The sequence below is a fragment of the Podarcis vaucheri genome (genome assembly GCF_965113315.1).
Source record: "Podarcis vaucheri genome assembly, chromosome: Z".
Classification (NCBI taxonomy): Eukaryota; Metazoa; Chordata; class Lepidosauria; order Squamata; family Lacertidae; genus Podarcis; species Podarcis vaucheri.
Genome location: NC_138758.1, coordinates 4,080,608 through 4,210,496, shown reverse-complemented (window position 1 = coordinate 4,210,496; position 129,889 = coordinate 4,080,608). Strand labels below are relative to the sequence as shown.

The window sequence follows — 129,889 nt, the reverse complement described above, 5'->3', positions numbered from 1 at the left end:
AGACTTCATGATATGTCATTACATCATGATGTTTAGCTCGTGATATATCGTGAAGTTGAAAACCAGATATCGCCCAGCCCTGGTGCTCATCTTGTTCTTAATTTACTCAAATCTTTCTCTCAGAGCTGCAGAGAATTCACAGGTAGAAGACCCAGCATGCAGAAGCAGGTCCATACCTATGGGAACACTTGATGTGATGGCATAAGAATCCCTATGGACAATTTTGTAGAATTATACTGAATTTCACAGTAGTAAAATACTATTTTACCTTGGGAAGATAAGTGCCTCCATGTGCAGGGTGGTGGGGGTGGTGGAGAGAAACCTATGCTAAGAATATTGCTCTGGGTGGCTATGCCGAGGATTACAATAAAAAGGTGAAGTATGATGGGGGAAAGCAAACAGTGGATTCTTAGAAGCAAGTTAAAGTCAAGCCCTGCTGATGTTCCTTCTGCTATGTCTCATTCAAATGATTAAGGAGACCTATTCACGGAATGTGCTCATTCACAGAATGTAATCTCTATTCAATACAAATACGCAGAATGTTGCCAATCTTTTTAAATGACCTAATAAAATACATAGAAATATATCTGTAACAAACATTGTGACATGTCCATTACAGCAGGAAAAGTCAGCTTGACCGATAGCCTCTTGCAAAAGAGTGGATTGTGCCTGCCTGTACGAGCCACAGGGCTGGACTCAGTCCAGGCAAGGGCTGTAAAATGTGTTGCCTAAAGCAGAGTCCTTCAGTTTTCACTTAGATAGCTCTGCAAATTCCATTTACTGAAATCTCTCCCTCCCACAAAACCACTCTTGAAAATGTAATTTAACATAATACAATGTCTAAACTAATTGCTAGGACTGGAGAGAAAGGAAACATACAAGCTTCTGACATTGGCTAGAAGCCATTCCCCCTGCCTCTCAGAGCGAGCTTCAAGGCAAAGGAGAGGTTGCCCTGACCCCATCCACCAATGACTATTCATTAATCCATTTAATGAAATATGTATGTATCGCCGGGTTAGTCATCCTAACTTAGACTGTCAACACGGCATTCAGTTTCATGTTATGGAGACAAATCCCCGCTTTGCTCGGTTAATGTAACCAGCCTTGATTCTGAGAACTGCTGGACACGTCGCTTTCAAGTAAACAGTCTTACCTAACACTCAAACAAATATAGAAGCACAAAATGGAAATCTGGGTTTCACAATTGCTTATATAAATTGCACTACCTAAAGTTTTGGATTATGCGAAATAGAAAAGCCACTGTTTTAAATTGGTTCTTTTTTGGCAATTTAAATAGTTAAAGTGGACTTGATTAAATCAATCCTCCACACACCCAGCTGGCAACAGATCCCAAATCACTGGGGATCTCTTCAGCCACCATCAAGCTTCCAAGTGTGGATGTCTTGGCCTGACATGAATACAAAACAAGTTATTTTACATCTCCATTCCAACATAAAACTAAAGCCTAGAGCTTTATTCTCCCCCTCATCTGGAATATGATCCATAGCTGTCAACGTTTCCCTTTTTTAAAGGGAAATTTCCTTATTCTGAATAGGATTCCTTGCAAGAAAAGGGAAAAGTTGACAGCTATGTTATGGTCACTTCCAGTCCCCTCCCAGCCAAAGCAGTTTCCCCCTCTGTCATGCAGTGCTAGGATACCTCATGTTTTTCAGCCGTAGAGGATGGCTTGTATGACAGTTTTTTCCTGTGGAGTGCTGCCTCCCTCTGCTGGTGCAAGCTGTTTCTCCAGCAGAAAAAAAGGCTTCCTGGTAGATTGGAAGTGGCCATCCCCGAATTCTCTAGGCAAGCATGCATGCCACACCTCAGCCAAAAGAGCTGCTATAACTCAGGTAAAGAGCATCTGTGCTGTGGCTCTGGATGGCCAGCATGCTGCTTGGGGAAGCCCTGTCTCTCGAATTCAACTATCCCACACAAGGCCATGCAGCCAAAGAGCTGCCTCACCAGGCAGTTACAGTTCCCCCTGGCTGGTCAACATAGTTCCTCTTCCAAACGCACACAGCTTCAGTCTAGCACCTATTTCCTATCTTTCTAGGAGAAGTGTTAAGATCCACTACCACTGCTGAGACTGTTTTCCTTGCACACTTACTTTTGTCTGACCGAGATGACCTCTGGTGGGATCCTTCACCTAATGCTTTCTTCTTATTCCCAGCTGCAAAAACCACAAATACCAATTTAGGAAAGGCATCAAGTTGAGTCCTAAGGCTGCAATGTATCTCCATTCAGACCACAGCCTGATGAAAGTGTCGTGGTCAACACCCCACACACAATGGAAAGTTGCTGGTTTCCACCTTCATACTAGCATGTAGTGTAACAGTTGTTGAGGAAAATGCCAAAAGCTCTCACAGCCTGCTACACAAACCGTAAGAGTCTACCCAGCCCTCTTCCTCCCCTATCCCAACATACAACCAGCTCTTGAGTTTATAAATGAGTTCCCTCTTTCCCCAACCCATTCCATATGCATCCTGACCCAACTATCAGGATTTGCGATCTGACCAAGTTTAGGCGCCTAACTCTACAGTACTGCTGATACACCAGAGAGGCAATAGCCTGCCACTCACTAACCTAACTGCAGCCTTGCAGGAAAAGAATATAAGAGTCAGTCAGATATTTTATGGTCCAGAGGATGCACACCCCAACCTAATTAGCACAAGCACCCATTAGAAATTAGCATAAGCAGACCAATCCCATGCAGTAGTCACCTTTGGACCCATAAGCCAAGCCAATTCACTGCCCAAAGCTGTGAGTCGTGTTCCTGAAAATACTTTGCCAAATTTAATGAGGGGTTGGTTAGGAGACTCTTTGCTCCTGGCCAAATCCTTTGCTTTGACAGGAAGTCGCATGGCCCAAATATCAGAGGAGACTGAAAAGGAAGAGAAGCTGCCCCCACCCACTGCTCTCTTCTCCCAGGCATCTGAAGACATGAACAGCTCCCCTTCTCTACCTGTGTGCCACAAGCCTGAATTGCAAGACAGTTCCCACTTTGGTGTAACAGGGAACAAACATGCATATGACAAGTTCTGATGCTCCCCCAACAAAGCCATTTTCCTGGGCCCACATGCCACCCTCTGCAGGCTGCCAACCCACAGGGAAACTGCACTATTCTCCACAGAAACCGAATAGGATGGGGACTATAACTATAACTTCTTAACTTGTGAGTTCTGTTGAGCCACTGCGGCTTCCTCAGTTTAAAGCATGGAGGCTCAGGTGAGCCTTAAGCTAGAAGCTGCCTTCTGGAAATGTGGCATGCAGGAGAAGAAGGACGGACCCAGGGATTCGCTGTCTGCCTTCCACCTCATGACATCCTTCCCCAACCTGGTACTTTCCAGGTGTTCCTGGGCTCCATTCTCATCAGACCCAGGCAGCACGCCCAGGGTTTGGGGTGCGAACAGTTCTCCAACCAGCGGGTGAAACTCAAGGCTGGCATTACAGCCTCAAAGCCCTTTCCCCACTTCTCTTTCTACATTTACCTTGGCCAGTACCTGGCCTTTAGCCTGAGCAGCTCTGCCTACAGACTGGTTCCTTCTGACAGGGAGACCCTGGTTGGGAAGCCCAGTAGGATCAGCAATAGAAAGCTCCCTCCACAGGGAAGAAATCCCCTGAAATGATTTCAGGGAGCACCCTTGGCTGGAAAGACTTTTCTCACTTTCAGCCTCAGACTGTGGGGTAAAGTTGACTAAGGGTGTCAGTACATCCCCAGGAAGCTCTTCCTCAAAAGTCAGGTGAGTAAGGAAGGAAGAAAATTCACCAGGAGCGGAGGCAGCCTGGAGTTGTAACCCTGAATTTTCTGCACCACAGAGAGAAGTGGCTCTCCTGAGGTCATTAATAAGGGCATCATGCTATTCAGCCTGCATACACAGAGCTGTCTGCTGTAAAAATGGAGAAAATTTCAGAAGAATCCAAGAAAAAGCAATTTCTGAACTTTCTGTCAGACATATGAATGTGCAACTGCAACTTGATGGTGTCAGGTTTGAATATGAAATACTTGAAAGAAAGACAAACCTGCAATATGACTATGGCATTCTCAAGGAAATATTAAAATTTGAGACTTATCAGCTTAACATAGCAGCTCACCAATAAGAAGCAAGAATGTGAAGCACCAAAAACTGAGCTTTGGGATGTATTGTGAATATTGGAAAGTGAAAAAGAACATAATCAGAAATTGCAAGAAGATAAAGAGCATAATTCCAAGGAACATCTGAAAATTCTTCAAATCGTGGACCTAAAGAAACAGTATTCTTAAATGGCATCAAGATGTGAGAAGAAGCTGGAGCAAAATTTAAGCGCTTCTGAAGAAGTTGTTGCTTCTCTACAGAAAACAATTGTGCTGATAAGGAAATTGTATCAGACATGATGAACCAGATCCAGGTATTAATGGAAAACAGCAAAACCAACTTGAAGAAGTAAAGACAGGAAGAAATATCAGTGCCACAAAGTATCCAGATGTTAAAGGAGAAAGAGAAGGAAATTTCTGAATGAAAACTTGTTGGGAGAAAAGCAAATAAATTTCCTTCTCTTGAGTTTGTGTGGCAATGTTTGTAAAAGCTGAACCATTCTGTTTGCTCTTCTCTCCAGACAAGATGCTGGCTACTTTCTCTCTCTCATTTCTACTCATCCTGTTAAAAGTCCCTGCTTGAATAAAGCCTTCAAACACCTGAAACTGTAAGTGATTACTTCAATATAATTCATCCATGCTGCAGTGGGTAAAGCATAAGAAGACATACTGCGGGACTTGACATATTTCCGCAGGGCCTGAAAGACAGAGCTGTTCCACCAGGCCTTTGGCCAGGGCACAGCCTGACTCCCTCCCTCGGCAATCTTCACGGAGCTCTGGCCCAATGGTTGCCAGTGGCTTGATTTGAATTAATTTTATAATGAATGATTTTAGAGTGTTGTTTGTGTTGTACTTTTGTACTGTTTTATTGTTGTTAGCCGCCCTGAGCCCAGCTTCGGCTGGGGAGGGTGGGATATAAATTATTATTATTATTATTATTATTATTATTATTATTATTATTATTAAAAGTTAAATAAGAGTTAGAAAAAGTCCTGAGTGACCATAGAAGCAAAGAGACTGCCTTTCAGAAAATGCTTCAAGAGGTAGAAAGAACAAGAGCTTTGAAGGCATTCCATGAGCAAGAAGACACAAGAGCAAAACTGGAGGAAACAGATGAAGAGAGAGCAAAAATTGAAATGGAGCTGTGCTCACTAAGTTGAACAAATGCTGCTGGTAAGGAAGTTGTGTCAGGCCTGATGAACCACATCCAGGGGATGAGGATGTCAACTAGCCAAAAGACAGAGTGCATAGAAGGGCTCACAAGTGAGCTGCAGGACATATAATATAAGTATAATTTGCTTTGGCTGCAAAAGAGGAAAGCAAAACAATTATAGGAGGTCAGGAGAGGCAAATTGAAAAGTTGAGAGAGGCCTTGGAGAGAGTACAAGATGCTGAGAAAATCGAGAAAGAGCTTATTTGTGAAGAACTACAATGTATTTCTGAGCAGCTAAGCAGTTTAACAGAAGCTTCTAAGAAACATGCAGTACTTCAGCCTGCACAAAGCAGCCAAATTAGGAAAGAATAATGAACCCAGGAACTTCAGGAACAGATGCAGACAAAAGGACAGAACTGGAAAATAGTGAATATGAAGCTAAAGTGCACCAAATAGACCTGTTTATTGAATCTGTATTGGCAACACTTCCACAGAGCCCCCAAACTCTTCCCAACAGTCTGGTGAAACCGTTAGAGACAATCAAACAGGAGATGGCGGATACTTTCTGAAGGCCTGCTTTCCTAAGGCTCCCTCACTGCGACTTTCTGAGGAGTGCCCAGGTTTCAGCCTCCCACCCTTGACATGGAGAGGTGTCTGCAAGGATGCAATGGCTGCACACTCCCCGGTGAAGTTGTTGTGGTACAGGACGTGGATGTGGAGGAGGGTGGTGGCGTGTCCAGGGCATCACAGTGCCAGGTGCTAAGATGGCACTGCAGGGCAGGAATCAGGCTGTGGTCTATGGCAAACTAACCCTCTCCATCCTACAAGACTGGGTGATGGTTTGTCTCTGTCATGGTCTCTGCATAGATCTTGAGAGAACTCTTCCACTCCTTCCTATGGAGGCAATTTCTAGGGGCAGTTCCTCTGCAGCAGCCTTGGTTTTGGACCCTACATGCCCTTCCAGATTGGTCCATGCTCCCACCAGTAGGCATCTTCCTGTCTCAGGTAGTAGGCTGCTTTCCCCAATCAGCTGAGCCATGATGAAAGGGTGAAGATCATCTACCAGAGGCCCATCAATGAGAGGTGATAGTGTGACATTGGATCTCCTGTGAAGGTTCATTTTCTGCACAGGATGGAGGGAATCCCTTTGATGGGTTGTTGTTCCCACTTGCTCCATAGGCAGGAATATGCAAATTAGGCAGATCTTACCGTCCAGTACCTCAGGGACTTCCCTTGCATGCAAAGACAGGCTCCAGTGGTTGGAGCAGACAAGACCAATTGTGGGTTTGACGGTTAAGAAGGTGGTAACTGCATGTGCTGCAGAGGGAAATGAAGGGCAGATGAGGCTCATGAACCTGGCAAGAGAGAGCCATTTCCGAGCTGGAGAGGAGAGGGGGTTGCGGGCTAACCCCTCCCACACTACACTCGCGGGGGCTGGCCTTTTGCCCCCGCGAGAACTGGGGAATCCCCGGGCGTGCCTACTACCCGGCCCGCCAATCAGCAGGGCCGGGGAGGCGTGGCCTAGCCCATTTAAAGCCAGGCACAACCGGGGACCGCCCTCTTTGTCCCGTTCCAGCTGACCGGTTTTCCCATCCCACCCACCCTTTAGGCTTAGCTAGGGATGACCTTGCTATGGACTCCGGTTGGTCGCCGCAAGGGGCCTGGTAGGAATTTTTCCAACTTGGCGCACTTCCAGCCTTTTGGTTTTTTCGCCTACCTCGTAGCAAACGTCACAACTTCCTTGGTATTGGCGGTTAGGCATTGGCAGGGGTAATTGTTATGCAAATGAGGGGGGGAAGGAAGCGCCATCACCTTCCCCCAATGTAAAGGGGTAGTCCGGTAGAGGACTCCGGGGGGCGTTGCCTTGTCCAAAACCTAGGGAGGTAAGGGCCTCCGGCACGCCCCCGAACGGTGACACCCGTGGGATCCTAGTTGGCGTACTTCAACAGGACCCCCACGGCTTATGGATAACCCTTCCCGGTCCCCATGCCGGGTAGTCGATAGGAGCCAATGCCTAAGGCCAATACCTTTCAATTCTGTAATCAATAAAGTTGTGGCCTTTCAATGCCCATTAACCTTAAATAATGTGTCCCGTGTCTTTATTTCACTTGGGGGAGGGGACTCGCCACGCAACCCATCTAGGAGAAAGAAAACTCAGATCCTAAGCCCTCACTGACTTGTGGCTATACTCATTTGTTAGAAAAGCTTCAGGACCCTACACAAATCCGGAGTGGAGACCCTAAGATGATTGGGCGGCACCTTATACACCTCCTTCCAGCAACTTCTGCAGCCAAGCCGGTGCCAAATGTCTTGCTCTGCTTTCCTTTGAACCACATCCGTGAGGCCAAGAGGGAGGTCTTGTTGCCTGGCAGCCCAGGACCTCCATGCACACTGCTTTAGAGTTGAGCCCCAGGGAGGTCACTTCAGTGCTGCAAATGCTGCGGTCTGACTTCAATCCTGGAGGCACACTCCCTTGACTCTTGAGACAGGCAGTTGCCAACAGCCAACAACCTCACAATGGGAGGGCAATGCACCCCCAGTTAACAATGCAATCCAGCTCAGAATAAAATATAATAATAATAATAATGCTAATCTCAGGGGAAAGCATTGCATCCCATGGGTACAAAGCACCAGAAAAATGAGAAAAATGCAAGAACCTAATGCGTTGAGCCAAAGGTGAAGATATTCCCTGGAAGGTCTGCAGGTGCTATCTTGGTGGTCAAGATAACCCCAAAACTAATTGGTAGTTGTGGTGTGACTAAGCTCATATATGTTTCTTTGGTTTGATGTATGCTAATAAGCTTGCTTTGATGCTGCGCTTATCTGTGGGCCTTGGGATGCTGGGCTCTAGGCCCAGAGAGGGGAAAAACTTTCGGCAGTTGCCACCTATGGCCTCACCAGCCAGGTGTGATGGGAGGTTTAGGGTATATTGATGTATGCTGCTTTGTGATTAAAATATGTATAATTGTGTGGGTACAGACAAGCCATCTCCTTGCTGCATTGTATGTCCTGCATCTGGAAAGGATGGGAATCCTGGCAGGCTGATTTGCTGTAAATCTACACCTTCTTTTAATAAAGCACTAGAACTGTTCATTTTGGCATTTGGGGCATCATTTTTTGGCATCCCTGCACCCAGCCACTCCCATAAGCCAGCCTTTGAGCCAGTAGATCAGGGCACTTCAACCCTTGAGGAAGAGGAATGTTCAGTAAAAAATAAAAGAAGTAAAAATTTGAACTGAAATTAGGAGTATTTCAACACCCAACAAGAATATATGCAATTAAAGAGAATACCCAAAAATAAAATTTAAAAAATCATATGAACCAATTTGCCCACCCCATAGCCAAAACTAGCCTAGGGAGGATGGATCCCCTCAATCCCCAGCAGAAAAGAGACCTTCACGGGAGGTCCAATGTCACATTTTCCTGTAGGGAAGAGGGGATCATCAGATGGGATTTGTCAGCTATTCAGATGTGTGGGAATAGCTTCTGACCCTACCCCATTGGTAAGCCACTTGCTGTAGTGGAAGAGAATATCTGACCAACCTAGAAGAGCCCAAGGCAACCCAATAACCACTCTTTCCTGGGCCAAAAGGAAGCTATGAGAATGATCTCTGCCCTCCAGTGCCTTACTTTCTGGAATGTGTGCTGAATCACTACCATTAAGGGGAAAGCATACAAGAGACCCTTGTCACAAGTGCTCATGAGGGAGCCTATGCCTTTTGCTGTTGGACACTGGAACTTTAAAAGAAGCTGCTCACCTAGTTTTGCTCAGTTGCACACAGGTCCCCACAGGGCTGACCAAAGCGTGCCACTATCTGTTCAAACACCAAGGGCAGAATACTCCATTCTGCTTGGAATACGTTCTGGCAACTCAGCCAATCCACCTTGATACTGGACACACCCAATACATGTTCTGTAGTGATAGATGTGAGGTGGTTCTCCAACCAGTTGAGCAGACATGTTGCCTCCTGCAGTGGTGTCAGGGATCTGCCCTGATGAAAAATATGAGCTTTTGCACAAACACTGCCTGCGTGTATCAGGACACCCATCCCTTCCAGGTGATGGTGGAAGGCCAAGAGAACTAGTCAGATTGCCCTCAGTTCCAGCAGATTCACACTCTGTATCCTTTCATCCTATGCCCAGAGCCCCAAGGCATGAAGCTCCCCTTGTGGGTTCCCATGCCCTGTAAGCTGGCACCCAGTTATCAGGACCCTGGATGGATCCCACATCTGCCATCCCTGTAGGAGGGCTGAAGAGAGCCACCATTGGAGGGATTACTTGGTAATGGGAGAATGCCTTGTTCTTCAATGCAACCAATATGTAATCTCTTCCTGGAACAGAAGAACCTGCCACTGCAGGAGTGATGACGAGACCATGGTACAATGTCCATGCATGAGACTATGCTCCCCTTCAGTTGGGTCAGATGTTGAATACCTGGACAAGGTGACCTCAGGACTGCTTGATCCTCTGTTTATTTTTTGCAATCGCTCCTGTGACAGGGAGACTAGGCCTAATCTCATGTCTTGCATGGCCCCCAGATACAGCAGCCTCTAAGAAGGCATCATGTGCGAGTCTTCCATGTTCACAAGGAAGCCATGGTTGGGTAGACATTCTACAACTTCCTTGAGCCCTGCTGAAGAGAAACAGTGGCTGTGTGCCCTCCAAAACCTCAGTTCTCCAGGTGGGGCGATTAGAAAGCAAGGGCAAGGCTGGCACAGGTCTCAGCTGCCTTTTTGCAAACTTAGCTGACTGCTCCTCCACAGCCTCTGCCAGCTCCTGGGATGCTGCTCTCCAGTACCTTACCAACAGCTTAGCCTGCTTCACAGGGTAGTTGTGAGGATACAACCAGGGGGAACCATGTTCATCTCCTTAAGCTCCTTGGACAAATGGCAGAATGCAAAAAAGTAGAGGCCATGCACACAGTATACCTTTAAGGCACATTTTAAACACATTCCCTCCCACAAATAATTCTGGGTACTGTAATTCACCGCTGCTGGAATTATTAATTCCCAGCAACCCTTAACAAGCTGCAGTGCCCAGAATTCTTTGAAGGTGGAAGTGTACTCTGAATGTATTTTAAAGGTACAGTGTGCATGCAAGCCAAAGTGTGTTGCAATGCCTGCTGAAGGAGCTGAGAGAAAAGTGCTAGGAAATCTATGCAAAGCTTGGAAGAAATGTGGGGAAATGGCTGCAGTGTCCATGGATCTAGGCTTGGCTGCAGCAGAGACTAGCCCAGCTGGGCAAATGGGTAACTGCCCCACCAACTTCAGACAGTGCCCCGTCCACCACCCACCCAGCCTTTTTACTTGTCGCTAGCCCATGGGGTGCTGCTGTCAGCTCCCTTCATCTTACTCTCAGGTTACATACACACTATATCTTTAAAGCAAATTCTTTCCCCCAAAGAATTATAGGCACTGTAGTTTAGTGTTAAAATTCCTAGCAACACCTAGCCAAATGCAGTGCCCAGAATACTATGTTGAGATTTCTGCACTGCAAGGGGTTGGACTAGATGACCCTCAAGATCCCTTCCAACTCTACAATTCTATGATTCTAAAAGAATGTCATTTAAAGCCAGTGTGGTGCAGAGGCAACAACCCAGAAGACCACGGCTTAATGTTGCCCTTGTAGAACTCAGCATGGAGGATGGGGGACAAACTAGTACCACTTGCCTTTGCCTGTTGCTCCTGCTGGTCTCTCTGCCTTGTGCTGGCTGTGAGTCCCAAGAGGCACCAGAGACTACTGCCTGAGAAGACCCAAGTGCAAATAAACAATAAATCCTCAGACTCAATCATCACACAAATGACACGTTTGACATGTAAGAGAGTAATGACTCCTTTCCAAAGCTTTACCCAAAAGTACTTAGAAAAGCCGGTGACTGATAGAGGACACAGACATATTGGCTTCACAGTGGTTTAATATGAACAAGTCTTGGACATTACATAAAACAGTAAACTGAAGACATAGTTTGCTGAATTACAAGCCCCACATCAGTATGGATATGTATGTGTGTGTGTCTATAAATATAGACACACACACAAAAACACACACATACAGCAGCAAGAGCCTCTGATCTCCAGACTTGTGCACCAAATGAAGGAAGGAATTTGAAGAACTCATAGCTAATGCAGATCCACGAGGCAGCAGCAGGCCCCTTCCAACAGGAATGTTAGCACCTCTCCAGCAGCAGGTGAGAGTGGTCCGTGCAGAGACAGTTTCTGCATAGCCATTGCATTGGGAGCCCAGAGAAGAGTTTTCTGCTATCCAGTTACCCCATAGGTGGGTGGTGTATATCCACAACCTCTTGCCTGAAACATGCAGAATTGTATATACCAGTTCTTTCTTCCCTCCAAGACACACTTGTACTGCTCACTCCAAATAGTGCAAACTTCAGAACAGGGAACTTTGTGATTACGGTCACTTTATTACTTAGGTTGATACGACTCTCTTCCTGCCCCCACCTCTTGCAGGCCAGAGTTTTGGAGGGATCACAAAGTTTCTTGTTCAGGTCAAACAAAGAGGCTGTACAGATACCATGGTCAAGACCTCCCAACAGATTAAATATTAAACAAACAGTAGGGAACTTTGCACCATAACCCCAAATGGACACAGGCAAGAGGCCAGATGAAGCTATCCACTGAACACAGAAGCGGCATGCGAAGCATCCCTTAGTTTAGGTTCCACTTGCTCCATCTTTAAACTTGCCAAGGTGCAATCTTCAGAGAAAACACTGCTCTACAGGTTTCACCATCAAAAGCCAGCCACCAAACCTTTCCTGCCCAGTCCTCAACATGAACCCTGCTTCTGAGACGCCACTGTTGGCTTTGCCCATGCATTCTCAAGAAGCCATTCTGCTACCAGAAGTTGTGGCTCCCAAAGGGTGCCTTGTTCTTTGGGTTGCAAGTCTGCCTCTAACTCTACAAAGCCCAAAGGTTATTGGGGTAGGATTAGCAGCTAAAACCTCAAGGCATACTGAAGGGGTCACTTGAAGTCCCTCAGAAGGCCTTTCTGCTCAATAAAGGGAGCTTCCAAACTGCTTTTGGTCTACAGTACCCTCCTAGCAAGTTAAGAGGAAAACATTTTTTGCTTCCCACTTTTAATCATTCTGGGGTGATGGGCACAGATGCTAACAAAAAAACCCTGAAACATCTCTGCAGTAGCCAAGAAAAGGAGCCTCAGTACCATGACTTCCCTAGGAAACCTGTGGCAAGGAGCACACTTACACATGCTGGATAATCCTCCATATTCTTACACAAAGGAAGAAAAGCAGCTCTGATGTACGCTGCAATACCTTACACTAGTCTCCAGTTCATTTTCAGCAAGCTTTACCTATCCACCAATAGGCACAAGCTCTTCCCAGGTTCTCACCTTTTTATGCAGAGACCAAAGACCAACAGAACCCAATGCTGCTGCCTAACAAGGGGTGGGATGGGGTGGGATGGCGTGGTGGGCACACTAGACAAGTGAGGAGGTTTAAAGAGAAAAAAGCTGGTTTGGAAGAGGGGCAGTGTAAAAATAAATGTCATTTTTGCACGGGAGAGAAAATGGAGAATGCCAGACTCCTCTACTGACGGACTTTCCCTGGGATGTAATTTCTATCGATAGTCTCCTCCTGCAGGAACATGTGTAAGCAGCGCTCGTTCTGTGCCAGCGGGTGTCCAGCAATTCTGCCAAGAACAAGAAGAAGTGTTAGATTAGCAATCAGCTACCCAATTCTGTACAAGGCAAGGAAAGATCATATTGTGCAACAGCAGCACACACAAGCACCCAGGACACTTGCAGCATTGTCCATCTATTTTGGCTGGCCTCTGTTATTTTCATTTGCCACCAATCCCATCTCTCCAGTCTTTGGAGGCACTCAGCACCCCCAGCATGCATCCTCCCCAAGAAACAGGCCCTGAATGAGTACAGGGATGTAGAAGGTTGTGCTTCTAAAGTTCAGCATCCAGGGACAACTGCCAGATTCTGTGTATGAAGTGTAGTTTCCTTGACAACTGGATTGTATACCCTTCAGTTTTGTCTGTGCTACAAACATTTCGGTTTTGTATCAGAATAGCCATCATGTCTCTCTTTCCCCACCAGCAGATTTTCACAAACTGATAAGTTTGTGTGATAGGGCTCATCCTAGTAGTTTACCAGGCAGAAATGGCCCAGCTGCTGAATCACGGCTGTATGTGGTTTAGGAAGTGGGCATGGCTCCCTACTTCCTCCCTGAAAGAAGCAGCTGGAGAGTGGTGGAGCCTTATTACAAGGGGTTGGGATAAAGTCAGATAATGGGAAGATATAAGTTGATAGTCTCTGGCTAGTAACTGTTTCTGTCATGACTATAAATTTAAAAAATAATAATTTAACAATAAACCAGCTTTCTCATTTTAGCATTTCTAGCAGACGTGAGGCAGCATAACTGCAGGCTCTTCACCACTTAAGGCAGCTTTTGCCAACCCAGTGCCCTCCAGATGTTCTGGACAAAAACTTGCATCAGCCCTGGCCATCACAGCCACACTCCCAGCAGGCCCAGCATCCTACAGCTCTGCTGGCTGGGACAGATGGTAAATTGTAGTATAAAACATCTGAAGAGCATTAGGCTGCTGCAGAGTATCATAAAAGCACTCTTTAGAGAACTACAGTTCTTAGGCACTCTTTAGAGAACTATAGTTCTTAGGATTCCACATGAAGAGAAGACCAATGGTAAGCTTAAGATGATGCCTAGAGTTACTGGCAACCACGATATGCAATCTAGTCACTACACTGTGCAATGACACATCCTCCTCTCCCAGAGTCTTTCACTTCCCCAAGTATTGAACACCCAGGTGTCACTCTTACTTGTTTATGAACTGTTCTAAGCCCTGTCTTCTTTCTTCTATGAAGGACTCCTCAAAGATGCCCTCATCTCCTCGGAAAGGAAGCTGGCGCTTCAAGGCTTTGCCAGGCAGTGGAGGCACTACAATCTAGAAACATTGAGAGCATGACTTAAGAGGGGAGCAGAACCACTCTCCTTCTGCTGCTTGATCTGTTAGGGTCACCACTAGATCCAACAGGGAAGAGTAGGAGAGCTCTCTGCCATGGGAATGAAGAAGAAAGTTATCTATTGATCTATTTATTATGCATACAGAGTGGATGTTCATTTCCTGTACCCACCTTACTGTCACGCTCTAGCTCATTTTTCAGCCATTCAAAGTCACTATACCGTCGCCTCACACAGGACTCTTTCAGTTTGAAGATCGGCAGATTTGTCTGAAAGGAGGCAAGAGAAAGTTCTAATTGACAACTGCTTTATTATTATTGATTTATGAATCATTCCCCATTAGGCATACCAAAGCAATTTGCAATATAACAAAAACTTATGCAAAACACAAAACAATGTGCAATTGTTTTAACAGTTTAATGTAACAACTGCAGATACATAAAATCAATTCAAATCAAATACAGTGGTACCTCGGGTTAAGTACTTAATTCGTTCTGGAGGTCTGTACTTAACCTGAAACTGTTCTTAACCTGAAGCACCACTTTAGTTAATGGGGCCTCCTGCTGCTGCCGCGCCGCCGGAACACAATTTCTGTTCTTATCCTGAAGCAAAGTTCTTAACCTGAAGCACTATTTCTGGGTTAGCAGAGTGTGTAACCTGAAGCGTATGTAACCAGAGATACCACTGTACAGGTATCAACTGAGATAGACATTATAATAATAATTTATAATAATTTATTTATACCCAGCCCATCTGGCTGGGTTTCCCCAGCCACTCTGGGCGGCTCCCAATCGAATATTAAAAACACAATACAGCATTAACAGGTATCTTTTAAAAGTAGGATAGTTGCTTATTTCCTTGATGGGAGGGCGCTCCACAGAGCAGACGTCACTACTGAGAAGGCCCTCTGCCTGGTTCCCTGTAACCTTACTTCTCCAGTGAGGGAACCACCAGAAGGCCCTCAGTGCTTGGATCTCAGTGTCCGGGCTGAATGATCAGGGTGGAGACGCTCCTTCAGGTATACAGGACCGAGGCCGCTTAGCACCAACACTTTGAATTATCCTTGGAAACGTACCGGGAACTAATGCAGGTCTCTCAGTACTGGTGTTATATGGTCCCGGCGGCCACTCCCAGTCATCAGTCTAGCTCCCGCATTCTGGATTAATTGCAGTTTCCGAGCCACCTTCAAAGGTAGCCCCACATAGAGCGCATTGCAGCAGTCCAAGCGGGAGATAACTAGAGCATGCACCACTCTGGCGAGACAGTCTGTGGGCAGGTAGGGTCTCAGTATGTGTACCAGATGGAGCTGGTAGACCTGGATACAGAATTGACCTGTGCCTCCATAGACAGCAGTGAGTCCAGAATGACTCCCAGGCTGTGCACCTGGTCCTTCAGGGCACAGTTACCCCATTCAGGAACAGGGAGTCCCCCACACCTGCCTGCCCCCTATCCCCCCAAAACAGTACTTCTGTCTTGACAGGATTCAACCTCAATCTGTTAGCTGCCATCCATCCTCCAACTGCCTCCAGGCACTCACACAGGACCTTCACCGCCTTCACTGGTTCTGATTTAAAAGAGAGGTAGAGCTGGGTATCATCTACATACTGATGAACACCCAGCCCAAACCCCCGATAATCCTTCCCAGCGGCTTCATATAGATATTAAAAATGATGGAGGAGAGGACGGAACCCTGAGGCACAAGTGAGAGCCCAGGGGTCTGAACACATCCCCCAACACCACTTTCTGGATACGGGCCAGGAAAAAGGAGCGGAACCACTGTATAACAGTGCCCCCAGTTCCCAGCCCCTCCTGACGGTCCAGAAGGATGTCATGGTCGATGGTATCAAAGGCCGCTGAGAGATCCAGCAGAACTAGGAAACAGCTCTCACTTTTGTTCCTAGCCCGCCAGAGATCATTGATCAGCACGACCAAGACAGTTTCAGTCCCATGGTGAGGCTTGAATCCCGATCGGAAGGGATCCAAATGGTCTTAATCCTCCAGGCATGCTTGGAGTTGTTCAGCAACCACCCGTTCAACCACCTTGTCCAAGAATGGAAGATTTGAGACTGGGCGATAGTTGACCATGTTGGCTGGGTCTAAAGGTGTTTTTTAAAGAAGCAGTTAATGACCACCTCTTTCAGGGGGCCAGGGAAGGCTTCCTTGGAGAGGGAAGCATTCACCACCCTGCAGAGCCCATCACCCAGCCCTTCCCGGCTCGCTTTTATTAGCCAGGATGGGCAAAGATCAAGGAGACAGGTGGTTGGTTTCACTCGTCCAAGCAGCCTCTCCACATCCTCGGAGGTAACAGATTGGAATTGATCCCATATAACATGACTAGACAGGACTCCAGCACTCTTCCACCCTGGCCCTGCTCCCACGGTGAAGTCTGCCTCCTTCCGAATCTGAGTGACTTTATCTGCAAAAACTTTGCAAAAGCATTGCAGGAGATCTTGGGGTCCCTACCAGGCCCCGGTGACGAAGGTGGTTCCGATAGATTGCTAAGCACCTGAAATAGTCTCCTGTTGCTGTTTTCTGCAGATGCAATAGAGGCGGTGAAGAAGGTCCTCTTCGCCGTCGCCATCGCCACTTGGTAGGCTCGATGTTGAGCTCTAACCCTAAGCTACTTAGAAGGCTTGCTGCAAGAGGAATACTTCTAGCAGGTGAAAAGCAACAGAGAAAACACAAGTCCAACATGCAACTAGAGGGAGTTTTAAAAGGGTAGGTACTACCACAGCTTAGACCCAATTCCAACATTGTGTGGAATAGACCTCCTGATAGAACTATATCTGCAGGATGCTCTCTCACATGGGACAGTGATTGGTTGGGTATGTATGTTGGGATGATACAATCTTTTAGTAATCTTGATCCCAAACTGTAGAACTTTCTATACCATAACTAGCATCACGAACCTAGCCCAACTGGCAGTCTAACTGCAATTATTTCAGCAACAGCATAATAAAATGGCAATATTTCGGCCCACTGAGCGTCAAGCCACTGCATTCTGCACAAGCTACAGCTTTCAGTTCGGCCTAAAGGGCAGTGCCACGTAGAGTACATTGCAGTAATCTACTCTTCAGTAGCAGTTCAAAAGCACAAAGTGCAAGTAGATAAATAGGTACCGTTCCGGCGGGAAGGTAAACGGCATTTCTGTGCACTGCTCTGGTTTGCCAGAAGCGGCTTAGTCATGCTGGCCACATGACCCGGAAGCTGTACGCCGGCTGCCTCGGCCAATAAAGCGAGATGAGCGCCGCAACCCCAGAGTTGTCCGTGACTGGACCTAATGGTCAGGGGTCCCTTTACCTTTACTCTTCAGAAGCAACCGCTTCAGCTAGGTAGCAGGCACAATTATAGTGCAGTGGCACAACTGCTTTAATGGCAAGGCCCAGGACAACCACTTCTAGATACTCACTCCTTCTAGCTATTCTACAATACAGCAAAATCCTGCCCCTTGCAGACACAAAAATCCTTTCCACTAGTCAAGAGGGTGTTTCAAGAGCTCCTTTCTAGGGAACTTAAAATGCAACTAATTGCTTGAAGGACATGTAGGTCACAAATACCTATTCTGCAGAGTTGTCACCTGTTCCATACCAGTAACTAAAATTACTTTTGTTATGCTGAGTTGACTGGTCCCCCCTATTCCAATCCAACTAGTATTTTATATTGTAAGATCCTAAGGGCAGCAACAAATGCTTTGCTAATCTCACTGTAAAGGGATGAAGAACCTGTGGCCCTCCCAGGTGTTTATTGGACTCCATTATCCCTGACCAAGGGCATGCTGGCTGGGACTGATAGAAGTTGGAGTGCAGCAACATATGGGGGTCCATAGGTTCCACACCATGATGTAGGCTACTGTATTGTTGTTGGCCTCTGTCTGTCTCGAGAGACAATAGAAGAGTGCATCATCGGGGGTAAATCACGGGGAGAGTTACAGCGCCTGCTGTGGCTGCAGAGACTGATAAGGGAGAGACATGTTTTGTTGCAGCTGGGGCAGATGAGGGCATGTGGTTTCACTCTTACAGATGCACCCTTGTGTTTTCTCTGCATATGTAATGTTATAGTTGCAATCCATTACATCAGTGGTTCCCAACTGGTGGTCTGTGTGATCCACCCAGGGGTTACGTAGCACCATTCACATATTAAAAACTACCATAGAGGTATCAAAATTTACAAAGGCAGGAGGTCAATGGCTTGGCTTTTGAGCCCCTGCTTTACATGATTACCAGGGAGCAAGTTTCCCTGAACTCAGTGTGGCTTCTCAGCACATATCTAGGAATGCACATAAAATAAAGGCATAGGGAGGGGAAAGGTGGGGAAAACATTGACCCCCCACACCGCTCAGTCTCTGCTTAAGTTGATTCTTCTCCAAGGCTGCCCCACACAGCCACAATCGGGATCCATGGTGACATCAGGCAGGTGTGCACCAAGGATGCACCAGATACTACCCCAAATCAAAAAAGAAACCAAGCCTGTGCTAAAGGCTTAGCTGAGAGATCAGCAACCTTATCAAAGGATGGGCCAGTCAGAGCATGTGTGCACGCGCGCTCTTCCGGGTCAGAGGAGCACCCGTGTGCACACGCTATTTTTCAACGCTCCTCTGATCCAGAAGTGCGCCGGAAATAGTGTGTGTGCACGTGCACAGGCACTTCTTCATCCTGCACGCATGTGCACACACTATTTTCGGCAAACATCTGGGTTGGAGGAGCGCCTGTGCACATTCGCACACGTGCCATCAACCCGGAAATCGATCCCCACGGTGCGCCGGTAAGAGTGGGGGGGGGGATGCCAGGGGTCGCCATGTGCCAGTTAGACAAGCCTTGTGGGCTGCTACCGGCCTATGGGCCTTAGGTTGCCGACCTCTGGCTTAGCAGATTCACGCCGACTTACAAGCCTATTCACCCCCCACTCATTCTGTGAGGCGGGATCAGCTTGAGCAAGCAGATCTATCCTCAAGCCCATGTGTGCTTTGTAGCAGAGTGGGCAGCCTCTCCCAACCCAGGGCCACCTCTTTATCCACAGAACGATCTAACCACTATGCCACACCACCCCTTTATACTGCACCTACCCCATGGCCTCCATGTAACTATAACATTCCTGCCTATGCTGCTTACAGGAACAGGGTAATTAGAAATAAATATAAATGATTTTTTTAAATGAATTGAAATGAGTGTCGGAATCCCCCCCCCTCAAATAAGGCAGGTATTGGGCGTGGCACGAGGGCGCCCTATTCCGTTCCCTCCCACTGACACCCCGCCCACTAGAAGACCCCCCCGAGGCCCCGCCCCCTCCTCCCTCACCCCGCCCCCTCCCTTACGCACCCTCATGCGGAGCTCGTAGCTGGTGTATCTGGCCCGCCCGACGCCCACGGTCTGCGGGTTGAAGATGTCGATCTCCAGGAAGTTGCTGGGCGGCCCGTAGGCGTCCGTCAGGTCCTGCGGCTTCGAGTTGAGGCGCCGCGTGTCGGCCACGGCCGCCTCGGACATAGCGGAGAGGGAAGGAGGAGAGATTCTGGTGGTCAGAGCCGCCTCAGCGGAACGCGCCCTGCCGCCGCTGCCGCCAGCTTCTCCTCACAGCCGCGGCGCCGCAATACCATGGCGCCGCCCCGGAACCTGCGTGGGGAGGCGCCGCGCCGTGCCCGCCCTGCATAACTCCGGTGGGGATTCATGTTCCGGGGCCCGCCTCCTCCCTCTGACAAGCCGCGCCAGCCCCGCAACGCGCATAAGCAATAACGGGCACATTGGTTAAGCTGCGGAGTTTATGAGTTATCTTCGGCGCGTGGCTCCGCGCCACCGAGCCCTGGAACCTGTATGGCGCAGCAGTGGTCAGTTTATGGTGCGGGGCCGCCGCTAGGTGTCCTACTCCGAGCTCTGCGCCGTGAAGTGCTTTGCATAACTGGCAGAATCATCCATGGCGCGGGGAGGCTCGTGGGCGCTGCATCCCTGCGCATGCGGCGCTGGCGCTGCTGGTGGAACCGGTGGGGAGCGTTTTGTTGTTAGCCCCCGGTTCGATCACAGTTATTATTATTATTATTATTATTATTATTATTATGCATTTTAACTTGTATTAACGCCCTCAAACCCGCTAAGGATGAACTCAAAGTGCCTCGCAGTCCGAAATTCATAACACAAACAAACGTTACAAAACGCTGCGCGACTGCAAATGTATCAGCAGCACATATATGAATAAAACAAAACAGGTTTCAGTGGCAGCAGGTCTTTCTTATGCTTTTATCACCGCTCTTCATTTGATTTACAGTATTTATTGCAGATGGTGACAGAAGTCACAAAATTAAAAGACGCCTGCTTCTTGGGAGAAAAGCGATGACAAACCTAGGCAGCATCTTAAAAAGCAGAGACATCACCTTGCCAACAAAGGTCCGTATAGTTAAAGCTATGCTTTTCCCAGTAGTGATGTATGGAAGTGAGAGCTGGACCATAAAGAAGGCTGATGACCGAAGAATTGATGCTTTTGAATTATGGTGCTGGAGGAGACTCTTGAGAGTCCCATGGACAGCAAGAAGATCAAACCTCTCCATTCTGAAGGAAGTCAGCCCTGAGTGCTCACTGGAAGGACAGATCCTGAAGCTGAGGCTCCAATACTTTGGCCACCTCATGAGAAGAGAAGACTCCCTGGAAAAGACCCTGATGGACTTCCGGGTTAGTGCTTCCGGCAATGGCGGATTTCCTCTGACCGGGAGGAATCCGCTTCGTGGAAATTAGGGTCTGGACCGCCACGGCGAGGCGGAGACCCACTAAAAACCACAGGCGGGAGAAGCCTGTGGACATGGGATTCGGCTGGCACCTTTTGCGCCTCCCCTACTCGCGGGGAAACCCGGTTTCGGGGATCCGGAGCGACGTGGGGTGAGCGGCGCGGTGCTTCAAATCGACTGCTCTTATCACGGAGTGAAGCCGCATTGCTGTTGCCGGAGAGTGCTGACTTTTTCCTGTGGGCAATTGGACTAAACAAGTACCCATGAGTAGAACGGAAAATTGTACTATGAAACATCTTAATTTGGCACCAAAGCGGGAAGGTCTAAACAGGAAGTTTGCCTTCCGCTTTTGTAAATAGATTGAAGCAAGGACATTGCAAGCTAAAGTCTGGAAAGTTGTTTGTAAAGGACTAAATTTCCATCAGTTAAAACTACCAAACCCCCCTTGGAAGCAGGAGAAGAGGGGGAAAATCTTAGATTGTTTAAACCTGCAGGAGAGAGAGTAAGGAAAGATAAATTTCCACCATCTTGAACCTGGGAACGGGGTATCAGAGACAGACGCTTTGGGGAAGTTCATTGATTGTGAATAAAACGTTTTTTGACAGATAGTTAAAAAAGAGAAACATATTGATTCCAATGTTTCCTTTTGCATTTAAAAGGAACAAAATATCTGAAAAATGAAAGTAATTTTGTTGCGGGATCAGCTTTCAAAAAGACGGATACAAACAGAAATTGTTTCCTCCAGAGGGAGCTTGTGAAACTGCTGCTGGAGTCGATCTGGGGAATTCTACAGCTGTAGAGATTAAAGATCGTGGGAACCAGACATTGACCTCGAACAAGAATGTGCCCAGAAGAAGCCTTAGTGCTTGCTTTTTGCAAGACAAGCACTTTACTGGAACAGCTACATGAGAAGATGGATTTGATGACTGTTGCAGTTTTGGGCAAACAGTGAATATCTATATAGAAACCGCTCAGGAACCAACCCAGGAATTTGCTTTGACAGGGCAAGTTGTGCAGAAGACAAAGGAGGAGGTTGCTGCTGAACCTCAAGTAATAGAAATGGAGAGAGCTGCGGCCTTGCAGGAACATAAGTTGTTGTTTCTGACGACTGAACCTGGAGAAAGTCAGATTTGGAGAGATGGAGTACTGTTTGGTTTGGAGATGGGAAGTTGGATAGATCCCCCTATGCAGGGATGCTTTGACTTTTGGGATCTGGTTTTGGGCCAGGGGGAGTTTGAAGTCGTGGGGGCCCTTAACCTGGGAGGGACTTTGAAACATGCCTTCAAATATTTTTTGGATTTCAGTGCTGACTATGGAGAATGGGCTGACCTCTCGAGAAGGGATAAAGATATTGTCAAGTTGGAGTCTCCCCGAGATCTACCCCTCAGTGAGAAAGGAAGGAAATCAAGAATAAGATCAGCAGAAGACAAAGTAAAGTGCAGGTATAAACATGAAGAAGACCTGCAGAAGGGACATGGAAAAGACTTAAGAGCCTCGGATAGAAGGTCACCAGGTTGATGGACTAGATGGAAGGGATAGAAAGGACTGACAAAACCCGAGACCAGGAAGAAGAGACGATGGATGAAGATTGGAAGAAAGTTTAAAAATTCATTTAGAGAATTATTGTAAAATTAATGAGTGTTAGAAAAAATGCTGGAATGAAACTATTTGGCTTTAGTAGAAATACTATAAGGAATTCTGTATAAATAAGTTTTAAGTTTTAAGCTTTAGGCCTTTTTATGGTAAGATAAGGTTAAAATAAATTAAGGTAATTTAATGACAGAATATAGTGAAAGATGGAAAGGATTTGCTGAGATAATTAATAAGTAGAATACAAAAAAGGGAGGTGTGGGGAGGTCTACGAAACAAGTTAACGAAAGATAAAGATTTGGGAATATTGGATTTGTTTTCAATTTTTTGTTTGCTTTTGTTTTTGGTTTTGATGTATTGTGTGTTTTGTTTTTTCTTTTTTTTCTTTTTACTGACTTGTATTGTTTAATTCCTTTTCTTTTTTGTTTATTTTTTTCCTTTTCCTTTTTTTATCTCTGTAACTTTAAATTCTCAATAAATATCGTTTTTTTTAAAAAAAGGAAAAGACCCTGATGTTGGGAAAGATGGAGGGCACAAGGAGAAGGGGATGACAGAGGACGAAATGGTTGGGCAGTGTTCTCGAAGCTACCAACATGAATCTGACCAAACTGCGGGAGGCCTGGTGTGCTCTGGTTCATGGGGTCAGACACAACTAAACGACTAAACAAAAAAAAATTATTTGTGACACATCGTTATCCAAATATTTTTCAATAAAAGCAGCATATCACAGTGCAAGAAGCATTCAGTAGCTGTAGCTTGGTATAGCACGTGCTTTGGGCAGAAGGTCCCAGGTTCAGTCCTCCACATCTTCAGGGAAGGTAGCTTATGTCCCCTGACTGTAACACTGGAAAGTTTTGCACTAGTCAGTATACAGACAGTGTTGAGCCAGATGGGCCTGTGGGCTGACTCTGTATGTGGCAGTTTCTTGTGTTATTAGCTCAGTGGTGAAGTGCTTGTTTCACATGCAGAAGGCCCCAGAGTCAATGCCCAAAATCTCCAGGTAGGGTTGGGAATGTCCCCAGCCAGATACCCTGGAGAGATGTGTAGACAGTACCCAGTAAACAAGGTTGGGCTATTTTCATAAGGGATGCATGATGGGCTTTTCCTGTATTTGTATGAGAATATAATTTGTATTAGAAGGTCATGATCCCACACACCATCCAAAAATTGTAAGATTGCAGGATCCCCAAAGGGGTGCTCTGCGGTGACCTGGCTTCAGGCACCAGGCCCATTGGTAGACCAATTCTGTGTTACAAAGATGTCTGCAAACATGAAGGCTGGCAACATCAACTCTGCTATGTGGGAATCGCTTGCAGATGACCACAGTGCTTGGAGACAGGCTATGTAACCATAGCAGTGACCAAAGAATGAATGACCTCTGGGAGAAGTGCAGAAACACCATGATGCATCTGCAGTAACACAATTGGATCCCTTCATCTGCCCCAGCTGCAACAAAACATGTCTCTCCCATGCCAGTCTCTACAACCACAGCAGGCGCTGCAACCTTCCAACAATTTGACTTCAGCCCCAAAAGCACATTCCTCCATTGTCTCCCGAGGCAGATGGATGCTCACAATTAGAATGAAATAATTACACTGGCTAGTGTGCACACTAGATTTCAAACTTTCTATAGTTTTGGCTTTCTGTGGTGTTCTATATAATTTGCAAGTGACACAACAACTGGGGGGTGGAGGTGAAAGAGCTTTAATGTTAAAAGTACGAAATTTGCAGCCAGAAGATGTGGCTCCACAGATGAGAAGTTGCCAGTGGAAAGGCCTTCTCCTTTGTCACCATCTTCTGAGCCTCCCTTGAAGGAGGGACCTGGAGAAGGGCTTAGATGAAGATCTAAGTGGCCAGAGGCTTTCATTTTGGGAGAGTCATTCCAGGAGATATTGGGGTCCTGAGCCACAAATATCTGTGCAAACACAAAATGGACACAGCTTAGCTATCGAAGCAGTGTTGTGCAGTATACTTCTGATTACCAGTTGCTGGGAATCACAAACAGGGAGAATGCTCTTGCGCTCAAGTCCCATTTGAGTAATTTCTGGGGCAGCTCCCCACATGAACCCACCTGGACCCTACTTTCATCATCAGAGGCCTTTCTCCTTGTACCCCCCTAGGGAAAGGTGGTGTGTGCCAACACAAGAAAGGTATTTTCAGCAGGTGAATCAGCAGTCTTTAGGACGTTCTGAATCCTAGAACACTCTAGGAATTGTATCACAGTGAGGGGGAAAGGGGCCTCCTAACAACTTTAATCACTCTTAAGGAAACTACCCTTCCCAGGATCTTTTGGGGGAAGGCATGACTGTTTAAAGTCCAGGCACTGAGTTTCAGCTCTGAGAGCCTTCTGGCAGATCCCTCACTGGGAGAAGTGAAGTTACAGGGAACCAGCAGAGGGCATTCTTGGTAGTGGTGCCTGCCCTGCAGAATGCCCTCCCATTAGTTGTCAAGGAGATAACCATATGTCTTCTTGAAGACATATGAAAGCAGCCCTGCATACAGAAGTTTTTGATGTTTTATTGTGTTTTTGTATTTTGCTGGAGGCCACCCACAGTGGCTCAGGGAACCTAGTCAGATGGGTGGGATATAAATAATAACATTATTATTAAACTGGTATGATGCTGGTTTAAAATGTACACTTCAGGTGCCCCTTCCCCTCTTCAGCCAGTTTCATGGCTGAAGATCTGACCTTTGCTCACCTTGCACCGCAGGCAGCATCTGTCCTGAGTTCCTCCAACCGAGGAAGCTCATCCTCTCCAGAGACAAGCTGAATCTTGCAGCATCTTCTCAACTTGAGCGAAGCTTGCCTCCCCGCCCTCGCCCCCCCCCCCACAGAAGCAGTTTTATTCACATGTGAAAAACTGCAAATGTATTTTTCAATTTCTAAATGTCTATCTCATATGGAGAGAGAAAAACCACACGCAGAGACTTTGTGTAGAATAGTAGTAAGTACACACACACACACAAGCGAGAGAATTTGTGTAGGTTTAATCGATTAATAAATCAGTTGGCTAGCTGTCGTCTAATCAATCATTGAAGACGCCTTTAATCTGGCTGCATCATCCACGCGCGGGAGGGGGGCGATTAGACAGAACAGCCCCGGCAGAGCTTCGCCGTGGCGGGCAAAGGGGGGAGTAGCAGCCGCTGGACACACCAGCCAAAGGAGTGGGAGCGCAGCGCCGCCTAGCACGGCGCACTTGTTTTGGATGAAGCGGATTGGTTGGCTGCTTATGTAACGCCGGCACGGTGGGGCGGGGGGGAGGAGGAGGAGGGAGACAGAGGGTAAGCGAGAAGCTGGAACTCTGGGGTTTGTAGTCCGCATGATCTCCCTCCCTCCTCGAAAGAAAGTCTCGCGCTTGGCCTGACGGGAAACCGCGTCCAGCTTCGAGACGCTTCCCCCCGCCCGCCGTCGCCTCGCTTGGGGGACTACGGCTCCCAAGGTGCACCGCGTGCGCACGCGCGGGCTCATTTCCAACTCCCCCGCCCCTCTCCCCGTCTGTGATAAACAGTGCCGCCGAGGCGCCTGCTCTCGTGGCGGAGCGCTCAGTTCTGAGCAAGAATCGGCGGCGAGCGGGAGGGCCCTCAGGGCGGGCGGTACCACCGAGAGATCGAGATCGAGGCGCCGGCAAAGCCGCCGCTCGGGCCGCGCCACCTTCGGGCGAGGACCGGGGAGATCGCCGCGCGGGTCCGATCGTCGGCGGGTGATGTGGCGGCGCTGAGGGCGGCCGGAGCCCCGGAGCGTCGCCATCATGGCGGAGCCGGCGGGGAGCCCCTCAGCGGCGGAGTCTCCCTCGGTGGCGGCGGCTTTGGACCCGGAGTTCCCCCCTCAGAGCCGGCCGCGCTCTTGCACTTGGCCGCTGCCCCGGCCGGAGCTGGCGGCGGCCGACACGGAGCCCGGGGCAGCGCCCGGCAGCGGGCTGGGGAGCCCCGAGGAGCCGGCCGGGGTGGCGGCGGCCGGGGCAGCGGCGGCCGCGGCGCCGGGAGGCGGCGGCGGGTCCGGCGGATCGCGGAAAAGCGGCGGCGGCGGGTCCGGCGGCGGGGCGCGTCGCAACGCCTGGGGCAGCCAGTCTTACGCGGACCTCATCAGCCAAGCCATCGAGAGCGCCCCGGACAAGCGCCTGACGCTGGCGCAGATCTACGAGTGGATGGTCCGCTCCGTGCCTTACTTCCGCGACAAGGGCGACAGCAACAGCTCCGCCGGATGGAAGGTGAGTCCCCGGGGGTGGCGAGGGGGCAAGAAGTGGCTTCGTGGGGGAGACAGCAGAAAACCAGCCGACAACAACAAAGCAAGAGAACACGCCGCGGGGTTGATTCGGTTTGTTATCCACCTACGCCGCTTTACATTCGTAAAGCAGCTTACAAACAGAAGACAGCAACAGCACAATGTGCCCGCCTAAGTTACTGCACTCGGAGTAGACCCACCGGAATCACCTAACCCAAATTGAGCCGTACCCAGTTATTTCGGTGGGGCTGATCGGGAGTGGGGGTGGTATATTAGATACAAGCCTATATCCACGCCGCTTTCCATTCGCATGAATTGCAAAGTGGCTAGCAAAGAGAAAACAACAACAGCATAATGTGCCCCACTAAGTTACTGCACTTGATATAAACCCATCAGAATCAGCGGGCCGAAATTGAGTCGTGCCCAGTTATTTCGGTGGGTCTGAACTGGAGTGGAGCTGGCATATTGGATGCGATCCTGTAATTTGAGCAGTTCTTCTGCTTAGTAAGGCCAAAAGAGAGTGTGCAGGATCTTAAGTTTTCTCCGGAACCCATCCAGTGAGGTGGTGAACAAAGCATCTGGGCTCTCTCGACCCTGCCACCTTCCTTCTCCAGTTTGCTCTGTTCACCATCTAGCCCAGGGGTCCTCAAACGTTTTCAGCAGGGATCCGGTCCACTGTCCCTCACACCTTGTGGGGGACCGGACTATATTTGGGGGGGGGGAATGAACAAATTCCTATGCCCCGCAAATAACCTAGAGATGCATTTTAAATAAAAGAACACATTGTACTCCGGCTGCCAGCCGGATTGTGAAGGCAATTTGCCTTAGTTTGCCTACCCATGATCTAGCCTGCCTGCTGAACAATTCTGAGGAGCTCCAGTGCCTATGTGATGTTTTTGCCATTCCAAATAATAGCAAATGGTTCAAATTTGGATTTTGGGTACTTTTCTTATGGTCCATTGTGGCTACACTTTATGCACATGGATGATAGTGTTCCTGTGGTGTGCTTGAGTGCTGCCTCCTGTGCTCTTGTTTCAGGAGCCATTGCAACATTCCTGTAAGGTAGGCTAGTATTATCTTTCCTGTCTTGCAGAGTTGGAAGATTGAGTGAGTGTTGTTGACCGCTGAGTATCGTGAAAGGGAGATTGAAGCTGACTGCTTCCTGATTGTTTGTTGCTAAGCTACATGGAGCTATGACACTTCTACCTTTTCTTCCTTATCTCTCTTTCCACATCCCCCAACATCCCTGTGTTTATTTTATATACTACATTTACAAGACATTTTTCTGCCAGGGCACCCAAAGGCATATAGTGGCATGTGGTCTAAAAGACAAATACCGAATGCAAATACAGGAGGAGAAAAGAATACCTTTTCTTGGCAGGGTTTCTGTATCATCCTGAACCAACATTTTAATGCTTGGCAGATTATGCTTCCACCTTGCTTTACCAGCAACATCTTGACTTTGTGGCTTTTCATAATAAAAGTTTTAGGATACTGCCCCTTTGCTTTTAGACTTTTTTTGAGACCAAAGACCTCAACAGGTGACACTTTTTCTTGACAGAGCTGCTGTGCCAGTGTTAAAGGCACTTGAAAGAATTAAAAGGTGGAGACATCAGGGGATTGGGCACTGTCAGATTTTTACATGGAACCATGTATAGCAGAGATTTTCAACCTTTTTGAGTCCATGGCTCCCTTGACCAGCTACATTTTTTCTACGGCTCCCCTCTAGGGAAACACGTTCTGGGTCTCAGAAGCCCAGTTATGTCACACCCTCCCTCGTAGAGTGTTCCCTCAGCCTCCTCTCCTCTCCCTAGGAGTTCTCCGGGCAGCCACCGCCTCCACCCCTGGTCTCTGAGCTCCCCCCTCCCAACAAAGGTGCCTGCTCCCTGGCCTGCCCCAGAAGCCCCATTCACCTCTGGAGCTTGTAGCCAGGGCTGCTGCAACAAACAGCCACACAAGCCTTTGGAAGGTTGAGACGCAAGAGGGCATCAGAGGAGGGAGAGAAGAAAAGAGGGATAGAGGCCAGTGTTGCCTGTGGCACCCTGGCTATCATTCAAGGCACCCCAGGGGGCCACGGTACACTGGTTGAGAACCACAGGTGTATAGTATTGCGCTGGCACTGGGATTATTAGTCAGCCTGCAAGCCAATTTCCAGTGCCAGCTAGGGAGGCATGGGAAAAGCATTCATCTCTTGCACAGAACATGAATGCGGAGTGTTGGAGAGAGAGGATAGTAAATAAGCCTTGTCCGTACAAAGGAGTCTGCTTCATCTTGCGACCGATTGTGGTAGGGACTTTGGAGCTCCTAGATTTTAACTCTTCTACAGTTTTTGATCCACATGGAGAGGCTGCTGGATTTGACTTGGTGTATTTCTACATGTGCTAGTAATGTTGACTTCTGCAGGGTGGCTCTCTGAACAAAGGGGTGGATTGGTTCAGTCTCCTTTTTCCTGTGTCACAACACTGGCCTGATTACTGTGTGATGTCCCAGATACCCATAGTTTAGCTAAATTCCAAGGGCAAACAGTTAACAGAGGATAGCCCTTTCTGAAGCTGTCATCTGTGCTGGATTAGGAAAATCTTGTTGTCAGAAATTGGGAGGATGATAGTAAAAACGCTGTCTTTAGGGACTGAAAATATTCTGGAAATGTTCTCTCATCCTCCCCCCACCTCCTTCCTGCACATACTGTATTTACTCAAATCTAATGCTCACCTTTTTTGGCCAAATTACAATGCAAAAAATACAGTGTGCATTAGATTCGATGGCACATTTACATTCTCGAGCAAATCCTTTTTTTGTTTCAAGGTCCTGAAAACTGAGGTGCACATTAGATTCAATGCTGCATTAGACTTGAGTAAATATGGTAGCTGATGTCTTCTAAAAACATAGTTTTAGACAGGAATTTGGGGAGATGGGGAGAAGGAATTCCAGCTTTGTTCTGTTCCATACAATTTTCTCTTATATGAATTTCTTTAAATAATCTGTTAGTTCAGACATGCCTTCTTCAGCCTGGTGCCCTCCAGATGTTTTGGGTTATGTTTCCCATCAGCCTGACCATGCTTCCTGAGGCAGATGAAAGTTGTACCCAGAGGGCAGCAGGTTGGGCAAAGGTGGTCTAGAATGACTCTTTTTACCTAGGCAAACCTTGCATTGGATCAGCCTAAATATTTATCTGGGCCAGCAGTGCCTCTGATAGTATCTAATAAAGGGATAGTGAGCAAGTATTAGGAGATGGACTTGGGGGGTTTCACAGCTGACTACTTCCCCACCCCATGTGTGTCTTTTCCTTCTTCCCTCCAGTGTGACCCTTAAGTTCACTTTGTTTCAGCACTTCCAAGAAAGGCCACTCCCTGCCCCCTTTGTAAATGTTCTCAGAAATTTCTTGGAAAGGCACGAGCTCGATCTGGAACTCTAGGCCAAGCTGCTGTGGAAGACCAAGTGTCACTTGAATAGTTTTCAATACTGGGCTTCAGTTCTTTGTCACCCAGCTGCGTTGATACTCAGTATAAATAACTCCTTCATAGCATGCATTCCTGGCTCACACAACCCGTCCTTCAGAACAAGAACTCCGGGCAGAGAGGGAACATGCATGCTCTGTGCTGAGGAAGTTCAGTAAGGCTGAAAAGGCACTTAGAACGATCACTCTTTCTTTTAGCTATGAGCCTTATTTGTCCCCAAAATGGGAAATGCCTGTATTAAAGGGAGTTGGTTCCTTCAGCGGCTTCATATGAGGTAGCTGTCCCGCTCTCGCAGGCCTATTCAGAATCCCAGAATAGCACCACATGCCATAATGATCTACTCCTTGCAAGCTTGCATTTAAAGTACAGTGGTACCTCGGGTTACATACGCTTCAGGTTACACATTCCGCTAACCCAGAAATAGTGCTTCAGGTTAAGAACTTTGCTTCATGATAAGAACAGAAATCGTGCTCCGGCAGCGCAGTGGCAGCAGCAGGAGGCCCCATTAGCTAAAGTGGTGCTTCAGGTTAAGAACAGTTTCAGCTTAAGTACGGACCTCTGGAACAAATTAAGTACTTAACCCGAGGTACCACTGTAGTAACAAAAAAATACTCTTTTGCTTTTGAAGCACATGGACTTGCTTTGATTTTGGAGTTAATTTCCCCTCTTTTGCAAATAGACAACTACCCTGTAGTTTATTCTGTGGTGCAGAAGCTTGCCTGAGGATGTCCCATAGGCTTCAAGGCTCAGCAGAACTTGAACTTGGTTACCTGTGTTCATATCTATCACACTGGCTGCCTTTTGTTTCTTTAGTCAATTCTCATTGTCCTCCACCCCCCTCAAACCCCGTCTGCCAAGTAAATGAAGATGTTCTGTTAGTGAAGGATGAATTAACAACAGTCCTACAAGCAGACACTGAACAGTTTCTTCCTGTCCTTTATTCTGCAGGATTCCCTTGTATGGATAGACACTTAATGAAAGGTTTTGTTCTAAAGCAGTTGAAACACATGTTTTGGCAGTGAGTACTGTTTTGAGCTGTCACTTATACCAGGCATCTCCCATACAGGTGTCAGGAATATGGTTAAAGTCCCTTTCCCAGTGCTTGTGCTTTTAGCACGGGAAGCACAAGGATTTGCCAACAATATTGTGCCTTAATATTTATTTATTTTCTATCTTTAGGGAAGCATTCTGTATCATGCCAGTGAATCTGAGCACTGTAGTTAGGCCTGAACAACATAGACTATAAAATTAATCCCACCCAATCGACTAGAATGTGGTCTAACTCCCCCCCTTAAATCCATCTCAACTAAAAGAAAATACCGAAGATTCTGGCGTATTAGGCGACTGGGCAGCTTCCTCTTGGCGTGGAGCCCGCCGCCCACTGCTGCTGCCCAGCGAAGCTGTCGCCACTGCAGCAGTGGGTGGTGGGCTCCATGTTGGGAGGAAGCTGCCCAGCGAAGCTGGCTTAGCATCACTGGGCAGCTTTGTCGGGCAGCTTCCTCCCGGTGCGGAGCCTGCCACCCACTGCAGCCATACCCGGTGTATAAGACAACCCCCGACTTTTTAACCTCTTTTCCGGGGTTAAAAAGTCATCTTATGCGCCAGAATCTATGGTAACTCACCCTGAAATTCACTTACCAATGGTACCTAACACAAGGTAAACTAGGGCTGAGGCGCCCAGGATCCTCACCAAAATGCTGGAGAGGCTGCACCTCCATAGGCACATACCTTCACATGTGGTGGGAATGTCCCAAAATCCATCCTGTCATACAAGAACACCAGTCATACAAGAAATATGCAAAATAAATAAGTAGGTATTAGAAGTCACCCCAGAACATCGTCCAAGTTAATAATGCCCACTCACATTATGCAGAGCTCATAACCCACCTAATCTCAGCAGCCAGAAGCCTCATAGCCAGACACTGGAGAGACTTGTCAGGAGTAAACATGGGCAAATGGTATCAAGCAGTATGGGAAACGGCCTCACTAGAAAAGCTAACCAATAAACTGAAACTGACATGGGGATAAGTAGAAGAAGATGTTCTCACTCCAGTATGGTTCCTCTTCATCACATACACAGCCCAACAAGAATCTACCAACAGTGTACAAATCATTTTGGCTAACGACCAAAAAATCCACCCTTTCACACACATGAACAACTCTCACTACAGCCAACCAAAGAACCAACCAAACTCTAGGCTACCCTCAACCTCTCTCACCACCAAGGAAACATAAGTGAACAGAAAGAGAACCCATACAAGTGACGCTGACACAAAACCCCACATAAAAAGAAAATAAGCATTACCACCTGACCCCACCCCTCTCACCATCCCCTCCCTTTCCCCCCTTCTTTTTTTACCGACCTTATACTGCATGCAACACTCATGTCTCACAACAAATGTAACTGATCTGTAGAAAATGCAACTTGAGAAAAGAGACAATGCACATATTTTTTAAACTAAAATCTTCAATATATTTTTTTTTAAAGGGAAGGATGTTATAGCATTCGTGTATGTCTGTAGACTCTTGTGCAATTTTCTTGATGAATCATGAAACATTTTAAATCTTTTCGGCTTTGAATGCTGCTTGGGTAAAGCTATACTTTGTATCTTTGTATAAATGGAAGCAAAACATTTCTATTGGTTTCATAGTAGGACTGTTAAAAGATTGGCATAAGATACCAGATTCTGCCCCAATCTTATAGAAACTTTCATACGTCTCTTTCAGGAAACTGCCTTAAGGATCCCTACACTTGACTGACTGAGCTCAGGCAAGATGGGATTGGCAAGTCCAAATTAATAGGGACAAGGGGGAAATTACTAAGTAGTTAGGCTGCATAAATTTCAGGGTAATGATTTATTGGTTATCCCCACTCACTGTGGCTGTCTTCACTCTTGTAGAGTCACCTGCCTCTATCAGAGTGCAAGCTTATAAGCTTACAGGGGAAAGTGGCTTTCTTTTAGAATGGAAACCCACAGATGTAGCAAAGAGAACAGTACAGTCATACCTCGGGTTGAAGTTGCTTCAGGTTGAGTGTTTTCAGGTTGTGGTCCGCGGCAACCCAGAAGTAACGGAACGCGTTACTTCTGGGTTTCGCTGCTCGTGCATGCGCAGATGGTTAAAATGATGTCATGCGCAGAAGCGGCGAATCACAACACGCGCAGATGCAGGTTGCGTTCTGTTCTGGATGCGAATGGGGCTCTGGAACGGATTCCGTTCGTATCCAGAGGTACCACTGTACTCTGAAAAAATGGTATGTGAAAATCACCGTACACCAGAAATCATCAAAGTTTATTTCCTCTACTTAGCTTGGACATCCTCCTTGTAAACCCAGTGTGTTTCTTCATTTGCAAGGTACATATTGGGAAATGCCAAGAAAGGCACTTCCAATTTTTCATTGATCAGAGGCTGTTCTTGTGTGCTGCTTTATGCTGGTGTGGATAGCTGTTTGCTTGGCTTCTTTCTGTGTATGGAATTTTATGACTTGTATCATTCCCAAAACAAGATGATTTAAGTAGAAGATTTGGACATAATTCTCTTGGGTAGGTAAAAACCAAAGAGGTAAACTATACTTTGAGCACTGCTTCATAATAAATGTTGATGTTCAGGAGTAGGTGTGGTACATTGGAAAGGGTTCTCCAGCAACACCTGGACTTGTCTGACTCAAACAGTTCTGTTGAAGCTTTGCAAAAGTTATGTTTTTGATATGCAAGTTACATGCATATTGGTGGGCCCAGCCTACAAGCATCTCACTTACAGTGCATGCCAGCTGGCAGATGAGATGGGTGATGAATGGAAATACAATGTATTAGAAAAAGATGAGGTGGCAAGCACAGTAGCACAATCCTATCCCTGTAATATCTTTGGGCATCTTTGCTAGGGAACCCACAGAGAGTATCTGCTCTGAGGTGTTGTCAGCCATGCCTATTCCTGAGTGAACTCTAGATTAAAAGCAGGGTGTGCTTAACTGAACAAGGACGGAACAGGACAAACATGCCCCACCCCAGAGCCATTTGGGTGCAGAGTCCCAGAGGGCACTTTCCCACTCCCTCCTCACATTGCTTGCTCTTCATAACTCAAGTTGAATTGTCTTGGAAAACCTTGGTGCTGTTTCTGCCAGTTTTTGAAAGAAGCTGTTTTCCCTGAAGAGAGCATGTGTACAGGTTGGCCTGCAGCTGTACTGAGCCCCAGAATAACTGCTTCCAGGCACTTATACTGTGCCACCAGTTGTCCATATGAAGTGACTCTCCACCCACTATCTTTTGGCTTTTGTGCCTCTGGTCCATAAGACTTGATTTTGGGTTAAACATTCTACAGAACATGTTGTGCACAGCCCCAACTTTTTACTCCCTTCCTGGCTGTGAAAGGAGAACTTACCGTATTTTTCGCTCTATAGGACACACTTTTTCCCCTTCAAAAATGAATGGGAAATGTGTGTGCGTCCTATGGAGCAAAGACACCATAGCCCCGCGACCCTCTCCCGGCTGGAGAGGTGACGCGCGGCTATGGCAGGAACCTCTACAGCTTCGTGTCACCTCTCCAGCCGGGAGAGCGCACGCGGGGCTAAAGCAGCCCCCCGCGACCCTCTCCCATCTGGAGAGGTGACGCGCAGCTATGGCAGGAGCCTCTATAGCCACGCGTCACCTCCCCAGCCGGGAGAGGGTCGTGGGGGGCTGCTTTAGCCTCGCACACGCTCTCCCGGCTGGAGAGGTGATGCACGGCTATGGCAGGAGCCTCTCCGCTGCACCTTTCCGCTGCTCCCTGACCTGCTCTTTGGGGCTGTTGGTGGGCTTCCCCCCGCCAGCCCCAAAGAGCAGGTCGAAAGGAACCTGAAGCCTGGAGAGCGAGAGGGGTCAGTGCACACTGACCCCTCTCGCTCTCCAGGCTTCCAAGGTAGCCGCCTGAACGCACCTTGTTTTAGAGCGGGAAAACAAGAGGGGGAAAGTTCTCCCCCTCTCTGTGCAGCGCCTCCTGCCGCTTCACTGAAGGGGCGCTGGGCAGAGAGGGGGAGAAATTTTTTTTTCTTTTTTTTTATAAAATTTTTATTAGTTTTCCAAAAGTTTTTATAACAAACAAACATAAAAGAAAAACAGACAAACAAACAAATATAATTTCAAAATATCCTTTCATAGACTTCTTTCCTCGGACTTCCCCATACCTCCCCTTTCTGCATCCTCATGTCCAAATTTTATAGCAACTTATAAATGTTCTTTCCCATCCTAATTCATCATAGTCCTTTCTTAATCTGATCTTATATTACTGCAACCCTTTCTCTCTGTAAAATCTCGACATTCTAAGCTTCATCAAGTTTATAATAGTTCTTAAGATAAATCTTAAATTTCTTCCAGTCTTCTTCCGCAGTCTCCTTTCCCTGGTCACGAATTCTGCTCGTCATTTCCGCCAATGTCATATAGTCAATCACTTTCATCTGCCATTCTTCCAAGGTGGGTAAATCTTGTGTCTTCCAATACTTTGCGATCAGTATTCTTGCTGCTGTTGTTGCATACATGAAAAAAGTTCTATCCTTTTTTGGCACCAATTGGCCGACAATGCCCAAGAGAAAGGCCTCTGGTTTCTTAAGGAAGGTATATTTAAATACCTTTTTCATTTCATTATATATCATCTCCCAGAAAGCCTTAATCTTCGGGCATGTCCACCAAAGATGATAAAAAGTACCTTCAGTTTCCTTACATTTCCAACATTTGTTATCAGGCAAATGGTAAATTTTTGCTAGCTTAACTGGGGTCATGTACCACCTATAGACCATTTTCATAACATTTTCCTTTAAAGCACTACATGCCGTAAATTTAATACCAGTGTTCCACAACCTTTCCCAGTCAGCAGACATAATATTATGACCAATATCCTGTGCCCACTTAATCATAACTGATTTAACTGTTTCGTCTTGTGTATTCCATTTCAACAGCAAGTTATACATTCTTGTCAAGTTCTTAGTATTGGGTTCTAACAATTCTGTCTCAAGTTTTGATTTTTCCACCTGGAAGCCAATTTTCCTGTCTTGTTTGAAAACCTCCATTATTTGATAATAGTGGAGCCAATCTTGTACTTTGGGTTTTAGTTTTTCATGGCTCTTTAATTTCAGTTTCTCTCCATCCTGTTCTAAGATCTCACAATACTTTGGCCATCCGTCCTCCATATTAACTTTCTTGTGGGCCTTAGCCTCTAAGGGTGACAACCATCTAGGGGTTTTGTTTTCCAACAGATCTTTATATCTCATCCAAACATTGAACAACGCTTTCCTTACAATATGATTTTTAAAGGCACTATGCACTTTGATTTTGTCATACCATAGATATGCATGCCAGCCAAATGCATTATTGAAACCTTCTAAGTCCAAGATATCTGTATTCTCGAGGAGCATCCACTCTTTCAGCCAGCAGAATGCTGCTGCTTCATAGTACAATTTTAAGTCCGGCAGGGCAAATCCCCCTCTTTCTTTTGCATCTGTTAATATTTTATATTTTATTCTGGGCTTTTTGCCCTGCCAGACAAATTTCGCAATATCTTTCTGCCACCTCTTGAAACAGTCCATCTTGTCAATAATCTGCAAAGTTTGAAATAAAAATAACATTCTAGGCAATACATTCATCTTAATCACTGCAATTCGGCCTAACATTGACAATCTCAAATTTGACCATATTTCTAGATCTTTTTTAATTTCTGACCAGCATTTTTCATAATTATCCTTATACAGATTCAAATTTTTAGATGTTAAATTAACCCCTAGATATTTCACCTTCTTAACCACCGTCAGACCTGTCTCTTCTTGAAACTTATTCTTTTCCATATCTGTTAGGTTTTTCCCTAAGACTTTAGTTTTTTGTTTATTCAATTTAAATCCGGCTACCTGCCCAAATTGTTGGATTATTTCCAACACTCTTTTTGTACTAGTGTTTGGCTCCTGCAAAGTCAATACAAGGTCATCTGCGAACGCTCTTAACTTATAGTGTTTAGTTCCGACCTGTACACCTTTAACTTGCTGGTCATCTCTAATCATGTTCAGCAACACCTCCAGGACCGAAATAAAAAGCAATGGGGAAATTGGGCACCCCTGTCGTGTTCCTTTTTCTATCTTAAGTTCCTCAGTTATTACATTGTTTACAATTAGCTTAGCTTTTTGTTCAGAATATATTGCACCCATACCATTCTCAAATCCTTGTCCTACCCCCATCCCATGAAGATTCTTTTTCATAAAACTCCACGAAATATTGTCAAAGGCTTTCTCTGCATCCACAAATATCAAAACTGCTTTAGTGTTTATATTCACCTCTAGTAGTTCCAAAATGTCTATTATGTTCCTCACATTATCTGACAAATGTCTTTTTGGAAGAAAGCCTGCTTGGTCCATATGAATCTCATCCATCAACACTCTTTTCAGTCTTTTTGCTAAAATGTCTGCAAAAATTTTGTAATCCACATTAAGTAGTGATATAGGGCGGTAGTTCTTAAACATTCTACAGAACATGTTGTGCACAGCCCCAACTTTTTACTCCCTTCCTGGCTGTGAAAGGAGAACTTACCGTATTTTTCGCTCTATAGGACACACTTTTTCCCCTTCAAAAATGAATGGGAAATGTGTGTGCGTCCTATGGAGCAAAGACACCATAGCCCCGCGACCCTCTCCCGGCTGGAGAGGTGACGCGCGGCTATGGCAGGAACCTCTACAGCTTCGTGTCACCTCTCCAGCCGGGAGAGCGCACGCGGGGCTAAAGCAGCCCCCCGCGAACCTCTCCCATCTGGAGAGGTGACGCGCAGCTATGGCAGGAGCCTCTATAGCCACGCGTCACCTCCCCAGCCGGGAGAGGGTCGTGGGGGGCTGCTTTAGCCTCGCGCACGCTCTCCCGGCTGGAGAGGTGATGCACGGCTATGGCAGGAGCCTCTCCGCTGCACCTTTCCGCTGCTCCCTGACCTGCTCTTTGGGGCTGTTGGTGGGTGACGCGCGGCTATGGCAGGAACCTCTACAGCTTCGTGTCACCTCTCCAGCCGGGAGAGCGCACGCGGGGCTAAAGCAGCCCCCCGCGACCCTCTCCCATCTGGAGAGGTGACGCGCAGCTATGGCAGGAGCCTCTATAGCCACGCGTCACCTCCCCAGCCGGGAGAGGGTCGTGGGGGGCTGCTTTAGCCTCGCGCACGCTCTCCCGGCTGGAGAGGTGATGCACGGCTATGGCAGGAGCCTCTCCGCTGCACCTTTCCGCTGCTCCCTGACCTGCTCTTTGGGGCTGTTGGTGGGCTTCCCCCCGCCAGCCCCAAAGAGCAGGTCGAAAGGAACCTGAAGCCTGGAGAGCGAGAGGGGTCAGTGCACACTGACCCCTCTCGCTCTCCAGGCTTCCAAGGTAGCCGCCTGAACGCACCTTGTTTTAGAGCGGGAAAACAAGAGGGGGAAAGTTCTCCCCCTCTCTGTGCAGCGCCTCCTGCCGCTTCACTGAAGGGGCGCTGGGCAGAGAGGGGGAGAAATTTTTTTTTCTTGTTCTCCCCCCTCTAAAGCAAAGTGCGTCCTATTGTCCGGTGCGTCCTATGGTGCGAAAAATACGGTAACTGGCACTAGGATCTTTGTATGAAAAGATAGTAGATTTGCCTATGAGCTGTGTGTGGTGTGTCCTAGGTTTAGGTAAACTAACTTATTTGCAACTTGGGAACATTTAGTGCTTTGCATTATTTAGGGTTAGTGTTGGAGGAAGAGCAGTGTTCTTGTGCTTTTAACAGTTGTGGCAGGCAGAATGTCAGCAGGTTAAGCTTGTTCTAGTACGGAAATACTAGGAATTTAGTTTGCATAACTTTTGATGACCTCCTTCTTTGCAGACCTTAGTAGTATGGAGGTTAGCATCCCACTGTAAGGTAGAATAATCACTTGAGGGAGGGAGGCTTGTGCTCTGCGATGTTGTGGGTTGGAGAAATTTCAGTTGCAGGCTTGTGTACTATACTTACAGATAAAGGAAGAACATGTCTGCTAGATCAGGCCTAAGGCCAATGTAGTCCAGCATCCTGTTCTTGTAGTGACCAACCAGATTCCTTTGGGAAACCCACAAGCAACACCTGAGTGCAACAGCCACTCTCCTCGTATATTCCCTAGCAAGTGGCATTCAGAGGCATCCTGACCATGACAGCTTTGAGGGAAATAACCTACTGTTACTGTGGTAACAACTTTTTTGTCAAGTTCTTCCTCAAGCTTCACTTTTTTCTGTGAAGCCTTTTCCCCCCAAGTCTTTTCTAACAACTGCAAAGCTAGCTAATTGCACTTACCCGTTGTCATCTGCTGCCCTTGCCTTCTTCCACTGCTGCCCTTTCTGTGTTAGACTTTAGATTGTAAGGATCTCATTTGCTATCAAACATCACCTACATTCAGTGGCGGAGCTTCATGCTTCACCGGGGGGGGGGGGAGTGGAGAGCAGGTGGGGCGGGACTGGCGTGCATCCCGGGGGCGTGGCACACTACCTGCGGGAGCATGGTGCCCAGCACAGGGTAGGGGGCAGCTGCGATGGCACCCCACCGGGATCATGCTGCCGGGGTGGTGCGCTCCCCCCGCACTCCTCTTCCTCTGCCAGTGCCTACATTAGCACTCTGTTAAAAGGTAGGTAGCTGTGAGGGAAGGGATGCTTTCTAAGGCTGAAATTCTTCCAGCTGCATTGGAAAGAGTGCAAGCTGCTGCTTTGGCATGGAGGTAGGGCTTGCCATTTGATATGGGAGGTGCCTTTCATTCCTCCCAGGAAAGTCGATGAGTATTTGGCACATCAAACTTTATTTGAAAACATCATTTTCTGTCTGTCCTGGTGAGGACAATTTGCCCTCAGCTTGATGCCAAATTCCTCACACATTTGAGGAGTTCCAAACAGGTACTAGCACCCTGGCATTTAAGAACCACACCAGAGGTTCCTGAAAAACAGTCAATATGTGCTGTCAAAATAGTATTTGCTTTAAGATGGTTGATGTGTGAGGCCTTTATTGGTTTTTCCTCTGCCCCTCATCATCACAGAACTTAGAATCACAGAATTGTAGAGCTGGAAGAGATCCTGAGGCTCATCTAGTCCAAGCCCCTGCAGTGCAGGAATATGCAGCTGTCCCATAGGGGGATCGAACCTGCAACCTTGGCATTATCAGCACCAGACTCTAAGCAGCTGAGCTATCCAGGTTGATGCCATAAAATATATTTATAATTCAGAAAGTTTGAATTAAGGTTGGGTGAGGGGAGATTTGAGGGTCAGCAGAGACTGAGCATTAATAATAAGAGCCTGTTCAAGACTGTTACCCCATTAAAGCTGTACTATCTATTAACTACATTTCGATACAAATAGTAATTATTTATTTATTTATTTATTTATACCCCACCCATCTGGCTGAGTTTCCCCAGCCACTCTGGGCGGCTTCCAATCGAGTGTTAAAAACAATACAGCATTTAAAAACAATACAGCATTTTCAAATTAGAACAAAGGGTGGGGAAAGTATTTTCAAATTTGGTGCTTGGTCAAGTAACTGAGATACTGTTGCCTCCCCCCTTCCCACACTCAAACAACCACTTACCACAGAGGTCAGCAAACTTTTTCATGAGGGGGCTGGCCCACTGTCACTCAGACTTTGTGGGGGGCCGGACTATATTTTGAAAAATAAATACCCTGCAAGCCGGTCCCACATCTGGCTCTGGACCTGGAGGATGAACGCACTCTGCATGCGTTCAGAAGCGTGTCTTGCACCGCCCGCCCCCGCTGTTGTTGATGAGGAGCAGCTGCTCCATTGGCCTTGGAGCTCCCAGGTAGCGTGCACCACGTGCTGCAGCCCGTCATCCAAGGCCAGGGGGGGCGGTAGGCTGGGCAGGCAGCGCGCCCTCCAGCTGCTCCAGTGCGGCTTCTGAGTGTGCCACCTGCAGCAGCGCCGAGCCGGACACCAGGCATGGGGCCAGCAGGCGAACCAAGCTCTGGCTGAAGCCCTGCGACGTGCCCGTCACGATGCCCATGGCATGGCCCAGACCTGCCACCTGCCCGTCGGCCTCTCACCTCAGCAAACTTCCTGCAGCCAGTCCAAAGCCATGCCAGCGTCACAGAAGTCAGTCCCTGCGCGGTGAGGCATCTGCGGCTTCTTTTCAAGGAAATGCTGTGCCGTGCCAGTTTAGCTCAGTGTGGGGGCTGGCTGAGCGGGCAGCAGGGTCCACAGGCTGGATTTACGAGTCTGGTGGGCTGCATCCGGCCCCCGGGCCATAGTTTGCCGACCCCTGACTTAGTATAAATGATCAGGAAGGCTTTGTGGTTGGTATGGTATCTGATTTCCTAATCGATCAGTTATATTGCTATATTTGTTTTTGAACACACACACACTCACATATATGGGGTATATAGATTTTGCGCAACTCTGCCCAGATTTTTTTGTTTGACCCCCGCAGGACTCCTCTTGTGTTTTACTTGCTGGCATTTGTTTTCTTCTACTTTGGGTCCTGATGTCTCTTAATGACTAGATTTAGCTATTATTGTAGAAGCCAAGTATGATAAGTCTGTTGTACCAGAAGAGCACTGTGCTGAAACTGGTTTTTTAAAAATCCTATAAAACCATAAGTAGCTCCAGCTCACTATAATTTTACAGTCTCCTTCCATGTATTCCATGACAACCAGCAATTAGAATGAAATTGGATTGCCCTATTAGTAGCTTCATGAAACACACATGTACTATGTCCAAATGGCGAGGGTATAGCAAGAGGCATTCAAGGTGGCTGTTCTTCCCTCTGAACTCTCTCCGAAACATGGGCTTTTTGGTTTTGCAAAGAGGATATATGGGTAGCCTGGGATTAAACCAGTAGGAAGGTATTTAAATTGATTGTGTCACTCTGATGTATTTTATCTCTTTCAAAAACAAGTGGATTATCTGCTCCGCCACACAGAGCCTTGGAGGTGTAGTGGAGTGCTTGGACTGTAAATCTAGATACGTGTAATAGAAAGCACTTCTCACTAGTATTCTCAGCAAAATGTAGAAAAACCAAGCCTACTTAGGAACGCCCTGTGGTGGCTTGTTTTTGTGAATGTTCAGACAGCCTTTGTGTGTGGTTGAAAGTGCTGTTGGAATCACTTTGTCACAGAGCAATAGAGTAGGGGGAAAGTGAGTGTTGGAAACATGTTCACTAACTGGGAGCCTGCAAACCCTCAATTTGCGTTAAATACCATTTAGCTAGAAACATAGTTGAGTCTAGTCATGTGGTAGTTACAAGCTTTTTATCTTTTCGCCAAGTTTGCTTTGGATGCTCCAAAGATTGCTTGCTCCATAATAATGAGAAAATACTACTACTACTACTACTACTACTACTACTACTACTACAGTGGTACCTCTGGATGCAAACGGGATCTGTTCCGGAGCCCCGTTCGCATCCTAAAGCGAACGCAACCTGCTTCTGCGCGAGTCGCGATATGCCACTTCCGCGCATGTGCGCGGTGTCATTTTGAGCGCATGCGCGAGCGCCGAAACCTGAAAGTAACGCATTCCGTTACTTCCAGGTCACCGCAAAGCATAACCTGAAAACGCTCAAGCTGAAGCATATTTAACCCGAGGTGTGACTGTAATAATCCTTTATTTCATCTGTAGTTTCAGAACTAGTATGGTAATTCTAAACTGGGCAACCCTTGAACTCTGGATTTTTAGAGAACGTTGTGTTGGGGTTCTACCTTAACTACCTCCTGGATATTCTTACTGGGGTGACTGTGGCTAAGCCACTGGGTTGCCTGAGCCACAGTCTAGTGCTGAAGGGACATTGCTTGGTGGCAGAACATTTCTTTGCATGCAGAAACCCCCAGGACCAGTCTCCAGATAGAACAGGAAATGACTGTTGTCTGAAACCCCAGAAAGTTTTTGCCAATCAGTATAGACAGTAATGAGCTAGATGAACCCAAGGGTAGTTTTCCATGTTCTAGCTGTCTGTGCTGTCATGCCTTGGTTTCTGAACTTATTAAAACCAACACACTAAAAAATACTGTACAGTATTATCTTCATCAGAGAAGCTAAGGCAGGGGTCAGCAAACTTTTTCAGCAGGGGGCTGGTCCACTGTCCCTCAGACCTTGTGGGGAGCCTGACTATATTTTGGAAAAAAAATAATGAATGAATTCCTATGCTCCACAAATAACCCAGAGGCGCATTTTAAATAAAAGGACACATTCTACTCATATAAAAACACCAGGCAGGCCCCGCAGATAACCCAGAGCTAAGGTATGGGTAGGCAAACTAAGCCCCAGGGGCCAGATCCAGCCCAATCGCCTTCTAAATCCAGCCCGTGGACAGTCCAGGAATCAGTGTGTTTTTACATGAGTAGAATGTGCGCTTATATTTAAAATGCATCTCTGGGTTATTTGTGGGGCATAGGAATTCGTTCATCCCCCCCCCCAATATAGTCTGGCCCCCCACAAGTTCTGAGGGACAGTGGACCGGCCCTCTGCTGAAAAAGTTTGCTGACTCCTGAGCTAAGGCTTGATAGTTTCATCCTGTAGTTCCAGAACAGTTCTGTTGTTGGGCCAAGGACATCTCTTGACGGAAGGCTTAGCACACTGTGGTTCTGTCTGAGGAGGCCCGTTACCCAGAAACAAAACCTTACTACTATTCCTAGGAAGTTACATGCTGTTCTAAACCTCTTGGTTTCAAGTCACTCTGAAGCGTGTGGAGCCAAAGTCTTGTGGTTATGCAATTAAACTGCAGTCGTTCCTTTTGGAGAGAGAGGGTGGCTCCTGTTGGTCAGCTGGTTGACTCACTCCCTGTGGGGCGGGGCTGTGCGGCAACTTGTAGCTTGTAAACCACTGGGAGGGAAAATAATTATTCCATTCTAAATCAAGGGCAGCTATGGCATGACTATGGGGTGGTGGTGGGTTTTTTCTTATTTGCAAAAGCTGCAGAATAGATATTTGGAAGCCAGAGACCTCCAGGCCATAGTTGTCAACTTTTCCCTTTTCTTGTGAGGAATCCTGTTCGGAATAAGGGAATTTCCCTTTAAAAAAGGGAAACGTTGACAGCTATGCTCCAGGCTGGTGTAGCTGTTTGCAAAGGCTTTGAAAACAGCATTGTGTATTGGAATACACAAACTTCTGGTGGTGTAGGCACAGTTGAGGTTAATGACCAGTTCATGGAATTGCTTATTCTGTCACTAAGTCACTGATCCAGCATGCTTCCCAGTTTGGAAGAGAAATCAGCATTTTCAGGGTCCACCCATGTGCCAAAAGAGGCCTAGGTCAGTTGAAATTGAGGACTTGTGTTTTAATGGCCCCAGCTGGGCTACCTTCTATTTCACTTGGGCTTGATGGGAAAAGTAAGCTATGGGAATAGTTCTCTGAATATTCCACACAACTGGAGTTGGCATCTTCCATTGTTAATGCCTTCTTGGAATTTGATCTGATATCAGCCGAGATGGCCACCCAGAAGAGACGGGAATGTGGCACAACACAGTGATTGGGTTGGCAGCTGATTCCCTTGGCAGTCAAAAGCTGGTGATTGCAAATTGGGAGTAGTAAACAGTGTTAGAAACTCAGATAAATAAACTAGGTGCCAAATGGCTTCTTAAACCAAGGTTGCAATTGGCAAAATGGAATGTCTAGTTACCATATTGGGGCCAGATGCCTCTAAAGTAAATTTTTTCAAATGATGGACTGACTGTGATTGATTCTCAGTTAAACATCTGGCTGGTTCAGATGTTTGAGCTTTGAGAACTTAAAGAAGAAAAGTCACTTGATTCGGGCACAGTCCACATATATATTGGCCTATTCCGACCTCTCTTTTTTTAATGGTAACTGCTCCTGCTCAGGCTGCACAGAAAAAGCATTTTGGTTCCAGAAATTTATTCTGATAGTGCAGATAAAATATAACTGACATAATTCAACAGGATGGGGTATTAGGGTGTGAAAGCAGTCCAGATCCAATGATCCCCAGATGGTGGAGGTGCCATCCTGGTGCCCAGGCATCTTCACTTGGTCACAAGTGGTTGGAAGCCAGATGCAAAATGCACCTGGCGCCTGGCTAGTTTTGAACACTGGTAGGAAGGCAAAGGATGTAGAGGGGGACTTACATGCAGAGGATTGAAAGAACAACTTTTTACATAAATGTATTATTGCAATTTTTATAATAAAGGAAAACATTCAAATTGTTTGAAGAAAATAGGATAAAATATAAAAGAAGGAAATAAAAAGGGAAGGGGAAAAAAAGAATAAGGAGCATACAAACATAAAATGCATATTCATGTTCTCAAATGTTCTTTGCACTCAAGTAAATGATTACAGTTTCATTTCAATGAATTTGTAAAGACATTAGAAATTATCCTAAAGTATCCCTCAGTAACGACGCTCAGGTCAATGGTAGCCTTCAATCATGTTACATTTGCAGCACATAAGAAAGAAAGGAAAAGCAGCTTTCCTGGAAAGTGCCTTTTTTATTGGTTGGATTACATCTCTGTCTCATTTGTTTAGATAGTTTTTCCATGAGGGCAGCTGTGAAAGGACAACTCACTGCATGACTCTTGGCTCACTGCTGTACCTGCTTCCTGGATATTCCTTCATATTTATGTTGGTTTGAACTTCCCAAGCAGAAGTTCCCAAACATCTTTGCTTACAGTGGGAAAGGCAAATTGCCTTTTCTGTCACCTTAGTCTCTGATGTCAGTCTTAAAATGCTGGGTGCAGTTTTTTTCCTAGATTGGTATAGAAAAAAAAGGCATGTTCATGGACTTCTATGCCAAGCAATGCCTCTTCCTTTTTGTTTTTTGCTAAAGTCTATGTTGAGCAAGGACACAGAACCTGTGACGACTTCCCCCTCCCCCAGATCTTGTTGCTCTTGAATGTCCATCACTCATAAACCAACATGACCAGTGGCCCAAGGGTGATGGGAGTTACAGACCTGAAATTCAGTGTGGGGCTTCATGAGAGGGGGCATTCTCAGTCCAGGCTCCTCTATTATGGAATCTGCCCCCCCAAACAAGGCTGGCACCCACTATTATGCATTTTGTGAGTTTACCCAGGCCTTTGCATTAATTATTGCTGCTGATTTGCTCTGAACGTTAACTCTTTTCATTATTCATTCATTCATTCATTCGTGTGTTACGGTGCTTAATGTAACTCTCTGGGATGCACATTTTTTAAAAAAATTAAGAGTGGGCTAAACATAGTTTAAGTACATAAATTAAATATGGGGGTGAGAGTAAAAGATTGTCCATATCTGCTTGAGAGAGGAGAGTGGTCTAATGCAGGGTTTCCCAAACTTGGATCTCCAGTTGTTTTTTGACTATAGCTCCCATTATCCCTAACTAGCAGGACCAGTGGTCAGGGATGATGGGAGTTGGAGTCCTAAAGCAACTGGAGACCCAAGTTTGGGAAGCCCTGGTCTAATGGGCTGTATGGGAATGATGCTAACACACTGCCCTTTCCCACTTCCTTCCAGAACTCCATCCGACACAACCTCTCCCTGCATAGCAAGTTCATTAAAGTGCACAACGAGGCTACAGGGAAGAGCTCTTGGTGGATGCTGAATCCAGAAGGCGGCAAGAGTGGAAAGGCCCCACGGAGGAGAGCGGCCTCCATGGACAACAGCAGCAAGCTGGTCAAGCCCAGAGGAAAAGCTCCCAGGAAGAAGGCAGTCATGCCAGTGGCCCCAGAATCTACTGTCGACAGCCCAGGCTCCCAGTACTCCAAGTGGCCTGGCAGCCCTTCTTCCAGAAGCAACGAGGACTCTGATGTGTGGACCAGCATCCGGCCTCGGACCAGCTCCAATGCCAGCACCATCAGTGCAAGGCTTTCCCCCATCCTAACTGAGCCAGATGACCTTGGAGACGAGGCGCTCCTTCCATCCCTTGTCTACTCCAGCGCATCTAGCAGTGTCCCACCCACAGTGACAGAGGAGCTGGAACTCATTGACGGCCTGAATCTGATGTCATCAAGCTCATCCTTGCTGTCAACTCAGCAGCCTTCTCCAGGCGGTCTGGCACAGAGGAATCCCAGTTTCTCCTTGCGAAGCCAGAGCTCAGCTGCTCAGGCGTCGTCATTTGGCAGCTCCCTCTTCAACCCTGTTGATATCTCTCTGCACAGCTCTGCCAGCCACTTCTCTAGCCCACAGACCCTGGAAGCCCTCCTGACATCCAACTCACCACCACCCAGTGATGTAATGATGACACAGGTAGATCCGATCCTCCCGCAGAGCGGAGGCAGGTTGAACAGCCAGACTTTTCTGCTTCTGGGGGAGCAGTCCTCCAAAAACAGGATGAGGCCAGTTAACCCATTAAGAAAGCCTCCGGAGCAGCAGCTGGAGTCGGTTGGCACTGCTTCCTTGCCGACTGCATTTTCAATGGCATCTCCTCAGAATACAGTCAGCCTGTCAGCTTTGAAGGCACCGGGCTCCACACAGCCTGCCCAGGCGGTCCAGCTGGGCACCCAGCCATTTCTGTCTGCAGCTACATTTGCCCCCTGTGGAGGCAATCAGGACAGATTGCCCAATGATTTGGACGATATGTACATGGAAAACCTTGAATGTGATGTGGATTACATAATCAACACTGACCTCATGGATGGAGAAGGACTGGACTTCAATTTTGAACCCATTCCATCTGCTCCCAGCTATCCCAACACATCACAGGCCTCCAACCATACCTGGGTACCCAGTTAAATTCAGGATTGACAAAGGTAGGTGGATGTATGCAACCCACACTTCTCCAGCCTGGTGCCCTCCAGATGTTTTGCACTACAACTCCAATCCCTGCACTTTCCTATTTCAGATTGCCACAGGTTCTGAAAAGTCACAGTGGTGAGGGTTACCCCTACTATCAGGAGTAGTAAATCACATGAAATAAGTGAAGTTATCTCTTTATTAGAAAAACAACAACAGGATCTGCACAGGAGTGTCAGGCCTAATGAGCATTAGCAAGTTTTCTTTGGTTGCAGATTCTGAAGGTCCCTCCTTCCTAGCAGCTGCCTAATTCCTCTCCTCGCCCAGGTTTCCCCAAGCAATCTGAGCCTGCACCTGCATGGCACTAATTTACTGCCTCGGCCCATTATACCTGAAGGAGCATCTCCACCCCCATTGATCAGCCTGGACACTGAGGTGCCTACTCCAACAGTCTTCTGTTGGTTCCCTTACTGTGAGAAGTGAAGTTACAGGGAACCAGGCAGATGTCAAGGAGATAAAGAACTACATAACTTTTAGAAGACCTCTGAAGGCAGCCCTGTATAGGGAAGTTTTGATATTTTACTATGTTTTATATATGTTGTAGGGACACGGGTGGTGCTGTGGTCTAAACCACCGAGCCTAGGACTTGCCGATCAGAAGGTCGGCGGTTCAAATCCCAGCAACGGGGTGAGCTCCCGTTGCTCAGTCCCTGCTCCTGCCAACCTAGCAGTTCGAAAGCACGTCAAAGTGCAAGTAGATAAATAGGTACCGCTCCAGCGGGAAGGTAAACAGCGTTTCCGTGCGCTGCTCTGGTTTGCCAGAAGTGGCTTAGTCATGCTGGCCACATGACCCGGAAGCTGTTTGTGGACAAACGCCGGCTCCCTTGGCCTATAGAGCGAGATGAGCACCGCAACCCCAGAGTCGTCTGTGACTGTTACCTTTACCTTTATATATGTTGTAAGCCTCCCTGACTGGGTAAACTCAGCCAGATGGGTGGGGGTTACAAATAAAATAATAATAATAATAATAATAATAATAATAATAATAATAATAATAATAATAATTTTTAAAAATTATTTCTCCTCCACCCTCTTCATGCCTCTCCTGCTTCTGGGAGACTGGGGCGGGGGGAGGTTGCCACAGCAAGAAGGGGAAACAGACACCTGTGACTCTTCACCAGCCTGACTCATCTCTGCCTCTTGGCTTCCCTCAACCCACTCTCCTGCTTCAGCTTCAGCTTCAGCTTCTGCCTCTGAGTCTGGACTGCTCTCTGCCACAGACTCTCCCAGTTCTCTAAGTCCTGTTACCTCTTCAGCTTCCAGCACCTCCTTTTCCCCATCTTCTCCCTCTCATCGCCATCCCACACCAATTCCTGGCTCTGAGGCTTTTACCATTGGAAGTTCTCCGGCTGGTTCTGTCCACCATTCCTCTGCATCCAATCAGTTCCTGACACCTACACAGGGCTGAAAAATAATTCAGGTATTGAGGTGCTGAATCAGAATCTCCAGCTTTGGTTTAATCCCACCAGCTGTTCTGCCATAAAGTGATTGCATGGTCAAGCTAACAAACCGTGAGTGCTTAATACCTTAGAAAGTGTGAGGAACACAAGGAATATGATATAATAATTCTCCATTCCATCCATCTCAGCATCTTTTTGATCTTGGTGCTGCTGTTAATATGGGCAGCACTAGCTATGACATTAAATTAATTTATTACATTGAATGTGTGCATTCTTTAAATGCATAAAACCTAAATAGCCATTGAGGGACCCATGAGAAGAATTTGGTCTAGACTAGAGCAGGGGTATGGACGCGGGTGGCACTCTGGTCTAAACCACAGAGCCTCTTGGGCTTGCTGATCAGAAGGTTGGCAGTTTGAATCCCCATGACAGGGTGAGCTCCTGTTGCTCGGTCCCAGCTTCTGCCAACCTAGCAGTTCGAAAGCACGTCAAAAAGGGCAAGTAGATAAATAGGTACCACTCCGGCGGGAAGGCAGATGGCATTTCCATGCACTGCTCTGGTTTCGCCAGAAGCAGCTTAGGCATGCTGGCCACCTGACCCAGAAAAACTGTCTATGGACAAACGCCGGCTCCTTCGGCCTGTAAAGCAAGATGAGCACCGCAACCCCGGAGTCGTCTGCGACTGGACCTAATGGTCAGGGATCCTTTACCTTTTAGCGCAGGGAGAGTCAACCTTTTTATACCTGCCACCCACTAATGCATCTTTCTTGATGGTAAAATTTCCCTACCACCCACCAGTCCTCGATGGAAGGAGGATTCAGTTTGTTCCATAGAACCCCCTACCACCCACCTAGAATCCTGAAATGCCCACTAGTGGGCGGTAGGGATCAGGTTGACAACCCCTAGTCTAGAGCGTGGGGGCCTGGAATGGATCCAATGAGACTTTTCCTGCAAAATCAAAAGGCAGCAGAGGGGAGTTCTTAGGTTCATAGCAGTGGGGAGGCTTAACCCTCTCCCCCAGTGCAGGGGGACCCACACAGCAACTATTCATATTTTTTCAAAATAAATTTAATAAATGAATACTAAACACATTACTGTAATTCATTTAAAATCAGGTGTTTGGCCCCCTTCTCTCCCAAGTATTTGCCCTAGATTTCGTGAAGTGAAAGTTTGTCCAGTATTATGGAAGCAAGTTGTCCCTTTGTAAATGTGTGATTCAGATTCTGGGAGGGTTGAGAGTGGGCAAATTATTATTTTATTGGATTTCTTACCCACCCTTCACCATGAGGTGGCAGGGTGAGTCACAACAATTTTAAAATATGACATTGAAACCACTTCAGATGGATTACAATCATGGGAATAAGGTGGCCCTAAAATATATATCTTAGGTGTCAAAGGCCAGGGTAGTGGGGAGTGTATTTAGGATCTGACAAAAAGTACATAATGAATGTGCCAGACACACTTCTGTGAGGAGGGTATTTCACAGCTTAGGGGTTGCCACAGTGGATGCCCTTTCCTGTGTTGCCCTCCACCAACTTCTGAGGTCACCTTCCTTTGCCACCACCTCATGCAAATGTCTTTAGACAGGGTTGTGACCTGTTAGATGGTGGTTTATTGTGTCTAGCTCTAAACCTGTTTTAATGTCACTGGGGCTACAGCATAAACAGCAGCAACAGGCACCCAGATGGTTGTGTCAAAGGTGCCTCTGTTCTAGCAAAGCATTTGGCCTCCCAGGTTTCTTGTGTTCAGAGCATTGTCCTCCATCCTGAGACACAATGAGGTTGTAGAGCAGGTGTGGGGAACCTGTGGCCCTCCAGGTATTGATGATTCCACTGCCCATCAATACCATCCAACATGGCCCATGGGTTAGATATGATGAGAGTTGTAGCCCCATGACATCTGGAGAGCCACAGGTTCCACACTCCTGACATAGAGTAGAAATGTGCCCCAAACTCTCCTTTCCTTCTCGGTTATAGACAGGAGTCTTTGCCTAAGAATGAGTTCCTAATCATGTTGGCAAAACTGAGCCGAATTGTGTATGGCAGGTGTTGGGAGCAGGATTTCCTAAAATGCTTATGCCCTCTGTACAGCACAAGAAATCCTGCTTCTTCCTCAAAAGGAGGGTGATATATGGGTGTTATGGAGTTCTTCCCTGCTGGCTATTTTCCTTATGCCTTGTAAGTTATTGCTGGCCCCATTCTTCTAGCCAGGCATTTTTGTGTGTGACAGTACTTACCAGTATGGAGTGCTGGCACCTCTTCTTTTGCTGCCCATGGCAGCCACTTTGTGTCGGCACCCCACAGCACTTTTTTCTTGGTGTTTTACTTAGAAAAAGAGCAAACCAATAAAGTTATCAGTAAAAGCTGTTAGCAACAAATATTTAAAACATTCAAACACCATTGACATAAACAATAAAAAGAAAACAGAATAAAACATTATGCATGTCTGGGTAGGCTTGCATTACCTAACAAAAATGCTTTAAGCAGGTGCTGAAAAAAGCTCCCTGATGTCTGTAGGCAGGGAGTTCCAAGGCCACCCACCTGTCATATGGCATCAGACAATTCGAAGTTACAGCCACAGGAGCAGACACTGGCTTATTGCCAATCTTAGTACTGTAGCCCCACAGTGCTATGATTGGGAGAAGCGTTTCTGCTAGCTTTTCAGTGACAAAAAGCTGCTGCTAAGGCTTATATCCAATCTTAGCACCACAGACCTAAGACTGGAGATAACCTTATTGGATCTCTGCACTGTGATGCTACGCGCTAAGATTCAAGAGCTCCCTTATCTCCACTCTTGGCACTTGTAGGTAAAGGGTAAGGGGACCTCTGACCATTATAGAATAGAATCATAGAGTTGGAAGAGACCACAAGGGCCATCGAGTCCAACCCCCTGCGGTGCTCATCTCGATTTATTGGCTGAGGGAGCCGGCGTACAGCTTCCAGGTCATGTGGCCAGCAGGACTAAGCCACTTCTGGCGAACCAGAACAGCGCATGGAAACGCTGTTTACCTTCCCGCCGGAGCAGTACCTATTTATATACTTGCACTTTGACGTGCTTTCAAACTGCTAGGTTGGCAGGAGCAGGGACTGAGCAACGGGAGCTCACCCCGTCACAGGGATTCAAACCGTCAACCTTCTGATCGGCAAGTCCTAGGCTCAGTGGTTTAACCCACAGTGCCACCTGTGTCCCGTATCTCCACTCTTGGCACTTAGGATGTAGATCAGATAATAAATCTCCACTATGCATGTAAAGTGACTGCCAGCTGGGCATCATTTGCCCAAAAGGGCCTTGTGGGCCAAATTCAATGGTCTGGCAATCCTAATTATTCATGCAGGCTGGACATCACCAACTGTGGCAAAGATGGAAACTGACCAATTAAGAGATGCTTTTATTTAAGGGTCAGCCAATTGTGGACAAGCACATAAAAAAATACTTTGCCTTCAAAAGTGTGCCATGTGTGGCCTAAAATAAAAAAGGAGTCAACTTTTGTAAAGAACTTGTGAAGCTGTCTTTTCAGATTCATTGGAGAAAATCCACTATTTTCTACTCAGAATGGCTGCAGTTTTCCAGGATCAGACAGAACTCTTTCCCAGCTGTGCTGCCTGAGAATTCTTTACCTGGAGGTGGTGGGGAATGAGCCAGGGCCTAATGCATTCCATGCATTCAGTGAGCTATCATTTCGCAAGGGCCCCTTTCCATACTTCTCTGCCTGATCACCTGGATGCAGTTACTACCACAGGCAGTAAGGTGACTGACAGGCTGTTTGTAGACAGGCTGTTTGTAACTTCTCTGTAGCATTGCTTTCATAGATTTAGTGCCTGCTTCGGTCTTCAAGACAGTATTGCTAGCAAACCATTTCACATGTTTGATTCTGTTTCATACTTATTTTTGAGGATGACCAGGACATGGCAGAGAAGATGAGTTAATCCTCTCCCCCTCCCTCCTGGCCCAAAACTAGGGTAACCAGAAGTGTACGATATTTGTGGCCATATGACAGATGTGATGGGCAGCTGTGAGCTGTCGCTCTGTCTCACACCATCCCTCATCCCTTCCTCGAGTTCTGCTGAACTCTGATTTCTATTGCCATGTGCAGGTAAGGGTTGCTTTGGATGGAAGGTGCTGATGGGCAGGAGGGTGCATATTTGGAAGAAGGAGACTTCAGGGAAGTTGGAGCAGAAATGATACTGACGGCAGAATGAGCCTACGTAACAGGATGCATTTGAGGCCTTGAACCAAGAGGTGAAAAGAGTCTGGGCTTCCAAGAGGTTGTAGTAATTACACAATGCACAATCCCTGGGGCTTTGGGGCTAGAAGCAATCTGACAGTTGTGGATTAATATGGAGCCTCTGTTGGGGGCAGATTAACCTACATTTGCCTGGTGTGGGAGTCTTGAAGCTCGCAAACCTCTGTGGATTCAGGCTTTGGTTCTAAACTTGGGAATCAGACCTTCAGAAACGGAGGTGCTCAAGGAACAGTGATGCTAAATATCTGGAAACCGGAGTTCCCTCAAGGCTGGATGTGTCTTACTTTGTTGTGTGTATTTTCTGTTGTACATCCATGCGCAGTAGTGCACTAAATATCTTCTCTCTCCCCCCCTCCCCCCACAGTGCCCTTCTGGTCCTGGAGTTATTGCACTCCCAGAGGAGTCTGGAATGCAAGGAGCACCTGGTGTCCGTCTTACTGTTCTGCAAACCAGCTGGAAGCAAGGGCGAAGCAAACGGCAACTGGAAGAGAGAGAGATCCTGTTAAGTGCCACATCTTTTCCTGAGCCTACCGTTAAGCCCTGCAAGCCCCATCCAGGAGCCTGAGAAGAGGCCCAGGAAGTGCTCCACCCATGGCCAAAGACACTTCCTGCCCTTCATAAGCATTCTCCGGATTGATGGGGTTTTGGCCTGGCCGCGATAGGTCAGAGAGCTGTCTGAAGGGGGAGGGCATTTAGCTGGCATCACCCCTCCAGCTGATCTCAGCCTCAACTCCCCTTTGTCTTGACACCCTGTGGATGGGGTGAGAAGATGGTCTGTGAATCATGTGGCTATCTGAGTTGAGAAGTGCCTCCCCTCTTGAGCACTTCCCTTGTTCCTTTTCTGATGGGAGCAGGTGGTGGTGCTGGAGGAGGAGGAGGAGGAGGAGGCTGAGGGAAGTAAAGTTGCCCTGTTTGGGGTGGTGGTGGTGGGAAGCTGTAGAACTCATTATTGACTGTGCACCTGGCCTACAGGTGCCTTCTGGAAGTTAAGGCCCGGTCTGACCTTGTGAAACCCTCACCTGTGTGTTCTTGGGCAGCACTTCCCTGAAACAATGGCTCCCCCAAAGCAGGCAAGCAGGTGCTAAAAGCTGTTGCTAAGAAACCAAAATGACTTCTCTTTGGGTTCGTTTCTGGGCTGTTTTGTGTTGCAGCTGAGAAATGGAAAACCCATATCTGGCCTTAACCAGAGCCCTGATCTGCATTTTCCCTTTTTCTAGTCCAGAAGGGCATTTTTCTACAGATGAACTATTTTGGAGGTTGCTTTTTCTTCTCCTCCCCCTGACATGGGCAGAAGGCAGAGCTTTCTGTGGCAGCCTTCAAACTGTATTATTTGTGTCTCTGTATTATGAGTGCCTTTCCTTCCCTCAGAGATGGCGCTACTGGCAGTGGCTGTTGCTTTTCAAAACTGCATCAAGAACAATGTGGCAACTCCTTGGGTGCATTTGCTGGGGGGTGGGAATGGGAATGGGGAGAGAAGGGCACGGAAGCAGCTTTGTTCTTTGGAACTGGGGCAGGTGGTGGAGTTGCACGTTATAGATAATTACCTGCAAAGCTAGCAGCAGATTAAATAGAAGCTTTTGTAAACCTTGGCGCGGGGTTGGGAAGAACTGTCTATATTTTAATGCAGAATCCTATGACGTTATTGGCTAAAAGTGCAGCCTGTTTTCTTGCAGCTTTACAACTTTTGATACCAGACAAAACACTAAAGCACACAAGGCCCAGGGATGGGTCTGAAGATGGGATTATGGGACAACTACCCTGCTGGGGGGAGGATGGGGAGGGGTCCTCCTTTCAACCTTGTACTTTTCAGTAGCTAATTATGAATTGCCAGCAGGACATGTTGGGGTCCTCTAAGCCTTAGAATAGCTGGGTCACAGCTGCCACTGTGGATGCCTTTTGAGCCCTTGCCCACTTTGTGCAGAGCCCTGGCAGAGCGGTGGCTGGCTCAGGCCCACCTCTGCTGAGCAACTGTGACGGCCTTGGGTGGGTTGCCTGCTGTGAGCTTTTGCTGTTAAGCTTGGGAGGCAGAACAAATAAAATGATATCTAGGATTCTGAGGGTTGGGGGACCACTTTATTGCCATGAGAAAAGTACCTTGAGGAGCTAGGGAAACTCTAGAGGAGATCTGGTAGCTCCTTGGATAGATGGGAGAATTAAGGGTGTCAGAAATGGGGACTGTGGGTGGATTCCTGTCTGGTATGGGCCTGCTCAGGAAAGGGGCGATATTTGCAGGCTATTCTTTCTGCCCTAGGGATGTCATGTTTGGAGTCTCACTTGAGCTACTGTAGCCGGGTGGGAGCAGGTGAGGCTTCAGCCCCCTGAAGCACTCTCAGGAAGGGCAAACAGCACAAGCCTTCTCTTCAGCCACTTACTTTCTAAAAAACTTTCCTCAGAGCCTTCCTTAGGTTAACAAAGGTCCTTTGTGGTTAGCACAGGGCAAAGGGTGTGTTCTGAAGCACATGTGCAGAATATGTCAGCTAGGGAGGCATGACTTGAGGAAGCACCCAGGCTCCCCCTGCTTGCAGCAGCAGAAGCCCTGGTCCTTGGTAGCACGCTCTTGCTGTTTCCTGCTGTGACCTCCAAGCGAGTCACACTAGGTGTTTGCAGGTTCAGCCCAGGCCCTGTCACCTCCCCTAGCTTAGAATGGCACTCTTGTCCTCTCCCAGCACACATGTAGAGCAGTTCCCTGACAGCCATTGCTGTAGTAGTAAGCCTACTTTTAAAAATGAGGGAAGCCAGCAGAGTTGAGCAGCAAGTGCTACGCAGTGGCAGGAACTAACCTGCTTCTGAGCCAGGGTTGCTCAGGGAAGTCCCCTGCCTCACTTTGCATGGCAGGCCTCAGCCAGGTTGGGCTCGGGGAAGAAGCATAAGTAACATGAAGAACTACATCCTCTAACTTAGAGTTGGTTAATTGTGTAAGAACCGCTACTGCTCTGCTTCACTTCTATGCCTAAGGTGGGCTACATCAAAGCCTTAGGGCCGTTCACACTAAAAAAGGGGTCAGCTGGTGATCTAAAGTACACGAAGGATGAACTGATCTGCATTAAGCAATTGTGAGCAGCCTCCCAGAACCCCTTGCTTCTTGTTGCCTTTTCCTCCCCAGCTGCTTCAGAGGGCTCTGAGTAGGAAGGTGAGGCTGGTTTTGGTGCCTCAGAATAATTAAAAATGAAGGCAACAGAGTGTGGTGCAGTGGTAGAATGCACTCCTCTTTGATGATCTTGGTCTCCTGCTAAGTTAGCTTGTCAAACAGTCGGCGGGGGAAGCTTTGGCGATTTGGGAGCAGCAGGGTGGAAGCTACGTGTTGGATATTTGTGCGTCTCTCAGGGTGGGCTGCTGAGGCCTCTTCTCCCCAGAAGTAATATCTAGACACAGCAGGTGACCTTCGGCTGGCCTCTTCCCAGGACGGACCTGTGGACTCCATGGACAAAGAGGTCCATGCTGTGTACCTGTTCTCCTTGGACTGCTGCCCTGCTCTGGTACAGTTGATGGCTTGGGGAGAAGCTGGTTCAAAACAGGCTTTCCCTGTTTCTCCTGAGGAAGTGATCCCTCATGCTAATGCTCTATTTTGCTTTTGTCCCTTTTGTAACCCGCTTTGAGGTTTTTTCTACAATCAAGCGGTATATAAATTTTATGAAATAAATAATAAATAAATTGTAGCAATACAGTCTCTACCAGCGATCCCCCCCCCCAAACTGTGTGGAATGTGCTGGAGGTCAAAACGTGACAAATAAATATCTATAATCTCTATTATCTGCCAGTGTCATAGCATTTCTTGCTTCCTATCCCTGTAATAGTCAGGAAACTGGGATTCTGGTGAATGTGTCTGCCAATTGAGTATGGGAGAAGCTTTGACCCCATGGCAAAGGTTGCTGTGCTGGGTGCGGTCATCTTGCCTGCTGGTCTGGGCCTAGTATTGGAGATAAAAGTCCATGGTTCAACACATGCTGGTTGCAAAGCTTAAGCCTGGGGCAACTTATGGCACAGCGACTGTGTCTGAGCACAGTGTGGACTGCATTCGCCACACCAGTCAGTCCATGCAGTGAGTCTTCCCTTCACCACAGGTGTTAAGTTGGAGGTGGGAGCTGCAAAAAAATAAATGGTTCTGTTATGTGAGTAAGGATCATAAGTTGGCCTGCAGAAGGACACATCTATTTAGTTCAGGACTTGCCTCCCAAAAGGAGCCACCACCCAAGTGCTCTCATTGTACAGGGAGAACCAGCTCTGTCTGTTCTGATGGTGGAAGTTCTGCTCTTTGCTAGTCTGCCTAATAGCTGTTACTAAACCTATTCCTCAAGGGAATAGTTTGTGCGTGTTGCATCTGGCACTCTCCACTTCCACCTGGGAAAGGAGGTGGGACCTGCTCCAGCTCCAGCTTCACCCAGGAGCAGCTGAGAGAGAGCTGCTTCTGAGATGGGCTTGTTGCTTGGCTTGAGAAGGAGCTGAAAGCCAAGTGCAGCAAGGAAATCCAACAGATTAGCCACTTCTGGGGGCACTGAAGTGAACAGTTGATGTATTTTTGGAAGAGAGAAAACCCCACTTATTAAAGGTGGAGGGCAGAATTATCAACACATTGAGTGACTTTGCCAGTGGCCAAGCTCCCAAAAGTGTTGGCAGCAGTGATTCCATTCCTTGGATATACAGTGGTACCTCGGGTTAAGTACTTAATTCGTTCCGGAGGTGCATACTTAACCTGAAACTGTTCTTAACCTGAAGTACCACTTTAGCTAATGGGGCCTCCTCCTGCTGCTGTGCCGCCGGAGCATGATTTCTGTTCTCATCCTGAAGCAGTTCTTAACCTGAAGCACTATTTCTGGGTTAGCGGAGTCTGTAACCTGTAGCATCTGTAACCTGAAGCGTATGTAACCCGAGGTACCACTGTATAGTGAAAAACCATTTTGCAAGCCCCCAAAAGCTACCCAGCAAGCCTTTTCATTTTTTAAAAAGCAGTGAAATAACTGCCTTGTGCCATCGGCATGATTTAGGCTAGTGTGACAGCAGAGTTGGTTCGCTTTGCTGCCTGTAATTTCTCTCTTGACAAACTAGGAAAGGGGAGGGTGCAAGCAGGAACAAGGAAGAGGAGCCTCCCCTCCTGCTTTGTGGAGTAAACGAGTGAGCAGCTGTGGTTCAGCCAACTGCCGATGACTCCTTGGGGCAGGCTGCATTCCAGCACAGAGAGCTTCTCTTTGTAGGCCAGCACATTCCATTTTTTTCCTCCCACCAGCAGGACTGGGAGCAGCCTCTGCCTACTGCCTCTGTCAAGACAGCCGCCTGCTCCCTGTGGTAGTCAAGGTAGGTAGCTGCATTTGCCTGTTCCACCCTCAGGAAGCTGAGCCAGCTGTGACCTACTGTCTGGTGCTGTACATAGCCAGATGGAGCCTATACAGGTCTGTGGAAAACATGAGCTCTATAGACTGGTCTGATCACTCCAGTCAGCCAATCCATGTCTTATCTGCAAAGTTGCATGCTGTATCCTGAGGTGCTTTTAAACCTCAGCATTTTGCATAAAGAAAAATAATCCTAAATCATGCTAATACAGAAACTTGGCTCGGTTAAGTGTCAGTGTAGCCAAGGAAGGGGCCAAGAGCTGTGTATGTTACTGGGGGGAAAGAGTTAAAAGTGGGTATTTGTAATGGAATACTCCTGCAGGCCCCATGGCCGCCTCCGGCAACTGGAACAGCTACACAGCATTCCTGGGAAGGTGTTCTGGGACTCACAGCTGCTCTCTTGTGAGCACCTGGTAGCAGAGTAAAGCAGCGCAGACAGAGGTGAGGAGGTATCTGGGCATACCTACTTTATTTCTACCAATTACAGATTAAAGAACATAACAAACAAACATAACACGTATGAGAGGAGCAGCCCTCATACAGACATCCTGTCTTGTCGCAAGACAGAGCCAGAGCAGAAAGAAAAAGTACAATACTGTAGTACCAGAGACAGAAGTCACACAGACAGGCTTCCTTTCTCACGGAACAGAAAGTAAACAATAGGATCAGATGATCCTTAAAATGGGAGGAGTGAAATACTAACAGTTTGCATACATTCTTCTCTTATTTTACTTATACTCTGCAGTTTAGGTCAAGGATGGGGAACCAGATGCTGACCTCCAACTTCCACCAGCCCCTGCAACTACTGCCAGTGGTCAGGGATAGTGGGAGGGAGGAACTCAGAAACCTCTGGAGGAACACAGGTTCTTCATCCGAGCCTTAGACACAGGAAAGGAGACAGATGGGTTTGGGGGAATAGCTTGATGGAAGGGATGGGGAATGTGACTTTTTAGTTGCTGTTTGACTCCCAGCTCCCATCTGCCCCAGCCAGCCTGTCCGCTGCCCAGAAATGATGGGAGTTAGAGGAAGATAGAATCGGGATTCAAGATGACCTGCACAGATTGGGGAACTGGACAAAACAACCAACCAACATGAATTTCAGCAGGGGACAAAGTCAGGGTTCTGCACTTAGGCAGGAATCATCAGATGCACAAATATAGGATGAGGACATCTGGTTTGACAGCAGCACATGTGAAAAGGATCTAGGGGTTAAACTTGGTAGACGTCAAGTTTAACATGAGTCAACAGTGTGGTGCAGTGGTGGTGGGGGGGAGCCAATGCAATTCTAGGTTGCATCAAGAGAAGTCTAGTGTCCCGATCAAGAGAATAGTTCTAATCTCTTCTGCCTTGATCAAACCACACCTGGAATACTGTGTCCAGTTCTGGGCGCCACATTTTAAGGACATTGACAAGCTGGAACATGAACAGAGGAAGGTGACCAAGATGATAAAGGGTCTGGAAATCAAAATTTATGAGGAATGGTTGAGGATGTTGGGTATGTTTAGCCTGGAGAAAAGAAGTCCGAGAAGTGATATGATAGCTGTCTTCAAATATCAATTAAGGGCTGCCACATGGAAGACTGAGCAAGCTTGTTTTTTGCTGCTCCAGAGCATATGACCCAAACCAAACTGCAAGAAAGGAGATTCTGACTAAATGTGAGGAAGAACTTTCCAATGGTAAGAGCTGTTCCATATTGGAACAGACTACTTCAGAAGAAGATGGTGGGTTCTCCTCCACTGGAGGCTTTTAAGCAGGTTGGATGGCCATCTGTCAGGGATGTGATTCCTGCATTGCAGGGGGCTGGTCCGGGTGACCCTTTGTGTCCCTTCCAGTCCTACAGTTCTGTGATTCTATCCCTGGTTAAATACAGAGGAAAGGCCCCTTTTGCACATGAGTACAAAAGGCCCCAAGATGGCAACCCTGTCATTTCTAGTTAAAAGGGTTAGGTCCTAAGCTAGATGGATAAATAGTCTGACATGGTATAAAGAAGCATGCTATGTTCTCTGTGCTTGGATGAGAATAAGGTTTTTCTCTCCTCAAAAGTTCCATGATTGGTGGTGGCAAGCAGCAGCAGCAGCAGCCCAGATCTTCACTGCTTCCAACAAATCAGCAGTTATTGGAGATGTGGTGCCACCTGGTGGTCAAGAATTCCAGGAGATATTTCAACTCCCATCCAAACACAATACGCAGGACATTCTCCATCTGGCTGGCCAGGGGCATGTTTTCACTTATGTGAGCACTGGTACAGTCTGTTATAGTTAGTGCTTTGGCTGCTTAAGCAGTAGCCCATCTCTGCTTGAGGTTAAGTGGTAGCACATTTTGGCAGAGCTGTAGCTCGTACAGCTTTTGACTTCAAGCCTTGTTTGCCTCTGGAGCTGCATTATTGCTTCATTCCCATTGTGCCATTGAAGTCAGTTGCGTGACACCTTGCCCTTAGCAGCTATGCTGAAAGTTCAAATGGGTCTTAAGGGCAGCCAGATAATTGTGTGCCCTTTCTTTCAGACGTCTGCTGCTGCTGCTGTCTGAACCTAAATACCTCCTAGAAGCACTGTGGAAAGTTTCCTGTTAAGCGGGTTCAGATTCCATGCTAAGCATTTAGTATATAGCTTCCTCCTTTAAGCTGCCATCCTCTCCTTCACCCCAAGATCTTTGCCCATACCAAAGCAACATTTGCAAGCCTATGTTTTTAATAAAACTTGGACTGCAACCTCATTACAATTTATTTAAACCAACTCACTTCCAAAGCAGGTTAATTAATCAGCAAACTAAATCTGCACACCAGTAAAAGTGTTTTGAAAACAATAAGTATGCTTTCCCTCTAGAAGAGAAATTGCTTCTTAAGATGGTGCTTTGTCACAGGAAGCTCTTTCATAAAAATAAGCCTACTGCCCAGTTATGCAGGTGTGTAAGTCCTATTAGCAGAGACTTAGGGCTGCAACATTTTTTGCAACTTCTGATCTTTATCAAAACAGCAGCAGCTCCTTCAGCTTATTAAAAGAACCATGGTGAAGTTTCAATAAAAGACCCTTTCTTGTGCTTGATGCAGCATCCCTCAAGGCTGTCTGAAAATCTGCAGCCAAGAAAGGAACCTCTTTCAAGCCCTTGGCCTCAGGAACAAGTAGGAGCTATCTATAGCACTCTGTACCTACAGAGAAACAATCTTTTCACATGCTCTGCAGCCAAACCTTGGTCTTATAAACTGGTTTCAGGCCCAGATAAGCTGATGGGCAGCAACTTTAGCCTTGCCTTTTTGTGGGGATTGGTGGCACAAATGAGTTCTGCACAAGGAACTTTGCCACTTGCCAGATTGGGAGTGCTGGGCCCTTAGAAGTTGGTCCCTGACACAGCAAAGGAGGGTGTAGCATGGCAACGTATGAGGTAGTTTACTGAACCTCCAGGAAGCATTCTGCAGTTTTTCACACCCTGCATATTTTGGCTTGGCATAACACACAGGGAAGAGCCTTGGGGTTATGACCTTAGCATAACACACAGGGAAGAGCCTTGGGGTTATGTGGTACCCATGGTTTACTGAAATGAGTGAAGATCACAAACCACAGCTTGAAGCTGGCTTCTCTCAATACATCACAGTTAATACCACAGTTTGTCCACCTTCAGGTATAAAATGAAAAATTGCAGTTTAAAGTGGAAGCAGGCGCTTGGCACAACTACAAGGTGATTGGAGAGGAAGGGGGAAGTGTATGAGCCTGAGACTTGTAAATGCTTTTTTTTCTTTAAGTGATGTTTATTCAAAATGTGGTCGTTAATTCTGGTTAGTGAACAAACACTACTGTGCCGCTACCACCAGAGCTATACCCGGAACCTCTTTTATTCAACATGTCAAAAGACTAAGAAGTTTGCTCTTCCCACTAAAAGACAGTTTTCTGTGAAGAATTCTGCAAGGGGTTCTTCAGCAGGGGAAAGATATCAAAGTATCTTTAAAAGTATGCCTGTTTGGCTAGAAACACAGGTAGAACAGATTCATGGGGAGGGAGGGGGTGCCTCCCTTCCCTACAACGTACTGTTGCACAATGAGATACAACAGGTTGGCACTTTTGATACAGACAAAGCAGGCTGGGATTTGGAAGGGATGGCGTCACTCTTGTGGAGAGGCTGGTGCTGGGCTGATCAACTCTTGTATATGTAATGTTAAGCAATGGTTTAGTGTAGCTCTATGCTAGATCACAGCCTATAGCAGCCTTCACCAAAGTGGTGCCTTCCAGCTGTTTTGGATTACAACTCCCATCTGGCTGGGGCTAATAGGAAGTGCAGTCCCAAATTGCTGGAGGGCACCAGGCTGGCAAAGGCTGAATGAGAGCCACGTTTGAGATGCAAAGTGCCTAGCTGCAAGAAAGCATGTACTTTCTCTTCGTCCTTGTCCTCCACACCCCTGGAACAAGAACTGCAGCCTGACTCGGCTTTCTCAAATCATGCAGGGTCTTTTATTGATAACAGTTTCAGAAGCATGTAAGAAAAAAGAAAATTTCTATCACCTCCCAGACCAGGGACAACACTTAAACCTTCAGATGGAATCTCCAGTTTTTTGCCACAACTGGTACAGTCCTTTCCCGGCAGTTTCAGGATCTAGGCCATGCTGAGAGAGATGATTGCAGGATAATTGCAGAAGTCCTGCTGTGCTCCCCAGAGGCTATGTGGCGGCTGTGCCTCTTGGCTCCCGGGGGCAGAGGCCCCCACAACCAGGTCTCAGCAACAGCCAGAAGCCATCCCCAGAAAAGACATTTTGAAAGGTGAAAACTGCCCTGCCCATTCACCAATGGGAAGGACAGGGCCTCTGCTCTGTTTGTGCTGATATGTCACTCAGACAACAGGCTGTGGATCTTTGTCAGGAGCACATCTGAGTCATAACCTGGAAGAGCAGAAAGGAAAAAGAAGAATGTCAACACAGGAGATCCTGGGTAGGGGACTACTAGCTTTATGGTCTATTCACTGTGGGCCAAGGTGTTTGTATGTTTTAAACAGTCAGGCTCCACCTGCAGGGTCATTGTGGGTGAGAACCCTTAAGCTCCTTCGAAGAAAGGTGCAATAGAAATAACTGCAGCTCTGCCCACTGATGGAGTTGTTGAATAGAGTTCAAGTCACCCCTGTCAGTTTGCAGGTATCCCAAACGATGGTGGAAAGTGGATCGCTTTTCTTTGTACAGCACAACACACACAAAATATAGCAGAAATATCACACCGATCTGAAGGACCAACGTCTCCCTTTACCTTGTGGCTCTTTTCTTCGGGACCATTTTCTGTAAGGGGAAGAGGGGGAATAAGTTAGCTCAGAGACAGGTGTGCCCTCCCACCCTCAGCTTCATCGCTAGTTGTTCTGCCAGAGACAAGGGAAGTATTTTGATCTTGGTGGAATAGAGGAAGCTAGTATATATCACGCCAGCCATTAGCCATGTTGCAAATACAGGGGGATTATTTTACCCACAACTTATTACCAACAATTCCAAGAAAAAGAGGAGAGCAACCATCCAATGGAGCTCAGGAACCTGAAAAAATATTTTAGGTAGGTCAACAGTGTCACTCAGTGTTGAGGCCATGTTTGGATCAGGGAAGAGCAGGGCCGAGGTGAGGTCAGGGCTGCAAGGACACACCAGCAAGACTGGCAGATTGGTCCATGATATCAGGTGACTGACAGGTGGGTGGCGCCCAAGTGAATACACTTGTGCATTGGTTTTCCTAAATGCCCCCTTGGTAGGCAGAGCCCAGCCCATGCTGTGAAGACATGGCTATATAGCAGGGAAGGCGATCATCAGTGGCCCCCACAACTCCCATCAGCCCCAGGCAGAATGGCTAATGGTCAATGAATAACGGGAGTGCCACAGGTTTCCCCAGCCCTGCTATGTTAGGGGTTGGCAGCTGCAGGATGCCCTGCCCATGCAGAAGGGAGCTCCTCACACTCTACTCACTTCAGCAAGAAGAAGGCCCAGACAATCAGCAGAAAGGAGACACAGTCTGTCACAATCCAGATCATTTGGTATGTGGCACGAGGCTGTGGAGAAGGGAACATGGGGAATGGAGGTCATTGGGGTGGGAGAAAGGGCAAATGGGCAGCTGCCAGTTTCCCCGGGAAGCTGCCTACACAGGGGTGGTGGTGGTGGTGATGATACAAGTCTAGTCCTTCCCTGCCACTGCCAGTCTTACCAGTAGCCAGAGGGGGCGCTCCATTCCCTGCAGCACCTGGCAAGCGTTAGTGGTGACAGAGTTGGCTCCTGCGCACCACAGGATCGAAAAGAGCCACGGGGCGTTCACCACATACAGGTTCACAGAGATGTTGTCACGGCGATACTCCCTAGGGAAGAAGGTGGGATTCATGGCACCAAAGCAGAATAGGGAAACTCCCGTAAAGCCTCTAGGGAAGAGAAACCCTAGTGCCTAAGATACGCTGAAGGGAAAAGACAGGCTCCCAGAGGCAAAGGCAGAGAGGAAGACTGAGCGTAAGCCCCACAGTTTCCACCCACAGAGTTTGCTGCCGTGTTCTGGGACGATGTTCAGGGCTTATCATCTGGGGTTAGATATACACTGGTACCTTAGGTTAAGTACTTAATTCGTTCCAGAGGTCCGTTCTTAACCTGAAACTGTTCTTAACCTGAAGCACCACTTTAGCTAATGGGGCCTCCCGCTGCCACCGCGCTGCCAGAGCACGATTTCTGTTCTCATCCTGAAGCAAAGTTCTTAACCTGAAGCACTATTTCTGGGTTAGCGGAGTGTGTAACCTGAAGCGTATGTAACCTGAAGCGTATGTAACCCGAGGTACCACTGTATCCTTTGCTCACCCCAAAAGGGTGCCAGATCCCCTGCATGCCCTGTGTGAGAGCATCCAGCAAACAGTGGTGGACTTTGGGGTCTCAAGTTTCAGCGGCACCCTGTGTGACACCAACATTTGGCACGCACACACCCTGGCCTGCATTCTAAATAATGGTTGCAGTGCCACCGAGGCTCCATGTCCGGTGTAACTGAACTGGTTGTGCTCCCCTAAATCCACTTCTGCTGCAGATACCATTCTATCAGGAGGTCCATTCTGCACCATGTTGGAATCGGGCCTTTAGTTTGGAAGTATCTCCCCTCTGGAACTCCCTCCCACTGCATATCAGAGGGGCACTTTCTCTATTGCCTTTTCGGAACCTGCTAAAGACATTCCTTTTTCAACAAGCTTTCTAAGTGGAAATCTTTATCCTGGCGATTATCTGGCTTGGATCTGCATTGATTTTGTGCACGTGCTGTTCTAAATTGTTCTCCTTTATGTAGGATTCTGTCCAAAGTTAGTTCCACTCAAAGTGATCCAACTGAAATTTGTGGACGTGATTAACTTGGGTCCATTGATTTCAATGAGCCTACTCTATATTTCCAAACTTATTCATGGAGTAACAAAAACTTGAGACTTTTTTTCAAAAAGAAAAGACGTTGTCTCAGGATGCTCAAACTATCTTTGCTAGCCAATTCTCTTTCCTTGACCTATGCCTGGGACAGACACCAAGCTGCCCCACTGTCACCGCCCTCCCTCCTGCGCATCGCCTCCCCCAACTAACCGGATTTCAGTGCTGCTCAGATTTTGGTAGGGCAGGTTAATACGCATAAGGTCTTCTGTTTCATTGCTCAGCTTCTTCCGGCCATAGACCTGCTGGAACCTGGGCGCCCGCTGCTTCACCCAGTCTCGAAACACGTCAGGGAGCCACAGGATCTGGGAAGGAGGGAAATGGTAAGCAAGAGATCCCTCCTCACTCCCACTGCTTCATGGGGGGCAAGACCTACAAGAGAGGACTTGCTGTGCTCATTAGGCCAGACACTCCTGTGTAGAACCCGTTTTTGTTAATAAACAGCTACTTGCTCTATTTGCTCAGTGTGATTTACTGATGGCTTGATCTTGCCTTCCTTGTTGTTTGCATTCAGGCAGAATTTCTCAAGGCAAGCATGCCAGCCTCATCCCTGTCCACCCACTTTCCCCACCAACTCCAAGGGGAAGCCCACTGTGTCCTGTCAAGCAGTGAGGACAACTCACCAGCTCCGGGGAGATGTCTGAATGGAGGATAGTCTCCACAGTGACATTGACGAGGTCCTCATAGTGGGGATCCTCCTCGGGACGCAAGTCAAACATGACGGACACGTTGTGCCTCTTGGCCTCAACCAGCAGCTGCTTCAGAGACAGAACACGCTGTGCCTGTGCCAAAGCTCGTTCTGCCTTTGAGAGGCTTCGTGCTGTGGGGAAGGGCGGCTTCTGGTAGGGGGCAAGAAGGGAGTCAGTGAGAGAGGACATCATAGAGCCCTGCAGCTCCAGGCTTTTCCAACCCAGGCTTAGTTCCCCATTGAGGGCGAATAGGCAATCACCACCCATCCATTTTTGCTGCATGCAAGGGCTTCCCCAGTCAGATCTAAGGATCTTGCTCATTACAAGGGAGCATAATGAACACTGTACCATTCACTCCTATGGGACAAGAGAAAGTAAAAGGGCAATTGCACTTGAGAGAATGCTGTTTCCATGGTCTGGGACTGGTAATCACAATAATATTCATTCCACAAAATATTTAATGGTATTCAGCATTGCTCAACAAACCAAAATGTAAACATAGAAACAGTTTATTGATGATAACCATTTTGACAAGCAGTTGCAAAGCAAGGCTATGTGATACAAAACAAGAACGAAACCAAACCAGAGGCCTCTTGAAAAAGAACAGTGTTTTGAAAGTGTTTGAATAAGCCTCCCTTGGGAGAGAGTTCTGAAGTATCAGGGCTGCTCAAAGAAAGCCCTGGTCTTTTGTGAAGGATACTTACCTTCACAGTAAGACAGAATTTGGAGCAGGACCACATCAGGATATCAAAGGATTTACGCAATTAGCATGCAGCCCATGGAGCTCTGCTACCTCAGAGCAGTCATCTGCACAGCCTACTGAGCACACGGGCTCAGTAGGGATCAGATCATCATCAGCAAATACCACAGCCCACATGCCCCTATTGGATTCATTAGATCTGGTACTATTGAGGGACTAAGCCAGGCGCCAATCACCTTTCTGGGCCCACAGGAACATTTGGAATTTTGAGAAAGTACCATGCGCACCAGTCACAAAACGTTGGTATGTGTGAGCTGCAGGGAAGCATGGCGTAATGCAAACTGGCTGCCACACCTAAAAGAGCAGAGAAAGCTGAAGGCAAGCCCCCTCCAGCATCACTGGGAAGGGGGGGGGAGAGGCATCTTGACAGAGAGAAGCCCTTTGCACCTCTCCTCTGTTCAGAATAGAAAAGAGGGTGGGTGTCCAATTCTGGAGGGTATGTCCCATGTAGGAGAGGCTGAACTGGTGAAAACAGGGGCTGAGCAGGAAGAGCTAAATGTCTTTCATGTATTGCGGATTTTTGAGCAGATATATACTGAGATCTTTGCGGGTGCCGTAAAGGTACAGATGGGCACAGTGGAGAAGCCCACACTGGCAAACCCAGGTCTGTGTATTCTGGTAGTAAGAATTATAGCCAGATATACAGCACCTTCTTGTCTGTTCTCCATTCCACACAACAGGAAATCATTTCCCACCATAATGTATCCCTTCAGAGAGCAAATGCACAGGGAGCAACCAATGCTATTCCACTCATGCAAGTCAGCCCAGCAGCACCCATTTCACCCCACCAAGCTTGCACAGGGCTTGACTTGGCCCCACCACACAGCTCTCACCTGCAGAAACCAGCTGCCAGCATCAAGTTGCTGCAGCTGCGTCCAGTTGAAGGAGCTGGCATTGGACTGGGCTTGAGCAGGGAAAACCTCTTGCACATTTGTGGTCCGGATGAGCTTCTCGTCATGCATGATGAAAGGGACCCCATCGGCACTGCCAGGCGAGAAAGAGGAAAAGAGCTTGGTCTGGGGAATGGATTCATCTCTACTGCCGGAGGGAGAAGTTGCCTTGGGGCCTCCTCATCTCCCACAGACAGCTGATCTGCCACCTCCGCTCCCCTTACCTCACCAGGACATCTGTCTCCAAGACGCTCACTCCATAGTCAACTGCCTTCTGGAAGGACATCAGAGTATTCTCAGGTGCAAGCTGGATGGAGATTAAAAATGGACATAAAATGACAGGTGCATTTGAAGGACAAAGGTAGTAAGGTTGGTGCTGGATGGCAAGTAATACTTAGTGGGGACATGGGAGAGGGCCTTCTTGGTCGCTGCCTCCAAGCTTTGGAAGTCCCTCCCTAGAGAAGCTAAACTGCTGTCTTTCTGCTAGCCAGTGAAGACTTTGTTGTTCCAACAGGCCTTTGGGAACTGACTGCTTTTAATGAAAGGGCTGGTGCTGTGCTGCTTTCATTGTAATTATCTGCATATATTTTTGTATAATTTTAATTCTATCAATGCTAAATCGTATATTAATGATGGATTTTTCTATGTCTTTTCTTGTTTTTATCTGTAGGCTACTTTGAGTCCTTTTGGGGGGAAAGGTAGAATATAAATCTAAGAAGAAGAAGAGGAGGAGGAGGAGTGGTGGTGGAGGAAGAGATAAGGCACCTCTGGATCCCTTTAGTCAGTCTCCCTGTCCCCAGTTGGATATGCCACCTATTATCCTGCTTCTTGCTGTGCAAAGGAGGTGCTGGCTACTCACCATGGGAGCTCCACGGTGCCCGAACAGAGCTGGCTTGGGGGGCAGCTGGCTGTACTCCAAAAGACAGGGGGAATCAATACCCAGTGGGGCTAAGTACAGAGCAAACACTGCACCCAGATACAACAGCAACAGAAGAGTTCTGAGGACTGTGGAAAAACAGACAGATGGAAAATGCAGGTAAAATGCAACAGCAGTCTTGGAAGAAGATAATAGCAAGCTAGACCTTCATTACTAGCATCGAGAAGACATTCCAGGTAAGATATCAGAACTGGGCCCCCAGCTCTTTGGGATCATCCTAGTCTCTTCCCACCAGTGAGGCTACTTGTTTCTTCAGAGTGGAACTCTCATAATGCAATGGTGCCACCTGCTAGAGCCCTAAAGAAATATCTGAGCAACACACTGCAGCATGCAGTGCTGCCAATAAACAAGACGTAGGGCCCCTCCATACTGGCATTTTATTCAGAGTGTAGTCTGCAACATGCTCTTGGCACAATAGTGGTGCATTAGTGGTGAATTTAGTCTGCTTTGCTAGTTGTTCTGTGATGCTTCCCCACCGCTGCTATGTCATTGTTGTCTGGAGGGGCTATAAAACGACAAAAGTCGGACAACTTTCCCCTCACTCTCCCAGTTTTGGTACAAATAAATAGGATTTTAACAGGATATGCACTGGCTGGAAATGAAGCAATATGACTGCCCCAAACATTTGCAGGTGCAAACAGTATTTGAAGTGAGATTGTGTGTAATTGTCCAAGTAGCCTTATCACAAGCACAAATAATCATGAATGAGTGGTAAAAAAAGACACTAGGGCTGGATCAACACTGATCTGGAAAACTATATATTTCCCAATGCAAGTTCTCATTGGCAACATTTCGCTGCTCCACAGGGCTATCCGGTGTCACATTTTAATAACACATTTCTAACATTTTAAATGATGAGGGTAGATTAGTCCTAGGAGGGACCCCATGTGGCCTTGAAACATTGTCCAACACCTAAGGAAGACTCCGAAATGCCTGCTGTAGGGGCCTGTACTGGGAGAGAACAAGAATAGCTTTGGCCTCCCTGGTACCTGAGCAGGATGTACGGTAAAAGCAGTCAGCCACTGGCCAGGCAAGCAGTGTCATGCCCACCACAGCTCCGATGTGCAGGAAGGGACCTGTTGCCTGGCAGGGCAGAAACAAGAGTTAGACATTGGTTTGGAGTTTCCAAGAGAGTCATATGAGGCTGCAGCAACATGGAACAAATATAGAGCAGGTAGAATGAAGGGGCAATGCCAGGGAATAGGCTGGCCTTGAAGCTAAGCTTTTAACCCAGAGTTCCCTGCAGGATAATGGCAGAGAGCATCAAGGGCTGGAGTCCCCACCCAGAAGGAAAAGCCACAGTTAGTGTTAATTGCTGCAAGATGCTTTCACAAGGAATGACTCATAAATTAAATAAGTGATCTGGAAATTAAACTGTACTAAGATTATAAGCTTTTGGCAAGAGGTGTTGAGGTTTATAAATGAACTTCTTTATGGCGATATAATCTTAACCACAAAATATGTTTTACTGGAGTGTCTGAAATGCATAGCAAATGTGGAAGGTTTGGAACTTGCAACACTGCAGCCAGAGTAGCCACAACAAGGAACTGGAAATCAGATAAACCAGCTGACATCTTGCAATGGTAATAAAACATATGGAATATATAGCACTGTTGACAAAATTTGCATGTTATAAAAGAGATGCTGAAGGATGTGCATAAAACCAATTTTATTGAAAAATGGAGTACTAGATAAGGTTGAACATTCCAAAACATTGTTCAACCTTATCTAGTATTCTCAGTCTTATAATTTGTCATTTTGCTTAAAATATAATAATGAGCAAGGATGCCTGATTATATAATGCTCCTTAAACCATAACTGACATTTTGTATATACATGATATTAAGACATTATATATCTATTATTTATTTTTGTAGCCCCTTTATTTTGGGATATAAAACTTGGTCAAAATGTGCAAGGGTGTTCTGTGCTCCAATCAACTTTGCCTCCTCCTGTCTGCTCTTCATCAGCCATAAGAACCACCCCACCACCGGCACATTGCCTGTACTGGGTAGGATGCTAGAGGGCAGGGGGTATCAGACTTTTCCTGGGGGTCTACCTGTGCTGTCAGTTGTCTGGCCAACAAGGTCCAACAGGTGCACAAGCAACTGTTGCTGAATGTACCCACTGGGTTGGTTCACAAGTTAACTGCTGTGTAGAAGCTGCTCTGAATCATTCCATGTTTCAGTTGCTGCTGCAAGCGATGCCATGCGCAGCAGCTCAGCAAGAAGGGAAGGCAAGGAAAAAAACACAACCTGTGCCAAAATCACATGGCAAACACTTGTTATATCCCAAAAGCTCACCATTCAATTCATTTTTGGGCAGCGTTCATGTGGCAACTGTGCCATGGCTCATATTCTCTGAGATCATGCCATCAGCTGTGGATTCTTACCTGCAGGGAGATGCGGGCACTTTCCCACTGCTCTTCCCACTGAACCTCCACCCCCACAAAAGCAGAAGCCACCACAAGTGCCGTCAGGATCAGAAGAAGCTGGAAGGAAGAGAAGACAGTATCAAGTGCCTGGGGACGGGGACGATTGTATTCAAGCCACTTAAAGAGCTTTATTTTGAAAAGGAGGCAGTATGTATAGACCAGGGATCGGCAAACCTTTTCAGCAAGGGGCCAGTCCATTGTCCCTCAGACCTTGCGGGGGGCCAGACTATATTTGGGGTGAAAAAATGAACGAATTCCTATGCACACCAGGCAGGCCCCACAAGTAACCCACAGATGCATTTTAAAAGGACACATTCCACGCAAGAGCACCATGCAGGCCAGACACCATTCTGGATGATAAATATTAAAATTAAAATTTTTTCTTACCTGCACTGATGATAGTCATTGTTTGGATGGGGGGGGGGCTTGCCTGGGTTTGGTGCTGCGTCGCGGCCTGCTGGGCCTCCTGCTGCTGGCACCTCTTCTGTGCTTCGGGGGTGGGGGCCCCACCCTCTCTCTTTTCTCTCCCCCCAGAAATCTCTTGCCCCCTCCCTCTCCCTGGGTAGTGCCTCTTTTCCTGCCAGCAGCACCTCCTCCCCCTGCTTTTCCTCATTCTGAAGGAGGACTTTGCATAAGAACATGCGGCAGCGTCCCTCTTTTTTGTCTTTTCCCGTAGGGAGCTCAGAAAGCGGCTGGGCCGGGTTAACGACCCTTGCGGGCCTGATCCGGCCCGCGGACTGTAGTTTGCCAACCCCTGGTATAGACTGTCAAGACCTTTCTGCAAGGACTGTACTACTTTGGTTATTTTGTACATTGTTGCAACTAAATAAAGCTATTGGTTTCTCACCATTCTGGAAAAAAGCGTACTTGCTTTGGCAACACATACATTACAAAAAAAAATTTTTTGGGGGGTGAAAAGTTTGGAGCTGCAGGGTTCTGTTCTGGGCCTAGTGTTGTTGAACATCTTTAGAGATTGTTTTGCATTTGGAATGGGAAAGTAATCAGTTTGCTTGAGAGTGTTTGAGAGAGAGAGAAAGTGAGCAGCAGAACATAGAATCACAGAATGGTAGAGTTGGAAGGGATCCCGAGGGTCATGCCGTCCCTGCAATGCATATATTGGGGTGCAGTGAGGCTTCTCTCTGGGGAAGCTGATGTGTGTATCCTTTTCACTTCCACCTGTGTTCTACTTGCATGTTTGTAGGGAATGGTGAATATGTCAGTTTCAGTTTATTTTAGTTTCCTATTTTTCTAGTCTTAAGCCCAGTTCCCTACATTTCTAAATCAGTTACAAGTCCTTGTGAAAAGCCGTTAAGCATTTTAGTGCGTATTTATATGCACACTTTACTGTATGCATTTTTGAACATATTGCTTGGCTGGAGAACTACACAGAAAAAAATAGAGAAATGTGAATTTCAAAGCACAGCAGTATTTTGGTTCTCACATTGTAGTCATGTTTCTATTAAATGTGAGGTGAATCAATTTCCCCCTCCATCCTTACAAAACATTGCAAGCCCCCAGTGTCCTCTCCCCTTCAATGGTATTGTTATATTAGCTCATTACTGACTTTATTGGAAAAATATTTGTTAGTTTATAGAACTGGCTTTATTGGAAAAGTCTGGAAATCTGTGGTATTTTTGCTTACAGTGCCTTATCGTTTTAATTGTTTGGTTTTTATTCTGTAAATTACCTTGTTATCTTATAATAGAAGACAGTTTCTAAACATTTTAATAAGGAAAATAAACTTACATAGTGCCATCAATGTGCAAGGCACTGTGCAAAGTGAAACTCTGTCCCAAGGAGCTTGCAGACTAAAATGTAACAGGAGAGGACCACCAGGCCGTTTTGGGCCAACCACACCCATCTGTCATTCACTTAACATCAAAAGACATCAGGAGAAGAGATCTGTTGTACTTTATCTCAGCACTAAGTGCAAAAATAAATAAATGCATGCTCATTTGATACTGGGAATCCACCTAGTTAATGGTGGTGATCTGGTGTGCACCAACATTATGCAGCAGCAGCACAAACTTTTGTGTACGATTGTGCCTTCCACAAAGGAAACCGGTAAGAAGTTGGAATTGTGGTTGGGGCAGGGGTTTACCTTGTGTATCCAATGGAGCTTCAGGGGCTGGTGCCAGAGCTGCAGGCAGAGTGCCAGAACCTATAATTAAAATGGGAGAGTGATGTCACTTAGGACCAAAGAGCCCACTTTGGATTCTGGGGCAAGGACTGCAGGAGGACCACATTCTCATACGAAGATGATGGTGTTGACACCACTCAAAAATGAAGAAAAGCCATAACTCTGCAGTTAGGCAACCTGCTTTCTATACCCAAAGCCTTCAGACCTGTATTATGAAAGTTGGCAGATACTTTCCTATTTGCAATACAAATTGCACTGTCACAAAAGTCTCAGCCACTAACCACTAGACACCCTTCTCAGAACCTTCCTTCTGGCTTCTGAGATATTCACTTATACAGTGGTACCTCAGGTTACATACGCTTCAGGTTACAGACTCCACTAACCCAGAAATAGTACCTCGGGTTAAGAACTTTGCTTCAGGATGAGAACATAAATCATGTGGCAGCAGCAGGAGGCCCCATTAGCTAAAGTGGTGCTTCAGGTTAAGAACAGTTTCAGGTTAAGAACGGACCTCCAGAACGAATTAAGTACTTAACGCGAGGTACCACTGTATACGTGTTAGGCTAATCTTATCCAGCTGATGGAGAAGGGGCTGTGGCTCAGTGGTAGAGCATCTGCTTTGCATGCAAAAGGCCCTGTGTTCAATTCCGAATCTCTCCAGGCAGGGCTGGGAGAGGCACCCTCTCTGAAGCCCTGGAGAACTGCTGCCAATCAGTGCAGAGAATACTGAGCCAGATGGACAAGCAGTCTCACTCAGTCCAAAGGTATCTACTAATGTTCCTACTTTGTGTGTGTCTGTTTTAAAGTACAGTGGTACCTCGAGTTACATCCGCTTCAGGTTACAGACTCCGCTAACCCAGAAATAGTGCTTCAGGTTAAGAACTTTGCTTCAGGATGAGAAGAGAAATCGTGCTCCTGTGGCGCAGCAGCAGCGGGAGGCCCCATTAGCTAAAGTGGTGCTTCAGGTTAAGAACAGTTTCAGGTTAAGAATGGACCTTCAGAACGAATTAAGTACTTAACCCGAGGTACCACTGTACACTGGTATTCTCAATGTGCTGATTTAACTTTCTCCCAAGGAGCTCTATTAAGTTTTATGAAATGTTGGGCTTAGATATTGCTGGCTCTCTCAAAAAACTGGAGTTCCCAGACTGAATCACATACTAGCAAATTCAGATAGATAGGCATGTCTTGTGTGACAAACCCGCTTTTCCCAAAGACCTGACTTTTTCTAATAAGGAAAGTGATGGGAAAATATGCTGGAAAGTGTGGGATAACCCTTGTTTTGATGCAACATCATGTAACCTCTCCTCTAACAAATCAGGATAAATGCTCTACAAATAGGTTATATGAAACGGCCCTTAGTAGACAGAACAGCATGTTCCCAAATGGGTTTTAAGAAGTTGATTTCCCCCCACCCCCCAACAACCCCAAAGCGAGACCAGGGAATTCTGGAGGTACGGTGCAAGTGTCCTGGGAAAAGAGCCAAATAAAAAGGGTGTACCAGGAGCAGTGAGGAGAAGGTGACCAGAGTTGTTGTTCCAGACAGCATCACCATCGACCAGTCAAGCCACCATCCTGTCTTGCGGAAAATGAATCTGTTGGGCAGGGGAAAAAACCCGAGGTGAGGAAGGGTTATGACAAAAGTAGCTGGAGAGAATCTTGGGGGGGGGGCACCCTGGGCCTTCTACTCACTCATTGAGATTGTGGAAATCATTGAGGGTGACAAAGGCAAGGTAGAACCAGGCCAGGGCAAAAAGGCACACGCAGAAGACGAAGAAGAACCAGGCACAGTCGCACTGTGAAGAGGAGGAACAGGTTAGAAAAGGAACCACCGGCAGATGCACCTCAATAGGTGGCTCTTGACTCTTGGATGACACACCCTCTGACCTGGAAGCCCCACTTGCAGCTCCAGATGTGCAAGGCTGGCTGTGGCTACACAGTGGAGGGCATGCCCTAGGCACATGCTTTAGGTGGTCATCTGTGAGATCAGACAGGAAAGTACCCATGACAGGTTCCTTTTCAGTGACATTGCTGTGGAATTTCCTCCTACTGTCAGCCTCCTTCTCCTTTAGTATCTGGATCAACCTGGTGAATCCAGATGTTTTGGACTACAATTTGCATCAGCCCCAGCCACTAAGGGATAATGAGAGTGGTCCCCACCAAAACAACTGGAGGGAACCAAGCTGTTGAGGGCTGATTTAGACACTTGCTGAAAATTGTTTCAGCAAGCTTTTGGTTTTATTTCTTACCATCTGCTGTGCCTGTGGTACTGCATTTGTTTTTTATCTGGTGCCATTAAGCTGTGGCTGTGCACACACTCCCATTTGCTCTAGATGCAGCACACCACTGGTTTGGGAAGTAGTGTACATATGATGTTAGTCCTTCTCCTTATTATCACCATAATCACCGATTAATCGCCTTCTAAACTGCCATCTCAAGGCGATTTACATAAAAAATAATTTAAAACAGTTTTTAAAATAAAAAACGACAGCTCCAAATACATTTAAAACAGGACTATCCGGCATGATCCAAAGCGAGAGAAAAAAGATTCAAATAGCTACGGTATATTTAAACCTGAAAATTTGTACACAACATGTTTTAATCTTGTAAGCCAGTTTGTGTCTCCACACAGAAAAGTGGGTTAAAAATAACAAATAAAATTATGCTTTTGCCTTGCTTGATCTAAGGCTGAGCTGCGGCACCGACAGCAGATTCTGATTTATAGCCCACCTTAAATCAAGCTCTGAGGACAGCTTAGCCTTAGACTGAAGATTAGATAATAATTTTGTGATTTGAGGAGCTTTACATCCCTTGGGGAACATACATATTTCATTAGTTCTGAAATCATTTTGCTGATGTGCCTTGAAATGAAAGGTTGGACATAAGATCTTGTATTTTCTTCCATGCTTTTGGCTTCTTCTTAGTAAGGGTAGATAGACTATTTTGCTGTTAATTTGAATTTTGTCTTTAGTAGTTTTATTCCCAAGCTTTAGGATTAATTGTTGGCCCAGTTGTATAATACTGAGCTGATTGTTAGGTGTGTTTCGGTGGGCCTTTTGAAATGTTGATTCTATGTTTATATTTTGGCAATATGTTTTGAATTGTTAATGATTACCTTGGAAAGTAGATGCTAAACATTTTACTAGGTGTTGTTATATTACATTGTTATTGCATGGTATTCTGATGCTTTAGGAGCTGGTTTACCACAGAAAGGCAACATGCAGGTAAACTGAAGCTAGCCAAGTGCACATAAAGCCCTATACATGGAGGCATACCTGAGCAGAATATATACATTGTGAGCAGCAATCCCTCTTTCAAATGGCCTTCAAATGGCCTCTCTGGAGGGAAAAACATGCCATCTGTCTCCAGCCCTGCACTGCTTAGAGGGCCTACACTGCAGGAGGAGTGGGAAGCAGAAAGAACGCTTCCCCCCCTGGCCATCCCCCCTGGCTTCCTCCCACCCACATTCTCAGGAACTCACTTTCTGTCACGTGATCAGATAATGCCTCTTCTCACTTTTGCTGAACATGCCACCCCAGTGGTGGAGCAAGCCAGTTGGGTGCCTGGGGCAGCGCGCATGCCCTGCGCCCAGGGGCGGGGCCAGCCACCTGTGGGGCAGGGCGAGCCGGGGCAGGACGCCCCGCTGGGCCTCTGAGGAGTCTGCCTGCCTCCTCCCACTCAGCTGCCCTACAACTGAGGGGGAGGCGGCGGGCGGACCTTTGGGGGCAGTGTGGAGGCTAAGGGCGCCCAAGCCACCGCATCTCTCCCAGGAGAGATGCGTGGCTCGGGCACGGTGCAAGCCCCATGGTGAGTGCTGCCTGGCATTTTGTCTCAGTGGTTACACCCGGGGTGGCCTGCCCCACCACACCCCTTTCCTCCGCCCCTGTGTCACCCAGTATACGAAGGGGTGGAGCTGGAGCCACAGACTCTGTGGCTGCCCATGGCTGCTACTTCCTCTAAGCTCCCGTCGCCTGCCCACCTCTGCCCATCCCTGCTGGGTTGCCATGTTTGTTTTTTAATTATGGTTTTAATGTAGTTGTTGCAAACCATTCGGGGATTCTAATTAATAGAGGGTGGTTTAGAAATTCATAATGATAATTATCATGTGGGGTTGCCCATGGGCCTGGTCTGGAAACTCCATCTAGTGCAAAACACTGCAGTTAGGCTGTTGATGGAGATGGATTATCACCAGCACATAACTCCAGTTTTCAAAAGCTTGCACTGGCTGCCCATATGCTACTGGGTCAAGTTCAAAGTTCCTGCATTAATTCACAAGGCCCTTAAGTACTTGGATCCCGATCCCTGCCTGATCCCTGATGTATTTGGGGGAATCGTAGTTAGGGGTCCCGAATGGCACTGCCTGCATCTGCCAGGAGCCAAGCGTTCCAATATTGTGGAATTCTCTCCTGACTGAGACCAGACAGCAGGGCTGGGTGATATATAAATACATTGTTTGAAGTTGGTTCGAAGTCCACATTGTGAGAACAGTTCTATAATATTTGACATGGCGACATATCACAATTCACAATTTGTGAGGGTGCTATGTAAAAAATTGTGAAATGGGAAAAACCGTGAAGCCAGTCATCGCTTCTCTTATGTTTCCTGCTGCCCCTGTTGCTCTCTGTACTATAAAATAACAGTTGTAATGATATGCTAAAGGTAAGTAAAAATGTACCCTTTATAGACCCCTAAGTAGTAGCAGTTGCCAAGACATTGCCCTATTTGCCTCTACATAGTTACATCCTTATTTCAGATATTGTGATATATCAGTATATCACAATGTTTAGCTGCTGATATATCACAATGATGAAAACCAGAAACTGCCAGCCCTACCAGGCGGTCCCTCCCTCCCTCCCTCCCTCCATGAAGACTTCTTTTTTTAAAAAAGAAATATTCAGCAGGCACTTTAAGGAAGCTTTTTATTATTGATTTTAACTGATTTCCCCCTCTGTATTATATATATATTTGTAACCGCATTGTACATTGCTTAGAAAAAGGGTTTTAAGCAGCATTAAAAATTGTTGAACTAAATAATGATGAAGATGAAATGATAATAATGATACAATGAGGACCAGGATACTTTACAGGCATGGCTACATTCCCCCACTGTGCTGGGAAACCAGTTTGTCTTTTGCTGTCAAGAAAGAGAAGGGGGCCATGATTAGTCAGTAAGAGGGAATTTCTGACACGTCAGGGCAGGCAAGCCATCTTTCTCTGTGAGAGTCAGGCAGACCGACCAATTCCAGCACCAGGTCTCCTGGAACTTTTGAGAGCACAGCACTGAGTGGGCCAAAACTGAGGGTGCTAGGAGAGGGTGGTGAGAGAGCGAGAGAGCGAGAGAGAGAGCTGGAGGATCCTGCCATATTGGACACTAGGGAAAACAGGTCAAAACACAGCTGCCTAAGGCCAAAGACTTCTGTTGAATTTTTGCTGGAGCTTCTGTTTCTTTCCTCCCTCCTATTCCTTTTTCCTTGTGTGTCATGCCTTTTTAGATTATGAGCCTGAGGGCAGGGACTGTCTTGATTTTTGCAAGTCTCTCCGGGAGCCCTTTTGGCGATGGGGTAGGGAATAAATGCTGTGAAAAATGAACTTTAAAAAAGCCCTTGACAGAAAAAGGGTCCATGCCTGGCACCCCCTGCCCCTCTTCTCCGGGACATGCCAGTGCTCTCCTCATGCCGTCACAGAGCCAGGCCAGCCAGCACTCTCTAAACACATCCCTACAGATGCTGGAGAAGAGTTGCCCACTCACCTTGCTGGTTACCAGACCCTTCTTGTTACGAGTCCAACGGCAGCTGTAGAGGCACAGCAGGCAGGTGGCACACCGGCTGCAGCAACCTGCGTCCTTCACCATGGTGCGTCAAGTAGTGGAGGACACCAGGCCCTGCTGGGGGAACACATGTAGCTTATTGGTACTGCATGGTAGGGCACGTGGAGTTTGCAGGGAGGAGGCAGATAATGCAGGAATAGGTGTGGCAAGAGGGGGGGGGGAATAAGGAAGGAAAGAAACCACGCTGGCTTGAATGGGTCTTCAGCCTTCCGCCTCTCCTGCTCTTTTCCACTCACCAGGAACAGTTGCGGTTTGCAAAAGGGAGTGCGGAAGTGTGTGAAGTTCAACGAGATCCCAAGCTCCGTTCCCCCACTGTCATCACCCAGCGCAAATGTTGCGGGTGCAATACCAGAAGAGGCTAATCTAGATCAGGCACCAGGCCAACGGAAACCTGCGCACAGTGGTGGCAGCGGCGGCGGGGGGGGGGGGGGAGAGAGAACTCAACCTGCCTGGTGAGTTGCACCCCGGGCACCCCACCCCAAATTTGCAAGCTGGGGCAGGCCCATGTTGCAAGGAGTCGGGTTAGTATGGAGCTTAATCGTACCTCTCTCCTCCAGAGAGTGAAAGATAAAGAGGCAGACACAACACACGAGAGCAACGGGACAGGAGGGTGCAGGGAAACCCACAAACACAGCCCCTCCTTCCCCTGCTTCTGGTGTTGTTAGGGTTTATACTCGGAAGTCACATTTTGAAGAGGAGAGTCTGCTTCCTGCGTACTCACTTAACCCTACTTACTAGCCTCATTCATTCATTTCTTTCATGTGCAAGCAAAGGCTATTCCCTCAAACGGCCTGCTGTTAAGCAGCTCTGAGTGGAGCACTTGGAACCCCTATGGAGGGTCTGTTTACAGAACAGGTGAAGCACATGAAGGGTGGAAGCCTGTTACTTGCAGCTCCTCCTCCAGCTGCTGTGAGAGCAGGATGCTGGACTAGATGGGTCACTGGCTCTTCTTAAGTCCTCAGCTGAATTAAAACCCAGATTCCAGCACACTAACTCAAGCTACCTAACATCAGCCACACAAACAGGGCAAGGAAGACATGCAGACCTGCTTCTTTTCCCATTAAACCCTGTCTCCATGTCCCTCTCCCCATCCTCTGTCCCGCCCCCCCCAGACTGTATGGCCACTGGGGCAGGGACCTGCATTCTTGCTCTTGGGAAAGTATGATGTACACAAATGGCACTGTAACAATAATCATAAATAAAAACCATAATGGCAGTATACGGTATTTCATAATGATGATGCCAGTAATACCTATGAGCCCCCAAAATGCTCTTACAAATCAGAAGCCTGCTTTAATTGGGTTAAGTTTCTCCCCACGTCAAGATAATTGCTTTGGGAAAAGACGTATCCAGCGCCTGGCTTAATACGCACAAGTGTGTTTACCGCAGTCACCCATAACCAATGTCAGAAGAAGCCACAACAAAAACGCATACGATCTTCCTCTTCACACTTGGCGATACAGCTCTCTCTCTCTACACGGGGATGGTCTCTGCATCACGTAATGTGTGGAGCAGTTGAGAGATGCAAAGGCGCTGCAGTTGTGAGAGGGAAGGAGCACTCCCGCCCTGCCAAGGCCCCTCAGGCATGGGGAAGGTGTTGCTATGGATACCAGAGAGACTTCAGGCCTTGGTGCACAGGGGCATGTGGGGCAGTGGTGGGGGTGCAGGAGGGGAAAACACGACCATTTGGCTACTCTGCTCAAAAAACACCAGCCTTCTTAGGCCACCTTATCTGAGAGTGCCAGGGTAAGGGCAGGTGGGCAGAGACGATGTGGAGACCACCCCTGGTTTGGTTGCACTAGGCATGGAGCCTGGGGGACACCACAATTTTTATTTAGAATGGAGCGTGAGAGGCAGTGGGGCACTGAGGTTTGGTGTTGCACTGGGCACTGCTTAAATTTGAGACTGCAAGTTCTGTCACTGCAGGTGGGGACAGTATGGCACCCACTGAGGGGGGGCAGAAGGAGCTGCTAGGGGTGGGGTGACTCTGCAAGTCTTGCAAAACCGGGCAGGCATGGCCCCAGCTTATTTCCGGGGGGGGGGGGGAGAGACATTGCAACATTTTGAGGAGTCATGTGTTTAGAAAAAAACTCATTTTCCTTCTGAATAAAAGTTTGGCTGTACAAAATTATTTAAAGTATGAATGACCAAGATTACATTAGTCAGAGGAAGGGGAAAGCAAGCTGGGAAATAAACTAGTCTTAATTGTATCCTCTCCCTCCCCCACCCTCTCCAGCCCAACTTCACACACAATCCCTATGTGGCACAGAAAGTGGAGGAATGCACATGGAATAATTGCATATAATTATTAAGGAAAACTCCATACAGTGGTGCCCATTTCCATGATGGGGGGGGGAGGGGATATCATGGTTTCGCTCTTTTAAAAGAAAGGAAAACTTGGAGAGAAACTTCTTGACCCACCTTCAGAATCCCACACCAAATATTTACCCCATCTAAAGCTGGAAAGTGAAACTAAAATGCGTATTTTCAGAAGACAAGATAGCTCCTTTCTCCAGCCCCTTCCTGCCGTCCCCACCAAAACAACCCAATTCCTACTTTATTACCATCCCCTGTTTTTGCTGGGTGGGCTGGAGAAAGGAGGGACCCTTCTTTTCTATGTCCCAGAAAAGAGCCTATTTTGCTTCAAGGCACTTTGCCTACTGCCCAGTTTGCAGCACCTCTGGTGTTCCTCCCAGCCCCCTCACTCACCTTGACCAAGGCCCCAGTCCCCTTGGAGGACAGGCTGAGAAACAGCTGGCTGATCAGATCTCCCTTCTTTTGCAGGCAGTCCAATGAGGCACTTTTATCTGACAGCTGCTTTTATTCTTCCAAGCTGAACTTTTGCTGCGGATGCTCCTCCTCCTCCTCTCCTCCTCCTCCTCGCTCTGCTCTCACCGGCTGTCTCCTCTCACCTGCACAGTAGCTGGCATGAAACCCGTGTGTGCCACCTATGGGCAGGGCCAGGCAGGCTAGGTGCACTAGGGAGAGGCAAGAGCGCCTGAACTGGCTGAAGGGCTGCAGCTGGAGGCCAAGGAAGGTGCCGCTTTTGTGCCACACTCTTCAGCCACTCAGTTCACAGGCCAGGGGAGCTTGTTCTGTGGCTGGCTGGAGAGGCCCAAGGTGGAGGGCGGAGGGTGGGGGGAGCCACTCACTCAGAGCCCAGACCTGAAGTTTGCAGGCAGCCCACGCTCCGAGTGGAGGAGACGGAGGAGGGAGCCAGACAATGGAGAGGGCTGCCCCAAAAGGAGAGAAAAGGAGCTCTGCACCACCCAGGCGGCTCATTCCACTCTGTCTTCCTCTAGCAAGCAAGAGGAGCTCTAACAAGCATACGCAAGTTATTTCAGGACCAAGGGCAAGAAGAAACCCAAACAATATCCTCTCTTGTAGTAAAACATTCATAAAACTTAATTGTCTGACCATTTGTAGCCCTTTAATGATACTCCTTCACATCTTCCTCCTCGAGGAGAACCTCTGCCTGCCTAATAGGTATAAAAGCTTCCCTGGGGGGTATGGACAGTTTCTGAGAAACTAAAGTTTTTATTTATGCATTAAAATGATGTTTATATATCACTGCTCAGGGCAACTGTTCACACAAAGCAGCATCATAGAGAATAACCACACAACACACAAAGCAATATACTAAGATTAAAACTGGCAGCATAACCCTTTAAAATTAGCAGTAAAACTTTATCAAGAAAAGTAACTTAATTAAAAGATTGGAATAATAACATATTAAATGTATGTTCTCTTCTCACTCAGCTTGTGCCATGGGGGAGAGCATCTAGAACTAAGGGGCAACCTCTGAGAAGGCCATGACTCTGGTACCAGTCAGCCTAACACAGAAGCCTTATGAGGAGCAGTTGAGGGAGCTGGGTATGTTTAGGTTGGAAAAGAGGAGACTGAGAGGAGATATGATAGCCATTGTCAAGTATCTCAAGGCCTGTCACATGGAAGATGTAGCGAGCTTGTTTTCTCCTGCTCTGAAGGGTAGGACTCCAACCAATGGCTTCAAGTTACAAGAAAGGAGATTCTGACCAAACATCAGGAAGAACTTTTTGACAGTGGAACTGACTGCCTCAGAAAGTTTTGGATTCTTGTTCCTTGGAGGCTTTTAAGCAGGGGTTGGATAGCCATCTGTCATGTATGATCTAGTTGAGATTCCTGCACTGCAGAGGGTTGGAATAGATGACTCCCGGGATCCTTTCCAACTCTACAATTTCATGATTCTACTGTTATGAAGTTGGGTTTTGGGGGGGAGGGAATTGAGATCATTCAAACCCCTGGACCCAGCAAGTATTAAAATATAAGACAGGCTAGCTTCCTGTGTTGAGGTGCTTTTCTGGGTGATGGGTCATTAAGAGAACAAAGGAAAGTGGGGTCTATGCTAGGCAGAAAATGGGCGGGGCCCCTCCCTCAACTTGCAAAAGTGAGGACAAAAGACAGAGTTTAGAGTCGAGTTATGTGACCTAGAAGCTGGAAAGGAAGAGAGGCAGCCATAGCTGATTTCTGCTGGAATCCAAGACTGTGGCTATGGGAGAAACAAGTCCCTCTTGGGGTGTTAATGCTATGGGCCCCTCCATCATAGGCTCAGGTTGTATATATGTGAACAAACCATATATCTTAAAGACACCACAGTCTTCGCTGAGCTTCATCCTTGAAGGAAATATGAATCCTGGGTAAGCACTAGAAATTCCAAGAATCTTATACTGCTCAGGGATTGGGGCAAGATGCAGATTACTTAGGCAAGGATTTAGAACAATTTAGGCAAAATATATAAAGCAGGTTTGGGAGTTTCTGTGCTATGGAATAACAACTGACCGTCCACAAGTATTCTGTTTTTATACTATAAATTGCCCATTGACGGAGCCAAGAAGAGGTGTGAATTAATGAACTGAAAAAAGAGTATCTTAACCCAGTAAAATTCAAGAGGTGAGACATATATGCTGTCAGACTTCAGTTTTTCAAATTTCAGTGGCGCCGTGTGCAAGGTTAAAATTCAGCATGCTCCTGCCTCTCACCTTCTGCTCAATTCTGTCATAGTCGCAGGGCTCTGTGGCGCTGCCTCATGTCTGCCTCTGCTGCAAGAAGGATTAAGTATGCCTGCTCAAGGCCACAGCATAGTCCCTGGCTATACGAGCAGCTGAGCTGTAGGCAAATAATAATAATAATAATAATAATAATAATAATAATAATAATAATAATTATTATTATTATTATTATTATTATTATTTTTATTTATACTCTGCCCTCCCCAGCCAAGGCCGGGCTCAGAGCGGCTTACAAGCAATAATAAAAACAAGTTGAATGATTATAACTTAAAAACAAGATTAAAATACAACATTAAAATATTGAAACATTAAAATATTAAAATGCAGCCTCGTCACAGGAGGAGAAAAGGAAAAAGGAAAAAGAAAGAGGGGGAGGGAATCAAATTGGCTCCAAGCCAAAGGCCAGGCGGAACAACTCTGTCTTACAGGCCCTGCAGAAAGAAATCAGATCCGGCAGGGCCCTGGTCTCATGAGGCAGAGCGTTCCACCAGGCCGGAGCCAGAGTTGAAAAGGCCCTGGCTCTGGTTGAAGCTAATCTAACTTCCTTAGGGCCTGGGACCACTAGGGTGTTGCTATTTATGGACCTTGAGGCTTTCCGTGGGACATACCGGGAGAGGCGGTCCCGTAGGTCCAAGGCCGTGAAGGGCTTTAAAGGTCAAAAGCAGCACCTTAAATCTGGCTCTGTACTCCACCAGGAGCCAGTGCAGCTTGAAAAGCACTGGATGAATATGCTCCCATGGCAGAGACCCCGTGAGGAGCCTCGCTGCAGCATTCTGCACCCACTGGAGTTTCTGGGACAGCTTCAAGGGCAGCCCCGCGTAGAGCGAATTACAGTAGTCAAGCCTGGAGGTGACCGTCGCATGGATCACTGTGGCCAGATCGGGGCAGGAAAGGTAAGGGTCCAACTGCTTGATGTGGCGAAGGTGGAAAAATGTTGCCTTGGCTGTTGCTGTAACGTGCGCCTCCATGGAAAGGGAGGCGTCAAGGATTACACCAAACTCTTAATGGAAGGCAATGGCACTAACTGGGCATTAGTGGCAAAGGGCCGCATCTCAAGAGTAGAGCATCTGCTTTGCATGCAGAAGGCTCCCGGTTCAGTCCCCAGCACCTCCAGGTTGGGCTGGGAGACACCTCTGTCTGAAACCCTGGGCAGCTTCTGCCGGTGAGTGCAGGCAGCTCTGGGTTAGAGCAGGACCAATAGTCCAGCTTAGTGTAAGGCAGGTTCCTATGTCTCTACCCTGTCCCAGCCGAGAGAGCGGTGGCAGGAGGCTGAGATGACCAACTCTAGCAGGGGCAAGCAGGGCTGCCCTGGGAAGGTGGGTGTGAATAGGGGCGACTGTCCCAGGCCCCACGCTTTGGACACCCCTGCTTATCACTGGTGGCACAGACAGTAGCCCAAACTTCCTGGCTGGTCTTGCTGTCTCCTACCCAACTGGATAACCTCTCAAACCCCTCACTTGTTAGAGCAAGGCAGAGAAGTCGGGCGGAGGCAGCAGCAGCAAAAGAAACGAGATTAAGAAAGGAGGGAATAGGCCACCGGAGCTAAAGTGGCTGCAAAAAACAAGAAATTTCAAGTTAGCAAGTGAAGGACACAGAGAGGAAGGCCACTGGCACTTTTTGCGGCTGCAAACAACAACACAAAAAAGCCAAGGAAAGAACAGGGAGAGGGAGCCCAACAATGTTAAACCGGGTGCAAAAAATGATACAAAGTAAGACAGGGAAAGGAAAATGGGAAGATATTGGCCACCAGTGCTAAAGCAGAGGCAAAAAGCCAAAAACTAAATTGGGGGAGGAGGGACTATCAGCATGGAGAGGAGGCAGGATGGCAGAGGCAGAGGGAGATGAAAGCAATGGTGCCCCCCCCCCCGTGTGATTAGCCTTGCACCCTCTTAGGCAGGAGTTGGCAAGGTTTATCTTGCCTGGGCTGGATCGGTCCCGCAGAGATCCCTCCGTGGGCTGGATCATGCGTGTGTGCGTGTGCGAGCGAGCATGCCCGTGATTTTCAGCATCTGCGCGTGTGCAGACGCGATTTCTGGTGCCAAGGAACCGCGCTGTGTCGGTTCAGTGCAGTGCGCGAGTGGGCAACTCGGTTCAGGGGCGGCTTGTGGGCCGGTCAAACGACCTCCAAGGGCCTTAGGTTGCTGACCCTTGCTCTTAGGGATAGCTCTGGAGACATGATATGTAAAGCAAGCCGTGTTCAGAGCCTTGAGGTTGATGCCAAAGCTGAATGCAGGAGCTGAGGATGGAAGGTTTCAGGGTAACCCACAAAGTCAAAGGCCAGCCTGGAATTAATGCTGGAAAGTCATTCCCAAGGAAGGAAAGACCAAGAGCAGAAGGCCAGTGGCGGTAGCAGCCAAGCTCATCTAGTTATAGGGCCATCATCCTAGTGGCACAGCAATAAAGTGCTAGCACATTTGCAAAGGTAATTTGCAGGGTCCGGTATGGTTTCAAATGGGGTGGGCAACTATGTGTTGAGAATCCTGCACTGCAGGGGGCTGGACTAGATGACCCTCGGGGTCTATTCCAGTTCTACAATTCTATGATTCTATTATTCTTACCTTGCTCATTGCTTACAGCATGGGTCACTTCTTGTACATTGTGTTTTCTCCCTTCAGGTGGTCTTCTCCCTTCTCCAAAATACACCCTTCCTCCAAAGTACTGTAGACCCCTAGTGAGGGAGCCACCTGGTAGCCACCGACTCTGGGCTTCCTCCCGGGTCCGCCACTGTCATCATTGGCCCATGACGGGGACTTTTCTTTTTTAAAATAAAAAAATAAAAAATTATTTTTTATAATTTATTTTACAACATACAAAAAAACCCAACTTTAAAAGCAAAAGGTTTATCATCTATCTCTTATTTCGACTGCCCTCCCCCCTTCCTGCAGTTCCTTGTTTTTATAATATTTTACTGCATTTCCAAATTAAACCAAATTATCATTTTCCCCTGTGTTCCATAGACTTCCCCCCACAACTGCTGCACGTTTTTATATTAAGCCTGCTAATGCCTTAATTTGTTTATAATAATTTTGTATGTATTCTACAAATGATTTCCATTCTTTCTTAAAAACTCGATCATTTTGATTTCTTATTCTTTTGGTAACTTTTGCCATTTCTGCATAGTTGTTTCTGTAACTATTCCTCTTTTGTTGGGACGTTTTCTGCTTTCCATTTTTGGGCAAAGATCGTCCAGGAGACCATGGCTGCATACATAAATACATTTCTATATTGTTTAGGTAATTCTCATAATTCTCAAAAGAAAAGTCTACGGTTTTTTTGTTTTTTGTTTTGAAAAAGTTATCTTAAACATGACAGGGACTTTTCAGTGGTGGCTCCCCATTTGCGGAATGGCTTCCCTATTGAGGTGCATGCACCTGTGTCCATCAATATTAACTTCCAGGAATTAAAAGAACAACATCCCTGCACTATTCCTGGCCACCACAAAGATCACTGAATCCAATAATGTTTTTCAACGGCAGCTGCTTTTAGAAGTACGTCATCTTCTTCAGACTGCTTTAATTGTTTTAGGGTGCATTTGTTTTTATCCTGTGTTTATCCTCACGCAAGTCACTGAGAGGCAGTGATTGGCCTGAGGCCAACTTTTGGGTTTGAAAAGTTCCCTCATGCCGCAAGGACTACAGTTCCCAGCATCCCCCAGCGCGCCCATTGAGCTTCCAGCTTTCCTTTTGTACCGCTGCGCATGCTGGGTAACGCAGTCCGCTTAATAGCAGCTCTTTGAAGTCCATACAGGGCTGCCGGAAGTAGCCCTTCCAGCGGCACGCTGGGTATTGTAGTCCGTCTGAACCGTTAATCGCCATGGGAACTGCAAGCCGCGATGCCCTTCTGCCGTCTTGTGCTTTGGTTGTCCCTGCCGCCAAGGGAGAAGGTGGCTGGGCCTCTCAGAAGGCCTGGCCGGGGTCTTAAAAAGGAAGCCGTGGCGGAGAGAAAAAGTCCTCAAGCGCAAAGAGCAACATCCCGCCTTATGCCTCAGGAACTCCGCGCAAGGTGTGCTGGGAATTGTAGTCTTTTCCATACCTGCCATGCTCTTGAAGTACTGTATTAATTGGGAGTAAATTTCATGGAGCGCCCTGGTTCCCAGAACACGGGCACAGCCAGTTGTTTATCTTTAAGGCTTACACAGGACTCTTTGTCCTATATTACTTACTACTACAGGATTCTTTCTCCTAACTTTAACATTCATTCATTCCCCGCCTTTTGCCCTAATAGTGACTCCAGACTTCTTACAGCTAAAAATGAGAGCAGTTTAAAACATGGGGGGGGGGGGGAGGTCTCATTAAAAACAATGTAACACACACATTTTTTTAGAAAGAGAGGTGTCGGACACCTCTGCTATGGTGCCCACTTGAGAGGTGCTGGAACTGAGTTCTGGCAAGTTCCGGATGAAAAACCCCCAACTTCATACAGTGGTACCTCGGGTTACATACACTTCAGGTTACATATGCTTCAGGTTACAACTCCGCTAACCCAGAAATATTACCTCGGGTTAAGAACTTTGCTTCAGGATGAGAACAAAAATTGCGCAGCAGGGGGAGGCCCCATTAGCTAAAGTGGTGCTTCAGGTTAACAACAGACCTCCAGAACGAATTAAGTTCTTAACCCAAGGTACCACTGTATATACAATATCAAACTATAAAAAACCCACAAATTGATAGAATTATATATACGGGTGCATGAGGTGCTAGTGGAAGGGTAGTTCCTCAGGTGGGGGACACATCATGCTCCTTCTGGGGTGGTTTGTCCACTTTTGGTCCCCACCCTGCACTCAGATCTCAGCTGGGGCTCCCAAAAGCTGCCCGCATAAGACAGCGGCCATGCCTCATGAAAGTGCTTCAACTGGCCAGTTAAACCAAGTGAGGGTAGCTCTCAAACCCTTGGTGAGTTAGGGACTTCCCCTGCATGTGAAGACAGCTTCTGGTAGACTGAGTAGATGAAACCAGTAGAGGGTCCAAAGGTCAAGAGATTGGTTCCTTGCATGTGCTGCAGAGGGAAGTGAGGGGCAATTTGAGTTCATCAACCTGAGAAGGTATTTCATCTAGGAGAAGAAAAGCTCTGATCCTAAACCTCTGTTGCCTTGCAGGATATCTTCGGGAGAAGAAGTAATCCCTACACAAATCTGGAGTCTGTAAGGTGGTTGGATGTCTTATTTTACGCCTCTTTTGAGATTCCTGCATTGCAGAGGACTGGACTTGGGGTCCCTTCCAACTCTACAATTCCATGATCCTGTGATTTCTCATGGCAACTCCTACAGCCAAGCTAGTGCCATATATATTGCTTTGGAACACATCAGTGAGGCCAAGAGGGGGTCTTGTCATCTGGGCAGCCTCCATGCACACTGCCCAGGCTTGCACCCCAGAGAGGTTACGTTAGTGCTGCTAATGCAGCCGATAGACTTCAGTCCTGGAGGTGCAGTCTACTGCGTCTTGAAACAGACTGATGCCAACTACCTCATTATGGGAGGGCAATGCCTCCCATTTTACAAGATAATCCAGCTCAGAAGAAAATATTATGTTACTCTCAGGGGTACAAAATGCCAGCTGAGAAAAATGCAAGAACTTAATGTGTTAAACCAAAGGTGAAGATGTTATCTGGAAGGACTGCAGGTGCCATCTTGGCAGTCAAGATAACCCCAAAACTAATTAGTAGTTGTATGACTGAGCTCATATTTGTTTATGTACTCACCTGATTTGATGTCGGCTAATTGGCTCACTTATCTTTTGATGTTGGGATTCTTGGCTCTAGGCCCAGAGAGGGGAGAAGCTTTGGACAGTTGTGGGTGAAAAAAAGCTAGAGTAAACCCTATACAAATCTGGAGCCCCTAAGATAATTGGATCCTTCCAGCTGCGTTTGGATCACCCAGAGTCTGATAATAAGTACTGTTGTATGCAAGTCACCTGGAAACCAGGGCCAGCCGAATGCTACTTTCAAGACTTTGTCCTCGTGTTAGGGTTGGAAACACTGTAATACAGAGCTGGATTGCCTTGATTGTGTGACATATTTGCTAAGAACATTATGGTGATTAAAATAGAGGTATTCCTTCAGAAATTACTGTAGTTTGACTGCCTCTTCTTTAGCTAGAGCTAATGTCAAAGGCAAATTCCACCGCTGCTCCTCATCATCAGGGCTGGATTTAGGTTTGATGAGGCCCTAAGCTACTTTATATGTCCAGCTGTCTTTTGTCAACAACAAATTGTCACTGTTTTTTTGTGTTGAATAAATGCTATATGGCAATTTATGGACCTAATAGGTATCTAAAGCCATTTGCACATAACAAAATATGTATTTTATCAAAGTAATTGTTGAACTGAAATACAATTAAGAAGAAGTATATTACTAGTGAAATACAATTAAGAAGTATATAAATAGTGACATAATTATTAAGCTCTAACTATATGTAGGTTTTTTCTCTCTCTTATATTTTGGAACTGTATATCCAGTTTTTCCCCCTTTTATTTTTTTGGGGGCACCCAAGAGAGTGGGACCCTAAGCTATAGCTTGTTTAGCTTATACGTAAATCCGTCACTGCTCATCATAACATTTTTTACTGTTTCTCCATTGATAATGCAGACCAATAGTCTTAGTGACATACACCTGAATGAATGGCAAAAGAATTACTTTGTTGTTACCTCTTGCTCCTCTACACAAGGACAGAAGGTGGATGCATATGATACACAGATTTTACACATTCAGTACACGTAGCCAAGATCAGAGATCTCCCAGGTTCATGCTGTGAACCCGTTAAAAATATATGCAGAAAAATACTTGACAGATATTGACTGCGACAGTGCCATGACTGGCTTGAATAACTGTGCTAAAGACATTACAACTCTGGCAAGATGTCAGCAAAATGACAGTGACAAGTGGCAGTCTGGGTTGACAACAAGTAATGTGGTGGAACTGAGGTGTGTGCAAGAGTTGAGGCAGGATTGCAAAAAGTCCCAGAGCTTTCTGATGCCAGCTTTGATAAGGGAATGGGGGAGATGGGGGATCTGTGCTTGGGGCTGCCTCATCAAATTGTGTAAATTGGGGACCAAATATCCTTGGGATCCTACCAGCTTTAAGAAGTCATCAAACTGGGGGGATACTTTCTTCAATGAAGATAGGAGCTGCACCTTCTTTGTCACCTATGCCTAGAAGTAAAGTGTGTGATGTTACCATTCATGCAACCTTTTCCTTTTTAAATAGTGAATAAACATTGAATAGTTCTCTGACACCCATGAGAAACTCTGGTTTAGGGCAGAATTCACCATCTTCCAATTAATCAGCTTTTCCCACAGCGATAAGCCGCGTAAGAAAAGGAAAGTGTGTTGTGTATTCAGTGAGGAAAGTAGTAATACCGTTTCTGCCTTTGATCCTAATGAGAAGGAAATAACTTTTCAGGGAGTGGAAGCAAAAACAGTGAGAGTCGAGCATCAGGTTTCAAAACAGCAAAAGAACAGCTGTGAGCGGATAAGCAGAATTACCCAAATCAGCCCCAGCCTGGGGCTTGGAAGCTCTCGGTGCTTATTTGGAAAGGTCGTTCCTCCTTTGTCAAAAGAAGAGGGAAATGGAAATTTCGGAACACTGTGTAAACTTTATGTGGCTGGATCTACAGAGCTGCCTTGTCCAACAGATGAATGGTTAAAGAATATAGAACCAAAAATGATGAAGCTAATTATGCAAGAGACTGTGGACCATGGGCCTCTGGTAAACTGAGGTGACATTGCTTGAGCTGAGTTTGCAAAAGCGACTATCAAGAAGATTGTAGTGTGGCCTGTGTTGATGGCCCAATATTTTTTGCCACTGAGGCGAATCAGAAAATGGCATTCCCCTGGAAATGTTTGGAATTGTAGCACCTAATTTTTTTTGGAAAAAGAAGCAGCACTGATTAAAAATGCAAGTGGGCTTTATGGAGCTGATGTGACTCAGCTTTGCTGAGAGGCATCTATAAGTTCTGTTGTGACGTGGGGTTTGTGATTTCAGCTCTCTTGACATAATATGCTGGAGACAGTTCTCTAGTAACACTTCTTTATTAAGCAAACAAGACTCAAGACTGAGGAGGGGAAAGCTACATTTATAGGGACAGGGGACTAGCTAGAAAGGATACATTTTGGAGGGAACAATATCAGGCAATCACAGTCCTGCCTTTTGGAGGAAACCAATAAGACAGAGGATCCACATACAGCAGCTTAAATGAACCAACAGTAGCTGTACCTTTTGAAACCAAAAGGCAGTTACTTTACCCTAATGCAAATACAGACAATAATAATACAGATATAAAATCCTTTGACTCAATACACAACACCCCTCCCCCCCTAGTGAGCACAGCAGATGTAGTCTCTCAGGTACTGTGGGGTCCTACAACTTCTACTTAATCTCCTGACAATAGGTGTTGCCGGTTCTGGATTGGGTGTTACCTGTGGTAGAGGGGCTGCTCTAGGGGTTCCGTCAGGAACAGATGGAGTCCCAGACATCTCAGGGTCCCCTACCTGTACCTCGTCATCATGAGGACTAGCAGACCCTGGTTCATTTGCTGAAGCCCCTGGTGACTGCACCTCTGGGCCATTTTCATTCTGGTCTTGCAGCTCTGCGTCGTTAGCCAGGGATGAATTATCTGACTCCTCCCTGCTGAGCGCCCGGCGCCTCAGCTGATCTATATGTCTCTTCCACACTTGCCCATTTTCCAAGGTCACATAATAGGACACAGGTCCACTAGCCCGGGTGATCACACCAGCCACCCACCGCGAACCTCGTGAATAGTTCCTCACCCAGACCAGATCTTCAGGGGCGAGATACCTTGTTGTGTCAGTCTCAACCTGGGGGTTGCTCTTGAATTACGGTTTGGCATTTTATCCGGGTGGACATAATCCAGCACCGTTACCAGTCTCCTACCCAAGAGCAGCTCAGCTGGCGACTTGCCCGTCGCGGTACACGGCATCGCATGCTGCAAAAATAACATTCGCGCGATGTGAGCTGATCAGTTACCCTCCATTAAGCACGCAATGGATTCTTTTTTTATTTTTTTAAATTTTTTTAATTGATTTTTCAAATTTTTTATAAACATTACAAACAAATAAAAAGACAAAACAAACATGTATAGATTCGTATCCTTTTTTCCTAAACCTCACTTCTCTGACTCCCCCAAACCTCCCCTTTCTACATCCCGATTTCCAAAATTATTTCAGCAAGTCCTAAAATTAATTTTGTCAAATTTGTTCCCTATTTGTTCTTTTCTTTTACTTAATCCTTTGTCGCTGTAATCTCCTTTTCTTACTAAGAACCTCAACATTTTAACATTCATTAATTTTATAGTATTTCTTAAGATACGTTTTAAATTTCTTCCAATCTTCGTCCGCCGTCTCTTTCCCCTGTTCACGAATTCTGTCAGTCATTTCAGCCAGTGTCATATAGTCTATCACCTTCATCTGCCATTCTTCCAGAGTGGGTAGATCCTGTGTCTTCCAATGCTTTGCGATAAGGATCCTTGCTGCTGTAGTAGCGTACATAAAAAAATTCCTGTCTTTCTTTGACACCAATTGGTTAGCAATGCCCAAGAGAAAGGCCTCTGGTTTCTTGGGGAAAGTACATTTTAGTACCTTTTTCATTTCATTATATATCATTTCCCAGAAAGCCTTAATCTTCGGGCACGTCCACCAAAGGTGGTAGAAAGTACCTTCAGTTTCTTTACACTTCCAACACTTATTGTCAGGCAAATGATCGATTTTTGCAAGCTTGACTGGGGTCATGTACCACCTATAGATCATTTTCATAATATTTTCCTTTAAGGCATTACATGCCGTAAATTTTATACCGGTGTTCCACAACCATTCCCAGTCAGCAAACATAATGTTATGACCAATGTCCTGTGCCCACTTAATCATAGCTGATTTAACTGTTTCGTCTTGTGTATTCCACTTCAGCAACAAGTTATACATTCTTGACAAATTCTTAACATTGAGTTCTAACAGTTCTGTTTCTAGTTTAGATTTTTCCACCTGGAAGCCAATTTTCCTGTCTTGTTTATATACCTCCATTATTTGAAAATAATGGAGCCAATCTCGTACTTTTGTTTTTAATTTCTCATGACTCTATAGTTTCAGTTTATCTCCATCCTGTTCCAGAATTTCCCAATACTTTGGCCATTTGGCCTCCATATTGAGTTTTTTCACCGCTTTAGCCTCCAAGGGTGACAACCATTTAGGGGTTTTGTTTTCCAGCAAATCCTTATATCTAATCCAAACATTATATAATGCTTTTCTAACAATATGATTTTTAAAGGCCCTATGCACTTTAACTTTGTCATACCACAGATATGCATGCCATCTAAATGCATTATTAAAACCTTCCAAATCCAAGATATCTGTATTCTCGAGGAGCATCCACTCTTTCATCCAGCAGAACGCTGCTGCTTCGTAGCACAGTTTTAAGTCCGGCAGGGCAAATCCCCCTCTTTCCTTTGCATCCGTTAATATCTTAAATTTTATTCTGGGCTTTTTGCCCTACCAGACAAATTTCAAAATATCTTTCTGCCACCTCTTGAAACAGTCCATCTTGTCCAGAATTTGCAATGTTTGAAATAGAAATAACATTCTAGGCAATACATTCATTTTTATAACTGCAATTCGGCCCAACATTGAAAGCTTCAAATTTGACCATATTTCCAAATCCTTTTTAACTTCTGACCAACATTTCTCATAATTATCTTTAAATAAATTCGAATTCTTAGATGTCATATGAACCCCTAAATATTTCACCTTCTTAATCACCGTCAAACCTGTTTCAATCTGAAACTTCTCCTTTTCCATGACTGATAAGTTTTCCCCCAAAACCTTGGTCTTTTGTTTATTCAATTTAAACCCAGCCACTTGACCAAATTCTTGAATTAAGTCTAAAACCCTTTTTGTACTAGCGTCTGGCTCTTGTAAAGTAAGTACTAAGTCATCTGCAAATGCCCTTAACTTGTACTGTTTGGCTCCGACCTGTACCCCTTTAACCAGCTGGTCACCTCTAATCATATTTAGCAACACCTCCAAGACAGATATAAAAAGTAATGAGGAGATTGGGCACCCCTGTCGTGTCCCTTTTTCTATTTTAAATTCTTCGGTTATCACATTATTCACAATCAACTTTGCTTTTTGTTCTGAATATATTGCACCCATACCATTCTCAAAACTTTGGCCTACCCCCATCCCATGAAGATTCTTTTTCATAAAACTCCAAGAAATATTGTCAAAGGCTTTCTCTGCATCCACAAATATCAAAACTGCTTTAGTGTTTATATTCACCTCTAGTAGTTCCAAAATGTCTATTATGTTCCTCACATTATCTGACAAATGTCTTTTTGGAAGAAAGCCTGCTTGGTCCATATGAATCTCATCCATCAACACTCTTTTCAGTCTTTTTGCTAAAATGTCTGCAAAAATTTTGTAATCCACATTAAGTAGTGATATAGGGCGGTAGTTCTTAAGTTGGGTCTTTTCAGTCTCTGTCTTTGGTATGAGTGTAATATATGCTTCTTTCCACGATTCTGGTGCCCTTTTCCCCTCCAAAATCTCATTGCAGACTTCCTTTAACGGTTGCACTATCCACTCCTTCAAAGCTTTGTAGTATCTGGAAGTCAGCCCATCTAGTCCTGGAGATTTGCCCAACTGCATGTTTTGAATGGCCCCCTCTATCTCTTGTTCTGTTATCTTCTGATTTAGATCCACTTTGCTTTGATAAGAGATTTTTTGTAATCCATATTGCTTGAGAAATTCGTCTATATCTTCTTCCTTCTGTGGCCCTTGTGCATATAATTTTTTGAAATAGCTCAAAAAGCAGTTCCTGATCTCATTAGGTTTGAATATGTTCTTTCCATCAACTTCTAGGCTTGTAACCGTATTTAATTTCTGTCTTCTCTTCATTTGCCAAGCCAGAAGTTTGCCACATTTGTCTGCAGATTCAAATGTCTTTTGTCTCATTTGTTTGATCTTCCATTCAATCTCTTGGTTCGTCAATTCCATATATTGTGTCTGGTATAACTTAATCTCTCTCAGGATCTCCTGGGACTTTGGTTTGGATCTCAATTTCTTCTCTCCTTCTTTTATCTTTTCCAGAATCCTATCCTTCTTTTCATTTTGATTTTTCTTCTTTATTGAGTTTTGTTGTATTAGAAATCCTCTCATCACAGCTTTACTTGCGTCCCAGATTACTCTTTTTTCCACATCTGTTTTTAAATTTATTTCAAAGTAGTCCTTTAGGGTTTTTTGGGCCTTTTTGTGGATCTCCTCATCTCGAAATAGGGTATCATTCATTCTCCATCTAAATGAACCAGCTGTTGGGAATTTCATCTCCATCTTAATGGCGTTATGGTCGGAGCAAGTCTTTGGGCAGATTTCCACTTTCTTAATCTTTGGAGCCATCCCACTAGTAATCCAAATTTGGTCGATTCTGGTCCAGGTCATAATAGCTTCAGAGAAGAAGGTTCCCTCTCTCTCGAGAGGGTTCCTTGTCCTGCAAATATCAATCAAATCCATATTTTCAGTCATTTCAAAAAAAGTCTTTGGTAGTCTCCCATCTTTGGAGATTGTCTGTCTTTGAGCCTTGTCCATATTCGTGGATACTACTCCATTCATATCTCCCATCATAATTAGACTGTAGTCCAAATAGTCCAATAATGTCTCATGCAACTTCCTAAAAAATTCTGACTTCCCTTCATTAGGTGCATAAATCCCTAAAATCAAAAATTTTTCACCTTGGACTTGGATTTCAACTGCCAAATATCTCCCTTGTTCATCTTTAAACATAAATTTCGGAGAAAGTTTTTCCTTTGCATAGATTACCACTCCTCTTTTTTTAACTTTGTCTGATGAAATAAATTCTTGACCTAATCTCTTATTGATGAGTAGCTTCCTATGCAGTCTTGTCACATGAGTTTCCTGCAAACAAATCAAGTCCAAATGTTCCTTTTTCAATAGGTGAAATACATTTTTTCTCTTACGAGGAAGGTTCAAACCGTTACAATTCCAGCTTAAAAGTTGCAGAGCCATATTGAAACTATTTGCCTCCTGTTGCTCCGAGTAGCTGTTCTTCTTCTGTCGTTAGTTTAAGTCCAAACGACAAATTTAGGATGTCTGTTACTTCTTTTGTCTCTGATGTTAGTTCTGTTCCCACTGTTCCTTTCAGAAGGTCTTCCCTGTAGTCTTTCAAAAATTGGTCTTGGTCTTGAACTGTTCTTATCCTGATTTTCCTTCCTTTAAATTTAAAGGATAGGCCTTGAGGGAATTCCCACCTGAAAAGTATTTCGTTCTTCTTCAGCAGACCCACTAGTTCTTTATATAGTGTTCTTGCATCCAGAATCTCTTTTGGTATGTCTTTAAAAATATCCACAAAAGAATTCTCAATCTCGAGGGTTCTTTGAAAATGCAAACTCAGTATTTTATCTCTTTCTTCTTTTGATCTTAAAGTTATCAGGCAATCCCTTGGCTTTTTTCTGCCTTGCCTTCTGCCCAATCTGAAAGCAGTCAATATCTTAACTTCTTCCTTCTCCAACTCCTCTTGCCAAAAACCCGAAAATTATTTTGAAAGGAAGTCCACCAAGTTATCTCCCTCACTTTCAGGAACTGCTCTCAATCTTAAATTCCTTTCCTTCCCCTGCAGGTCCAACATAGACAGGGCTAATGTATGATCTTCTAATTTTTTTGCAAACTGGCTCTATTTTTCCCTGTGTAGCATCTGCAGAGACTTTGGCCTCCTCAGCAGAGACCTTAGCTTCTTCTGCAATTTTACGTATGTTGGCAGAATCCTCTAATATTTTATTAATAGATTCTGTGTTAGACATCACTCTTTCCCCTAATTCATTCACACTTTGTGTGTTCTGATCAAGTTTTATTGAGAGTTCTGTCAACTTTTTGCTATTTTCCAGTCCCTGCTTTGTCAGAGATTCCAAAGACTCATTTATCTTGACTAGAGCTTGTGTTACTGCATCTGATGTCATTGTTGTTTTTATCTGGCCAGTTGCAGCTGGTGCCGTAGGGATGCCTGAAGCTGAAACTCTACGCTGTTGTGATGGTTTTGTCTTGTATGGTCTACCAGATCTAGTTGTTGTCTCTTCGCTCATTGCCTGGCCAAGGTCACTCTCACGCCTGTATTGTTTTTAAAAGGAAATTCCCACTGCCTTGATAGTTACAGTCCAAATTGCTACAGTTACCAACATGTCCTCTAGGGGGTAAAAATTTCCACAGCTTCAGAAACAAATGTCTTATAGTCCATCCCCTAGAGTTTTCCAAAAGTCAATTTGCAACAGTTTCTTATATTTCTGGAGATCAACCAAACACTAATTTTGTAACTCTCCTGAGCCCAATAACTTTAAAACAAAGTAACTTTCCAAATAGTTATTTAACTCACTGACAGTTCTCTTCCGGCATCCTCACTTAGACAGTCCGTTTCAGAGGAAATTGAAACAGCAGTAAAGGTTTTTTTTTTGAAACTCCTTTCCAGCAGGTTAAATAAAAAATTCAGCCCCCTTCTGTTCCTGCCAGCTAAAGGGGGAATTTTTAAGTCCAATGTCTAGTTCGCTTAATTCTTTAAGATCTTTCCAAGGTTGCAGCTTTTAACTTTCATTGCTGTATACTTTTGCAGTCCGGGAAAGGCTGACTTCCTTACTTTAAAGCCAATCCCGTTTTCAGCCGAAATTCTTAAAATAGTTGTAAATTCCGAAATTAGTTTCAGTCCTACTCACAGGTTTTAATTTGTAATCCAAATTTCAGGAAGGAATCGGTGCTCTCCAGCTATGGCGATGCGGCTTCGCTTCACGAGCAGGGTGACGACTCTCAGCACAGTGCTTCTCCCCCGCTGCCATTCCGGAGCCTTTAAAAAGGCTCTTTCACGATTCCGGGGGGGGGGGCGATGGTGCCCACCGAGTCTCCTTGTTCACAGGCTTCAGCGCCTGTAATTTTTAGGGGTCCCCGCTTCGCTGTAGCGGCAGGACCCGAACTCGAAAAGCAGACCTCCGCTGGAGCTCGGAGGGAGATCCGCCATTAGCTGATGGCGCCGACCGGAAGTTGGCGCTGACCGGAAGTCCATTAAGCACGCAATGGATTCTTTGGCTGTTCTTACCATGCACTCAGCCTGCCCATTGGAGGATGGGTGAAAGGGCGTGGATGTGACCCCTCTTATGAAGTTATCAGCCAAGAATGCCCTGAATTCTTTGGATACAAAAGCTGCCCCATTATCTGATACAATGGTCTCAGGTAACCCGTGGGTTGCAAACAGCTGCCTCAACACCTTGATTACGGCAGTTGATGCCATGCTAGGGACCATCGCCACTTCTAACCATTTTTTTTTAATTAAATTTTTTTTATTAGAAATTTGAATTCATCATTAATACACATATACAAACATACATTTCATACAATCCTTAAAAATGTTCAAACATACTTACACTCAATCCCACAAATAGTTCCTTTCCCCATCACCATCCACCAACCCTTCACCCCACCTTTGTGTTTGATTTCCAATCTACTCAATTACAATTTCTTTCCACTTCTATTACTTTCTTTCACACACCTTTACCCTAATTTCATACTTCTTTTTCTATTACACATTGTTTTCCATCTTATTTGATATTTCAGTATTTGAAACAGAACTTGTTTATTCTAATAGGAGTTCTGATTTTTCGATATGATTTTGCACGTATCTTTTAAACACCTTCCAGTCCCTATCGTTCTTTTCTTTTGAAATCCTTCCAGTTTCTTCCATTGTTTTGGATATATTGTAATACTCCAATAATTTGGCAAGCCACTCTGTTTTTGTCGGTATTATACCACTTTTCCAGTTTTTCACAATCAATAGCCTTGCTGCTACTGTTGCGTATAAATATAAGGTCTTATCTTCTTCCTTTAGGCTTCCTGGTACTATTCCCAATAGAAAACCTTCTGGTGTTTTCCTAAATGAGTATCTAAACATTTTTTTCATTTCATTATATATTATTTCCCAAAATTGTTTGATGTTTAAACAATTCCAACATATATGTATCATAGTACCTTTTCCCGTGTTGCATCGCCAGCAGACATCGCTACAGTTTCACTTCTAACCATTTGGAATATGCATCGACGATAACCAAAAAGACCTTCCCCTGGAATGGCCCAGCAAAATCTAAGTGCAGCCGGCTCCAGGGAGATCTGGACTGCTCCCACCAGTGGACTGGTGCTCTGGCCACTTCTGGCCGCACCTCTTGGCATGCCTTGCATGTTCGTACCCATTGTTCTATGTTCTGGTCCATTCCAGGCCACCACACATAACATCGGGCTAGCGACTTCATCCTGACCATTCCCGGGTGTCCCATGTGAAGCGTCTCAAGAACCCTGTTTCTCAGTGGTGCTGGAATGATCACCCTATCTCTCCACAGGAGACACCCCTTATGCATGGACAACTCGTGCTGCCTTGTCGCATAAGGCCTGAATTTGTCTTCATGAGGACCACCTGGCCACCCCCTCCCCACCCAAGTGAGCACACGGGAGAGAACAGCATCTTTCCTCGTTTTCTCAGCTATATCAGTAGCCGTTACAGGGCCCCCCGGAAGTGTTTCCAGCATCATTATGTGCTCCGCTGGAGCGGGATTCTCATTGCTCCCGCCAGGGAGGGGCAATTGACTCAGCGCATCAGCGTGGCACAACCGTTTCCCCGGTACATGGGTCAAGGTGTACTGGAACCCGTTCAGGAATATAGACCAATGCAACATTCTGGGGGAGAGAATTTGTGGCGTTTGTTTGTTCGGGTTGAACAACCCTAACAGTGGTTTGTGGTCCGTTTCAATGGAGAAATGGCGACCATACACATAATCATGGAACTTTTTGATTCCTGCCACAATTGCAAGCGCCTCTTTGTCAATTTGAGCATAGTTGCGCTCCGTGGGCGACAACATACGGGAATAGAAAGAGATGGGCTTTTCCGACCCATCCGGTTCCCTATGACTCAGCACCGCCCCCAGGCCGTATTGAGAGGCATCACATGCCAGGACCAGCGGCTTTGACTCATCATAATGAGCAAGGACGCTCCTTCTACTCAGCATTCCTCGCAAGGAGTCAAAAGCCTTCTGCTGCCCCTGCCCCCATCGCCACACATTCTTTTTCTGCAACAGTCTATGTAATGGTTCAGCTACTGAAGCTTTCTGGGGTAAGAACGAATGATAAAAGTTAATAAGTCCCAGGAATGACTGCAACTCCGTCTTGTTCTGTGGTCGTGGTGCCTCGATGATGGCCTTAATCTTAGCATCTGTGGGGTGGATGCCTGATGCATCAATTTTAAACCCCAAGAAATCCACAGCTGGCACCCCAAAACTGCATTTTTCCTTTTTCAGTTGCAACCCCACCTCCTTGAACTTGAGCAACACTGCACGGACACGCGCAACCAGTTCCTGTGGGTCTTTTCCAGCAATCAAAACGTCATCAAAAAATGGCAAGACCCCCAGCAGACCTCTTAACAGGCGTTCCATGAGCCCTTGAAAAATCCCTGGGGCCACACAAACTCCAAATTGTAATCTGTTAACTCTGAACGCCCCTTTATGTGTGACAATAGTTTGTGCTTCCGCTGATTGTGGGGTTACTGGCAGCTGTTGATAAGCTTGTGCCAGGTCAATTTTGGCGAACACCTTGCCCCCAGCCAGTTTAGCCAACAGATGTGAAAGGCCTGGAATGGGGTATGAGTTCCCCCTGAGTGCCTTATTGATAGTACATTTGTAATCTGCACAGATCCTGACTTCCCCATTTGCTTTAAGGGGCATGACGATTGGAGTCTCCCACTTAGCAGAGTCCACGGGTGAGAGAACTCTCTGCTTGACCAATTTACCCAGCTCTGCTTCGATCTTGGGTTGCAGTGCAAATGGCACTCGCCTTGGTTTGAGTCGGATTGGGGCCACCCCAGGGTCCAACTCGAAGTCAACAGGGGGCCCTTTATAACAACCCAGTTTTCCATTAAAGAGACCAGCAAATTCTTTGCATAATGCCTCGCTCATCTCAGGGCAGGTTTGGATTGAATTAAGCCCTGATATACTCAATCCCAGGGTGGGGAACCAGTCAGTGCCCAGGAGACTGGGGCGACTGCCCTTCGCAATCACCAGTTTGAGTACAGCCTGTTTGTCCCGGAACTGAACTCTCATGGCACACATTCCCATAACATGGATGCGGCCCACTGAGTATGACTGCAAGGTTGCCGGGAAGGGCTCCAGAGGGGGCAACTTACCCCTGGGGAAGAATGTCCTCGCGGTCTGGTCCGACACGATAGTGAATCCAGATCCGGAGTCCACCTCCATGTCGCACTGCTGACCCTCAATCTTCACCTTGACGTGTGCCTTGCCTTGCGCTGGGAACTGCACGACCCTCCCGTTGATCTCTGTTACATAGTGGCAGTCCTTTAGAAAATGGGTTGCTGCGGGCGGTCTGCGATGCTCCAGTCTAGGTGCTCCTGTCGCTCCCAACGCCGCCGATCTACAGACCCTGGCGATGTGACCTGTCTTCCCGCACGTCCGGCACATAGCATCCCGGAAACGACAACTCTTCCGCTCATGGTTTCCGCCACAACCTGGACACCTGCCTCGGTGATCTTTGTGCCCTGTGCAGGCCTGACGCACTGACTCGACCCCACGGACTGGGCTCTGGCTCGGAGTAGCCTCTAGCTCGTCCATGGCATGCGCAACTTCTATCTGTGGCTTAGGGGCCTTGCGACTGGCATCAAGCTCCTCTCTTTCATAATTCTCCGTGGCGGTGGCCTCCTTCAAGGCTGAAGCAAGGGTAACCTCTTCTTTAGCCACGATGCGTCTTCTGGCTTTCTTGCTGCTCAGACCACCAATAAACCGATCCAGGAGAGTCTCTTCCAGATTTTGGAAGTCGCAGTGCTGAGCGAGCTTCCGCAGTTCAGCTAGAAATGCAGATACAGACTCCCCAGCATGCTGCTGCCTCTTATGAAACTCCATCCGCTGGGCCATCTTGGTCTCCGTAGGCGCCAAGTGGCTTGTTAGGCAGGCAAGAATATCTTTGAGAGATGTCTCACTTAGCTTCGCTGGAGCAAGCAATGCCTTGGCCAGCTTGAAGGTCTCAGGCCCACAGTAGCTCAGGAATGTGGCCCTTCTTTTGCTGGCATCGGTGATCCCTTGAGCCACTGCGAAGAACTCGAAGCGTTCGACGTAGTCTTCCCATGTGTGGGGCTCTGATGGCTGGAAGGGCTCCAATACCCTTGGACTCTCCATTGTCCTGTGGCAGGGTCGACTTCTCAGCTGGCCAGTGAGTCTTGTTCTTAGCTGCAATCCGGACTCTGAGGCAGGGCTGCGTTTAACCGCTCCTCAGCATTCCAGATCCCACCCTCGTCGCCAGTTGTGACGTGAGGTTTGTGATTTCAGCTCTCTTGACATAATATGCTGGAGACAGTTCTCTAGTAACACTTCTTTATTAAAGCAACAAGACTCAAGACTGAGGAGGGGAAAGCTACACTTATAGGGACAGGGGACTAGCTAGAAAGGATATATTTTGGAGGGAACAATATCAGGCAATCACAGTCCTGCCTTTTGGAGGAAACCAATAAGACAGAGGATCCACATACAGCAGCTTAAATGAACCAATAGTAGCTGTACCCTTTGAAACCAAAAGGCAGTTACTTTACCCTAATGCAAATACAGACAATAATAATACAGATATAAAATCCTTTGACTCAATACACAACAAGTTCCATCCACAGCCTTGGGTCTGGTGACATTCTGACTATCACACCTGAGCAAGGCTATTGTTTCCCCCCATTCAGTTCTGACTTGTGATTTACTTTCATTTCTGAAATGTTTGTGGCGCCCTAATAAATGACACTTTTAATAGTTGGTTGCCTAAGCTTCTGAGCAGTCTGTACAGGCAGGTTGCCTAAGGAAAGATCCTGGTCCAGTTCACATGCCATGCTACTCAATGGTATACTGTGTATGCATGGATCTCACCCACTTTGCTCCTCTACAAGTTCTAGTGTTACAAAGGAGGGAGGGAGAAAAACTTAGTTCTGAGTCCACTTTCACCCACACTGTCACTGGCTTCGTGTTGCATCGGAGCCCCGGAGTTTGTTTCACTCAAAAACCCCCACAGTATATACCTGATGTAATGCTTGGCTGAAGATTGTTGCTTGTTTTCCATGCATGTTAGTAGGAAGGAATTCAGTGGGTGAGATCAGTGCATTCATGGTAAATCATTATGGTTTTCTGCGACGTGTTAAATGTCCAATTGTCGTCATGTAGAACAACAATCCTCAGCATACTTACAAGGAAACAAATCCCCTTGAACTTGTTGGAATTTACTAATAAGTAAACATGCGGGTGGCGCTGTGGGTTAAACCACAGAGCCTAGGACTTGCTGATCAGAAGGTCAGTGGTTCAAATCCCCGCGACGGGGTGAGCTCCCATTGCTTGGTCCCTGCTCCTGCCAACCTAGCAGTTTGAAAGCACGTCAAAGTGCAAGTATATAAATAGGTACCGCTCCGGCGGGAAGGTAAACGGCATTTCCGTGTGCTGCTCTGGTTCGCCAGAAGTGGCTTAGTCATGCTGGCCACATGACCCGGAAGCTGTACGCCGGCTCCCTCAGCCAGTAAAGTGAGATGAGCGCCGCAACCCCAGAGTCAGTCATGACTGGACCTAATGGTCAGGGGTCCCTTTACTTTACTTTTACCTTTAAATATGCATGCAATCTGATACAGCATAAAAGTGTCATAGCTGCTCCCACCATAGCTAGTGTATAGAATCCATAAGGATTATCTGTAGCTTTCATGCCTTCTCTCACTCTGTTTCTGGCATTTTACCCCTCCTCTTTCACTTCTATGCTCGTTCTCACTCTGCTTGCTCTTCAGCTGCTCAGGTGCCAAACTGAGCCTTGAAAAACATAAGTTGAAAGAGGAGGTGGGAAAGAATGCCACTATTCCAAATTCTTTCTTCAGCTCTATGTTCTTTCCGGGTGGGTGGGAGGCCGAGCACCCTCACCATGGAATGACAAAGGGGTTATTTAGTAGGGAGGGAGTGCAGAGTCTTTGTGGGCACTAGAGGCACCATATGAGTGACTTCAGCAGTAGGCCATTCCCATTCTGCAGCTGGGGCGAGTCTACCTTAGCTCTGTGTGCTGACCTGGATTAGGAATGCTCTGCATTTTCCCTTCCCAATGTTTTTAAGTTTAAAGTTGTGGTGCTGGCCCTTGGTGGATTTCACTGGTAGAGGTATTGATGGTTAAAAAACTAAATAAGGAAGGGAGGTGGGCCACCTATTGATGGAAACTGATACAGGTTTGAAACTGAAACCATATGACCAAACAGAAGAGAACTTTACAGGATGGTTGCAATATCTTCAAGTGAATGATGTTTTTATGGGAGATAAGAAAATTGGTTTTGAGAATAAAAAACTAGATTTCAAATCAAGCTGTTGGAAGGCAGATGCAAATTGTTATCAAAAATGTATAATTTGTTATTGGAATGGTATACAATGGATGAGCAGACGAAAGAAGTTATGATAAAATGGGCAATAGATTTTGGGTATAATATTGAATATGATGCGTGGTTAAAACTGTGGAATAAAAATTTAAAATTTACAGCTTGCGTGTATTAAAATACAATGTAATGAAAATGAAGTACAGATGGTATTTGACACCAGTAAAATTGGCTAAAATTGGCTTGGAGCCAATTTGATTCCCTCCCCCTCTTTCTTTTTCCTTTTTCCTTTCTCCTCCTGTGATGAGGCTGCATTTTAATATTTTATTGTTTCAATATTTTAATGTTGTATTTTAATCTTGTTTTTAAGTTGTATTCATTCAACTTGTTTTTATTATTGCTTGTTAGCTGCCCTGAGCCCGGCCTTGGCTGGGGAGGGCGGGGTATAAATAAAAATTATTATTATTATTATTATTATTATTATTATTATTATTAAAATGTATAGAATGAATAATAGAATGTGTTGGAAATGTAAAGAGTAGGATGGAGATTTTTACCATATGTGGTGGACATGTGACAAAATAAGATGTTTTTGGGATCTGATATAATAATGAACATAAAAAGATGTTCAAATATACATTATAAACAGAAAGTTAGGAGCACATCTATAACAGGAAAAAATTCCACAAAATGTTGGGTCAAGAGCATGCTGGGTAGTGGATCCTAGGCAGATGGATGCCAGCATCTAATTAAATAACAGTATTTTTCCTTTTAAGGCATGGTTGGGGCACCTACAGTTCTCCAAATGTTGTTGATTGAGGACTCTGACTTTCCTGACCATTAACTGTACTTGCTGGGGCTAGTGGCAATCTGTGAGCCGAATAAGCATTTGGAGGGCCACAGTTTTCCTCCCATTAAGCCTAAGGCATAAGATCAGGATAACATATGCATTTTATGCTTTCAGAAATGAGGATCAGTCATTGCTTCTTCATCCCAGAATTCTGGGTTTAACTTGACACGTTCATGCACTTCCTAGAGATTATGGTAATCTGGCCTCCATCTTCAGATAGTCTACATGCAGACCTCAGGGCTTCAATACCCAGCCTAATTTTTCTATTCTACCCCCCTTCTCTTACTTCTGCTTTGTGTAGCATCTAGTCCAGTGGTTCCCAATTTCTTTTGTGCCACTGCCCCCTTGCTTCCATAAGCTCATCCCCAGGGGCCCCTAGCGCACCTTATAGAAAAGCATTATTCAGAAGAGTAGTTTGCATGGCCCACGAAGGGAAATAATAACACAATAAAATTCATAACAGTAACAATTAACTGAACATTTATTCGAAATCCTATTAAAACTATTTAGTTTAATTGTTTCAACAAAACTGAAGAACTTGATCCAGTGATACCAGCTTGTCAAAGTCTGATTGATAGTAATCTACACTTCCAGCACCCACATAAAACCCTATTGCCTCTTAGTACCCCCGGGTAATCTTCGTAGAATCAAAGAATCATAGAATCTTAGAGTTGGAAGTGACCCCACAGGTCATCTAGTCCAACCCCCTGCAATGCAGGAATCTCAGCTAAAGCATCCATGACAGATGGCCATCCAATCTCTGCTTAAAAACCTCCAAGGAAGGAGAGTCAACCATTTCTCGTGGGAGTCTGTCCCACGACTGAATAGCTTTTACTGTCAGAAAGTTTTTCCGACTGTTTAGTCGGGATCTCTTTTCTTGCAACTTGAAGCCATTGCCTTGAGTCCTACCCTCCAGAGCAGGAGAAAACAAGCATGCTCCCTCTTCCATGTGACAGCCCTTAAGATATTTGAAGATGGCTATCATATCTCCTCTCGTAAGGCTTAGGTTCCAAACCCTTGATAATCTTTGTTGCCCTCCTCAGCACATGTTCCAGTTTGTCAACATCCTTTTTAAACTGTGGTGCCCAGAATTGGACACAATATTCCAGGTGTGGTCTGACCAAGGCAGAAAAGAGTGGTACTATTACTTTCCCCCATCCTATATTTGTGCATCTGGTTCTTCCTGCCTAAGTGCAGAACCTTACAGTTGTCCCTATAGAAATTCATTTTGTTAGCTTGCACCCAGTTCTCCAATCTGTTCAGGTCCTTTTCATTTCTGATTCTGTCTTCTGCGGCATTAGCCACCCCTCCTAGTTTGGTGTCACCTGCAAATTTGATGAGCATCTTGCCAGAGGACAGTACCACCCACTTTGGAAACCATGACTAGTCTGCTAATGAATTCTGGTTTTCTCCAATTGTGAATCTTGTGTTTTAAGAAAATATATCAATTTAATTTATTGAATGCATTTATACCCCACCTTTCCTCAAAAGAGCTCAAGGTCATATACATAGTTCTTCCCCACCTCTTTTGTATCCTTGCAATAAGTGAGCTTCATGGCCAAGTGGGGCTAGAACCCTGGTGTCCCAGGTCTTAGTCTGATACTTTAACCACTACACCCCACTGGTTCTCAGACAAAATGTCTAGTGGCATGCCTGCATCAAGAGTTCTATTTCATTTATTTTATCTATTAGATTTACCGTATTTTTTGCCCTATAGGACGCACCGGCCCATAGGACGCACCTAGATTTGGGGGGGGGGGAATAAAGGAAAAAAAAATATCCCCCCCCCCCCAGGCACGGGGCTGGGGCGGGGGAAGCTTGGGCTTCCCCCGACGCCAGCCCCCAGAACAGGACCCAGAGTGATGCCAAAGCGCGCTGCGCCTCTCCCGCTGTCCCCCGAGTTTGCGGGGCTGGCGACGGGGAGGAGCAGGCTTCTCCCCCCCGCCAGCCTTCTAACCAAGTCAGGGGACGGTGGGAAAGGCGCGCTGCGCCTCCCCACTATCCCCCGAGCTTGTGGGACTGGCAGTGGGGCTCTCCTGAAGCCTGGAGAGCTAGAGGGGTTGGTGAGTACCGACCCCCCCTTGCTCTCCAGGCTTCAGCGAAAGCCTGCATTTGCCCCATAGGACGCACACACATTTCCCCTTCATTTTGGGAGGGGGAAAAGTGCGTCCTATAGGGCAAAAAATACGGTATATACTGCCCTTCATCAAAAGATCTCAGGGTGGTTCACAATATAATATCGAACAAGAACTGTAAATATATTCACTAATCAAATAAGTATATCATCTTTTATAGGCATATGTTTATAACCAAAACATGCTGCATATTGGACTAGGAAATGGACAGGGAATTTCTTTTTACTACGTATTTCAAGCAATATATGTAAAGGAAATGAACAAATTTTTGCAAAATAAATGCTTAATTCGGTTAAAAGCACTGCTGTGCTATCTGTAAGATGAGAAATAAAGCTTACAAATCTGAAAGGAGAACATGGAGAGCAAAAATATGAAGCCAAAGTAACAGTGGCATTCTTCTTCCTTGGCCTTTGGAGATTTCCACTGATCTATGGAAACTGCTGCAGTGAGACTTCAACACCATCTCCTGTTGAATGGGTGTAATGATCCCTCCTTTTCCAGATAGGAGAGCCATCAGGGACTTACAGTATCCTCTGTGGATTCAGACCAATTCAATTAAGTGCTCCATCTACAGTTTCATTAATTGCAGTATGTACCTGGAGCCTGTACTTGAATTCTTTTAAGAGAAGCTTTCTGGCTATTGTTACTTTTGGCAATGACAAGTTCTTACTTTGTTCAGTGAAGACAATGGTGAGGTAAGAGCAATTTAGAAGATGGAACAATTTCACATCATAAATGCAAATGGGGCAAATTCCTTAACCTTCCTGCCACTCAAACTGCTTGCCAATTCCTTCCCAGAATTAGAAGAGGGGACAATTAGACACCTATTCATATGGTAATAGCCACCTCTTCATTGAAAATGGGCTTTCTCCATTAAAGAAGAAAAGAAGGCTTGAGCCTGAGAATTGTATAAAGTGGCAAATTGCATTTATAAACCACACACACAGTGCTACGATTCACACAAACACAACTAAATGTGCAAGATTAAGAGCTATTGTTCCTTTCAAAATTTTTGGAAAAGCAGACGTTTCCCATCCAGTCTGTAAGAGGGAATTGCATTAGGGCTGCTGGCTCTTGTTTCATGAGAGAAAACAACACACAAAGGATAGAAATACTATATTTCTTGGCTACACAGTGAACCCAAAGCCTTCCCTTTTCTAGGAAAATTAAAAAAGCCAGATTGAAGGGCACTGCCAGGCCATCTCTATTTTCACATGGGATTCAGTAATGTGCTGGCTAATCCAGTTTGTGCAATTACAGTTGTTTTGGAGGTCTTATGCAACAAACCCGCTTTGCCCCCCAAATTGGACTTTTGATGATAAGGAAAGTGAGGGGGAAATGTCCTGGAAATGTGGGACAAACACTTGCTTTGACACGATGTCAACTTCTGAAGACAGCCACTAAGCAGAGAAGCAGTATGTGCTGGCAAAACAATTCATAGCATTTGGGCCGAATGGAAAAGCTTAGCCTCCACTCCTCTTTTCCATGGCATGCTGGGAAATGCAACAAAAACTTGGAGGAGAACTTTGATCTGTAGGCAGTGACTATTCTCAGGATGTTAGAAGTGTCAAGCCACTGTGAGATCTGTTGGTGCACAAGTTCCTAACAAACTGAGATTATGAAATTATCCCATCCCAGAAACTCTGGGCAGCTTAAAAGTGGCAGCCAGGACATATTGTTATGAAGGCTGTGCACCACCCCCAATCTCTACTGAACCTCTAAATGTCTACTCAGAAGTAAGCCCACTGTGTTCAATTGGGCTTTTCCCCAGGTTGGGTTTTCTTCAATCAGCCACCCCAGTTGTCATGTTTGAGACTGCCTTATTTGGTCTCAACAACAACAGCCACTGGGGAGCCCACAAAAGTGGGATTCACAGGCCTAAACATTACACAGACGTTCCCTCACCTTAGCTTTACACATGTGTAGAAAGTAACTCACATTCTCAGAGGAAAAGCCAGCCTGCATTATCAGAGCTGAATAATTGTCAGGCAAAAGTACAAGGCCGAGTTTTTTCAGCACAAATGTCCTTGACATTTTCTCAATAATCTCTAGGTAAGCAGACTCTCCTAACAACATCCTGCCGCATGCTTTTTAAAAACATCTCTTCACATACAGGCTGTCGCATACCTTCCAAGTGCCCTAGAAAAAAGGGACATCCCATTTGTTTTCATATCTTGGGGACCATTTTGGTTGCCACAATTTTGCATGCTCTTGCCCCACAAGAAGCACTTTTTTTGGGGTGAGAGCGAGGCACGGGTCATTTGACTATCCCAGAATACATGTGTTCTGGATTTGCATTGGAAAAAAGTTGGAAGGTGTGCATTTGCTCTTAGAGTCATTGTTGGCATCCATCTATCTTGAGAGGTAACCTTCCTGGGCAACAAGCTTAGGCACTGACTATGGAGGTCCAGGTTGGATGGCATTTTCTATGCCTCCTTATGGCAAGTCCTGCAGCCAAGCTGGTGCCAAACATCTTGCTCTCCTTTCCTTTGTGCCACATCAATGAGGCCGAGGGGGTGGGTCTTTTTGCCTGGGCAGCCCAGTAAGTGTGGGAAACCTCAGTCTCAGCAGCCAAATAGGATTCAGTGAGGCCTGACCTGCAAAGCTTTCCTACATCCTAATTCTTTCAGGCCTCAAGTATAGCAGTTCAGAGGCGTAGGAAGGGGTGGGCGGGGCGGGGGGCTCCTGTGAGAACAAATAAGATCTTTTCATTTATGGACAATAAGAAATCAGTCAGCAGCCATGACTGGGCTTGAATGATGGTGTTTCCTGCTTGGCAGGGGGTTGGACTCGATGGCCCTTGTGGTCTCTTCCAACTCTAAGATTCTATGATTCTATGAACCAGTCACTGAGCTTTGGGCTGCCGATCCTGGGTGACTACATAACACAGGCACTTGCCATGGGCAGGGGCTTGTGAAGTCTGAATTACTACTACATTTATGCAACTGCGATCTTACCTGTATTCTGATTCAGGTCACAAAACCATAAATGTGCTGACCTTTAAATTCCCAGCCCCTTCTTTTTCGTGGAGGATCTTGTTTAAACTCTACGAGGTGCTGGGGTAGTGATGAAGTGCCCTATATGGAAAATGCTTGATTTTTATGCCCTTTAGAAATGCTGCCTTGCAAGGTGTGCTTAATGTTCTTCCTGATCCATCTTTTTTGTGTGTGGAAGATGAGTGATGCTTTGGCAACAGCTGATCTACAAAATCCAGCAGGTGGCGCTGAAGACTGCCTAATTCCTGCAGAACAACACACACCGTGTGGCAGCCTGGTGCAGAATTCAAATGGTTCTCAAAGCATGAAGCTGTTCCTCTCAGCAGCCTCCCCTAGACAGGTGACTTCCAGATGTTTTGGACTGCAACTCCTAGCAGGGGCTGATGGGAGTTGTTGTCCAAAACATCTGGAAGTCACTGAGTTGCAGGAGGTCATTCTAGAAGCGAAAGCATCCCACTGGTTTGAGATTGCAGTAGAAATTATAAATGTCTTTTGTAGCAGAAAATATCAAACACATTCAGATGGTCAAATTGGCAAACCCATGAAAGTGGCATCTCACATTCCTTGACATCCCTTGTTTCTCCTTGTATCTTGCCTGAGTGATGCTTCTTTGGACAGGGTTATGGGGAATGTGCAGCTTCTGCAAAACATCCAGTGCGCATGCCCAGGCCCCTTGAGCATCGTAATGTGCTTTCAGTTTCTTGGCATCTGGTGTTGCCCGAGGGCCAACTCTGGTCCTGCTTTTCATGTCAAGCATATCTCTGGCTGTCGTCTTGAAACCTTTCTCTTGGTTTTATGCCAGAATATTTGCTGCTGCTGCTGCTGCTGTACTGCTGAAAGCTGTGTTTCTACAAGGCTCCCTGCTGGAAGGATTAATTTGGGGGATGGCTGCTGCTGGGGTAGAGCACCTGTTTTGCATGCAGAAGACCTCAGACTCAACCCCCAGCATCTCCAGGTAGAAACAGGACTACACATTATATCAAACCCTTTAATACTGCAAACTGCCCTGTGATCTTCAGATGAAGGGCAGTATAGAAATAATAATAATAATAATAATAATAATAATGGCAGCAGCAGCAGCAGCTACTAGATGGACTAAGGGTTTTCCTTGGTATCAGGCAGCTTCCTATGTTCCAAGGGGTTTCAGATATTTTTGCAGTTGGAAAGATGCTTGCTGTGTTCATAATTTCCCAAAGAAGTCAGAAAAATTGAAAGAATTACTATTCATCGTTTAGCAACCTCAACATCTGTGGAATTGGGGGGGGGGGCAGTGGAAAAGCTGTTGCCCTCCAGAAGCTTCTGAATTATTATTTGATTATAATTATAATTATCCACCATTATTTATTTGATTATATTTTTTTGGGGGGGGGAAACACATCCGTTTTATTTCCCACCCTTCCTGCCGAAAGACTAGAGCATTAGAGTTGATCAGCAGAACCTCTAATCTGGACCTTGTGTAGAAATTAATTCTCTCCACCAACAAGAATGAGTTTCACAGCTTTACAGCAGGACAGTCTTAAATACTAGTTACAATAAGGCAAACAAACAAAGCAACAAGAAACACATTGCAGACAAAAAAGGAGGTTTTTGTAGTTCAGTTAATGTTCCCTTCTCTGGTCTCAGAGATAGATCCTAAGCTTGTTCATCACTGCTGAGCTTCTCTGCAACAGCTGCTGCTACTAGCCATCTCCAGTAAGCACGCACAGGTGCAAGTTTCAGCTTCCTGCTATGAGAGCTCTTTAGCATGTGTTTCCTGTGATGAGTCACTAGGTAACTTATCTCTCGGAAATGGAAAAATACCTGCCTTCTCTGATGCTTTCGCCAGAGTGGAACCTCTTGCCTAAGCTTCCCTTTACAACATGTCAAACGCAATGCTTTCAAACACAACATTTTATGTACATTAAACTTACAGCTTTAACACAGAGGACAACAACATAAATACACACAAAGCAACACAAATACTGTCATAAAACAGTATCTAAAGAAAGCAACATTGCCACCCATTTTTCAAACATAGAACAGTCAACGATAAGAGTCAGTGATATTATTTTCTATCTCCCGAAGGCCTCAGAAAATAAAACACCCCCAAGAGGAAATTCTTTTAAGGGTGGGCCACCACCAAGACTCCTTTGTCTTGTGTCACCGCTGTACACAACACACTCCATCTCTGACAGCTGGAGCTGATGAGAGTTGGAGTTCAACAACATCTAGAGAGCCACAGGTTGCCTGCCCCCTGTTTTAGAGAGCAACTAAAGGGCCAGGCTCTTGGTTGCTGTATCTCGATTGTGGGTCTCTTGCAAGGAGACTAGCCACCTGTATACCGACTTGAAAAACAAGGCACCACTGCCCTGTGACTCAGAAGTTGTGGCCCCAAGGGGAATGATGTGGCCCTTTGGACCCAAAGAGGTTTCCTCACCTCTCCCTAAGAGTAGTCCCAGTGCCACCACAAACCTATTCTGGTCAAATTCCACTTTTGACATGTTTTAACTATAAATAGATGCCTAAAGCTGCCTGGAAGCATCTATCAGAATCAGCCCAGGGAAAGCAGAACTGTGGGATTATGAATGTGTTAGTTGGCACAGTAAATCTTACTGGCTGAGCATTTTGCCTTCATATATTATACTCGGAGACTGAAATGGAGACCCTGCTCCCCTGTCAGCCTGCAGTTTATCCTTGTCTCCAGAAGGAAAACACACGAAGCAGGTATGTTGCTACTGGGTAGGGACAAAAGAATCTGCTAGTGTTGATTCTCTTATGATTCTCATTTTCAATTCAGTTCCCCAGATTTCTGCAGCAATTTGCTTTTGTTTCTTAAAAATCAATCTTGCAAAAATTGACCATTATTTTAGTGCAATTTTCTCTTAATAAACACATTTTTTAATGTATTTTTGACTAATGCATGGTTGTTGTGTTTTTTTTGCAAGTTATTGTTATTGTTTTATTTGTACCCTGCCCATCTGACTGGGTTGCCCCGGCCACTCGGGGGGGGGGGGTTCCAACATACACTTCCTCCATATATAATGCATTTTTGTGAATTATTTCTATTGAAATATTTCTATTTATATGCACACTTTCCCACATTGTAAGCATGTTCTGATAAATAACTACACCTCAGAATCCAGATAGGTGCAAATTTTGAAGGCTAGCCAGCCATGTTTTGTTTCATGCATTGGATTAAGTCAGAGATTTTCAACCCCTTTGACCAACTACATTATTTCTGCGGCTCAGGAGCCCAGTTCTGTTCCCCCTTGCCTGAAGAGCTGGCAGCCTCTCACGCTTTATCGAACACCCTCCCTGGTGGAATGTTCCCTCAGCCTTGTCTCCTCTCCCCTCTCCTTAGGAGTCCTCCAGGCAGCCACTGCTGCCACCCCAGTCTCTGAGCTGCCCCCTGCCCCAAAGAGAGGTGCCTCCTCACACTACCCCACAGGGCCCTGGGACTTGTCTCTCCATTCTCATCAGCAAGGCCTGGTGGACTGACTGGCTTGGCTCCCTTGCCCGCTTGCTTGCTTACTCTGAGGCCGCCTCAGCTCCTGGCAACCGGCACCCCCCTGGCCAGCCCCAGAGGCACCATTGGCCTGCGGAGCTTATAGCCAGGGCTGCTGCAACAAACAGCTGGGCAAGCCTTCAGTAGGCTTGAGAGAGGGCATCAGAGGAGGGAGGGAACGAAAGAAAGAGGGACAGTGGCCAGGGTTGCACACTGGTTGAAAACCACTGGATTAAGTAGTTCCTTTTCAAAATGCTACAAAATCTAATTTCTTCACTAGTACCTCCTGTTCCAGGGTTCTGGCACCATATTCCCTCTGGCAAGGAAGGGATTCTGACAGGAGTTGATAACACTGACATCAAAGAGCAGGGACCGGATGAATCTTCATATTCAAACAGCATCATTTGATTTGGCATGAAATGATTTCTATTGCTGATGCATAGGACTTGGCCCCAGGGAGAATACAGACCTAGAGCATGGAGTTGGGTGAGAACAGTTGCGTCTTGCAAGGTGGACACTGTTACATTTAGCAAATGAAGGCTTCGTGGCCAGAGGCTTAATAAACGCCAACTGGCCTTCCTCTCAATGGGGCAGCATATGCATGGAGATGAAAGCTGTTACTGTAAGGGGATGATTTGATGGTCGTGCCTGACTCTCTTATTAAATTAAATTGAATTTATTAAGGAAATTTATAAGCTGTCCTTCAGAGGGAGCTCTCAGGGCAACAGACTTTTAAGAGGAGAAAAGAAAGCAAGGAAGAAAGCTATAAAATAATAACAACAAATCATTAATGGTAAAGCAACATGAAACCCTGGAACAGCAGCAACCAACAAGTATTCAAAATGCTGAAATGTCTGGACAAACAGAAAGTCTTTGTTCAGCACTGTATTGGTTATTGCAGGCATGGGGAACCAAGAGCCTTCTCGATGTAGTTTGACTCCAGTTCCCATCAGCCCCAGCTAGTATGGGCAAAGATCAAGCATGATAGGAACAGTAGTACAGCAAAATCTGGAGGGCATCATGTTTCCCTTCCCTTGGCTTGTATGCTCTGCTAGGACCTGGGAGACCAAGGTTCAGAAAGTCTCCAATCAGCCAAGTAAAGAGGATTTCAAGTTCGCTGTTGAGCATGAGCCCGCAGTGTGATATTGCAGCAAAAAAGGCTAATGTGTTTTTAAGCCGCATTAATATAATCAGTCATGAAAAGCAATTTGTTCCATTTTATTCTGTAGTAGTCAGGTCTTGTCGGGAGAAGTGTGTCTGTTTCCAGGTGCTGCACTTTTAAGAAGGATCTGTGGTAGACAAATTAGAACAGGACCAGAGAATGTGGAAAACAAGTCCTGTGAGGAGAGACTGAACAAAATGGGTATGCTTAGGAGTGATGGCTGTGGTGTGGGGGTAATTCCAATATCTGAAGCCTATCTCATAGGGAAAAGATTTGTTCTCTGCTTCTTCAGGTGTCTGTGATAGGAATAGTGGGCTTAAGGATGCAAACACACCTTGCATTCAAATCACACTACTTTCCCCTAAATAATCCTGGTAACCAGTGGCGTAGCGTGGGTTGTCAGCACCCAGGGCAAGGCAAGTAATTTGCACCCCCTAACCCGTGGATTTTAGCACCTGAGTGCGAGCGCGCGCCCCCATGTTGCACCCGGTGCGGCCGGCACCCTTGGCACCCCCCACGCTACGCCACTGTTCCAACGTTCAGCTTCACTGGATGCCCACGAGTTATATTGTACAGAGAGAGGGATAAAAACTTTCCTCTCTGTCCACTCTCTCCTTGCCATGCCTTAGTTTTGCAGGCTTCTCTCCTGTCGCCTCTTGCTTGCCTTTTCTCTAAACTAAAAACAAACCCAATGCTGCCGCCTTTCCTCAGGGCACCGGCTCCATCCCCTTGCTGAGATTCCCTCTACCAAAGCTGAAAGCAGCCTGAAGTTCCTCCTGATCCTGAATGGGAAACAGCTGGCGAAGCCGGCGGCCTGCCAGGGAAGGGATCTCTTCCTAACCTGCTCCACGGAGCCAGTGGCGTAGCGTGGGGGGCAGTGGCGTAGCGTGGGGGGTGCCAAGGGTGCCGGCCGCACCGGGCGCAACATCTGGGGGGGCGCGAGTCCAGAGGGAAGGGACAAGTTCCTTCCTCCGCCGGGCTCTCGGCAGCCACCGCCAGCCTTGCGCCCCAGCGCGCGCGCCCCCCGCCGCAGCTGCGGCTGCGCTCCACTTATTGCTTGCAGGAGGAGCAGCCACTGCAGCAGCGCCGACGCCGCCACCGACGCCTGGCCGGCACGGGCAGCCTCCACACCCCGATGCGCCGCCGGGCCTCGCCGCGCCAGGCGTCGGTGCTGCTGCAGCGGCTGCTCCTCCTGCAAGCAGTGAGTGGAGCACAGCCGCAGCGGCGGCGGGGGGCGCGCGCGCGCTAGGGCGCAAGGCTGGCGGTGGCTGCGGGGAGCCCGGCGGAGGAAGGAACTTGTCCCTTCCCTCTGGACTCGCACCCCCCCAGATGTTGCGGCCGGTGCGGCCGGCACCCTTGGCACCCCCCACGCTACGCCACTGCTGGTAACGGTAGTTTGTGCTGGGAATAGTAGCTCAGTAAGGGGTGAATTGCAGTGCCCAGGATTCTTTGAGGGAAGCCACGAGTTCCATTCGTTTGACTATGCACTGCATGAAGAAGCTCTTTCTTTTACCTGCCCCAAATCTTCCAGGATTCAGCTTCAGTGGATGCCCATGTGTTCTAGTGTTATGCAAGAGGGAGAAAGAACCATTTTCTCTCCCCGATTTCTCCATGCCATTTCATTTTGCTTGACTCATCTGTTGGGCTACCTGTGATCCCTCATTTATTTGGGGATTGTAATTACCACCGCTTCTTCTCTGATAATGACAGGGATTAATTAACATTAGCACAAACATCCCTGGCAGTCTTGCAGAGTGTTGTCAAGGAAGAGTAGTTTTCCTGCTCAGAGCAGAGCTGGTGACTGCCACCGAGAGCATTTCTGAAATGCTTTAGGAGGGTGTTTTCCAGACAGAAACACTTTGCCAAATGCACTTTTCAGCTGAGAAACCCATACACCCTTGCCGAAGAACTAGAACATAATTGTGGAGGATGTTTTGGGGGTGCACTTAAAAAGCACAGGGGCCTTCAGCATGGCAAGCAGATACTCTGCTGCTCAGCTGTTGCCCTTCCCCAAAAGATTGGTTATACTGGCCACTTGGCATGGGTGCTTCAGTTGCAATTTCTGCACTGCAGGGGTTTGGAGTGGATGACCCTTGGGAATCCTTGGGAACCCTTCCAACTCTACAATTCTATAACAGGCCACTGCTGTCCAGGATTTCAGGCAAGGGTACATTACCAGCTTTACCTGGAAATGCCAGGGATTGAACTCAAGACCTTCTGCATATTATGATTATGATTCCAGATCCAACATTATCTGACCACTGGTACAAGAGCTGTTGCACCATCATTGGAATAATGGTTGCATAATATGAAATCCAGTGCAGAGCTTGCACTGCACTAATGGAGATTTGTGGTGCAACAGGTTGTGTAATGGTGTATCCAGGGTTACAGCAATCTGTTGTGCAACCAGCCGTAAGTGATGGAGATGGACTGAGGATTAAATCTTTAAATTAAAATTTAAACCTCTTGTCCCATGTATGCAGGAGAAATATGAGAGTAATTTGGCTGTGAAGTCATTTTTTAGCAGAGTAAAAACACGTAGGTGCTTTTGCAGGTTCCTGGAAACTGGGAATTAGGCAACTGCACCTTTTAACCCATGGTTATTTGTTGTCTTCTGTTTGTCCCTGTTACTAAGAAAACCCCCCACATGTTTATAAAATAGAAAAGGTTTATAAAAATAAAGATTTATAAAAATAAAAAGGTTTGCTTACATTCAATGGCAGGAAGCCATTACTTCTAAATAAGAATGCTTCTTAGTTATGAAATACAAAATTAGTTTCCAAAATGGAGTCTGGGCTCTGACCAGAGCCCAGGCAGGTATGTCTGCTCACATAGTTGGGTTGAAAGAAAGAGAGAGAGAGCTCAGGCAAGAAGAAAATACATAAGATTATCTTCTTTGTTAGAAATTCCTGCCAAAGTATTAAGGAAGTGACCCCATATAGTCCCTTCTATATTGATTCCGGAACTCTGTGAGTGTCTGCCCCTCATGTGCCTGTCTGGCAATCATGCCTTCGTGATTTTGACTGGAAATCCCACAATGAGAACCAAGCTGACATCCTTCCCCTTCTCTCGTGCAAGCCATTCCACTAGCATGAGAAATACACCATTAAGGGACCAAAACTTGGCACTGCATTGAATTGCTCCTGCTCTTCTTCCTATTGTTGTTGTTCTATCCCACTTTCCCTCCGGGGAGCTCAAAGTAGTATGTAATGCTCTCCCTTTCTCCCTTTCATCCTCACAGCAAGCCTGTGAGGAAGGTTGGACTGAGAGACAAGGACGAGCCCAACGTCATCCAGTGAGCTTCATGACCATGTTGGAATTTGAACCCTAGCTTCCCAGGCCCTAGTCTGACACGCTAACAACTGCATCACACTGGTTAAGGTAACAGGCATTTGCCTGTCTTTAAGGAGCCACAAGACTTTTTTCTCTGAAGTGGGAGAAACTATCACTTCTGAATGATATACAGTCATACCTTGTGTTGCATTCGCTTCATGTTGCGTCTTTTTGGGTTACGAATGTGGCAAACCTGGAAGTGTTTACTTCCAGGTTCGCCACGTGCTCATGCGCAGAAGCGACCTGCACGCTTTGCGCATGTGCAGAAGCGCATTATCATGCCATGTGCGTGTGCAGAAGCGGTGTTCTAGCTGTGAACTTTTCGGGGTGTGAACGGCACCCCAGAACGGATTGAGTCCGCAACTAGAGGTACCAGTGTGTGTGTGTGTGTGTGTGTGTGTGTGTGTGTGTGTGTATGGTCACCCCAGGTGATTTTCAAGGGAAGTGTGGAAGTGTTTTAAGACTGCCAGATAAACAGCACCAGACAAGCTCATATAAACACAAGCAGGAAGGAGTAATGTTGGCCTTAATATAGAAAGAGAGTCAACAAAAAGAAGAAATATTCATTAAGCAGTAACAAGACTTTTGGGCAATTCCAAATCCCAAGTTAATCTATCATCTGCTCAAGAGGGAGGCAGAAGATCTCACAGCTTGATAGAAACCCCTGTCTGAGAGTGTTTAGCTTTTCAATTTATCATTAAACAACCATAATAATTCAAGGCCTTGTTCAAAAGGAGCGTGACTTATGCCTGCCCCATGGATAGAAGCCTGAGAATGAGGAAAGAGGAGAGACTACAGGGGGATGTAAATTGCTTTGTGATGTTGGCAGTCCCTTAACCTACAGAGATCAAAGGAAGGAAAGCCCACACAATCAGATGCACCCTCTCCTGACACTGCTGCCTGGCACCACCTGTTCTCTAATCATCCCCAAAGACAGAGAGGCCCTGAGATTACATCCGAAAGCTCCTTTAGTACGCTTGGGTGCAGCTCATTAGGCTCTGGAGATCTGAATTCATTTAACATAGACAGGTGTTCCCTTACCACCTATTTTCCTATATCGGGTTGCAGATTCTTCCTTTCATTATTTAGTCTGTTATGAACAGGTTGGGCAATGCTTTTCTTTTGGGTGAAGACAGAGGCAAAGTAGGCATTTAGCAGTTCCATCTTCTCTCTGTCCTTCATTAGCATTTCTTCATCTTCTCCACACAAGGGACCTGCTACTTGCTTTGAACATAGCTGAAGAAACCCTCTCTATTATTTTCAATCTCTCTTGCAAGCCTGAGCTTATTCTGAGCTTTAGCCCATCTGAACTTCTCCCTGCAACTGTTGGCTACCTGTGTATACTCTTCCTTTGTGGTGTCTCCTTCCTTCCATTTCTTATACATGCCCTTCTTACATTTTAGCTCATCTGTAAGCTCCTTATGTATTCACACTTGTTTCTTTAGGTGCTTCTTGTTGGAATTGTCCACCTTTCTGCCTTCAGTATACCACCATTAAGAAATTCCCATCCATCTTCTGCTCTTTGAGCATTTCTGACCATGGGATTTCACACAGTAGTTCCTGAAATTTTTAAGAAATCATCCTTCTTAAAGTCCAGAGTGCATGTCTGGCTACACTCAACTTCTCCTTGCCCATGTTTAATGATACACCAGGTTATATGGTCACTTCCGCCCAAGGTTCCCAGTTCTTCTACTTCATCAATCAGTTTCTTCCTGTTAGCAAGGACCAGGTTCAAGAGAGATGACCGCCTTGTTGCTTCTTCCACCTTCTGGGAAAAGAAATGGTCAGCGAGGCAATGAAGGAATAGTTCCCATTGTTGGAATGGGAAGCTAAAGATGAAGAAGTCAAATCAGTAATGATTAAATGGGCACAGGATTTATGTTATAATATACAATTTGAGGATTGGATAAGGCTTTGGAAAGTGAATTTGAAATTTACAGATTACATATTGTTGTAAGAGAATTACATGAAAATGATGTATAGGTGGTTTTACTCTCCAAATATCTATTAAATTCAATGTCTCTGTCATGTCGAAAAAGGTTTTCGGGAGCCTGCCTTCTTTAGTATCTTTCCCCCTAATTGTTCTATCCATCTCTAATGATAGTACTCTGTTTAAGTCTCACATTAATAATACCTTCTCGTTGGCAAACTCCAAGAGATCTGTTTCCAATTTTTGAAAGAATTTTGATTTGTTTTCATTTGGTGCATAAATACCTATTGTATCAACATTATTTTTTCTCCCTGGACTTTAATTTGTACCATTAGAATTCTCCCTTTGTCATCTTTTTGGATTAGTTTGGGTTCAAGTGCAGATTTGATATAAAGTACTACACCACCTCTTTTAGCATTGTCTGTTGAAATAAAACCCATCCCTAATTTTTTATTAATCAGAATTCTTTTGTGTTTCTTTGCTGCATGTGTTTCCTGAAGGCAAATTATGTCTAGGTTCTGTTTGAGAATTACATGTTCAATCCTATTTCTTTTACTTGGTTATTCAGTCCATTCACATTCAGCTTAATACAGTACTTTAAGGTTTGCCCTTGTCAGTTTTGTCTTTAAAAAATCTGTTTGTCCACCAACTGCTCCCTCCAGTTGTTCCAGTGCCTCCCTTTGCTGTTTTAAGGGACTTTTCAACTCTTTTGCCCCTTTTCTAAACTCAAAGTCTCTGCCTTCTTTTGCCAGAAATTCACGGGACTGACTTTCTGTTAGCAGTCTGTATCTCTTCTTTCTGTAAGTAAAGAAAACTCCTTCAGGAAATTCCCATTTGTATTTTATATCCGCTTTTCTAAATCTTATACTTCTGTCTCCTAATTCTTAATTTAAAGGAAATTTCCCAGAATATATCCACCCTTTTACCCTCAACCTGCAGACCCTCTTCATATTTTTTTTGAAGGATTGCATCCTTCACTCTTTTTGTAAAAAAAGTTACCAAGACGTCTGGAGGCTGTTTTCTTTCTCTGGACGCTCTTGTCCTGATTCTGTAAGAATTTTCAATTAATTCTCCCATCCCTGCTTGCCCTTCTCCCATCCAGTCTGCCAAAATTTTACTTAAATACGTGGCCAAGCCTTGCTCTTTTTCAGATTCTGGCAATCCCCTTATTTGAACCATATTAGCATTCTGTTTTAACTGAAGAAGAAGAATCTGTTCTTCCAGCTCATTCTGCCTGTTAGAGAGACCCCCTATAGCCCCCGCCACAGCACATTGTTCCTCCTTAAGATCTTCCACCTCCCCAGCAGACCTTCCCAATTTCTCAGTTTTTGATTCTATGGTATTCACTTTTTCATCTAATTTATCAAATTTCTGAGAAAGTACCTCAGTACTCTTCTCAATATCCGCTTTTACTTCCCTAGTTAACCTTTCCACTGACTGGTCCATTCCCTTTTTGAATTCTGCAAAGTGTAATACCATGAGTTCTGAAAAATCTGCTTTGGCCATTTTTTCAGCTTCTTCTTGAGCAGAGAGGCCCTTCTTTTCACTTCTGCTGCTTTCTGTCTTGTTGCAATTGATGGTTCCTGCTTACTCTTTTCAGCCATGGCTAATCTCAAAACAATTGCTTCAGTCAAGAATGGAGAATCTGACTAAACATCAGGAAGAATTGGAAGGTGGTGGATTCTTCTTTCTTGGAGGTTTTAATGAGGTTGGATGGCCACCTGTCACAAATACTTTAGTTGCAATTCCCACATTGCAGGGGGTTGGGCTAGATGGCCATTGGTATCCCTTCCAATTCTATAATTCTGTGTTTCTATGATCTGAAGGAAGATTAATTTGACTCCCTCCTCCCCCTGCTTGAATGTGAGAAAACATTTTTGCTTTATGATGAACTGAGAATTTCTTAGAGAAGTTTTCAGTGCATTTAACAAGGCACTTTCCATTATCACTTGATTGCACTCTTCAAGAAATTAAAAATGCCAAACATCATTTTAGAGTTTTCTATGCTGATGACGAGACTTGCACAATTGATAATGAAGACAGTTATTTAATTGGGGGAGGGGGAAGGTTATGCTTTGAATCAACCTCAGAAGGGCTTCAAATGCAATTTTTTTTGAGGGTGGGGAGAAGTCTCCTAGGACCAACATAGATAATAGTTAACGATTTGTGCCTCTTGGAATTTATATCAGAAAAATTACTCCAGGGGGATAAATTATATGATTGTAATGTTAATAATGTTTATGCGATTTTGTTCTTGAATTGTTGATTCGATTGTAAACCACTTTGGGGCTTCCTTAGCAGGAAGAGATAGACAAATTTAATAAACCTAAAACTAAAGCAACAAGAACGCTGTTCTGTACATTATAACATGTCTAGGACTTCTGTTCCTTAAAGGGGAACTTTAAAGCTGCAGATTCTCTTAAGATGAAAATGCCATTGATAGGATTTGTTTGCTAAGCGTGGCTTCAGCTGGCCCAGCCTCCCCCTGCCCAGGCTGGCAGGTTAGGGGGCACAGCCCTACTTGGCTCAAGGGGGGGGGGCTGACTCTGGAAGTGTTGCTGGCTTGCTCATCCCGGGCCCCAGCAACCTTTGCTACATTGCTGCTACAGTATACTTTCTGAGGTGAGGAGACCAGAACTCGATACAGTATTCCAAATGTGGTCACAGCATAGATATGCACTATTGGCAAATAAGTGAATTGTTCCAACCTTGCTGCAGCTAGTAGAAAATCTGTCAGTGTTTTAGTGCACATTCCCCATAATGTACGTGCCTTTGTAAGCAATTTCTGTTAACAGAATGCAATTTTGCGTGTTATGTTCACTCACACATTTATTTTTTAATGCACGTGTCAGGGAACTGCCATCGGAGGGACAGGTGGTGGAAGGGCTCATGGAGGTTGGGAGAGACCCAGCAGCTGAAGCAGGAACCAGCAGGGGGAGAGGTGGGTCTCTGAGGGAAAGCGAGCAAGAGGGATGGCTCAGGGACACTTCTGAGGGACTACGATTTTACGCACAAGCAGCTCATCATCCCATCACAGCATTCCGACAGACTTTGAAAGCAGCTTGTGCAGGAGAAGGCATAATGAGCAACCCAGCCGGAACCGGAGAAGCAGGAGCGGGAGCGAGTCCAAGCCTGGAAGAAAGATACCGGGTGTTGGAGGTCCAGCTAGCGCTGCAGACGGCGAGGCTTGAGGAGAGGAGGGCTCAGGATGTAGACAAAAAGGGGAAAGCCACCCAGCTCGCCAGAAAGGTACCAGGATTGGTGCAGAAGTTTGGGGGGGGGGGAGCCCAAGGACTATCATGCCTTTCGGACAGAGATGCAATATGCCCTCAATCTGCAGTTTGATGATTTCCCTGACGAGGAATCGCGAGTGGCTTTCGTGATTGGGCATCTTGAAAGGGGGGTGAGAGACTGGGTTAGGCCCCTGATAGCAGCGAATAATGACGTCCTAAAGGACACAATGAAGTTCTTTCGCGCCATGGATCTGATGTTTTCCAGCGATATTGAGCAGGGAGTGGTGCGCAGACAGTTAATGGCTTGCAAACAGGGGAGCCGATCTGTCCGTGAGTACTGGACTGAGTTCACCATGCTGGTCCACAGATTGGGGTGGGACCTATCGGCGGAACCCATTCAAATGCTGTTTGAAGAAGGGCTTGCTTCGGCGGTGAAAGATGAACTTTCCCAGGGCCCCAGCTGACCAAATCTGCGCTGACCATAGGAGCGCGCCAGGAGGCGAGAGCCTTGGAGAGGCGGGAAGGGAAGGGGGAATGTTGGAAGGAGTTCCACATTCCAGACATTCCAGAGCCAACTTTCCCGCCAGCAGAGCCGATGGAAATCGGAACAGCGCGCGTGCGCGCAGTTTCAAAGCCCAGTGAGGGGGGAAAGAAGGAGGGAAAAGGCGCCCGGAAATGCTATCTCTGCCAACAGCCAGGTCACTTTGCCAGAGTCTGCCCCCAGAGGAAGGAATGGCAAGGGATGGCAGGAGCTGTTGAGGGAAGAGAGGAAGAAGTACCGGAGCAAGTAAAAGCCAACGCCTGGCTGCCACCGTCGGGGCACAGCAGCCAGGCCAAAAAGCAGTGAAAGTGCCCACGCCAGAACCTCCTAAACCCGCCCTAGTGATAGAAGTGTCGCTAGAGCTGCCAAACGGACACCCCCTAAAGATAAAGGCGCTGTTGGACTCAGGCAGCTCCTGCAATTTCATGAGCAAAGAGTTTGCAGCTGAACACCAGATACAGACGATCCCTTTAAGCAACCCCCTGCAGGTGATCACGATCAATGGCAGGGAGCTGTTGGGTGGAGAAGTCAGCTTGCAGACCATCCCAATGATAATGAAGGTGGCAAGACACACCGAACTGATAGCGTTTAATGTGGCCACCTTGGGAGGAGCTCCCATTATTTTGGGGATGAGCTGGCTAGCGTTACATGATCCATTGGTGGGCTGGCATCAGAGAGTGGTTTCCTTTGGGTCAGCACATTGCCTAGAACACTGCAAAGAGGGAAAGGGTTCGGCAGGGGCCCGAGCCACCCTAGCAGGGACTGAAGTAATGGAGAAGGTGCCACGACAATACGCAGATCTCAGCGACGTTTTCAGTGAAAGGGAAGCTGACCAACTACCCCCGCATAGACCCTTTGACTGTCAAATCAATTTACTCCCTGGGGCACAGCTCCCAGTAGGCAAGTTGTATGCCATGTCAGACAGGGAGATGTTGGAACTAAGGGAGTTCATTGACAAAAATCTGAAAGGAGGTTTCATCAGAGAGTCCAGAGCGGTGGGAGGCAGCCCAGTGTTTTTTGTGGATAAAAAAAACACGGACAAGCCAAGGCTGGTGTGTGACTTCAGGGCCTTGAACGCCGTGTCAGAACCAGTGGCCTTCCCTATGCCCAGGATTGACGACATTTTGACAAGGGTGCGGAAGGGAAAGATTTTTACAAAGCTGGACCTAAGGTGGGCGTACAACCTGATACGAATAAGGAAGGGGGATGAATGGAAAACCACCATGTTCACCCCATTGGGAGCATTTGAATATCTCGTTATGCCCTTCGGTCTACAAGCAGGCTCAGCATGTTTTCAATCGTTTATGAACCACGTCCTGGGGCCTTTGCTTTACAAGAATTGCGTAGCCTTCTTAGACGACGTGTTGGTGTATTCAGAGAATGAGGAGCAGCATGTGAGAAACTGGAGAAGTGTCAGTTTCATACCAAGGAGGTGGAATTCCTGGGGTATCGCCTGTCAGACAAGGGATTGGCCATGGATCCAGGCAAGGTCCAGGTGGTGCTGGAATGGAAAACACCCAAAACAAAGAAGGATGTGCAGAGGTTCCTAGGGTTTGGGAACTTCTATCGTAAGTTCATCCGAAACTTTGCCCACCTGACGGCGCCCATTACGGACTGTCTCAGCAGTAAGAAGAAATTCGTTTGGACTGAGGAGGCAGAGCGAGCATTCGAGGAACTAAAAAGGGCCTTCGCCTCCGAAGAACAGCTCCTGCATGTGGATTTACAAAAACCGATGAGAGTGGAAACGGACGCGTCAGACAGAGCGATCGGGGCGGTGCTTCTGCAGCCAGGGAAGGAGGAGTCAGAGTGGAGACCGTGTGCCTTTTTTCGCGAAAGCTGAACAAATCCGAGAGGAACTACACGGTGTATGACCGAGAACTACTCGCTATTCATGAAGCGTTCCGGAGATGGAGGCACCTGCTAATTGGCGCACAACATAAGGTGCAAGTGTGCACTGACCACAAGAACCTAGAGTATTGGAGAACGGCATGAGTACTCAACCAACGGCAAGTGAGATGGGCCCAGGAGTTCTCCAAATTTAACTTTGAGATTTGTTACGTGCCAGGCCCGGAGAACATTCGGGCGGACGCTCTTTCACGCAAACCCAAATATTTGGAGGGGGAGGGGGCACCCGAAGAGAGACATGTCATTCCAGAGGACCGTTGGGTGTGTGGGGCGGCATTGGTGAGGCAAAGAGAACTGGTGGAGGGAACGGAGAATGATGAATACGCCCAGGACAAACTCAGGGGTCTCAGGAGGGAGGGAGACAAACCTGGAGGTTTTGAGGAGAGAAACGGGACATTGTATTACAAGGGAGCACTGTATATACATGAAGGAGAGTTGAGGGGGAAAGCACTCAAGCAGCTGCATGATAGCCCCACAGCGGGGCATTTTGGGCAACACAAGACCATGTGGTTGGTCACCAGGGAATTTTGGTGGCCCAAGGTCAGGGAAGATGTACGGGAGTATGTGAGAGGTTGTGACCAATGCCAGCGAGCCAAAGGGGAGAGGCGGGCGCCGGCGGGGTTATTAGAACTGCTACCCACACCTGAAAGACCATGGGAAGCAGTGTCAATAGATTTTATGACTGATCTGCCAAAGTCCAGAGAGAAAACAGCCATCATGGTTGTGGTAGACCTGTTAACCAAAATGGCCCACTTTATAGCCTGCTCACATGCAGTCACGGCAGAAGAAACAGCGAAATTGTTTGTAGAAAATGTTTTTAGGTTGCATGGCGCCCCCTTGAGGGTGGTTTCAGACCGAGGGAAACAATTTACTTCCAGGTTCTGGAGGAAGCTCATGAGCTTACTGCATGTAGAGGTCAATTTTTCGACTGCCCGGCATCCTGAAACCAACGGGCAGGCGGAAAGAGCCAATGGCGTACTCCAGCAATATCTGAGGTGTTATGTCAATGACAGAGAGAACGATTGGGTGGAGAAGCTGGCGTTGGCAGAATTTGCCTACAACAATGTGGAGAACGTGTCCACAGGAATGAGCCCCTTTTTGGCTAATTACGGGTGTCATCCCAGGGCCTTCCCAGGGGGGGAAGGGGAGAGATGGAGCGTCCAAGCTGCCGAACAGTTCGTAGAGGAAATGGAAGCGATCCATCATCAGCTCCAACTCAACTTAGACAGGGCCAAGGAGGAGTATAAGAGGCAGGCAGACAGAAACCGAAGGGAAGGTGAAACCATTAGGGTGGGGGACCATGTTTGGCTGTCAACCCAAGGGTTACCATTCAAAGGGGGTTGTAAGAAGTTAAGACCCAAAAGATTGGGCCCATTTGAAGTCACGCAACAGGTCAACCCAGTGGCTTTCAGACTCCGGTTACCGAACCACATGAAGCTGCACCCAGTTTTCCACAGGTCGTTACTGTCACCGTATAAAGGGGACAGAGAAGGGAGGTTCACCCGGGGACCAGCAATGGAGGAAAGGGAACACAGCAGTCATGTGGTGGAGATCCTTGATTCCAGGTGGAAGGGAGATCAAGTGGAGTATTTGGTAATGTGGGAAGGGGAACCGGAGTCAGAAAACACCTGGGTCAGGGCAGAGGATGTCAATGACGAGGTCTTAATAGAAACTTTTCATCAGAGGTTCCCACGGAAACCTCAGCCTGTAGCGACGTTCCGGAGGGAATACTTTGCAACCACAGACGAGGAAGAGGAGTTGGAGGGGTTCGCAGACTCCGAGGAGGAGGAGGATTCAGAGACCCGGAACTGCAACCGATGGAGGGAAATGTTCGAGACGTCTGAAGATGAAGAGGATTCTTTCCGGGGTTTTACCTCCTCACCGCCCAGAGGAGAGGGAACGGGAGGGGGTGAAGGGGGCCCTGGAGGGGAGGTGGATGTCAGGGAACTGCCATCGGAGGGACAGGTGGTGGAAGGGCTCACGGAGGTTGGGAGAGAC

At 46.4% G+C, this 129,889-nt stretch overlaps 3 protein-coding genes and 1 long non-coding RNA gene across 7 annotated transcripts; 2 read left to right on the top strand and 2 right to left on the bottom strand.

Moving 5' to 3' along the window:
- Positions 1-11,121: 11,121 nt before the first annotated feature.
- Positions 11,122-19,792, bottom strand: SNX12 (sorting nexin 12). The gene is made up of 4 exons (XM_082207523.1): positions 19,503-19,792; positions 14,361-14,456; positions 14,046-14,170; positions 11,122-12,889 (listed from the first exon to the last, which is right to left on the bottom strand). Exons 1-4 carry the CDS (start codon positions 19,665-19,667, stop codon positions 12,787-12,789), a joined length of 489 nt encoding a protein of 162 aa, XP_082063649.1. The 5' UTR covers positions 19,668-19,792; the 3' UTR covers positions 11,122-12,786.
- A 6,196-nt stretch (positions 19,793-25,988) lies between these two features.
- Positions 25,989-57,231, top strand: FOXO4 (forkhead box O4). The gene is made up of 3 exons (XM_082207447.1): positions 25,989-26,691; positions 46,562-47,796; positions 53,846-57,231. The coding sequence occupies exons 1-2, from the start codon at positions 26,233-26,235 to the stop codon at positions 47,777-47,779; spliced, it is 1,677 nt and encodes a 558-aa protein (XP_082063573.1). The 5' UTR covers positions 25,989-26,232; the 3' UTR covers positions 47,780-47,796; positions 53,846-57,231.
- A 5,990-nt stretch (positions 57,232-63,221) lies between these two features.
- On the bottom strand, positions 63,222-83,096 carry GDPD2 (glycerophosphodiester phosphodiesterase domain containing 2). Of its 4 annotated transcripts, none has more exons than XM_082207448.1 (16): positions 82,576-83,096; positions 79,789-79,923; positions 75,732-75,835; positions 75,541-75,634; positions 74,001-74,060; positions 71,858-71,956; positions 70,455-70,548; positions 69,388-69,533; positions 68,753-68,835; positions 68,472-68,622; positions 66,813-67,028; positions 66,343-66,494; positions 64,958-65,105; positions 64,723-64,805; positions 64,028-64,056; positions 63,222-63,669 (listed from the first exon to the last, which is right to left on the bottom strand). In XM_082207448.1, exons 2-16 carry the CDS (start codon positions 79,888-79,890, stop codon positions 63,617-63,619), a joined length of 1,614 nt encoding a protein of 537 aa, XP_082063574.1. In that variant the 5' UTR covers positions 79,891-79,923; positions 82,576-83,096; the 3' UTR covers positions 63,222-63,616. The 4 variants fall into 4 exon arrangements, with proteins under 4 accessions (XP_082063574.1, XP_082063575.1, XP_082063576.1 ...); XM_082207449.1 differs by having other exon boundaries at positions 79,789-79,920; positions 82,576-82,735; XM_082207450.1 differs by lacking the exon at positions 82,576-83,096 and adding an exon at positions 80,103-80,232.
- Positions 83,097-87,676: 4,580 nt separating this feature from the next.
- Positions 87,677-106,788, top strand: LOC309523594. Its single transcript, XR_014215465.1, has 3 exons — positions 87,677-88,916; positions 90,010-92,872; positions 104,616-106,788. It is a non-coding gene; the product is annotated as an uncharacterized lncRNA (long non-coding RNA).
- The last annotated feature ends 23,101 nt before the right edge of the window (positions 106,789-129,889 follow it).

Bases quoted from the DNA above. Each gene is read 5' to 3' on its own strand.
- SNX12 (XM_082207523.1), bottom strand. From the start codon at position 19,667: ATGTCCGAGGCGGCCGTGGCCGACACGCGGCGCCTCAACTCGAAGCCG. The intron at 14,457-19,502 runs GTGCGTAAGGGA...GCCTCCTTTCAG, and splicing joins GCTACGAGCTCCGCATGAGG to ACAAATCTGCCGATCTTCAA. The intron at 14,171-14,360 runs GTGGGTACAGGA...CAATGTTTCTAG, and splicing joins AGCTAGAGCGTGACAGTAAG to ATTGTAGTGCCTCCACTGCC.
- GDPD2 (XM_082207448.1), bottom strand. From the start codon at position 79,890: ATGGTGAAGGACGCAGGTTGCTGCAGCCGGTGTGCCACCTGCCTGCTG. The intron at 75,836-79,788 runs GTGAGTGGGCAA...TCCTCTTCACAG, and splicing joins AGGGTCTGGTAACCAGCAAG to TGCGACTGTGCCTGGTTCTT. The intron at 68,836-69,387 runs GTGAGTAGCCAG...ATCTCCATCCAG, and splicing joins GGCACCGTGGAGCTCCCATG to CTTGCACCTGAGAATACTCT.
- FOXO4 (XM_082207447.1), top strand. From the start codon at position 26,233: ATGGCGGAGCCGGCGGGGAGCCCCTCAGCGGCGGAGTCTCCCTCGGTG. The intron at 26,692-46,561 runs GTGAGTCCCCGG...ACTTCCTTCCAG, and splicing joins ACAGCTCCGCCGGATGGAAG to AACTCCATCCGACACAACCT.